Source organism: Pleurodeles waltl, chromosome 1_1 (genome assembly GCF_031143425.1).
Source record: "Pleurodeles waltl isolate 20211129_DDA chromosome 1_1, aPleWal1.hap1.20221129, whole genome shotgun sequence".
NCBI lineage: Eukaryota > Metazoa > Chordata > Amphibia > Caudata > Salamandridae > Pleurodeles > Pleurodeles waltl.
In genome coordinates this window covers 935685288-935829466 of record NC_090436.1, presented here as the reverse complement: position 1 = coordinate 935829466, position 144179 = coordinate 935685288, and the positions used below count along the sequence as shown (strand labels likewise).

The window sequence follows — 144179 nt, the reverse complement described above, 5'->3', positions numbered from 1 at the left end:
CCTAGAAAGTGCAAAGATTTGAAATTGAACAAAGTTTCTGTGTTAACGATGGGGTTAGACTTGTGGTCAGGATTGTGATTGTGATAGGGATGAGGTCTGTGCTGTCTGTTTGTTCCGTGCAAGCCACTCATCTGAATTCCAGGCCTTCTGGTGGGGTGATGACAATTTCCCAATCCTGTTGAGGACTAACGTGACTGCGATGAAGAGTACATTGCCCTCTCGCAAGTCCTCAAGGGGAAGGGGGTCTTGGGAAGAGAAAAAGAGAAAATACCTGCTTCTTGGACTGCAGAAATGGACTGCTGGACCCTGCACTGCATATCGTGTTGGGTGTCAGGACTTCTGATTTCTCAAAATACTGGGTTCTTGGTTTTTAGGATTCTGGCTGCAACAGAATCACTTCATTAATACATTGAACTCGCGTAAACTATTGCAAACTTATACATTGGCAGTTATTGTTGACACATTGTGCATACGTTTCCATAGGGCTGAGCAAGTTTTTTACCCTTTTTACAATACTTTCAGAGTCTTTAAAGCAATGTCCAAACTCAAAAACAAAGTAAAGGGCTTCCTTGCGTTCCGGCGTAATCTCTTGTCAAGAATAGTTTTGATAAACGTGCTCTATTTCCAATGTCCTAATTCTCAAGAGAGCACGTGTTCCAGGAAATACATCTTTCATTAATGTCTGCTAAGCAGTATCTTGGATTCACACCTGAACAATAAATCACGCGTAGTTCTTATTGTTATAAATTATTTAAAAGACAGAGCTCTGTTTTGTTTCATTTAAGCGATTAATCTTTTTGAGAAGAGCCCAATCTGTTGTTTTTTTACCTTTCTTATTTTCTGTCTTTTACATTAAATACTTGATCATCAGCAGAAGATATAAGAGGAGAGTTGGGACTCTGCAGCAAGCAGACAGGAGGGCAAGGATCACCCGAATTCGACTAGAGGCTGTCGGGAGGACGAGAAATACTGGAACTGGTCTGGAGGCAGACTGGAGAACAAGGAACTTGACTTACACTGGAACTAGACTGGAGGCAGGCTGGAGAACAAGGAACTTGACATGCACTGGAACTAGACTGGAGGCAGGCTCAAGAACAAGGAACTTGACTTACACTTGAACTCGACTCAAGGCAGGCTCAAGGACAAGGAGCTTGACTTGACTGGAAACCGGTGATCAGAGCAATAAGTACGAAGCCAAGCAAGGCCTCAGACTCACAAGCATCCTTAAATAATCAAATGTGCACATGTTCCTTTTGCCAGTTGATTGCTTGTTAAGGAAATAAGCAAGTATCCTCCCGATTATCGTACATATTCAATACAGATCACATTGCGAAGAGCACATATTTTGGCAGTTACAGTTGCAGCAGGTAGATTGCTTGTTAAGGAAATAAGCAATTATCCTCCTGATTGTGGCTCATGTTCAGTACAGATCTCATTGTGAAGAGCACATGTTTTGCCAGTTAGTTGGCACAAGTTTAGCAGGTGGGATACAGTGTGCATAATCAACAAGCATTAGTTATAATAAATGAGACACCTAACAAGTATTGGTTATTGCAAACTTGATATTCAGGAATGTAATGAATATACCCAAATAATTCTCAATGTTGCTAGCAAAAGCATCTTACTGTAATTGAGCTCTTGGATGTGCTAGTGCACCTACAACACTAGTGCATGGTGTACTGCAGAACCTCCACTAATGAGTGTTAGCTGGAAGTGTGTTCTGTGGTTCGATGGTGTGTGGTAGTTAGTGGAATGTGTATTATGTTGAGGTCTGTGTTATGCAAATGCTGGAAGTACCTGGGTTGGCTACATCTAACTGTGGTCATGGGGATTGACAGTATGTGGTGCTGGGTGAGACACATAATTATACATAGAGCTTTAGGTTCTATGCTATTTATTTATTTTCCTTTCCATTTGTATTTATCCATATTTTTTTTTTTTTCTCATTTCATGTATAGTTATCCATATTTATTTTGCGCTTAGTTTTGAAAATAAAGCTGCAATTGGTATAGTTCCAATCAACAAATGTTTACTCATGTCTTAATGGCCAATGATTTTTAGCCATTGACAGTACAATACACTCCTCTGAAATCATTTGCATTGTAGAACCGCTTAAACAGCTTTACTGCTACAGCTATTTAAGCTTCATTAGGAAATCTTTTTTCTATTTTTTAACTCCTCTGTCTGTCTGCACAGCTATTGACCTAGCACAGATGATTGACAGTAAAAGCAGAAAACTGGGAGCCCTTATTAAAATCTTTCCTTGTAGGATCCATTGGAACAGGTTCTGGCCTGGGCAATGCCCTTGTCTTTGTCCACCCTTAACAGGCTCAAACAGGCAATACCGCATCTGACCTTGGCTGGAGACAGCCGGCCAATGAGACGCCCTAAAGAGTTAATTGAAATAGGGAGAAGGCGGGAAGTGGTGTAATTTCACATGAAGATGGATGGGAAATGCAGTGATCTCACCCCCTGTGGAGGTGGATGATGGCACTGAAAAAGAACAAAGGGGGTGGGGAGACAGCGAGTTTTCAAGCTTGACTCCAGATTTCATTTTTATTTTAAGATTTTATACATTGTTTATGCTTGGCTGAGACTATATACAAGACTTCTATTGCACCTTGTATATTTAAGTGGATTTTTTTTCTTTAAAAGCTTTTCAAAATGTGCCAATAACTGATCAGTCACCTCAGATATGTAAATGAAGACAACTGATATGCAATGTTTTTTTCATGCTCCTTTTTCAACATTCTGCAAGTGTTAAGATTTCTAAATGCCCCTTATGTTTATGAAATCTTTTTGATTTATTATTAAAGTTGACAAACCATGTCAATCAATGAGAGAGCCTCTTCAAAAGCAGCTTAATGAAAGCAGTACCAATGGTAGTTAGCCACCTGTTATTTAAGTTATTAAGTTCATTGATGGGGATGAATTTTGAACTGTTCTTTTTGATGCCGCCAGTAACCCCATTTCTAACCAAGTGGAGTAGAATTTAAGCACTAACGTAGGTTCTTTTTGTGTAAACTGACCTTTTTCAGTTTGACGTTCACAACACTCAACAATTCACACTGCGTCCATACTGAGGGCCTTTGCGATGCTTTGTTTTAATTAAACAGTCAGAGGCCTTTTGTCTGCCCCAGTTTTAAATCAGCACCTACATGCTGGCTCACGCAGTGTGCCAGCCTGACACTAGTGAGAGGCATACACCACTGCAAACACAAAGCACATGAAAGGTTAGACTTTTTAGTAAGTCTGAGAAAATGTATATATGTGTTATTTTATGTACGACAGCCCCATTTGTAAGGCAGTGGAGCTATGTACAGTGTTAAGTGCAAAAGCATTTGAACTTGTGATAATAATAGCACCAATTAGCTACCACTTCTTATATTGGGGTAACTAGGTTGCATGTGACCATTCAGAAATAGCGTCCTCTCCCACTTCACTTCCGTTACTATGGCCCTCAAATGCACCACCTTCCAATGGACAATGTTGTACCTGTGGTATTTTAATTACCTAAATGCTTTGTGGTGAAATACACAATGTGCATGAAGCAGGTGTGGATCAAAACGTTGAACAGTCAAAGCACAGAGGGGTATACTGTGCTTTGGTTATCGATGGTTGCTACCAGGGACATGCTATTCCTCAAAACAATATAGTTTTTGATGTAAAGTGTTCCCACAGTTAAATATGGTTACCACGATTGGGAAGAGCATTAGGAATGTAAAGTCCATGGTTAGGTCACTTGCTTTTGATCCTTAGGATTTTTTGGAAAAAACCTTTGGTAAAATTATAGTCCCAAGGCCTATGCTGGCCTCCACATCTGAGGAGAGAGAGAGAGAGAGTGCCTGACATTAGAGATTGTGTTGTAGCCAAATGGTTATGCTTTTGAACTTTTGTAAAAAGTTCAATCACAAGTACTGTGTAATGGCACTTCCCTCAAGCCTGAGACTGCTTTTCCAACCCCTTAGCTGCCTGTTTCAAGAAGGAACTTAGGGCCTGATTATGAGTTTGGCGGTGGGGATTACTCTGTCCCACATGTGACAGATATCCTGCCCACCGTATTACGAGTTCCATTATATCCTATGGAACTCATAATACAGCGGGTGGGATATCTGTCACATTTGGGACGGAGTAATCCCCTCCGTCAAAGTTGTAATCAGGCCCCTAATATTTCAAAGTCAGCACATTAATCCAGGTAGTGATTGCTCTCAAAATAGAATGCCAGCAGTCAGAAATCTATCAGGTGTACCCACAACAGTGTAAATCCTGACTGTCAGACCTGGCCATAGAAGCTCCTTTTCTTAATTATTGCTGTCTGTCAGTTGTGTGATGAGATGAGGGCTACCTTACTTCTCTTTGCTCTGGATCTTCGCAATTGCTGATGTCCCAGTGGGCTAGGACTATTTATGAATTAGGCAAAACCTTTCAGGATTTGATGGTATGAAGCCCAACAGGGTATAGTATGTTTTTTCTCTGGACAGTTCGTGGGCATAGAGTGTGGATTTCAGATATTTGGAGAGCATAGTAGAAGCAATAGAAGGTGTTAGCATATTTTCAAGAACAGGGGTCTGCAAACTGGGGGGCGCTCCCAGCCTCCCCCGGGGGCCTCAAGTAATCTAGGGGGAGTGAGGGGGGCATCAGGCCCTGGCCTAAAGAAGCATTATGCATAACAGTAATTTGTTTTAAACAACAACAATATTGCATTTTTAAAAAGGTAACATAACGTAACTGCATGTTTAAATATGTCCAGACATGTTGAAACTTTGCCAACTTAATAGTATAATTGTGAAATATTCTGAGGGGAGGCACAGTTTCTTTTCCACTGGGGTGGGTGGGGGGTGTGGTGAGGCATTAAAAAGTTTGTAGACCATTGATCTAGGAGCTGATCTGTTTTTTAAGGCAGATGTACATACCACCGAATAAACAAGGAAACGGGATTACTGATTCTGAGCTCCTTTTTTGAGGAACCCTTCCTGACCAGTCAATAGGCACTGTTTGTTTTCACTAAATTAATTGAAGGATCGAAAACAATTACCCTATTTACCACTCATTGACATACTTATTTCAGAAAACTAAATGTTCACCTCTTTGACCCCATGCTAACCGAAATCTGTTGGCTTGCATTTTAATGCATGTTGTGTTAGAGAAGCTAAGCATTCTCTGAGAATTCACATGCAGCATTATGTAAAAACATAAGTATGAATGAATTCTAGGGCGCTAGGAAAAGTCATTACTCCTTTAGTACCGCTACATACATAAAGAAATCCATTCCATTGTTCCAAAACACCTTAATTTGCATTTCTTATTTCTTCTATATTTTCTCCTCTTTTTAGTTGTCCCTGGATAAATCACAGCAGATATATCATAATACCCAATTATGATTTCTTTTCTTTCACTTCTGACAGGACAAATCAGGTCTGGGGTCCCCCTGAGCAGCCTAGGTGCTTTGTTAGTGTAAATTGTACTTCTGAGAAATAGGTCAAGGTTATTAACAAATGAGCTTGTCCATGCAGTTATGCTGGACTGTATTGGTGGGATTTCCTGCAAATTTCCCAGTGCCCCAGAAGTTTCCACTTGAGTCTCCTGGGAGAGTGGAGTTACCATGAATGAACTGAGGTGTTGCTTATCTTGCGTTCAACGCCAGCCCCCTTCATGACACTTACCTCCCCCCCCACCCACACACACACACACACACACACACACACCACTCAGTTTGTTTACTGGTGCTTCAAAGCTTACTCACTACATTTTGCACTGGATGATTTTGAATAAAATAGTACCTTCGGTGATTGTCTAATCCACTTTGCTGCTGTATGGGAGCTGGTCCAATGGGAGCCGTACACATGCGGTTCTAATGAAGGTTACTTGAATTTGAGTTTTGTTGTAAAATTCACCGACTTGACTGTATGGCGACTATTCAAAGCTATATAACCTGAATTAATATGCTCTTTTGTCCCACTATCGCCTTGTTATTAGTGACTCCTTAAATTGGCAGACCCACTTTGTTAAAATGCCTCTGGTATTTAAGTAGAGCTTCAATACTCATGCACCCCAGCCCCTGCAGACTTACCCTCTTTGTTAAACGGTTCATTGAAAGGGACAGAGGCTTTTGCTCCAAGGCCATTCCCACCGTTGCTGGGGTGCGAATACCCTCATGATAGTTCTCTGCTACCTTGCATTCCTTTCATTCATTTTGCATTACTGTCTTGTGGAGGAATTGCAGAAGGCTGCACCAATATCTTCTGGAGGGCTTAGACCATGTGATTGAGCAGCCTTTCTGAACTTATTAAAGAACTGTAGTTATGAAGCACCTTTGGTTGTACCCACTTTCCCAGAGCCCTGGACTCAGGGTGTTTTGGTGTTCAGGAGTACAACTGTGAAGGTACAAGGATATAAGAAAATGAACTTGAGGTTCATGCTCATCTTCTCAAAGGCTTCAGCTCCTGTGACTGCTTGGGGCAACAATATATTGCTGGTAGATCAAATAAACTGCACAGCTGGAAGTAAAAGATGCTAGTTAGTCTATGTTCCTTGATTATGAAGATAACCTGGTAGTTCTTTTAAATTAAATTTTCTCCATTACTTTTGCAGATTAGTGCATCTTTGAACTAGGCTGCCAGAAGGAGGTAAATGAGTATCTGAACTTTTAGCTGGTAAAAGATGGAGTTAAAATAAGAGGTATATTGTTATAACTACCTGTGATATTTATGTTCCCCCATGTGTGGTGATTGCCTTACCCAACTCCCACAAATAATTACTTTACCTTTGAGAGCTACTCCACTTCACCATTCTAAAAGACGCAAGTCAACATTATGAACTTGTGCTTATTTAACAAATAGCAGTTACACTTTCTATGAAATTATTAACAAAAGGCTGTCTAAAGCACCCGGTAAAACTGCAAGAATAACAGGGTGATGTGCCTCTAGTGGCTAAGACCAATTAGGCAGCAAATGTATTGCTTACTTTAACTGACTGCTCGTCTGAGCGAAGTTTAGTATCAAACATTGGCCGCATATTTAAGAAAGTTGTTGCCCCCCCCCCCCATGCCACCATGTGAGGTGCACCATGGCAGTAGCTAGGAGACTAGCATCTGAATTTTTTATGCTAGTCCGGCGCTTTGCAGGATTAACGTCAAATTCTGATGCTAATCCTGCAAAGCACCCAGAGGCCCATTGTAAGCAATGGAAGACTACTTTTAATACCTGCTCTGAGCAGGTGTTAAAAGTGCCAAAAAAATAGTGCAAGGAAATCTCTTAGCTTTTCTTGCACCATTTTTTTTAACCCCCCCCTCCCAAACGGGGAACGCCCCCTTTGCATACATTATGCCTGGTCAGTTATAATGTAGCGCAAAGGGTTACAAAGTGGCACAATGCATGCATTGTGCCACTTTGTAAACATGGTATGGTGTTTTTGGCCTTCTAACCCCACTTTAGCGTAAAAATAATTGCGCTAATGTGGCGTTGGAATGGCGCTAGGGGCTGGTAAATATGCCCCCTTGTGTCATAAAACTGCTTCCTTTTAGACCCTCACATTCAAGCACTGTCACACCATCCAGAATATTTTAAAAAATCGATAGAGCCAGACCCTCAAAACAGTTAACTAGTCTTAGTAACGTTTCAATCTCGCATATTTTCTTTTACTTAAAACAGCTTTGTGTGCTAATGAGCAATCTACAGTTTCTCTTTTAAAATGACCTGAAATCATGCAGAGATTCAGGCATCACAGGTAGGACTATAACTGTATGCACATGAGTTCAGTATTTTGATTGCTGCTCTATATTGGAATCTCTAAAAGACCGCCATCCCCGCCAGCTTCAAACTCAGCATAATGACGTATTTGAATTAAAGCAGAGAGGACCTGACCACAACATGGAATGTGCACTCCCCGGCTGGCGACTGTTTGTGAATGCTAACTCCTGATACCAGAGGTATAAGCATCCATTGCAAAGAAGCATTTTGTGTGACGGGCTGGTAGTGATGAAGCAGAAAATGAAGGTTTTGATTTATTAACGCATAAACGTAGTGCTGACATAATCATGTGTGACATTAACCGAATTAATGAAGATTGTACGGGGACAAAATGTGCCCTCAGAGTAGTTTGCCATCATTTATACGCGTGCTTTATATAACGTGGTGTATTAGAATTGCACTAATCCGACATAATCATAAACCTGTGCTACAATTTGCTTATCTGAAATGTTTTAGCTTAGCATTACTTTAGCGGAGGCTTTGGCCTAGTCGCCTGGTCTCACGGTTTAAATATTTGTATTTTTCCACTGTGCTATTAAACGTGTATTTCTGCTTGAAGCTGTACTTTTCCACAGAGACTGTTCACATGCTTATCTTAAAGTTAGTGCCAGCATGGCATATTTTCTCTTTAATTCAAGGTCGACTTGCAGGTGCGGACAATGGAGGCTCTGAGAGTAAGCTAATCGAGAGACAATGTTGCAACTTGCGTACCCATCTCCAAGGATAATGTATGCTTAAGTAAAAGCTTGAGAACTGTCGTTTTTGATTGGTCAATTTGAAGCTAACCTATGAATCCTCCAATGGAGACCCTACTGGACTTGAACTGTTGTCTATAAAACCCAGGTGCACGAGAGGAAAGCTCTCTCTATCTTCGGACATCCCGCCATTTTGACTTCGTAGCTACTATGACCCATTTTGCTGCGACGCCATTTTGAGAGACTTTGATGCTTTCTCTAATCGAGAGAAAGAGACCTTAATGATTCTTGCCCTAGAGACTTTAACTTTGATTTGCCCCTTTGCATGAAGTAGTAATCTTATCTTGCCGCCGTGAGGCAATTGCCCCGTTCACCTTTGCCCCTTTTGTCCCGGCCCTATGCTGATCGAGAAACGGTACCTGTGAGACGAAGACTTCATTGATTGCTGATTGGAATTGGTAATTATGAAAGGAAATTGTAAAATTGCATTGTGTTCCTTTTAGGTAACCAACTGCTGATTTTGATAAAGACCCTAGCTAGGAGTTTTCTAAATTGATGTTGCTAAATTGTTTTTGCATGAAGTCCCACATGCTGATGCTAATTTGAGGTTAGACGAGGATTCCATATGTCGCACGATGCAATTTGAGATCTTGTTATGCTGACTAAATGTACGCAATTAGCCCATTGCAGATTATTGTATTAGTGCTTTGCATTGCCACTATCGAATGCCTTGTGATTCAAATGCTACATAGATTACACTTGTTCCGACGATATGGACAGCTATTAATGTTCATTTATGTTTATCATTTGGTGTTGAGACACATCTACATCGTGCTAGCTTTGTTAATATAGGGAAATAAACTCACTAACTTTGCAATAAACTGGTGTGGTTATTCCTGGCTGAAAGGTCAGGGTTCGCCGAAATGTATTCTGGATTAATTGTTAAGTGTTATGTTGTTCAAGGTGTTGCTTATGTTCGTTATTGATTATCGATTAGATGAGGCTGTTCGATTAATAGTACAGAGAGTTCCCACTAAGTCAAAAGATTCATCGACCTAAAGAGCGTCTAAACGTAGGTAAATTTGTTACCACGTTCCGCTCTATCAGTAGATGGTAGCAGAGGACGGTTACGTCTTTTGGGACCCTGTACCATTAGAGTACATGGTGTTGGATTAACGGTTACGCATTTGAGGCCTCATTCGAAAGGTTGAATTAGATTTTCTTGGATGAAAATAATTGACAAGATGATGATGGGCTAGGTCCACCGCGACTTTCCCGGGATCTCGGAGCTTGCGAATGGAGAGAACGGAGATGTGGAATCAGCGTTGGCGGTACTAGTGATGGTATGAGTGAAGTTAGGGTTTTGCGCTTGCACAGCTTATTGCCGCAGAGTGTGTGAAAAGGTTGTGAGGATTTTTCTTTAAGGATAGCGGAGGCGCGACTCCGGGTGTAGAAGTAGAGAAGTCGTCGAACTTCATGGAGATAGCGGAGGTGCGGCTCCGAGTACGAGAGTAGGGAAGTCGTCGAACTTCATGTGCGTCTGGCGCTTTGTGCATAAAAAGGTCCACGTGGTTGTTGTTGTTGAGACGGGCCCTGCGAGGTCAAGAGACTCCGGAGTATGTTGATCCATGTTGTGGTCTGGGCGGTTTAGTAGGTTGATCGGGCGTGGTCAACGAGTGGGTACGTGTGTTAGGGAGTGATAGAAACTTCGACTTCGGGCTTTGACAAGATTCTAAGTGCACTAGAACAGATCATTGACAAGTTGAGAGTAGGTCTGCGGGTCAGATTTGCTTGCGAATGCGGGGACTGAGAAAGACCGAATAGCGCCCGAGGCTGGTGAAAGAGATCGAATAGTGGCCGAGGTTAGTGAAAAGTCCCTAAGGTCCTGAAGCGATTATGTTACCCTTCCTGTAGTAAACCGACAGATCTGTTTTTGCATGTATCGCGAGCTACCAAAAAAACTAAAAGTTGTTACGGGAGGAACTGAGTGAAGGAGGACTAGCCGCGAGGCTTTGTCAGCCGCAGTGTGTGTGAGTGTGACGTCACTAGGAGCCGCGCTGGGATAGGTTGGTGGGTGAGACGGGTCGCGCACGGATTGGACGCAGTCCGTGGCACTCGATTGGAAGGGGAAAGGCAGGTGAAGAGTATTCCGGGAATTAAAGTCACCTATTGATTACGAATTTTGTGGAATAAAAGTGACCTATTGATTATAAACTTTGTGAATTAAAAGACGAGAAAATGAAATTCCTTAAACCATTCAGGAGCGCGATGAAGGGAGAGTCTTACATCAAAGCGAGCGTAGGGGAGGAGACGCCGCCTGAGGGCACACCAGCTTACATTGTAATGGAGGAAAAAGGGGTAGCTCCGTGTCTTTGGCTAAAGCAATGGCACAAGTGGACAGAGAAACATGGGAGCGTAGCATTCCCGATACATGGGACATTCAATATAAGGGTCCTAGAGAATTTGAGATTCACGATGTATGACATGAAGGTACCTCCAAGGCCAGCACAGTTTGAGGCTCTAGCAATATGGGAACTCATGGCTAGACAGCAACAGAAGAACAAGTTTGAAACAAGGATGAGGAAGGTAGAAAAGACACTAGCGGATGCTAGGTGGGATAATGCGCAGAAGGTGTGGAGGTCAGATGTATTGCAGGGAATAAAATTGTTCCCCGCAATTACTAAAGATGAAGAGGAGACAGGTAAGAAAGCTACCTGTAAGACAGACAGGAAATGTTCCAAGGATAGAGAGAACGAGGAAAAGTTGAGAAGAGAAGAGGAGTTAGAGGATGAGGAGTTGATAATGCAATTGCTGAACGACCGTCCACCACCTTATGCAGAGAATGGACAAGGTCCAAGTACCAGTTCTGCCCCTCCGGCATCGGTACAGAACAGTGAAACGCAGAGTCCAGGAGCACCATCGGGATCTAAGGATCCGAGTTTACTGCTCACCCCACAGATACCGCAGGTTAGGAGAATGTATCCAGATGTGCCCGTGTTGAAACCAGCAGAACATTATCAGCCGCAGATGCCAGGGTACTACAGCAGTGATAATAGTGGAGGAATGATTCTAGATCCAACCGTAAGGGGCGTACAGAATGGTTACAACCCAACAATGGCACAAGCTGAATCAACTCAGTTTATGATGCCTCAAAAGCAGATGCAGGGAGGAAACGCTCATGCTCAAATGACGAGGAGTCAGATGGGCATGCCGGCAATGATGACCCATAATATGGGGATGAACATGCCTCAGAATATGGGAAATGGACAGAATCCAGATGCAATATCACTGCCCATTACTGTAGGTCCAGTGGTACCTTTGTATAGTCAGCCTAACTTAGGTATGAGCAGTCAGGGACAAATGCTGCAGAATGGGACAGAAAGAAGGTGCATAGAAAACACTCCAGGGATAACCCCGATAGTGGCTCAGCCAACTGGGTCTGGGTCCTTGATGGAGTTTAGTCCCGTATGCGCTCAATCAACACTGGTGAGGTCGAGCCCCCCACTGGTAATACCATTAACATCGAACACTGAAAAGTTGCCGCAACCATCGATGGCAGTCGATGTGAATGCTACACTGATGGGGGTAAATGCGCAACAGCTGACACAGTGGTTCAACAGTCTAAATTCCACACAAAGTTCAGACAGTGGGAAAGGAGACGATTACTTGAGCAGGATGAGGCTGAACATGGAAGCACAAGAATTGGTGGAAGGGAATATGGGTGTGAACAGGTTAGAATCCTACACGGAAGAGGAGTTGAGGTATCTCTGTCCAAAGATCACGAAAGAGGTAAACAAGGTACATAAAGGTTTGCAGGAAGTAGCAGACAGGAACGGGATTGACATAGGCAAGACGAAACACTTGAGCAGGAGCTATAGGTTGGATTTTGGGACCACAGATTTTGAACACATGAGATCAGCAGGCATGAAGGCACACCTTAGAGAATTGTTGCAGAGTGCCCAAGTGTGGAGGTGCTTAGACAAGTGGGAAAGCAGATGGGTAAAGAGGAAGGATAAGAGGAGGGACAGTGCCACAGAGCACAATGAGAAAGGACCGCAGAGTAGTGATACAGTAACTATGTTACCAATGAGGGAGACAGCAGGGGGAAAATTAGTACATGTACCATGGCACAGGAGTGATATTCAGTCTTTTACGAATGATTTTCCCAAACTGAGGGAGAAGCCGATCGAATGGTATCAACAGACTGATAGGTTTGTGAAGCTTGCCAAATGTCTCTGGGAAGACCTGAACACTCTATTCGAGATTGTGGTTCCGGCAGATTTGTGGGAGGATTGCAAAAGAGCTGTAGGTTGGCCGACAAGTGAACCAGAGAGAGACAGAGAGACGGGCGCACCATCACCTATGGTGATGTGTCTGTACTATAAGGTGATTGAGCATTTGAAGACGAAGGTTGCCGCGAAAAATGTGGATTGGCAGAAAATTGATCGAACTGCCCAAGAGGCTAAAGAATCGATTCATAGTTACTATGAGAGGTTGTTGAAGGCGTTCAAGAATTACAGTGGCACGGAAGCAATCGAGGCGAAGGATATGCTTCATTTTGTGTTCAGATTTGTGGAAGGGCTGAGACCAGAGATAAGTCAGATGATAAAATCGCATTTGATCTGCTGGCAGTCGAAACCGATTGATGAAGTCTTGACTTATGCAAAATACTGTAGCGACGAAATTGAGGTGAAACAGAAAAAGCTGAAAGAGAAGGTGATGAAGATGCAGCTTAAGGCGGCTCAGACAGGCTTGCAAGGGTTGCCAGGGATGCAAGGGTTCCAACAGCAGGTACCGCAACAGCAGCCGCAGTTGCAGGGAAACATGGTGTTTCAGCAACAGCAGCCGCAGTTGCAAGGAAACATGGCGTTTCAGCCACAGGGCAGAGGCAGAGGTAGAGGAGGTTTTGTGAATAATGGTCCGGATTTGAACACTGTTGTGACGGGTGTGCAGGCAATGAAGGTGATGCCGTGTCATGCGTGCGGAAACGTAGGTCATTGGAAACGCGAGTGCCCGATGGTGGTGCAGGAAGGCGCAGGTGCAGGTGTAGGTGTTGGTCAGCAAAATAATGATGTCAATGCATTTCAGAGAATGAGAGGACCGAAAATGAGAGGTCTAAACCCAAATTTTCAGACCATAAACCAATTGCAGGGATTACAACCTATGCAGCCGCAGCAGATGCAGATGCCCCGTGTGCAGATGACGCAAATGCAGCCGATGCAACAGCAGTTACCTATGGTACCTAATCAGCAAATGCAAATACCTTTGGCACCAATGAGTCAGCAGCAAATGATGGTTCCTCCACAGGTAACGGGTCAGGTAATGAGCACAAACGGCACAGTACAACAGTTCCCATTACACAGTGAGAGTGGAATAAACAATGTATGGGAGAGTGAAAGCTCAGAAGAGGAAGGAGATTGTGTGCTTGCGGCATCTCTAGAAGTTGATCAAAGGGGTCCGTACGTAGAAGGAAGAGTAATGGGTCATCGCGTCTCATTCCTGGTTGACACGGGAGCCACACGTTCAACTGTTAAGAGCAGCGAGGTACCAAATTTGCCACTCTCAGGGAGGACAGTTCAAGTGGTGGGAGTAGCAAACAGGCATCTGACGAACCCAATAACAGATCCGATACCAGTCAACATTGGTAACTATCAAGGGGTACATCAATTTGTGGTGTGTGACTCAAGCCCGATAGCACTGTTAGGAAGAGACCTATTGTGTAAATTGGGTTGCTCGATCATGTGTTCAAACGAAGGAATAACAATAGAGACGAGCAATGATGGGGAAGACGAGGACAGTGTAGAGGGGGAGGAGATAGAAACAGTTGACGAAGAGTATCCTCTGATTTGTCTTTTACCAATGATAACTGAAGAAGATATCCCAGCAGAATTACGGGAAACAGTCGGAAAGGAAGTGTGGGACATGACAGGGAAAGAGGTGGGATTGATGAAAGGAGTAGAACCAGTAAAAGTGATGGTAAAGCCCAATGCGATCTTTCCCCAGACCCCACAATACCACATGCCACAAGATACCCTCATGAAAGTTGCCCAACTTATTGACGAATTCGTGAAGCAGGGCGTACTGAAAGAAGTATTAAGCAGCCCATGTAATTCACCGATAATGGGACTAATGAAGCCAAGTGGGAAAGTCCGACTTGTACAGGATTTGAGAAAAATAAATGACATCATAATCAAGTGCTGCCCTGTCGTACCGAATCCGGCTGTGATAATGTTTCAGATCCCTTGCGAAGCTGAGTGGTTCTCAGTCATCGATTTGTCACAAGCATTCTTTTCTGTGCCTCTTCATGAGGACAGCCAATTCCTCTTTTGTTTCAAATTCCTAGACAGAGTATACAGTTGGTGTCGAATTCCTCAAGGGTTCTCTGAGTCACCGTCGATATTCAATCAGGTTCTAAAGAAAGACTTGGAAGAGTTAGAGTTGCCATTCGAGTCAACCTTAGTACAGTACATTGACGACTTACTGGTTGCATCAAAGACAGAAAGTGGCTGCACAGCCGATACCATTGCTCTGTTGAACCATTTGGGAGGGAATGGACACAAGGTATCTCCTTCCAAACTGCAGTTCTGTCAGAAGAAAGTGAAATACTTGGGTCACCAGATAGAGAAAGGGTCACGGAAAATAATGAAGGAAAGAATTACCAGTGTACTTCAAATGAGTCCACCAAAGACAAGGAAGGAGGTGAGGAAGTTTTTGGGAATGGCGGGATACTGTCGCCAGTGGATTCCCAACTTCTCGTCTCTAGCAAAGCCTCTACTGAAATTGACCCAGAAGGATGCCTTGGATCAGATCGAACTGAAAGGGGATGAGATGGATGCTTTTGTTGAATTAAAGGAGTGCATGTGCAGGGCTCCAGCTTTAGGTATGCCTGATTACACGAAGCCTTTCACATTGTTTTGCCATGAACGTGATGCATGCTCTTTGTCTGTCTTGACCCAAGCCCATGGTGGCGTAAACAGACCAGTAGCGTATTTTTCAGCTACTCTGGATCCGGTTGCAGCAGCACTCCCAGGGTGTTTGCGCGCCGTAGCAGCAGTTGGTATCAGCCTCACTCAGAGTGAAGGAATAGTGATGGGACACCCAGTAACAGTCATGGTCCCTCACTCAGTTGAGATACTTTTGACCCGCTCCCGAACGCAGCACATGACTGGAGCAAGACTCACAAGGTATGAAACGACTATTCTGGGCTCACCGAATGTGCAGCTGAAAAGGTGCACTACGTTGAATCCAGCTACCTTGCTTCCTGGAGAACATGCTGAAATTGAGAACGCTGAAGACGTCGAGCATGACTGCCTTCAGGTGACTGAATTTTGCACAAAACCCCGACCGGATATCAAGGATACAAAACTTGATGAAAATGACCAAATTCTTTTTGTTGATGGTTCATGTCTAAGAGATGGGGTGGGAATTTTGAAAGCAGGATATGCTGTATGTACTGTGACAGGGGTCTTGGAAGCGGGATGGCTCCAAGGAGTCTATTCTGCACAAGTAGCAGAACTTGTAGCCCTTACTAGAGCATGTCAATTGTCTGCATTGATGAAAGTCACCATTTACACTGATAGCCAATACGGGTTTGGGATTGTGCATGACTTTGGACAACTGTGGTCACAGAGAGGTTTCCTGACTTCTTCAGGATCCCCAGTGAAAAATGGGGAGAGAATAAGGGAGTTGTTACATGCCATTCAAATGCCAGCCGAAGTTGCAGTGGTAAAGTGTAGTGCTCATACGAAAGGACAAGACTATGTTTCTCTGGGAAATGCATATGCGGATCAAGTCGCAAGATTTTGTGCCTTGAATTGTATATTACTCAGAGATGAATGGAATTCGATAAGTGAACCAGAACTCGAACCAGCTGAAGCATTTGCCTTGAAGGTCGTAGATACAATAGATGAACTAAAGGCATTACAGAATAATGTCAGGGAGGATGAAAGAGATTCCTGGATTAAATCACAATGAATAAAAAGACCAGATGAGTTATGGGTTTCAAATGAGGGAAAATTTGTTTTGCCAAATAGTCTCTTATCACAGCTTGCGCGGTTCTATCATGGGCAAGCTCACCTAGGGAGAGATGCCATGATACGATTGTTCAAAACTGATTGGTTTAACCCCAGATTTCGTCAAGCTGCAGAAGCGGTTTGCCATCGATGTGTCACTTGCCAGCAGATGAACCCAGGAAAGGGAACAGTTGTGAGCGCGAGCCACATTGGCAGGGCCAGTGGACCTTTTAGTCGTATGCAGATGGACTTCATTGAGATGCCTGTGCATGGAGGTTTAAGATATGTGTTGGTGATTGTGTGCATTTTTAGTCATTGGATTGAGGCATACCCCACACGTAGAAATGACAGTCTTACAGTTGCCAAGCTATTATTGAGGGAGTTAATACCACGTTTCGGATTCCCGATCTCTTTAGAATCAGATAGGGGAAGTCACTTCAATAACGAGGTGATGAAGTTACTTTGCGAAGCACTGAACATTGAGCAAAAGCTGCACTGTAGCTATCGCCCTGAAGCATCAGGACTGGTGGAGCAGATGAATGGTACGCTGAAGTCGAGAATGGCAAAAATATGTGCATCAACAAATTTGAAGTGGCCTGACGCATTGCCCTTAGTGCTAATGTCAATGAGAAACACTCCGGATAGAAAAACTGGATTGTCTCCGCACGAAATTCTCATGGGCAGGGCTATGAGACTTCCTGCAGTTCCCGCAAACATGCTTTTGAATATTACAGATGATATGGTGTTAGACTACTGCAAAGGTCTGGCTGACATGGTTCGCTCTTTCTCTCACCAGGTGGAAGCGACCACCTTGCCACCGATCCAAGGTCCAGGACACGCACTGAAAGCAGGTGACTGGGTCGTGATAAAGAAGCACGTGAGGAAGTCGTGTCTGGAACCCCGTTGGAAAGGCCCTTTCCAAGTGATCCTGACGACAACTACCGCTGTGAAGTGTGCGGGGGTTCCCAACTGGATTCACGCCAGTCATACAAAGAAGGTGTTGTGTCCCACAGATGAGGAAGTTGAAGCGCTGAAATTACCAGTGCCTGATAAAACAGTGACGAGTGTTGAGACAGAACAAAAGCGAACTGAAAGCGAACAAGCAACAGCAGGAGAAAAGGAGATATTATTGGAGAACGAAGAGTCCGACTCACTTGGGGAAGACCAAGGAGAAAGTTCAGACAGCGACGACGAAGCTGCAGGTGACAAAGAACCTGAGGCAGCTGAGGGTAGCAAAAAGCCTGAAGCAGCTGAAGGTGACAAGGAACCTGAAGCAGCTGAAAGTGATACAGAGCCTGAAGAAAGTAACGGTGACGAAGGGCTCGAAGAGAGTGAGAAGGCAGGAGAGCCTGAGCAGAAGGGGGCTTTCCCAGAAACAGACGATACAGAAAAAGAAAAGGAAAACGTGACTGATTCCCCTGAAGGTGGGAACCAAGAAGAACAGAACGAAAGAGCTCAAACCTCTACAGAAAGGATCGCAGGTCCATCAAACGGACACGGTGCAAAAAGAAGACTAAGTATCTCACCGATAAAAGAAAAGGGTAAAGAAGGTTTGAACGAAGGAGGAAGGCCGAAAGTGAAAGAGAAAAGAAAGGAAGTGACTGTCGTGGAACAATCGTCAAGTGAAGAAAAGGACTTGGCGAAGGAGGAGAGTGCCAGCGAAGCAGAATCAAAGAGAGAAGCAAAATTGAAAAGGAAAAGGATACCAAACAAGAGGTATTCCGGTCCTGAATGGGCATATGCGGTAAATGATGATTGGACTGATGAGTTTGTATCTCTAAGCATCGAGAACGAAGAAGAAGAAGAGATACCAATAGAAAAGAAAAGTTTCATAGACTCTGTTGATTGAAACGGTAGTAAACGGTATTGCTTGCTGCAATATAACGTGAGACGAACAACCAGCTGAGACATTGCTAAACAGAATTGAGACAAATGCTGCTAACCGATAAGTGACTGGCCTTTTGAAGAAGACGGTGTGAACATTGTGCTCGTTCAGCTTTGTAACTAAATTGCTAAGTAGTTTCATTTATAAGTGCTTCTAGCTCTCTGATTCTATACAGATCATGCCTGGGTACGCTATGCAAAACAATAGAAAGAAATATTGTAAATACGTGTGTATAGGCTTGGTACTAACATGTGTAATAATAATAATGGCAATTGTGTTTGGAATGCATGGAAAGGGTGAGAATGAGACTATTGCTGCTTCTACTATTGTTCCTGTTACTGTCACTGAACTAACACCATTGAAAAGACTAGCAATGGATGAGAGGCTCTTGCATGATAAGAAAAAGCTTTCGTATAACGTTTTCTATCGCTTACTAACAGAGTATGTTGAGACTATGGATGCGAAAGATTGTTATGTGTGTACCCAGATACCGACATCAGTAAAGGAAGGGGTGACTTATCACCACATGCCTCTTACATATGGGATTACATGTAGTATAGTAATGTCTAGGTTTTATGGTCAATCTAATATACAGTATTTTTTCTCAAATTATGATGTTACCTTTGCTTATGTTCCCATAATAGCGCAGCTAAGCGAGACTGCAAAATATTGGGATTACAAAATTATGAGGGATTTTTTCGAGCCAATGCAACCTTTTGAAACGGCTCATGCTCATAGGGAGAACCTTACTTGCTCCGTCTCTGCGGTAGAAATAAGCTTTTTAGATCGCACAGATGATAGAAGGGCTCAAATGAAAGCGAAATTAGAAAAGGAGCTATACAAGAGGACTTCAGTAGATAATTATGATTTTGCTGCTATAAAGACACAAGGGAAAATTGCTTTAGATGCTTGGCATGTAGGGAAGTTTTGTATATATCGAGGTGAATCTTACTATGACAATATTTTTGTAGGAGCGAGTGAATGCAAACATACGTTTATCTTTAAGGCCAAATGGACATTCATGATGGACGGACTTGACCCTGTCATTCCAGGGGTGTATTACATTTGTGGGCATAATGCCTATTATCGTCTTCCAAAGGGATGGTGGGGAAGATGTTATTTGGGTATAGTGTTTCCAAAGGTTTATCAGCTGGATGACATATCAATGATTGAAAAGACACCTGGATCCCATCGTATCCAGAAAAGAGAGACCGCAGCTGCTGTGGTAGGTGATATATTTGGAGCCATGATTCCTTCATTCGGAGTTGTGCTGAATTCCATCAAAATAAGAAAGTTGTCTACTATAGTGGATAACATGCTGATAAAGTTTTCAGGTGCTATAATCCTGATGGATGCTGAACTTGCAGCGGAAAGAGCTATGACTCTTCAAAATAGGCTTGCTTTAGACATTCTTTTAGCAAAGGATGGAGGCGTTTGCAAAATGATTGGTGCACGTCACTGCTGCACCTATATACCTGATAATAGTGTGAAGATTAAAACTATGCTTGCTAATCTAACAAAAGAAAGTGCAGATTTGAAAGAACTGAAAGAACCAGGAGTGTGGGAAAAGGTTGGAAAGGGACTTGCTTCAGTGGGACATTGGATTGGGGGAATTTGGAATGGAATATTATTGAAAATAATAGAAGGAATATTAATAGTAATAATTTGTGTATTTGGAATTTGGGGAATAAAAAGGGGAATAATAATGATTATGGAGAGAATTAAAAGAAGAAAGGAGGAGAAAATAATGAAAAGAATGGCAGAAGAATACAAAGCGCAAACTAGGGGAACTAAAAGGAAAAGGGAGCTGACAGAATTTTAATGGGATAAAATTTGTGGGCTAAATTTGTGTGATGACAAGTAGTCATCAGAGGAGGGATTGATGAAGCAGAAAATGAAGGTTTTGATTTATTAACGCATAAACGTAGTGCTGACATAATCATGTGTGACATTAACCGAATTAATGAAGATTGTACGGGGACAAAATGTGCCCTCAGAGTAGTTTGCCATCATTTATACGCGTGCTTTATATAACGTGGTGTATTAGAATTGCACTAATCCGACATAATCATAAACATGTGCTACAATTTGCTTATTTGAAATGTTTTAGCTTAGCATTACTTTAGCGGAGGCTTTGGCTTAGTCGCCTGGTCTCACGGTTTAAATATTTGTATTTTTCCACTGTGCTATTAAACGTGTATTTCTGCTTGAAGCTGTACTTTTCCACAGAGACTGTTCACATGCTTATCTTAAAGTTAGTGCCAGCATGGCATATTTTCTCTTTAATTCAAGGTCGACTTGCAGGTGCGGACAATGGAGGCTCTGAGAGTAAGCTAATCGAGAGACAATGTTGCAACTTGCGTACCCATCTCCAAGGATAATGTATGCTTAAGTAAAAGCTTGAGAACTGTCGTTTTTGATTGGTCAATTTGAAGCTAACCTATGAATCCTCCAATGGAGACCCTACTGGACTTGAACTGTTGTCTATAAAACCCAGGTGCACGAGAGGAAAGCTCTCTCTATCTTCGGACATCCCGCCATTTTGACTTCGTAACTACTATGACCCATTTTGCTGCGACGCCATTTTGAGAGACTTTGATGCTTTCTCTAATCGAGAGAAAGAGACCTTAATGATTCTTGCCCTAGAGACTTTAACTTTGATTTGCCCCTTTGCATGAAGTAGTAATCTTATCTTGCCGCCGTGAGGCAATTGCCCCGTTCACCTTTGCCCCTTTTGTCCCGGCCCTATGCTGATCGAGAAACGGTACCTGTGAGACGAAGACTTCATTGATTGCTGATTGGAATTGGTAATTATGAAAGGAAATTGTAAAATTGCATTGTGTTCCTTTTAGGTAACCAACTGCTGATTTTGATAAAGACCCTAGCTAGGAGTTTTCTAAATTGATGTTGCTAAATTGTTTTTGCATGAAGTCCCACATGCTGATGCTAATTTGAGGTTAGACGAGGATTCCATATGTCGCACGATGCAATTTGAGATCTTGTTATGCTGACTAAATGTACGCAATTAGCCCATTGCAGATTATTGTATTAGTGCTTTGCATTGCCACTATCGAATGCCTTGTGATTCAAATGCTACATAGATTACACTTGTTCCGACGATATGGACAGCTATTAATGTTCATTTATGTTTATCATTTGGTGTTGAGACACATCTACATCGTGCTAGCTTTGTTAATATAGGGAAATAAACTCACTAACTTTGCAATAAACTGGTGTGGTTATTCCTGGCTGAAAGGTCAGGGTTCGCCGAAATGTATTCTGGATTAATTGTTAAGTGTTATGTTGTTCAAGGTGTTGCTTATGTTCGTTATTGATTATCGATTAGATGAGGCTGTTCGATTAATAGTACAGAGAGTTCCCACTAAGTCAAAAGATTCATCGACCTAAAGAGCGTCTAAACGTAGGTAAATTTGTTACCACGTTCCGCTCTATCAGTAGCGTCTCCAGGACTGGTGCCTCAGATGTTCTGTTTTATTACAGATGGGGCAAGGCACATCAATGTCCACATCCACACCTATTATTTAGAATGGCTGTGGAAAGTCAGAAGAATGTTTTCCCAGAACTTCCGTTTAGCTCTGAATCATATAATTTATCAACCCTTAGCCTCCAGTACATATTGAGCTCTGTGCCCCCAAGAGAAGGCTAAATATCGAGTACTATACCAAGGCCTCAGATAATGGAGCCTACAGGGATTTCAACTCTCGCCTATTTATTGCACCAATGAAATGAGCCTTTGCTACAACAGTGTGCACCCATCCACTAAACCTTTCTAATCTTGAGTGGAGGATGACTGCCTTTGGGTTAATCTTTGCACATAATCCACCAGCCTCAACCCCAAAGATGACACCGAGGAAGGCAGTCTCCTCCCAACACTGCAGGTTTAGCAGGAGCAGAATAGAGGACCAAATCGTTGGTGAGTGTCATATCTGTTAGGAGCCTACAGACTAGTTTACCGGATATCTGCTTAGACCACTGGAGCACCTTATGGCTGCCCTTTCTAAATGCATGGTGGTGGTCCAGGAACTCAAGTTGAGAGAAAGATTTGTTTGTAATAGCAAACTAGTTTATATTTTTAGAAAAGCAGGACAGGGTTATTCAGGAACGTATATTTCAAGAACGGTTCCTGACTATAGATACCCACTGTCCAGTATTTCCAGGGTTAGTGGAAAGTCAAACTAGTGGATGACTTACTGCAGGCATTCTTGCCATTACATGCAGGGAAAACGCATGAACTGAGTTTGCAGGCAACAATAGCAAATAGGCAGCTTGGCTACTAGCACCATAGGCAGAGACAGATAGCCATTGAGTACTACAATTAATACTGTTGGCATTACAAACACAGCATACAATACATTGCTGTCTGCTCAAAGCCCACCATGGCACATGCACCACTGTACAGCATCAGTCTAGAGATTTGCAGCAATACAAGAACAAGTGTTGAGCTCTGCTTAGGAACAATTCACTGACTCGAGAACAGTAGTTTTAGTGTTTAAACAGCAAGCCGACAGAAAGGAGAATCATCTAGTGCTGAAGTAAGTTTGAAGCAATGCATTGTGTTAATATCAGCTATTGGTGTGTACTGGAAACAAGTTCCATTTCATCATTTTCACTTGCTATGCTGCTGTAGACAGAGACCAGCAGTATGCACGTCCATATTGGTTCTGACCTTATAGCAGCAATTCATTGTGAACTGCCAGGCCACGTTACCTCCATATCAAAATACAGCCAACCCCAAGCTAGTTTTCGATTACTTAGGGTCCTTGTGTACCATGACACACACAGCACTTTGAGAAATTTTACTTTTAGCTAATGAGGAAACAAAAATTTGAACTTCTTAGGTTACTATCCTAAAATATTTTGACAAACCTAAGGCAATAAGACTTTTGGTTTACTTGGTTGAAATGCACCACTGCTATTAGATCTGACACACTTTGTTCTTTGACACAAATCACCCTTTAGGTGTGGAGACTAGAAATAGTAACTAAAAGCTCCACACCTCACCTACAAAAAAATCTACATTTCTACCATGTGTCAGTGCTGTCTGAATGCCCTCCCAATAGCACTCTCTACAAGCCTGTTAGTCTCTGGGAACTAGTCAAGAAGCAGCACAGCATGTTAGCTAATTGTCCCTCAAAAGCCTCTCCATCATTTCACATAGCAATTGAACTCTGTTGTCTGAAATGGGTTCAAGGCCCCCTGTGAATGTAAAGCCAAGACATAAAAAATAAATGGCAGCAGCTGTAGTAGCTGAGCTCACAATCAATCAATCAATCACAATATTTGTAAAGCGCACTACATACCCGTTAGGGTTTCAAGGCGCTGAGGGTGGGGTGGGGGGGGTGCTGCTGCTGGTCGAAGAGCCAGGTCTTAAGAAGTCTCCTGAAGGCGTGTAGGTCCTGGGTCTGTCGCAGGTAGGTAGGGAGGGTGTTCCAGGTCTCGGCGGCGAGGAATGAGAAGGATCTGCCACCGGCGGTCTTACGCTGGATGCGGGGAATGCTGGCGAGGTTGGCGGAGCGGAGTTGGCGGGTGGGAGTGTAGAAGTTGAGTCTGTTGTTCAGGTAGGCTGGACTGGCGTTGTGGAGTGCCTTGTGAGCGTGGGTGAGGAGCTTGAAGGTGATCCTCTTGTTCACAGGGAGCCAGTGGAGGTCTCTTAGGTGATGGGAGATGTGGCAGCGGCGGGGTACGTTGAGGACCAGTCGAGCAGAGGCGTTTTGGATGCGTTGGAGGCGTTGTATGTTTTTTGCTGAGATGCCTGTGTAGAGTGCGTTGCCGTAGTCTAGCCTGCTGCTGACGAGGGCCTGGGTAACCGTTCTTCTTGTTTCTTCTTCTTCTTCTTCTTGTTTCTGTCGGGATCTGCTCACGAACAAATAGTAGACCCAGTTTGAATGGTAGTCTACAAGCAGGCCTGTAGTCAGGAATTTTTGGTTCAGGAGGCAATACCCTAGTAATGACGGCATGAAGAGAAGGTTCATTAGACCACAGGACACAGAGGTTGTTGTATTGCTTTAAAAAGTTTGAAAACATTAATTATTTGTTTTATGATTATACTTTACACTTCCCTGAGGATTATTTGGTGAAAATGTGTAGCAAATGTAAAGCCTGTTAAGTAAAAAAAAAAATAGATAATTTACAGTTAGGAAAGGGTGGATGGGTTATCTATGGAGTGTTTGGGAAAATCAATATGAATAGTGCACATTTAGCAAGAAGGTCAGTAACGCTGGTGAAAAACAATAGTTTTGTCTAAGGCTGTGACAAATGTTGTGTCGCAAGGCATATTGGATAAGTTACATTAGCCAACACTGTAAAGAATGTAAACACTTATATGAGATTTGGGGATACTTAAATGGTCACTGTCAAAAACCTTTCAGAGGGCCTCGGTGCACACAAGGGTTACCGGGTCCAACTATGCAGTTTGAGGTCTTTCACTAATGATGTCCCTGGGTCTGGCATACTATGGATCCTGAGCAAGTGGAAAAGTACCCCCTCTGCACTTTACTCTCAGTGGTAGTGGTGGACGAGCAGTCAAAGGCTCCCTAAGGGGGGAAGTGGGAAGTGGGAAGTGGGGAGGGGAAAGTTTGAACACAACTCAGAGCACACAGTACTATCAATAAATCAATGTCCAGTCAAATACTTATTTTTATACTAAAAAGATCTATTTTAAGGTCGGAGTTCTGGTGTTCTGTTGGCAATTCCCTCTCTCACCCGCTCGTCATACTATGGTAGCGGTTATTCTCAATTCACTGGCAGCCCGCTACAGGGAATTCTTACTAGTGGGCCTTAACTGAAGAGTCCATTCCAACGCATAGAAAAGTAGGCAAAAGTGTATTGGCATTACAGGGTCCTAAGCAGTGAGTCCCCGGGACCTTATAAGTCTGTAACCAGTCTTACCTACTCCAGCTGCAAAGAATCTTGCAGTGACTCAGTGTGTGCCCCAAACTCAGGCCAACTGGCGGGGGTCTCGGTGATACAGGGAAGCACTCACCATGTCCTTCTCAATTCACCAGGCAACTTTGGCTCAATCGCTGAGGCTCTTTGGTGTCCCACGGGTCACGCTATTCACAGTTCTCCGGCAAAGGCTCGATCCTCAGCAACTTATCGGCAGCCCCTCCTGACATATGGGGTTGCCACTAAGCTCCACACAGTACCTGCAGTTATTATCTGGCAATCCCTCTCTCGGTGGCCCCCCTGGGCATATGGGATTGCCGCTAAGCTCCACACAGCTCTGCACAGCGTTGGCTGTTACTACCCTGCAATACATTTCACAGAAGCCCCTCCTGGCATACTACTGTACAGCTACTGCTGCCGCACAGGCTTCACTTACCCCTCATAGCACTCCTCTCACAGCTATCTTCACTGCGGCGCTCTCCTGGTATATAGGGGTCGCTGACTGGAATCTGCACATGGACAACGACCGAATCAGTGCAGCTGCTGTCTCCTCACACTGGAATTCCACTCAGTTTGGCTCCCAACTGGACCTCACTCCCTCCAACACTCCTCTTGCTCACAGGCACACTGGTCTTGTCGAGCACACAGGCACTGGTGCTCTGGAGCAGCTGGTCTTGGTTTCCATGGGTGAAATCCCCATGCCCAGTAGGGAGACTAGCAGGTCTTGGCCCAAGTCCAGGTCACAGGCAGACATCTTGCAGAGCTTCCCCTCCTCACACAGTCTCTCTGGCTCCTTGGTAGATGAAAGATTTTGGGGGGGCTCAACCTCCCCTTCTTATAGTCCATTTTCAGACACCAAATGTGATTTAGCGTCTGAGTCTTTGAAGTTTTATGTTGGGATTCGGCTTCTTTTGAAGGGCACACATCTCTTCTTCCCTTTCCTCTTGAAAGGCCGCCTGTCCCAGCAAGAGAGACTCCAGAGCTGACTGTGCTTGTGTTCTGCTTTCGGGAGGGCCTAACAGTTCGGGCTGTACTGTTACCACTGAAACAGACTCAAGACAGATTTGTATTTGTATTTAATACACAATACTTTTGATGATGATTGCTACACTAGAAACAGTGCTATGTCTGTAACCAGAAAATTTGACAAAACGTTTAAAAAAGAAAAAAAGTCTTATTTGCATATGGCTGAGTCCAAACTGAGATGGCATGGTGTGCAAAATGACAATGGACTGGGATGCAGCTTGAGTAGTTCAAGTATTCCTTCAGTCACTTGTATATATCAGTACAGAATCAAACTGGATAGCACATTAGATTTGAAAAACTGCCCAATTAAATACATATTAATTTGTACAAAAACTAAAAATTACAGGAAGTGTCCACATATGGAGGAAAAACCTTTATTTGAAGATGAATCATTTCTTGATTAAGGAAATCATTACTTCAAAACATTGAAAATACAGCAGTATATTTTGAATTCGGTTAACGTCATGTATTCTTCAAAATAAGGAGCAATTAATAATATTTCTGAAATGGAAATTTCTGATGGACTCACCACATATCTAAGGCTAAGTCTTATGCACACTGGAAACACAGCATTATGTTTTACTGTTCTGTTTTGAGCAATGTGTTCAATTTCAAGAAGTGTAGATGTTTTTTACGTAGATATCAAGGTAGATCCCAAGACACTGTCCACTAGTTGCAGATTGTACCTGTAATAGCAAAAACTCAGTTTTGCCTCATTTACACAATAATCGAAATAACTTCCACAGCTGCTGTGATCACTTAATTATGCAGTGTTAATGCATGTATTCTTAACACGAGAAAAACTCATAACAAGTTTAAAAATCAGAGGCAACCTACAAGAAAGAAAAACTATGACTTTAATGTTTGTAAAAAAAAGAAAAATGCCATTTTACATAGCAAGTAAGATAATTTATGAAAGTATTATTAGTAATTCTATCAAGCAGTTTCCCTCCTAGGATGATTTCTTCAAGTCAGCTAGTAATTGTTCAAAATCGAGCTCTTATTTTATTTCTTTTTAAGATTAAAAAAAAAACCTCAATTGCTCTTTCTTCCATGAGCCTTGCATAATCTAAATGGAAAGCATATCTGCGTAAGGCACACATGTGAGTGTTGCAGAAACTCTTGATTTATCATCATAGTTGGGGTTCGAGATTTACCATTGCTAGGGATATCAACGTCACTGCTTTGCCACTGTCCATATTTTTTTTCTTGAAGGTGTTTAGCTGGTTTTAGAAGAGACAGTAACATTTGTACAAATAAAGTGGAAAAAAAAAATGAATGTTCCTCCTGAACTATTTTAGGAGACCTCCTGCCTGAGTTGTAACAGCTGACTGAAAATTGGCAGATTTTCTGCTGATGGCTCAGCAAGTTTATCTTTGCTGCTGAGAACAACATTAGTGGATCTCAAATGGCCTGTCCATCCATGTCCTAGCAGACAATTAAGTTTGAACCCTTCATAAACGGCTGCCACAATGCCCTTACTAATACAATGATCAAGTGTATAGTCTACATGAAGAATTTTTTTATGCAGGTTTTGTTGTAAAAGTGCCTGGACCACCTTAATGGCCATGGATGACCGATATACCATTGCAACACTGACTAACAAGGTTTTGGGCATCCAAACCAACAACAGTGAGCTGTTCTATAATAATATCGGTAATGAATGAATGAATCAGCATTTTTTCAAGTGCAACTGAAAAAAAATGTTCTTTTGCTTTTCCTTTTTATCAATGGAAAGCGTCTAAATGCCAACTGGATCACAAGTTTTATCACATTTTAGAATAAATCCAGGACAGCAATTTAGGTGACAACGTTGCAAATTACTAAGGATGCCATAATGGATATGATTTAATTCTGTATATCAGGTGAATATATTTTACATTGGGGCAGATACTAGAAGCTATTGAATTCAATGTGGTCTATTAGAAGGGTCTACTGAAATACGTTCAGGGTCAAACCTGCATTTTTCTTGCCTTAAGCTTCATTTGTTCCTTTTAGACCAAGCTAGATTACTGTCACACATTGTATGACATCAACAATGAATTTGGGATAACTGTTTTTCTTCAGTTGTTTGGTATATAACTAGTCTGTGATACCCAGTTTTTTTTTAACTCTTAACTTCTCACTCTTTCCATGATCTCATTGTAAATTATTTTTGCTTTGAAAATGTTTATCAAGGTCATGACCACTTCCAAGTGCAGTTTTTGAATTTCAAGATTCTGGTTGCGTGAAAGTTAAATCAGTGTAATTTTCTTTGGGAAATGTATAAGAAAATGCAGCATTTCCTGAAACATAATATTCAAGTTAATCATTTCTTTTGCACCACTTATCTGAAAGGTTTTAAAAGCAAAATGTTAAATTGGACTACAGACTATTAGGAAGCGTCCCAAATGAGATAACATGAAATATAAATTCATCACTTATTTTGTTTGTTCAGCTGCACCCATAGTTTCAAGATTTATTATTGTCCAACTGCCAGTGGATCTGTGCCAATAGCTCTAGGACACAGAAAAGTGTTATGTTTATCAAAATACTATATTCACTTTCTTTGCTATCCACGTTTCCTTACATCTCCTTGGCAGCAGGTCTCGTGTAGCCCAATCTCAGTAACAGTAGTTATACATATAGTTATACACCCTACATCTTTGAAGTTGGATGTTCTTTTCTCTGAATATAAAGGCGGAGCAGTGATAAATACACAACAAAATTTGTCTTTTGCATTAATCATTGCCTGTCTGCAAGTTAAATACACTACCTTGTTAGACCACATCTCACTGCAGGCTACTGCTTGTGCTATGCAGTCCCCTTATAATTCCACAAATAGCTATTTTACAGGTATTGAAGCAGCCCTAAATAAATTCCATCATATCAGATTTAAATGGTTTCACATAGGAATTCAACACATTTGTCACTCTTTACTCAAACAAATTCTTAGAGTAGTTCAAAGGCAGCATCAAGCTGACTTAGTGAACCCACTTCAACTATGAGCCAAACCTTAAGAGCATCAAGAATGCCTCAATTATTTACCAGTTGACTTTGCCTAGTTTAATTACATTACGTGAGGTTATACGCTGACTTCCAAATTCAAACATGCCAATAAAAGTCCCTCCCAAAGTCCTGTTTTTAGTTGACTCAACCCCCATCATTGCAAGATGGCATGGTTTCTACAGGATGGGTGAAAGGGATGTATAATTATTCTAGACAAAAGCAACACTCTGAGTAAAGCAATTAATGGTATATAATTGAGGCATCACCTCCTCTTGATTGTTTTTGTTATGATTAATTAGACTACAAGACCTAGCCAGCAATATGCAGACCAGGTCAGTGGAAATTCACTGGTGTAAAGAGAAACTTATTTATTAATAACTGTCTCCCTTCATAGATGAGAACCCTGAAACTAAGACAAGAAAGACCATGTCCCCCTGATTGTTAGTTTGCTGTGTTGTCTGTCCTGACCACCACCGTCTCATTCTGAAAAGATGAGAAATGGAAGTGAAAGCCACCCAGATAGTCTCTAACTTTCTCTAATTGGATGACCTGGCCAGATGTCTCAGTAATAAGCGACCTCCAACCTGTTGTGCTGGCATCCTCACAACTACTGGCCAACAGAACACTTGAAGATGTTCAGTGTTAGCATCCACCATGCTAGCTCCTATTTGATTGTGCAGTATGTTGGAATTGTTAGCAATAGATCCTGGCATATGAAAAAAACAATAACTCAGGATGTGCCTTACTAACTGGTTCAAATTAAATCTTACTCAGAGGACTGACGAAATGATTGCTGCAAAGTCCCCGTGGACTTGAAGCTAGGATGCCTGTGTCTGCTTGTCATCTGCCATGGGAACTGTTAAATGGGTATTGATCCTCTCTATTCTCTTTTCCTGGGGCATTACTAGCCCCTGGTCTGTCCTGAATCTGGCACCTGTGAAATAATTCATCCTGATTTCTGAAACTTTGCTAGAAATCCTTGTTCTTTTATGGTTGTGAGAACTGTTACTGTACATTCCTTGGTCGTCTGCCACAAAGGAGATGGTACTGCACAGTCGTCTAGAGAGTAGAATTTAAATTTCCTGTTGATGCAGGGTAGCCGTCAAGAGTTCTAGTATCCTTGTGAAGATGTGTGGCAAAGACTCCAGGCAAAAGGAAAGAACCCTGAAATGAAAAGTAAGAGAAGCCACAGCAAATCTTAGATATTTTTGATGTACTGTTTAAGGATTTGGGTATATTATACGGTATGGCTGTGCGGCCTTACTGTGGAATGCTCGCAAAAAAGGTCTTAGGTCCAGTCAGCCTCATTAGAACAACCTTGAGCTCAACACTGGGCAACAATGGCTTTGAGCCACAAGGCTTGAAGAAAGAAGCTAATGTAAAACATTTAACAATACCAAACAATGAAATAAGAAAGCCACACAAAAGCATTGGCAACCGTAAAGTTTGCACTACCGGTCTCTGTGTACAGCAGACAGTCGTATCCTTTGGTGGAAGCTGGTGTCCCTCTTGGACAACCAATCTGGACTTGGATGACACTCCTGAGTCTGGCTGACTCTGGTGCAACATTTGGCCAGGGTTGATTAATCTCTCAGGGCACCCAGGGGCAGTCAGTGGGGATTCTTTTGAAGTGACTATTGACTTGCAGGTTTGGGCTACTCTAGCTCTCTTACCCTTGGAGCTGGTTCCAGAGGGTCAGCCAGTTGACCCCTGGAGTCGCTTCTTTGGTCTTTGGTTGGGACACAACTTTTTCTCAAGCCAGTAACTACAGGCACGATCCTCTTTGCTAACTGAAGGTACAGTCCAGCAATCGGTACCAGCCACTGTGCAGGAAGAAAATGAAAATAGTGTGTCTACCCATTGAATGAAAGAAACACAAATTTGTTGTCTTGATAAGTTTTTCTTCCATTTATCCTTGGAGATCATATATTTGTATTGTATGCTTTGCATCATATAGTTTTTCAGGAAAGTCCCATTCCATTATATAGTTTCACCAACAGCCGACACGTGTTTCGCCCACTGCATGACTGCATTCCCCAGGGCTTTTTCAAGGCTGAAAGGTTGAAGAGAACGTAAAATTTAGTTTTTAACAATCAAACAGATGTGTCCACCCCCTTACATGAAGAGTTGTCAATTGAAACTGTTATATCCTTACTGCAAAGCATAAGGTTGTGCAAAGTCCACCACCATAGATAAAGGGAGTGCTGTTTATTCTGCCTACATGCATGTCTCTAGATGTGTTTGCAGGGGAAAAAATGTTTTTTTATAAGAATTAGAAAAGTAAGTATCTTCATACAGTCACCCAAAGTGGTTTCAGTGATTAGAGAGTAAGAATTTATTCAATCTAAAGCCCTTTCTTTTATGTCACTGATATGCAATTTTATTATTATCAAACTGTTAGTCTGTGTTGAGATGATATCACCACGACAAAGAAAAAACTAAATGAAAAGCACTAGTGTTAAGTACAATATATGGTGTCGCAAATAAGAATACATGCAATATGGTGCTTACTATGTATTTACGCAATGTCTTCTGTGGGCCCCAGAGAAGTATCCTGTGCCTAGGAAGGGTGTGTATGGCCAACAGCCTTTGTTACCTCATGAGATACTGGTTAAATCCTGCAATGACTTGTACATTACGAAGCAAGTAACAAAAATATTCTCGAATTTCTGTCAAAGTTCTCTGCCTGGAAAAACAATTTAATTTTTCTTACAATATTTAAGCATGTTGAGGTACAATACATTACGTGTTGCACAGTTGTTGATAGTTAGACATTTACCAAACCCTGCATTTATTTGTGGGCAACTAATTTTAAGAAGAATTAATTTCACTACTCCTTTAATTTAGTTAATTTGTTGTTTTACATATGGGTAAAAGAAAGGCTGTGAAGCTTTTGGTTGGGAAAAAGACCAAAAGCTGGAATTTCTTCAGGCCAGATGTAGTTGTCCCAGCCCAAAGTTCCTCAGCACTAAACGATATTTATACTTTGATTGAGGAAGTTGAATCATTATTGGGGAGGGATACATCCGAGACCTCAGCCTCAAGGAAAATGCAATGGTAAGATAGCTGCTTTGTTTAACTCCACATCAAAAGGCTTTGTGGGATGCACTTCAGGTGAAACCTCACACAAAAAGTGTGGTGGGGGAAGTCTTAATCATGCTTTGGCTCATGGTCCTTTACCTCCACTGGCGCTTGTAGTCACTGTGTCTGATAGATTTGTGGCCCTTGCAGACATTACAGAGGATGGTGCCCTAGATGAGGCATCAAAGTGGGGATATCCGGGAGGTGCTTCTTGTATAAGTACTTGCGGGGGGTTGTGAGCATAGTAGAATTACTTTGCAGAGATTAAAAGCCTTCAGGATGAGGTTAGTGGTTTAAAGGCTCAAGTAGTAGATCTAACAAGTGAATTAGGGAAATTGAAGTCACATAAGGGTCTTTCAAGGAGCAATGCGCCTTGCTCTATTCAAAACCACACGTACACAACACTTATTGACAAGCGTAATAAATAAAAAAATGTGCAAGCAAAAGAGGCTCAGAGTTTAGGGTAACGTTAAAAGAACCAACTATATCCAAACACTAATATGCATACTTCTCAGATGGTTAACTCTAGACCCCAAGGAGCTACTGACGTTATGCACATGAGGGTCAGGAAGGAGTTTAAATCTTTGGTGCCTGATGCATCTATATGTGCATGCACCTTACGGGCAATCAAAATTCAAGCTAATGGATGCCATGACCCCGTAATAGCATTACATTGAGCTCAGAGTTAAACATATGTCATTGGTTGAGGGCTTAGTGAGCATAGGTCTGGGCTCATGTATCCAGTATATTTGTATTTGCATTTATAAAGCTTGTTAACCCCAGAGGTATCAAAGTGCTAAACCAGGTATGACAGAAGAAAGGCAACAGCAGAAAGGTGCAACCATGTTTTTACCAGCTGTCGAAAAAGAATTTCAGAGTCCGTTCCTCTGAGCACATCAGGCAACTTATTCCATAGCCTTGGCTGCAGCTACTGTGAAGGATGTTTTCCCCCACCATCTCATTTTTGGAAACCTGGGTGCAATGACCTTCTTCTGGCCAGCAGATCTCAACTACCTGCTGGGGATGTACCAGGCAAAAGTGAACCTAAGGTAGTTTGGGCCTAGCTGATGAAGGGACTTGAACATCAAGCATAAGGCCTTAAAGCTTACATGCTTTCTCACAGGGAGCCAGTGAAGGGGACCTCCCTCAATGAGTTGCTCAATGAGTTGCTTTTAGGTAGTCCCAGGATTGATCGTGCCACTGCATTTTGGGTAACTTGAAGTTTTTTGAGGGAGTGCTACATTACATTTAAACAAAGGACGTTGCAGCAGTACAGGTGAGAAGTGATTAATGCCAGGACCACTGGCACCCTCAGCTCCATCAGTGTAAACAGGAAGATCTTTCTCAGCATCTTGATCATCCAGAAACAAGAGCTCACAGTTTTTTTTACCTGGCGCTCAAAGGGCAGAGTATCATCGAAGACAGAACCCAGATTCCTTGCGGCCTTCAATGGGACTGGCAGTGGTCCACAGGACTCTGGCCACCAACAGTTATTCCACATAGAATTGTTGGCACCGAAAATCACGATTTCCATTTTTTCTCCATTCATTTTTAGTCACTTTTGCTTCAGCAAGATGAAAAAGTCAGCAAGTTCTTGAATTAGGTGTTTCTCTAGTATTTTACCTGGAGCTGGCAACAGCGAAATAGGCCTGAGATTTTTCAAATCATTCACCTCTCCTTTGGGCTTTTTCTTAAAAGATATAAGTAAATGGCTGCCTTCTAACACTGAGGGTATACACCAGAAGTAAGCACATAAGAATAGACTTTCTCCAGTGCCCCTGCAATGACACAAGGGGCTAACTGCAGCACACTTAGCGGACATGGGTCTTCTGGTGACGCCAAAGTAATTTACATTAGCAGGGATATAATCCTATCCTGGGTAAGGGGAGAGAAACTGGCCTCTGTTGGACTGCTCATCCAAGCTCTCACCCACTTGCTGGGTGGTTTGTCGATCTTTAACTTCAGGGAAATCGAAAAATATATTTAAAATCCTATCCCTGAAGTACTTAACCACCTTGTCACGGAATTCCTGAGTTCTCCAACGCTTTTTGCATTGGGAGGATTCCAAGGTGCTTTAATGTATTGAATAATTCTCTTGGAATGTTGATTGCAGATCTGATTTTCTGAGAGAAGAAAACAGACTTGGCCTTATTGATGGCTTTTTTTAAATATAAACTAGTTAATTCTTTGTGTTTATTTTTGTTATCTAGATTAGACTTCATTTCCCTTCTCCATTCTTGTCTTCAGCACTGTTTTTGTAACTTTTCATATCCTCAGAAAACCACTGGGCTGAACCTTTCCTACCACCTCCTTTCTTCTATTGAATCAGGGCTAACTCACCTATCGCAGAGTAGACCCACTTATTGAAATTTACTGCAAGAGAGCTGCGACTATGCATCTTTCTTTTGAGTTATATCCGAATATTTTCACTAACTCACTTCCTGAGATACTGTTCCACTTCCTGACCCCCGATGACAGTCCTGAGTAGACACTCTTACAGTATCTCTAGATATGCAGAACTTAATTGTATAGTGATCTGACCAACTAAGAGGGATGCATCCCTCCACTCTTAGGGCATCACAGTTCATAAGAATTCCATCCAGGGTGTGTCAAGCTAGATGTGTAGCCGTATTCACCCTTTGCAACAACTCTAAAATTGTTCATAGGATCTAAGAAGACTTTCAAGTCTTTGTCACTCTGCACTTCGAGGTGCAGGTTAAAAAAAACAAAAAACAGGTGAAGTTACTGCAGACAATGAATGGGTCTTTTATCTGGTTCCAGCTGCTCAAGAACTGAGCTTTTGAATCTGAGGGTGATATACAAAAAAATCCAGACATTTTCTGAATGCTCTTCTTATAAACTCTTAAAAATCCCACCTCGCAGCCTTCCATGGCTGGGGAGCCTCTAGCTTCGAGTACAGTTCAGCTCTTCTCTAAATATAATGGTGAGACCCCCTACCCTACAATCTACCCTGTCAACCATAGTAATAGCATACCCCAGGTGGGCAGCCATCACCAGGTCTGGACCTGAATCTTCTCTCACCCATGTTTCTGTAATAAAGAGATAATCTAGCTTTTGGAACCAATTAAATCATTGATCTGCAAGCTATGCTTAGTCATTGAACATGCATTAAGCAGAGAGCATTTGAGTATGTTTCTCAGAACATTCCTCCAACTTGTCTACTTTGTTTAATTACAGTACTAGGCTCCTGACACGGTTCCTTACTACTGTTTTTCCATTTACAGACGAAACAACAGTCTATCTAGTAACATGAGTTCCATCCTCTCACTGTCCTCCCTATTAAATTTTGGGCGCAGCTTGAGAAGCATCTGCCTAGAATACTGTATGCATGCCTTACCTGAAGCCAATTGAGCAGCATCCCTGGTGTTGTCCTGGCGCAGTAGGCGCAGACGGGCCTGCCTTAGGCATGCCAGCTGTACACCAGCGACACGCCTGCTGTGCACCTGCATGCTATATCAGTCTGCCCGAGGTCATGTGACCTCAACAGCTAGAGTACTGTCTAGCAGTGCCCAGTAGCGCGTCCAAAATGGCCACCACTAATAGAAACTAGGCTGTTATAGGCCCTATTCCAGCATTTTAGGCCAAGACCCCCACTATCCAATTAATAAGAAATAACACCCCTACAAATAAAAACATAAAAGCACAACTAATGGCAGTTAAAACAAAAACAATATCAGACTGGGTTGCACATTCAACCTGCCGGGTCGGCGTCTGCGCTTTATCAGTCTGCCTGAGGTCATGTGACCTCAAAAATTGGAACGCTGACTAGCAGTGCGCTGTGGCACATCCAAAATAGTCGCCACTGACAAACTGGGCTCGTGCAGGCTCTATTCCAAAAATCTTAGGCTAAGACCCCCACCATTCAATCAAAGAAGAAATAACACAGCTCCCACAAATCAAAACATAAAAGCGCAATTAATGGCAGTTAAAAAGAAAGCACCAGACTGGGTTGCACATTCCCCTTACGATAGCCCTCCATATTGCCATGAACAGGCCACTTTTATTCCTCCCTACACCCCAAGTGAGATCGTTTTGGAGGCCTCTTTAATCGATTGACTCTCCAGTCCCCAAACATCATGCTAGGGGGGATTCTGGGATACTTCTTAGCAATCCAGGCATGGGAGACTGTGAACTGGGCGTACCCTCAACCATTCCCAAGGGAAGAGAGAGGAGGTGGGAGTGGGCATGTGTGGAAAAGCGTTTGACTGTTATTCCGACTCTTGAAGTAGATAACTCTAAATGTATCAAGCTATTAATCTAGAATATTGTATGCCTAAAAAACAAACTGGGTGACCCGGATTTAAGTAAGTTTATAGACCAGTTTGATGTGTGTCTATTTCAGGAGACATTGTGTGTGGAACCAGTCTTTAGGGCTGGTTATTTGAGTTTTAGTAATCTGGCCCAACACAATGGTATTGTCCCCCCCCATGTGGGGGACTACTAATATGGGTCTCGTTCTCAATAAATGTAGATATAAGCCCAACTGAGGTTGGTTCCACCGATATCCAAGGCATATGTGTAACTAGGAAGGAGGGGCGCTCCCTCTAAATATACAATATATTTAATAGAGGAGTTAAAGGGGCCGGAGAATCGCCAACATTGAAGATCTTTGCTGCACACAGGGGAAACCATTGATCCTATTACCCCTTAATTGTTGTGGGGACCTAAACATTACTTTTGAGGCCTTGATCACCCGGGTTGATGACGTAGGCAAAGACAAGGAGTGGGGAATCCCATCTCTGGATATATCTCCTATTAGGAGAAGCACAGAAGTAGCATACCAGATGTCGCTTACATTAACTCATGGCCTGTAGGCCTGTAATTGCCACTCCAAATAAGATCTTCAAGCACATCATACATACGACAGACTGGAACATACCAGTAGGATAGATTACATTCTTATATCTCTGCCTCTGTGGAGATCAGTGGTTGTTATGAAGATTATCCTAATGAAAGATAGTGACCACATCCCCCATCCATTGTACAATGGCCAACACTATGCTACATCACACGCTTACTCCCCTTTCTCTTAAGTCATCAGCCCGCTAAAAACAGACACGCCATGAAATTACCCCAAATTATTGCTCAGCAGAAATACTAGATAGTATAAATGAGGCCCTTCTGTCTGCCTTGGAGGATATAGATAAACTGTCTGTCAAGAATAAGGCTCTGCGCAGTCCAGGTCCCGCCCGAAATTCCGCTGCGCGTATTTGCGGCACTTCATGCGCACCACTTGTCCTCCCTTCCTGGCCATCAGCATCGCCTGCCCTGTGGTAAAGCTCATGTAGCTGCAGGGTCAGGACATTGGTGGACAAGATGCACTTATCAGTGCTCTTCTATGAAGGGACTACAATTCCCTGGTTTTTAGAGGCAGCGGCCATTTGGGGTGGGGCAGGCCTATAACGCCCAGCCACACCCAAGCACATTGCTCACTATTTTGAAGACTTTGATGCAGTCAGACCTCGTGGGGGTTCTTCTGAAGAAGAGCAGATTTCCTGCATGGCAGATTGACAGCAAGTCGGAGTATCCTTGTTTCCATGGTGAATTCAGATACAAGTAGGTCGTACTCGTAGCGGTAAGGTCTTGTCAAAGCCCAGCTCACCTGAGTCCTTGTTCAGTTCTGATGGAGGTTGAAGACAATCCGACCCCACCCTGAAACTGCTTGTTCCAGCACACTAGTTTTTAAAACAGTGCACTAAGAACAGAAGCTCAAGGGAAGGGGGGAAGTGGATAAAATAAAATAAAGAGACAACACCGTTCTTGCGTTTCCACTGTTGAAGTGCTGCACAAATCTGCGGCCCTCTCTGACTTTTGTAGAAACTGGTGCCTAATGAACCATAAACAAAGAACAGATAAGTACAACCTATTCCAACTGGTTCCTGACTATCCCTTTATTTATTAGAAATTTTCTTCTAAAAGTACCTCTTGGATCCTGGTCTCTAGTTTCCAGGTCTGGAATGTGTTAATGCTCTGGGATGTGCTTTCTATTACTCTAAAGCTTCTAAAACATTAAACAAATACTGTTATCAGAATTACCAATATCAAACATTCATCTTAATATAACTAAAGCCTAAATTCCCAATAGCAGACTCACTTTTCCCATATTTCCAGAATCTTTTATAAAACAAATACTGTACTTTTACGTCAAAATACAGCATGTAATTTGTGCAAGTCCTTGATTTACTGTTTGCCTTGCTGTTAATGGTTTCCACGGTTCGATTCTTAAAAGTTCCATAAAAAAAAAAATGTTTGCTTCACAAAGTTCCGCAAAGTATTCTTGTAACAAAGAGTTTGAATCACAATGTTCGTGGAAGGTATCTTGTTTCAAATTGTCTATACACGAATCCAGAAATTGTTGTCAAAGTTCTTTCAGGTAATAAAAGTTTTGCACTTACTTGTTGCTGGCAAGAGATACTGATCAGTCTAACCTTGTCTTCTTTCTCTTTTGCAGGTTGCTTGTAGGAGAGAGACTAAGGCAAGGAGGAACCGGAAACCGGAAGAAGGAAGAGCCAGCAGCTGCGCCCATTGAAGCCAATGAAAGTCTGTAGAGAGCAGGAGTGCCGACGCCGAGGGATCTGTCCTCCGGTAAGCGGGAGGTAGACGAGCACAAGCACTGGGTGAGGCTCGGGGGCTGCCTTTTATAGACAGGGCTAGGTGTGGTCCTCACATGCTGCACATGTTCTTGAAAGGTGTGCAGAGCTGGGTGTGGTTTGAAGAGCTGGGTGTGGTCCTCACATGCTGCACATGTTCTTGAAAGGTGTGCAGAGTTTCAGTTATTATGCAAATGAGTTAAATTAACATATGGCCTAGAGAGGAGTGTTTTAAAGAAGCCTTGGTAAAAGCAAGGCCCAATGTGTAAACAAAACAGCACATTAAACAACATACACAGAAGCCTGGGGGGGGGAAGGTGAGATAACAAGAAAGGCTTTCAATAGTAAGTTTAAAAGGGAGCTATTACAGAACCCACTAGTGCAGTGAGAGGGGACATGCTCTTTGCTGTGCACAAACCCTAACAGGTCTTGATGAGCCCAATCTTGAAGGAAGTTGTTACTTCCAAAAGTACAGCGCCCCTTAGCACAACGAGCAAAGCGTTTCCAGTTCTAAGAGTAAAGGGGCCTCGGCGCGACTATCAAAGTGTTTCGGATCACAGGAGTAAAGCGCCCCTTAGCACAATGAGTAAAGCGCTTCAGGCCACATGTGTAAAGCGCCCTTGGCACGGCAATCAAAGCGTTTCAGTTCACATGAGTAAAGCCCCCTTGGCACGACAATCAAAGCGTTTCAGGCCACATGAGCAAAGCGGTCTTGGCACGAAGATCAAAACGCTTTAGTCCACATGAGTAAAAGCGCCCCTTAGCACAACGAGCAAAGCGCTTCAAGGCACAAGAGTAAAGTGCCTTTGGTACGACAATCAAAGCGTTTCAGGCTACATGAGTAAAGCGATCTGGGCACAAGTATCAAAACGCTTCAGGCCACATGAGTAAAGCACCCCCCGGCATAACGAGCGTAGCGCTTCATAAAAAGCAAGTAAAAGTGCTTTCTTGCATAATGAACAAAGCGCTTCATGTATGAAAGCGCTTCATGAACAACAAACAAGGCTCTTATGCCCAATGAACAAAAACGCTTTAAGTTCAATAAGTAAACTTTCAGGCCTAGGTAGTAAATGTGAAAACGTTTTCAGAGATAAGCAAATTATAGTTTCATTGTTTTTTTGGAAGCATAATATGTAAGATACATATTCAAGTCTTTGAGAATTTCTAGGCTGAGATCAAACGTTTATCTTATGAATGCATAATTGTTACATGATTAATCTTTAGAGTATGACCATAGTCCAAAGCTCTTGCCATCTCTAGGTTTAGGGGTTGCAGTTTGTTCTTGTTCCATGATTCAAAGATGGGGCTTCGCCCAATTCACAAAGGGTCTCAATCTGATATCACGGAGGCGCCTTTATTCAAGAGTCTATTGGTGAGTTATACTGTTATGAATAAATGTATGCATATTTGTTCTAACCGTTTCTTTTCAGATCTCTCTCCCTGCAGTTCCCTACCCTAATTCCCCCTCCCCGCCTGGCTTCATAATAACTCTGTGCTATAATAGCCTTCTGAGTTGGTGATGCCGGGAGGTGGGCCTTTTGTTCAGCAGCGTGCAGATCCCGAGAAAAAGGGCACTGTGACACTTTCTAACCGTACAACAGGAAACCAGGATACCCTTTGTATTCATAAGGACTTGTAATCCTTTATCCGTGACCACTTTCAGAATGTACTTAGGAAAGTTATCCCTAATTGTATTTCTAGCGACTCCTGGTACGGTAAGGACTGTAGAGAAACAAACTGGGATTTATTGGCAGCATTAAGAAGGGGATTGTGAACTGATCAAGGCTAGCCGGAAAAGGTACAAAGAAGTATAGCAGAAGGCCCAGAGGCAATGGGATTCCCTCATTTGGGATCTTATCATGGACACAGCTAAGTCCAAGGACTCCAGGTCATTTTGGAAATTAGAGGCCAATGGCAGGAGACCACAGCAAACCTTCATGGCTAATCACATTCAGCCCCAGATATGTTTGGAACACTTTACAGCACTTAATGACACAGCAGGGAATGTGATGGGCAGCTCTCCAGATGTACCAAACCCAAGAAAGCCTGTCTTCGAACCAGTGCTTAATTTAAAGCTTGAGGTAACTATGAGTACAATCAGGAGGAATTCCTGTGGGACCTCTTCATTACACACAATGACAAATCGGCAATATGCTTGAACAAACCTACCTAAGCAATTCTAGGGGGCACAGAGATACCACACTCCTGGAAGGATGTAGAAATAGTACCCATTCACAAGAAGTGCCCAAAGGATATACTTCTAAATTATAGGCCAATTAGCCTGATAGACACCTAATTTAAAGTATTTGCAAGCCAGATCCTTTCCTGTCTTGAAGCCTAGATCGAGGACACAGGTGCTCAAACTGACTTCATGGCAGATTTCAGGAAGGAGGAAAGCACCACAGACCAGGTCCTTAGAGTTATGTGTACATATTGGAAAACTGTGGTCATCCAGAAGGGACATTTGTGTGTTATTTTTGTGGACCTAAAAATGGTCTTTGACTTGGTCCCTGAGATAGGCAGTGGAAAACGTTAAGGGATAGTGGGAACCCTCAATCCACTTCTTGACATTCTCATGTGCCTGCATTCAGAAACGTTTGTGCAGGCACGATGGGGGCAGCAAGGAGAGCTTACAAATAACATCTGTAGGAAAGTCCTTTTTTTTTGCCTGATCACCCCCACTCTTTCTGGATAGGTACTGGTGGTTACTGATTCTTGGCTGTGCCCTGGGTACTGCTTACCAGTCCCAGGGCCTGTGCTCTGTGTAAAATGGATATGCAAATTAGGCTAATTATAATTGGCTAAGTTAACCTACCTATAAGTCCCTAGTATATGGTAGGGCATGTAGGTTTAGGGACCACAGCATAGGTGGTGCACACCTAGGTGCATTGCTGAGGTGCCCAGTGTCATTTTAAAAGCAAGCCTGCCTTGCTGGCTGCTTTTAAATTAAAGTTATATGCAAATTCGACTTTGGAATTAAAGGTACTTCCAAAGTCTTAAACTACCTTATTTTTAAATATAAGTCACCCCTAAGGTGTGCCCTATGTGCCCCTAGGACTGGGTGCCATGTAACTATAAGCAGGGACTTTATAAACATAGATTTATAAGCCCTGGTGAGGTAAAAACAGCCAAATTCGTTTTTCCCTCATTGAAGTAAATGGCCTTCATAGGCTAGAATGGGCAGACTTTATTTTAAATTTTAAAGTCTCCTTAAATGTTACATACCAAGAATTTGGTATCAAATTGATTGTTGTAATAAATCTCACAACTTCCAGTTGTTGGATTTAATATAACTTGTCCAGGTAAAAAGTTTAGACTTTACCTAAAAAGTTGCCAATTTCAGCTCTGCATTGTTTTTGCTGCTGTGCTCTGATTGGCCAGCCTGCAGCAGCTTCTGCCAGGCTACTTTAATGAGGTGTGAAGTGACCTGGCTTCACACAAAGGAATGTGCTTGGGGGAGAGAATCTCCCCTCAGCAGATGGTGAGGCAGGAAGGGGGAGGGCTGCCAAACTGGTCTTCAAAGGCAGAGAAGGACATCTGGAGCACCCAGCAACACCCCCACATCCTGCAACCCCAGACAGCTAGGTGCCCCCTTGATTAGATTAGGAGAGGGCAGGAGAGGGGTGTGTTTATGATTTTTAGCCACACCAGTGGGTGGGCTCAGCCAGATCTCTCCTCCCAAAATCAGATTCATCCATTTTGGATTTTTAGAGACTGTTGCCTTCTGGGATGGATTTTTGCCACACTTCCCAGGAAGTGGTCATCACAGGGGGACGACCCTGTCCCTGATTGGAGAACCAGGGCCCCCCTCCTTTTCACCCAGGAGCAAGGATAAAACTGGCAGACCTGCACCCACGCCTCAGATCCCCTCCAGAATTCAACAAGAAAGGAACTAAAGAAGAAGAAGGACTGCCCTGCTGGACCCCTGGCCTGCACCTGGACCCTGCACTCAGAAGGACTGCACCAGCTGCACACTTGGGCTTCACCACAAGAAGGACTTTGCCTGGCTTCAACTGGTTCAAGGAGGGACTCCCTGTTTGCTACAGGTGAAAAATTGCTAAACCAGAGTCCCCTGCACCAACTCCTGAAGAAAGCGACCAGCTGACCACTGTCCAGTGGCCAAAAAGGAGTTTGCGCCAGGTGCATTCTGGGAGTTGAAGTCCGCACCCCCCAAGGACCATCACAGAACTTCTGGACCCTTGGGGTGAGCTGTGGACCCCAAAAGAACCTTAAAAGAACATCTGGGTGAAGCCCCAGAAGTTTGGAAAAGATTTGAGAATTTTTGGAAAAAAGCTCCAGAGAGGGACCGACCCGACGCGGAAATTCTAGCCGGCTTGCCTCAACCGCGACCCGGCCTGACTTCGTGGTTCGTCCCGGTAAAGAAAAACATCAAAAAAAGAGACTAAGTCCGAAGGTAAAAAGTTGACCGGGACCTCCCAGCCATCGTATCCGAGAAGGGCTCCACGGACGTCGGATCAAGATCCAGGTTTACCCCGGTCGAAGGATTTTCATCTCGAAAAAACGACTAAGTCTGAAGGTAAAAATCACCACTGAGGAAACCGACTTCGCGTATCCGGACAAGGGCTCCAGGAGGTCGGATTCAACTGGCAGGTTCGTCCCGGGGAAGAAAAACATCAAAAAAGAGACTAAGTCAGAAGGTAACTTTTTAACCGAGGCCTCCCGCGACTTGTAGCCGAGCAGGGCTCCATCGCGGTCGGCCTGAAAGTTTGACTTTGACCCGGTCCTGGTGCAACCAGATGACCCGATTGGCGCTTTTTGTTTCTAAGCGCTAGAAAATAATAATACTTTAAAAATTCATATCTCCGGTTCCCCTGAACCGATTTTAATCGTTTTTGTGTCATTTTAAAGATAAAAATATAAACTATGTTTATAAATTGGTTTTGGATTTTTAAACTGTTTCCTGTGTTTTATTTAATTACTGTTTTGTGATATTTGAATGCTTTACACTTTGTCTCCTAAATTAAGCCTTGACGCTCGTTGCCAAGCTACCAAGGGTTGAGCTGGGATTAATTTACTGAGACCTAACTGTACCTAGGTGGAGGTTAGTGGCTTGTTGCTAGGTGTAGGTACCTACCTGCCCTACCATCAACCCATTTTCCAACAACATCAAAGTTAGGTGTGGGGTACGACAGGAGTGTGTGCTGGCACCAACCCTTTTTGCATTATACTTGAACAAAATGCTGTGGCTGCTATGGGGCAGGGCAGGAGTGATGCACCTGCACTAGCGGTTGTAAAATACCGATCTTGCTATTTGGGGATGATACCTTGTTGGTATCTAGGACACCCCTGGGCATTCAGGCACTGATGAACCGGTTTGTAGGCTTTTGTAGGGATACAGGCTTAGTAGTCAACCTGAGCAAAACCACATTTCGGGTGATTAATCCCCACAGATCGTTTGGAGGGCAGATCACTTTGGAAGGTGCTAGCTTGGAAAGGGTGTCTGAATTTGATTACTTGGGCATTAGGCTCGTCTCCTACCTGCCCTGGCTTCCACACGTTAGGAAGAATGCTTTCAATTTGACCCAGTATGCATCAGGGGTGTCAAGATTATTCAACTCTTCTAAAACTAGACCAGTCACAACAAACTCAAAATCTACCACACAAAAGCAGTAGGGAGCGCCTTATATGGGGCAGAACTATGGGGGACATTTGAGACTTATTGGCATCAGGTGAAAATAACTTTTTGAGATTGCTTTTTAGCCTCCCAATGAGCACCCCCATTTTTCGATTGTTGTGGGACACTGGGGTAAAATCTATCACTAGCACGGCTAGAGTTGGACCAATGCCCTATTGGCTTAGATTGAGGTTATTTCCAGCCTTGGATAGTTACTATCAAGTCTTTAGGGAGATTGTGGTCCTGGATAAGGGCGTTAGAATTAAGTGGCTCTCCTTCGTTAGGCTAATGCTATCCTGGCTAGGCCTAGAAGATGTTTGGGAGTTGGAGGCCAACAGGGCTCAGCTTCCAAAGGCTCAGCTGAAAGAACAGTATTGGACCAACTTATGGGGCGAAGAGGTTAGCGATAGGAGCCCTGGTCGCCTGCTCACCATACAGTTGACTTTATGGATATTCAATTGAACTGTAGGTTTAAAGCATTTCTGGACCTCATCTCTCTACTGATAGCTAGAAAAATGTACCTATTACTATAAATTAAAAATAACAAACTACAGCAAAAAAAATATTATAAAATAGTCAGCCGCTGCAAATGCAATTCCTCATGCCACAAGCTGCCACCATCATAATACCATCAGCAAACAAGATGATTACCAAGTCAAATAAATTCAAATCACACAAACTTAATCAAAGAGTGTTGGAGGCTGGCCTGGCTTATGGGTACCTTGTGGTACTTACACCTTGTACCAGGTCCAGTTATCCCTTATTAGTAGATTAGTAGTGTTCTAGCAGCTTAGGCTGATAGAGGTAGCTATAGCAGAGCAGCTTAGGCTGAGCTAGGAGACATGCAAATCTCTTACTATACCACTTATATCATATAGCACTATACCACAAGAAACACAATACTCAGAGTTACTAAAAATAAAGGTACTTTATTTTAGTGACAATGTGCCAAAATTATCTCAGAGGATATACTCCCTTAGGAGGTAAGTAAAATACAGAAAATATACACACAAACCAAAATCAAGTAAGTAAACAGTTAGAAAAGTAGTGCAAACACTGTAGAACTCAATAGAATGCAATAGGAGACAATAGGCCTAGGGGCAACACAAACCATATACTCCGAAAGTGGAATGCGAACCACAAATGGACCCACGGCCAAGTGTAGTGTGTAGAGGGTCACTGGGAGTGTAAGAAAACACTAAGGGTGTCCAAAATACCCCACCCCAAGACCCTGAAAAGTAGGAGTAAAGTTACCCTACTACCCCAGAAAGACAGTAAAGTCGAGATAGGGGATTCTGCAAGGACAACAACTGACTGCAAAGCACTGAAGGTGGATTCCTGGACCTGAGGACCTGCAAAGGAAGGGGACCAAGTCTAAGAGTCACGCAAGTGTCCAGGGGGGGCAGGAGCCCACTAAACCCCAGATGAAGGTGCAAAAGGGCTACCTCTGGGTGGAAGAAGCTGAAGATTCTGCAACAGCGGAAGGTGCCAGGAACTTCTCCTTTGGTAAAAAGATGTTCCATGATTTGCTGGAGGATGCAGAGTTGTTTCCACGCAGAAAGACTGCAAACAAGCCTTGCTAGCTGCAAGAGTCGCGGTTAAAGATAATGGGTACTGCCCGGGCCCAGGAAGGACCAGGAGGTCATCCTTTGGAGGAGGAGACAGAGGGGGTGCTCAGCAACAGAGAGAGCCCACGCAGAAGCAGGCAGCACCCACAGAAGCACTTGAACAGGCATTCAAAAAATCTGAACATGGCAGTCGTCTCAACACAACAAAAAAGGGTCCGACGAAGTCGGTGGTCAACTCAGCGAGTTGAGCAATGCAGGACGGAGTGCTGGGGAACTGGGCTGTGCTGTGCACAAAGGAATTCTTGCAAAAGTGCACAGAAGCCCTAGCAGCTGCAGATCACGCAGTACACAGGATTGATGTCTGGCGTGGGGAGGTAAGGACTTATCTCCACCTAATTTGGACAGAAGGACCACCGGACTGTCGGGTCACTTGGATCCAGCTTCTGTGTTCCAGGGACCACGCTCGTCAAGATGAGAGGGGACCTAGAGGACCTGTGATGCAGAAGTTTGGTGCCTGCGTTAGCAAGGGGAAGATTCCGTCGACCCACAGGAGATTTCTTTTTGGCTTCAAGTGCAGTGTGAAGGCAGACAGCCCTCAGAACATGCACAACCAGGAAACAGTCGAGAAAGCTGGCAGGATTAGGCGCTACAATGTTGCTGGTAGTCATCTTGCTACTTTGTTGCGGTTTTGCAGGCGTCCTGGAGCAGTCAGCAGTCGATCCTTGGCAGAAGTTGAAGAGTGAGATGCAGAGGAACTCTGGTGAGCTCTTGCATTCGTTATCTCAAGAGGAACCCACAGGAGAGACCCGAAATAGCCCTCAAAGGAGGATTGGCTACCTAACCAGGTAAGAGCCTATCAGGAGGGGTCTCTGACATCACCTACTGGCACTGGCCACTCAGAGGTCTCCATTGTGCCCTCACACCTCTGCATTTGAGATGGCAGAGGTTTGGGACACACTGGAGGAGCTCTGGGCACCACCCCTGGGTTGGTGATGGACCGGTGTAGACTGGCTTATGCAAGGAGGGCACCATCTGTGCCCTTCAAAGCATTTCCAGAGGCTGGGGGAGGCTACTCCTCCCCAGCCCTTAACACCTATTTCCAAAGTGACAGTGTGTAACACCCTCTCTTAGAGGAAATCCTTTGTTCTGCCTTCCTGGGACTAGGCTGCCCAGACCCCGCGAGGGCAGAAACCTGTCTGACGGTTGGCAGCAGCAGTAGCTGCAGAAAAAACCCCGGAGAGCTAGTTTGGCAGTACCTGGGGTCCATGCTGGAGCCAATCAATACAAAAAAGTATGGGGTTCACCAATGATATGGAGCTAAAACCACGGGAGATTATCCACGGGCTCCTAGACCTCGCTGGGTATCAAAACGTGGAGTGGTGATGAGTGAGGGGAGGGGGTATTTCCTTTATGGACTAGGTGGTCTCACACTCTATATAGTGTCATGCTTCATCATTTGACCATCTAGCCCCACCCAGGTAGGACAGTGCCACCTGGGCGGACTCAACCTCACCGTTAAAGGAACGGGAGGGAGTGCGTAAATATATTTTATCTGGAGTTAGTGGGAGCCAGCTAAGGGAAGATATAAAAACACCAAGGCAGTCACCAGTGTGTAATCTACACTTTTAATAGTGGTGTCTGCTGGTGTATTAAAAACAAGGATGGGACACCTCGGTGAGAGTAAGGACTCACTGGGTCGCCTATCTAAAAATTGGCCGACATGTTTCTGCCCTCTACTATGAGCCAAGGAAGGTCTGGGGGCATTCTTCAGGGCCTAGCATCCCTAAACATCATGCAATGTGCAGGTAGACAGACCACCCTCAATAAGAGGGTGGGAAGGACTTTTTAACAATTGAAGGGGCCTACCTGTGGCAAGGAAATACCTTGCGGTGGCCTGGAGGAATAAAAACGTGGATAACGTTATGTGAACATCAACAGCACAACACAGCAAAACACACAATGAGGAATGCCACAGCAAGCCATAGTCATGCAATAAATGCGGTGAAACATATATCTACTGATAAAATAATACATTAGCCCAACATCTAAGGCTACTGGCCTCAGATTCCAGGAGGGGGAGTGTCCCCTTATAGTCACAATCTGGGGGGAAGAGGAAAGTAAAGACATAGGCAGGGATGATAGTTACTATCAGAAAACAGAATCTTAGTCCCTGGGAAATCCCCATGGACAGAGATTACTACTGTAAGAAAATGCCAAGGGGGTAAAAGTTGGTATCCACATAGCTAATGAGGAACTGTAGAAAGGGTCATTCTCAACCAGAGAACGAAAAATCTCAAAATTCTAAACCTGGGGTCAGGGCATGGTGCCTGACGTAAGTTACACTAAAATGAAAGTACTGCAGTAAGGCGTAAAAGATTAAACCAAGTTGCAGGAAAGTACAAAAATGCAGGAAAGTACAAGAAATGCACACACTACTAGTAGCAACACACACTCTGTTTCAGCCAACCAAAAATCTTATCTGTGGCGTGGCAGGAGATCAAGCTCAAGATCACATAAACGAGTGAAGAATAGCCGGAGAGTAGGCTACTACGTCAAAGGAGGCGCTCGCTGTGCGCCTAGCCCAACCCTCGCTGGACGGCTTAAGGTATGAGGTACAGTGTGGGGGTGGTGTGTGTATATATATAGTGAATGTAGAGGAGCTGATCAAACTCCCCTGCGCGTCCTGTGCCGGGCCGGCTGCAGCCGGTTATTCAAAACCGGCAGATAGGGCGCGTGCAAGGGTGACGCGGCTGCGCGCAAAGGATGCTGGGAATTGGAGTTCCCAGTGTCCAATATGGCTGGCGCGAGCGACGCGGCGCCTATTGGGCGCTGAGGAGGCTGGGGAACGTAGTCCCCAGTCTCGAAAAATGGCCTCATGACGCGGATCACGTCAAGAAAAGACGTGGGAGATGAATGCTATAGCCACGGCGGAGGGGGGAAGAGAAAAAGGGGGGGGGGGGAAGGGGGAAGGAAAAAGGAAGGGGGGGGAGGAAAAGAAGGGGAACGGGATTGGCACAAGGGAAAATATAAATGAAAATATAAAATAAGAAAAGATGCAAAAAGACACATAAACATAAAAATATAAATAGAACGATGATAAAAAGATGAACATAAAAATAAAAAATAGATAGAAGAGAACGAGGAAATGAAAAGAAGAAGGAAAGAGACAACATGAAGGAAACAGAGGGGAGAAAGAGGAAAGTAGAAGAGGGGTTTAATGGTGGAGGGGGTTGAAAGAGGGGAAGGGAAAGGAAAGGGGCAGGGAGGAAAAAAAGGAGAGGAAACGAGTGGGGGGAGTTGGGGGGGATTGGGGTTATGTTGGCCCGGGGAAAGGGGAAAGGGGAAAGGAAAAGGCGGAAAAAAGGGAGGGGAGAGAGAAGGGAAAAAAGGGGGGAGGAGAGGAAGGGGGAACCTCAGAGAAGTGCGGAGTTGCAGCCGATATTTAGACAAGGGAAAGAGCTACTAAGCCTGCGACTGGCTGGAGCTGACTTTGTAAATGCTAGTAAGAGTAGTAAGGGTATGGTCATTTATTGAGTGAGGACCAAGGTATGTAGTCATTCAAACCGCTGGTGTCTGTGTAGTCTCCAGACCCAGCGTTGTTCGTAATAGAGTAACCTCTGTGGCATATTCTTGGTTGTAGGTGGCAGCTGTTCTAACACAGTCAATCTTATGTTGTCTGGGGAATGTTTTTTTGCAACATAGTGGGTTGTCAGTTTTGTGGTGTCCCGTTTACACCTTATATTGCTCCTGTGTTCACAAATGCGGATGCTGACCTTTCTTGTTGTCATCCCGATATACTTGAGCTCACAAGGGCACTTAATCATGTAGATTACATTTTTGCTGTTGCAGTTTGTGAGTGCCTTGAGTATCCACTGTGTCTTTAGACCGAGTTCTACAGTGGTGCATTTCTGTGTGAATTTACGCACACTGCAGTTACCACATGAGTGGTGGCCGGCTGGTGGAGGTAGGTGCCAGAGGGTCAGTTATTTGGTAGGGAGTTTATTGGTGGGTCTGGTGTGAACTACCATATCACGTATGTTGGTGGCTCTTTTGAAAGCGTGTAGTGGTTGTTGGAGAGGGAGACCGCCTGATGTCAAAATCTCCCAATCTTCTCTAATGATATTCTGGATCTTATTAGATAGTGGATTGAAAGTAGTTACACACACTATCTGTTTCGACATAGGTTTGCTTATCCGGGGTTGTAATAGCTGGTCTCTGCTGTTATTTGTGCTCTTTTATAAGCTCTCCTGACAAGGTATGCGGGATACTCTCTTTCTTGTAGTTTCGTGGACAAATTACTAGCGTGTTTATTGTAGCCCGAGATATTTGAGCAGTTACATTGTAGACGTAGAAACTGCCCCACGGGTAGATTCTCCCTCAGAGATCTTGGGTGATAGCTCTTAAATTGTAGTAAATTGTTCCGGTCTGTAGATTTGTGGTAGACCTCAGTTACCAGTGAACCATTGCTTTCACGGATTAGGAGATCCAAAAACGGAAGTTGGTCATTGCCTATGGTCATAGTAAATTTCAGAAATGGGTTTGCCGTGTTGAGCCAGGCTACAAATGTGTGCGCTTCTTCTCTAGACCCTGCCCAGATGAGCAGAATATCATCAATGTACCGTTTCCATAGTTTAACCTGCTCCAGGTAGGGATTTTCTTCATGGAGTACCTCGGATTGGATTGTGTCAGAAATGCTGCTTCATGTCTGGTCAACCAGTCATTATCGATTCCTCTATTAACTAAAAGGAAATTTCTTCCTGGATGTCTGGGGTAGGATCTCGAGATAAACGTTTGTAATGATGTGCATTGCCTAATAGGCGCTGGCACTCGTCTTTGTACATTGTCACTGGTAGAATTACCGTTGCCCCACCTTTGTCGGCTGGTTTTATGATAATGGAGGGGTCTGAAGTTAGACGTTTTAATGCTGTCAGTTCGTCTAAACTCATGTTGTGAAAGGTGTCATTCACAGATCCTACGAGCCCGTTGATTTTATGGGACACTGATTTCTCGAAGGCTAATACTTTGGGAGGCATTCGTCCAGTTGTTGGACAAAAGGTGGATTTAGGATGCAGGCCGGTGTTGCGGTCTGGTTCAACAAAATCTCTTTCAAGAAAGAAAAGTTTGAGGCGGATTTTGCAGAATAATTCAGCAATTTCCATTCTGGCCTTGAAGAGGTCTATTTTGGGGGTATGGACAAAGTTGAAGCCTTTGTTTAGTGCCTTAGACTCAAGAAAGTCAATAGTTCTATTGCTTAAATTCACAATATTGTCCCTCCCATTAGTTATCTCAGAGTTTGCTATGTTTTGCTTGTTCCCGGGGTGCTCTCTCGTTGAGACTCGGGTGGTTTGTCTCTTGGTTTCCAATGTACCCCTTTCCTTTTCCCCTTTTCCCCTTTCCCCTCCCTTGGCCTCTGTCTAAAAAAGGGGGAGTCTGATCAGGGAAAGACCATTGTCCTGAGTTTTGAAAAATAGGAGGGGGGTTGAAAGTTAGTAGGGGGTCCATACTGAGCTGGCCAGCCCCATTGTTGGTTCATGGGAGGCGGGTATGGGGGCATCATAGGTGGGTAATTCCATCTCCCCAGTATTGGCTGCGGCGCTGTCGTGTCTGAACTGACGCGTCACTGTCAGTGACAACGTTGGGGCACCTTGTCTAGTGCCAGGGTGCCCTCACACTTAGTAACTGCACCTAACCTTCACCAAGTGAGGGTTAGACATATAGGTGACTTATAAGTTACTTAAGTGCAGTGTAAAATGGCTGTGAAATAACGTGGACGTTATTTCACTCAGTCTGCAGCGGTAGACCTGTGTAAGAATTGTCTGAGCTCCCTATGCGTGGCAAAAGAAATGCTGCAGCCCATAAGGATCTCCTGGAACCCCAATACCCTGGGTACCTAGGTACCATATACTAGGGAATTATAAGGGTGTTCCAGTGTGCCAATTAGAATTGGTCAAAATGGTCACTAGCCTGCAGTGACAATTTTAAAAGCAGAGAGATCATAAACACTGAGATTCTGGTTAGCAGAGTCTCAGTGATACAGATAGGCACCACACAGGGAACACATAGGCCACAAACTATGAGCACTGGGGTCCTGGCTAGCAGGATCAAAGTGGCGAAGGCAAAAACAAACTGACACACAAGTAAAAATTGGGGTAACATGCCAGGCAAGATGGTACTTTCCTACAAAGAGGATAAATGTTCACAACTCTCAAAAAAACACAGAAGGGGATAGCATCAGTAAATTGTGTCCAATTCCTCGAAGGTACTAGGCATACCAAAGTAAACCGGCCATATGTCTTATTGCACAATACAGTAATGGTCACCAACACATATAAAAAATTCTAAAACACTGTGTACTACCTACCAGCAATCCAACCATAAAGGAGGACATTAAATCCTTCTTACAACTCCGCTTCAAAAGACCACACATTATGAGTGAAAAACTATGCCCATCCTTCTACCAAGCGATAAAAGACAAAGGAAGTTTCTTGAGCGAACCAAAAGGCATTTTACACATGCAAGAACTGCTCTATTTGCAAACTAGGAATAACGAAAACCTAGAAACTCACAATAAATGGTTTTCAACACAGAATGAAGGATTTCAACAACTGTGATGTAAGAGGCTGGCCTGGTTTGTAGTGAATAACAAAGGTACTTACACCTTATACCAGGTCCAGTTATCCTTTATTAGTGAAATGTAGTCAGTGTCTAAAAGCCAGGCTGTATAGGGGTATCTGTAGCTGAGCAGCCAAGCCTGAAATAGGAGACATGCAAAGCTCCTGCAATACCACTGTAGTCACAACGTACTCCCACACATGAAAGAAAATACTCAGTGTTACTAAAAATATAGGTACTTTATTTTGGGGACAGAAATGCAAAAAATACCTTAGAGACTATACTCCCATAAGAGGTAAGTAGTATGCACAGTATATACACTAGAATCCAAAAAACAAGTAAGTAAACAGTTACAAAAGATTGCAAATAGTGAAGAACCCCAATAGATTGCAATGGGCTTAGGGGTAATACAAACCATATTCTAAAATAGTGGAATGAGAAAGTCGGTTTCCCTCCTAGGCAAGTGTAGTGTGTAGAGGGGTCCTGGTAGTGCAAGAAAACACCAAAGGTAAATAATAGCTCCCACCCCAGAGCCCAGGGAAACAGGAGTAAATCACAGCAAGTTTCCTGAAAAAACACAAGAAGTAGTGATGGAAGATTATGCAAGAACCAGAATAGACTGCAAGACACCACTGGTGGATTCCTGGACCTGAAGACCTGTGGAAGAAGAGGACGAAGTCCAAGAAGCACTAAAGAGTCCAGGGCGAACAGGAGCCCCTGCTAACCCGGATGAAGGTCCAAAAGAAGAACCACTGGTGAGAATACAAAGTCAGATATGCACCCAAGAAGACAGATACAGATTCCTGGTTTGGTGCAGAATATGTCCCACGCTGGATTGATGATTGCAGTCTGGTTTGCGTTGCTGGATTCTGCCAACAAGCCTTGGCACACGCAAAGCTTGCGGTTAGCGGAAAATGGTGCTGCACGGTACCAGGATGGATCTGGTGGCCTCTACCCAGGAGGGGGAGACAGATGGGGGCTCTCAGCAACTCGGAGAGCCCTCAGAAGCCCAGGCAGCATGCACAGGAGTCCCACAGCACAGGGACAAAGAAGGTGCAAATGTCCAGTGCACATGTAAAATGGTGTCCCCGCACTCATGGAGTTTTGGAAAATGGTCCTGAATGACCTGGGGGCACCTCTGCTAGTGCAGGGGTGCCCTTACACTCAGGTACTTTGCACCCAACCTTCAGGGTTGGAAGGCCTGACATATAGGTGACTTACAAGTGACCTGGTGCAGTGAAAATAGCTGTGAAATGGTGCATGCACCACTTCACACAGGCTGCAGTGGTAGTCCTGTGAAAGCCTTTGCTTGGGCTCCCTATGGGTGGCAAAAGTAATGCTGCAGCCCTTAGGGATCCCCTGGAGCCCCAATGCCCTGGGTACCTAGGTACCATATACCAGGGACTTATAATGTCAATTTGGGATGAAATACTGAGTTACAAGTATGTAGTAACAAATTTGGGAACAGAGAGAGCATAAGCACTGGGATCCTGATTAGCAGGACTCCAGTTACACAGTCAAGCATACTGACAAAACAGTGAAATATACTGACAAGTAGGCCACTAACAATATGCACTGGGTCCTGGCTAGCAAGATCCCAGTGACACAGTCAAACACAATGACAAACAGGCCAAAAATTGGGGTAACCATGCTAGAAAGAGGCTACTTTCTCAGATGTGATCTACAATATAACCTGCCCATGGAATAAAAACTACATTGGCAGTACGATCAGACCTCTAAAACAGAGGATACAAGAACACTACTGCAATATACCCAAGACAGACCAGAAACTAACTGTAGTGGAACACTGTGACAAGCAACACCCACATCAACGAACATTTACCTTCTGTGGATTAGAGAAACTAAAACAACATCCCTGTTGGGGACAACCTGTAATTGAAAATGAAATTAAGGAAGTGTGAAAGTGCACTGATCATCAGATATGACAAGGTGAACCAGGGACTGAACAAGGATGCAAAACTACATAACTAACTTATAAAGAATGAAAATAGCCCTGCAGGTAAACTGAAAAGTTTTATTGTTGTTTCCTGCTGTATAATTAAATAAAGATGCAAATAATTTTTAGGATGTCGAGCCTGGTAATTGTCCCATTCATCCACAGGTAAACAAAAATCAGCCATCGCTAGAGAGCATCATCCAGGGTCTGTGGCTTTTGTCTGCACCAAGAGTCCTTAAGGTCACCTCATCTTGTACTGAGCTTCATGCCTTATTTATGTGGGAAACAGGTATAGGCAAAGAAAGTAAATAAGCAGGATAGGTAATGATTGTACGAAACCAATGCTGTGTCAGTGTTTTACATAATGATAAAAACAAATGGTATTAAGTTACTGACAGTGCACCTATGTCAGTATGCACATTGTCCTAAAAACATTTCAATGCTAAACAGTTCAGAATTGTATTGCATTTGGAATCTTGTTTATCAATCAGTGTTCAACCAAAAACTGTGTATGTTTTCACAGTGAACAAAGGTTTTGGGATCACATGCTTGCGTCACTCCTGACTAGTGAAATGATAAAACTACATGACTTACTCTACTCTAAAATAAAATGTATCAAGGTTCCTTAAAAGAGAAAGACAAAGTAACCCTCAATGCCAAACTCAGGAACACTAAATCGTAAATAGTAAGCCCAGCATGTTTGTTGTTATGCTGTTGTGCCATAAAAAAAATAATAGTTGGAATTATCACTTCAAGAAGAATCACCCCATTTGTATGCCTTAAAAGTGGGTTAATTTCTTCTGAATGTTAATTGGAAGTTGGATCTGGTGTCAGATATCAAGTTGGTGTTTTGGTGTCAGAGGTCACTATGTCAGACATATCAAGGTGTCAATTACGTGCGGGTGTAGACACATGCGTTTGTTCACATCAATGTGTGGTGAATCTGAATCTAATGCTAGTATTTTGGAAGTCAAATTCAGGTGTGATATACTCTTGAGAATGAAGAATGATCAGTGGGTCTGAAGTGCATTTGTGAAGCTCCTAAGAATTTCATTTCAGATCTCCAAACAGTTAATTCACAACAACAAAAATATGCTAAAGTTGGCGCAAGATGTCATACCAAGTAGCAAATTCATGTTGTTATATACATGATTATTCATTCATTCATTGTTAGCTTTATTTCGGTAAAACACAAATACCATAAAAGCACATCACAAAAATCACAATTTTACAAAAATAAGCTGTGGATAAAAGTCCTTGAATGTAAAACATTTTCCCTTTAAGATCATGCCATATAAAAACGTGATAGAAAAAAATGTTAAATTTTCCATAATAAATATCGTAACACAAATATATTCCTAGTTAAAAACGACAGATAGGATAAAATGAAAGTACAAAGCATTCCCATTATGGACTTCTATTAATGGGATGACTTTAACATTTTTGTTCTAACACACCAAATTTAATCTAAGTAGCTTGCTAAGGCAAATGCCACCATGCCCTCGGTATTAGACCTAAAAATTCAAAGGGCAGTAAAATTATTCTGGAAGCCCATGATTCTACAAAGAGGTACAATCCATTTGATTAGTTGTTTATCATAAGCAGGACAATGGAATAGTACGTGTGCACTACATTCAGGAAGGCAGCAGCCCATCGGACAAAGATTGGCATAAGGATCATCTTTAGCCCAAGTACAGGTGAAAGAACGTAGCGGTAGCGAGCCTAGCCTGAATCTGATGTAAAGGGCGCGGGCTCGAGGGAATGTAATCCGATCCATATATGATTCAAACTCGTAGTGACATTTGACTGATGTAAACTTATCTGTCAAACTACGTAGAGGGACCTCTGCTAGATTTCCCACTTTTAGCCACCGCCAGTATACATCCTTTACAACATGTGCCGCATTTTTGGGTAAATCATTAGGGACCATCCAGAAATGGGCCAACCCCAGTTTAGTCAGACTAGCCCTAACATACTTGCACCAAGGGATTTTTTCTGTGTAGTTTCCACTAATCAGAGCTTTCAGCCATGGCCTATACGGGCTAAGTGTATCCAAGGACCATATTCTGATCCAGTATAATATTGGTTTCAGCGTTGCTATAGGTGCAATAGAGTCTAGTTTCACGTCCATGCGGACAGGCAACGTAGGGGAACTAGTGGGTATTCTGAGAATAGACTTTATAAAAGAGTTTTCAGCACTCTCCAAATCCTTTAGGTTACCATGTCCCCATAGCTCCGCTCCATAAAGAACATTCCCTCCTGCTTGTAGCTTGTATATTTCCATTGCTGGAGTGATTGCAAACATAGGGGACATGTTTGCAAATCTCAGTACACCACCCCAGGTTCTGTTTCAGTGACATATGTGCCCTTGCTATCTGAGCCTGCCATCTATACATATCCTCCAGTCTAACCCCCAAATACACAAATTCAGCAACTCTCTCCAGCTCTACCCCTTCCGTAAAGATGCTCTTTCTTACTTTGTGTTTGTTATCACCAAAGATCATATACTTTGTTTTCATAGAATTAACTTCAAGACCGTGGTCTTTACAGAAGGACGTGAATTTTTGGAGTAAGTTTGCTAAACCGGAAGCAGTTTGGGAATACAATAATGTATCATCCGCAAAGAGCAGGCATGGTGTCTTCACCCCCCCCCCCCTAGTTTGGGGGCATCGTTATCACAAGCAAATAGATAAGGAATACAAGCATTTATAAATATTAAGAAGAGGGTTGGGGCCAAAACACACCCTTGTCTCACTCCCCTTTTGATTGAGATCACTCTTGTTACTTCCCCATTTACATGATTATGTTTTGGTATGAGCTGCCCAATCTATAGTCAATAAAAACATGGTATTATGGGCCACTCAGCAGAGAAGAACGTAACCATCTATTTTGGTGATATTGGTGTACTATGCTAAGAGGTAATTGTGGACTACAAACATTCAGGACAAATGGTCAATTTTACTGACACATTTGAGAAGGTCTCACAATATTACATATTATGTAAATAAACTGCTAACACAAAAACAATTCAAAATAGGTTTATGTTCATTGGTGTGTGTACAATGCATAACAATATTGATCAAATATTCATAAGGAAGTGGGTGTATTTAAAGGTGAAAAACTAGACCATTTGAACTCTAAGCAATATTTGACTGTTAATATAAGGGACATGAGTTACAGGATTCTGAACCTCTAACAGGAATGTTAGTTTCGGCAACAGCATTTTATGGCTTAGCATGGATCAACAGGCAGTAGTACTGTCTGATTTAGTGATTGAGTTTAAAAACATACTTCTTATCGGAACTGGAAGACCCCTGAAATTCTGTTTTCTCAAGGGGAAAGTAAATAGAAATCTGTACATCATTGTTTCATATTAACCTGGGTCTGAAATTCCACTCTAACAAATTCCACATCTCACTTATTTTGTGTATCTGTGCATGTTAAATTCAGTTGTTGCATTGCTGCCTAGCAAGGAATATATAAATAACAGTAGTATTTTTTGTTTTTTTACTTTTGGGACCATCAAACGCCAACTTTGAAAAAACATTTCTTTGCCTTTTAGTTAGTGTCTGCCACAGCTTGCACAGTACAAGCAATAACACTGTATTAATTGAAAAGGTATTGGAGTTTGAGATGACTGGCAAGGTTTAGCGCATCAGCTGCTTTGCTGAGATGCTGAAGGGTGATCATTTCACTAATGTAGCATGGTTCTAGCACCAATAAGCTCTCGGAAAAATCAAACCATTTTTTCACATAAGGGGTGTCCCAAAATTTGATTGAGCTTAATTCAGACTCATGGGAAGTGAGAATTCTGTAGCAGCAAGCAACAAAACAGGGATTCCCCCCTCTCCTTTATATTTGCAATGTTTTGAGGATCATGGAACATCATGGGTGCTCATTTCATCCTTCTCAAGCTGCGGTAGAGTTGGTGTTTAAAAAGTGTTAAAATGTTGTGGACAAAGTAATGACAGACTTTGCCTTGAGACATGGTGGCCTCCCCACATCGAAGTCCTAGGAATCCCATACCGCGTTGGGTGTTTTTTCTTGAACAAGAGTAGGGGGCAGGATTTTAGTGCTGCCCAGCACTGCAACAATCACTGCATGGCTGGGAATACGATGGGCCACTGTTAGGTATAACAAATGTCTACTAACAAAATACTTCTTTTACTCTGCTGTTTGCCTAGCTGAAGAAGTGATATGGTTGTATACTTTCATGTAAATGATTCTTCATTCTTAGGAAGGCAATGTAGTGGATCATTTAGTAGTTATGTGGAGGGTGGGCTGGGCAGTTTAAAGGAAGAATGTCTTCATTTGTTTCTTTCAAAAATTGAAATACTGAATGATGTTGCCATAGCTCAGTTGTGTTGTCTCCACACTATGCAGCTACAAGCTTCAGTTTTAATCCATGTTCAGTTCATTTGGTTGGAATCTGCTGTGTGACTGCAGTAGCATTCTCAGCTGCACCGCCATAGAAATAAACATACCAGAACTGAATTGAATGAATCACACTAGAAGTGAAATCAAAGTGCATTGTCAAAAGTGGGTATAGTTGAAGGTTTCCTTTGTTTGATTAATCGCAGCAAACTGAGAAATATACATGTTCTAAATCTTCAAATGTTTGCTGCAAGGATAGAGCTGCAAGCACAATTTGTGTGGTACTGGATAGCTTTGTGTGGTCACAGGGTGCCTTCATTGCAGATAAATGATTTGGGACAGCTTGGATCCTGAGAGCAGTAGGAGATGTGATGCTTGACAATATGGTACACTTGCAACAACTCGGCAGCTGTGAACTAATACAAAAAAGAAATACACAGTTATAAGCAGCACACACAGAGATCTCCAGTGGTGAAGAATAACTAACATTAAGGGTCTTATAGCTGCAATTTCAAATTAGATTAAAGTGTCTGCTGCCAAACGAAAACCAATTAGAATGTGCTCAGATTTCTAATCCACCCATGTACATGCTTCTTGTAACCAAACTGTTCATAAGACATCATTCTATGACAATACACTTAGCTAAAAAAGAAATTGTCAAAGCTCAGAAATGTAACACTTTTTCCACTTGAAACACAGCATGCACAGGACAAGCTTGCCTGAAAATTCATTATTAATCCAAGCTATGCTCATAGCGACACAAAAAAGTTCCTAATACCAGTACCAAGTAAAATCAATGAGATAGAGGTGTGATATTCACACAACCTATGGTTATTAAAAAGTGATGAGCGAGTTTCTACCAAAATCCCCACAGCAACAGAGATGGAGTGCACTTGCGCTTTATCAAATTCTGGAATAATATAATGAGAATAAATAGGTATAATTTCTCCAATATTTTGATCTGTCACTCTCCCCATGCCTTTGTTGCAGTTAGCATTTTGGTGTTTCACTGGGTCATCACAACACTTACCATACAAGAAGAAGCCAAATGAAAGACCCTTTTTATAAACATTTTTTTCACATACCATTCCCTTTATCTTGATTAAACTTAGCATTAGTATTACTGCTAACATTGCTAAACAGCATAATGTTGCAAAATGGTTTTGCATAATGTAGAAAACAGCGTTATTTTAAATCATTTTTATTTTAATTAATTTTAAAAGGTCCTTGAGTATAACTGTTATCAACAATAGTTCTATCAAGCTGAATATGCTATGATTTAAGAAATATGAAAAACTATTTAGATTTTAGAAGCTTTAAGAAACCCAGACTAGCTGTTACATTGGAGAGCCCTGCTGCAGTATCTGCATAAAATAACCCTTTGAAAGCCTCTCTCCCTTCCCCCACATTCCTTTTTGGATGCTCTCCTCCCCATTCTCCCATCTGCCCCCCCCCCCCACTACCACCCAAACATACTTCATGTGATTAATCATGATGAGTAGGCCTATTGTGGGTGGTGAGAGAAGAAAAACAAACTCTGGCTGACACCTAATAAACACAACTGGTGTGTTACCATGATGGTCAACAGGTAACCAGCAACAGTCACTTACCCTTTAAATTTTTGAGGATAGCAGAGCCGATGAATAGTGGGCAGGGGCAGGTTGGTCACATCTCAAACAGGGTAATCGGGCTGAGTGCCTGGGGCAGGAGGTGCAGGTTGCCCAGTCAGTCCAGTTATCATGGTACTCTGGTTCAGGGGCAGGCAGGCAGCTTATTCTCACAGCAGTGGGCACCACAGCTGTGGATCGATGAAAAACCCACTAAAGTGCACTGCAAACTCGGTCCAGGATTTGAATGAAGACCTAAGGCATGATTATTATGATGTAAAGCTACCCAAGGCCCAAGCAAAGGGTCAATCACAAGAGTCATTGCGAGGTGATAAGCACTAGAACTGGCCAGTGAGGTACAAGTCAATGCTAGGTCAGTTAACATAATGTGGCCATAACAAATGGCGGCCATTGGAGGATGAAAGCAGACTCGTTATTGGCTGTCAGCCACCATCTTTACAGTTACAGACAAATGCTGTCTGTGACAGGGTTAATTATGTATAATGGACTTTTACATGAAATTATAAACTGTATGTGTTAATTATGGACAGGTGGTCACTGACTAGGATATCAGTGAGTGGGTGTTACAGTGCCATGGCCCCACAAAATATGTCTGATAAGTTCACAAGCCAGTAGTTTGAGGCTGCCAAACTGTTGCATATGTTAGTACACCAGCTGTTACCTAGGTATGTTATTTAAAGCTATGATGTATGTCCTAACTTTGTACAACCATCTGTGTTCTTTTTTCAGAAGCGGTTTATGAATATCATTGTGACCTATTCTGGTCTGTCACTGTCCCTAATGTCATTTTCATTGTCTTTTTTTAAGAAAGTAGCAAATGTCAGGGGTGTGAAAGTTTTGTGACACCGGATGTTGCTTCTGTGTTCCCCAATGTGAATTTTGACCTTTCTGGTCGTCATTCTTGTGTTTTGCAGGCCACGTGGGCAAATATTCAAATAGAGATGGCACTTTTTCTGAGTTACAATTTACTTTTTTGCTTTCAGAGTTTCCATAGGTACCTCAAGCCTAAATCAGTCTTTTTGGTTACCATTGTAAGTGGCCAGATACTACATCTGCAGCAAGTAGTGGCCCACCACCAGAGTTAGGCTCCACATTGTCTGTTGTGCTTTGTTTCTCTGTTTTGTAATTGGTTCGGTGTAAACTAACATATCTCACATTTTCCCCAAATTTGAATAGAAATATATTTTTTGTAATTGTGTCTAAACTGTGTTGTGAATACCCCAATATTTGTTGACTATTTCTTAACTTTGTTGGATAGTGCTTAATATGTAGTTACACAGCTGAGCCTGTTATTAAGTGGTCTTGTTGGTTTCCAGGAGGGCACAGCGTTACTGCTGCATGATGGCTTCATAGCCCTGTTGATGATTCTGGTTACGTATTTTCTTGACAAATTTTCCGCTTGGTAATTGTTTCAGGTTAATTCTATGCAATTCTGCCAGTAGTCAAACAGCCATGTTTGAATGTAATTTCAAGATCCAGGAAAAAATAACTGTTGTCTACTCAATGTGTGTGTGAATCGGAGATAAGGGTCCTCTGTTTTGAACAAGTCTATAAATTTGAATAATTCCTCTTTGTCTGTTCAAATGATACCTTCCATACAGTGACGCCATTGACTTATGTTGTCTCTGTAAGGGTTGTTGTTTGTATATATTGTTACTAATTCAAAGGTGAAAAAAGAGGAAATTCAGGCTTGAGGCAAATATAATCCCTATTGTGTCTGGTGGTAAATGGTTCACTCGAACTTAAAGTAATTTTCTTTCTGTGGCAGTGCAGCAAATTCCAGAACAAAGAGTGTGTCTACATACAGACTCAGGAGCATCTATTTTTCAGGATCAAATGTTAAGTCATTCAAGCAACTGAGCATATTGTTTGTGTCCCTGAGATAAGAAGGCACAGTAGAAACAATGAGTCCTAAAAAGAAGTCACAAGAAAGGAAAGGAGTTGCAAGTCTAACCATATTCTGGAGATTATAGGACTTCCCGGGTGTGGATGTTATGGTTTGTGTGCCTTGGTTAGAGTATAAAACTACAGCATTTTGAGGACTGGTGGCTACAAGTAATTCAGAGTTATGCTTAATTATCAATCCCTAACCTTTCATAGCCAAACCTTTGAGACATGTTAATTCAGCAGTGAGATCATAGCCTTTGTAAACCAGAATGTCTGTTATTAATATACAGCACCAGGAACTCTGAAATAATTGACTAAGTAAAGTTCGTAGAAACCCCTTCTTTCTTTGGTGGACATATTATGAACCATTTTTATTTTATAAGTATGTTTATTGAAATTTTAATATATAACTTTGGTTTCATGGAAATGGACATATTCACACATTCATACATATCAAACAAGCACCGAATTATTACCACATCACCTTAAAACTCAGTTCTGCATTTGTCTATTACTCAGTGGAATTTATGACTGTTACCCATTCTTGGGGAATGGCATCCCTTCTCCCACTTCTATGTTATGCGATCCAGGGGCCCCATATCTTATAGAATTTTAGGGGATAGCCACGGGCATTATAGGTGACTTGTTCTGCCATCATGTATGCATCTATCTCCTTCAAGTCCTGCAGAGAGGGTATTCTCTGGATTCTCCAAAAATTGGCTATGTCCATTTTGGCAACTACAAGCCCCAGGTTGCCCAATAAGCCTGTTTCAGGGCACATCCACGTTGGTAGGGATTCCCAAGAGTACATCATTGAGGCCTGTTGGTTTGTCCTTTTCCAATATCTTAGTTAATTCCCCAATAATGGTGGCCCAATAAAGTTGAATGTGGATACAGTCCATAACATATGAATGAACGTGCCTCTTTCGGTCCCACATCGAAGGCATTCTGGGGAAGGTGCATGACCAGACCTAAAAAGGCAGTCCCTATCATTTTATACTCTATGAAAAGTTTTAAATTGTATAAATCTTAGCCTGAATTTAATCACGACTTCCCTAGGGTGCATCAATGCCGCCTTTCGATCAGTATTGTCCATTTCCCCTATATCTTCCACCCATTGTGCTCTCAATTTCACAAGTGTGTCTTGCCTATTATTGTTGACTGTTTTGTAGGACCATGACACCGCTTTTTCTTCTGTTTCCCCAATGAGTAATTTTCCTTCCAAGGGTGCATATCCAGGTAAATTTTCTGTGACTGTCCTGTTTCTGCCATGTATGTTTCAGCTGGAGGTATTTGTAATGTTGTGTGTTTGCAAGTTGATATTCTTTCTGCATGGACTCAAAAGGGGGAAGAGTCCCATTATCAATAAGATTCCCTACATTGAAGACACCTAGGATGTCCCAGTTTGTGAAGCCCTTTAATTTCCCAATTTCTTTCAATTGCGTAACCTTCCCATTCCATTTCATCCACCTCGTCGCCTCTTTTCAGGCGTCTACTTTCCTTTGAATCACCGGTAGCAGTTTGCCCTCACTTCCCCCTCTGTATATATGGTGCATAAAAGAGTGGGTTTAAAATTGTGTCCTTTCCAAAGATTATGTTGGATGGTTCCCTGGTATATATGCCCATTCGTTTATCACCATTAAATGTGGTGCCCAGTAGTAGGCCCTTATGTCTGAGAGGGAGATGCCACCATTATATTGGTTGCGCTGTAGAGTGTTTAGCACTACCCTCCGGTGCCCCCGTTCCATAATAGGTCTTTTATTTCCCCATAAATCTTGGTAAATATATCATCCAGTATTTTATGGTAGCTGCTCTGCAGCACAAATAGGGGTTTGGGAAGCGTAACCATCTTACACAAGGCTGCCCTTCCTAGTAGTGTAAGGGGTAGTGCTTTCCATCACTCTGCCTCTTTATGGAACTCCTGCACCACTTGCTTGATATTGTATGTGATAGTGTTCCAGGCATTCTTCTCAGTTTGTGGAGATATATATGCCTAGGTATCAGAATCCCTCATTTTCCACTCTCAGGTGTCCCGGGAGTGCCTCACTGGTGGCCTCTCCATTTAAAATATATAGACTGGATTTGTACCAGTTGATAGAGTAGCCTGCATGTTCACCATATCTTTGACAGGTCTGGAATATCACTGGGAGAACAGACATTGGACGTGTGATGTACATAAGTATGTCATCTGCATTTAGTGATATTCTCTTGTCATCTGTCTTTTTCCCTCCCTCTGAAGCCAGATACGTCCACATGCAATCTAATTATGCCGGCTAGGGGCTGTAGTATCAGGGCAAACAGCAGAGGAAGGAGCGGGTTATGAAACATTCTTATGCATGCCTGTCCTCCAAGGTCTGGACTTCTTGTCAAATTTAACTTTTAGTGGTGGTTGAAAATTGGATTTCCTACGCCTGTGTTAGTTGTATCAGGAGAGTAAACAGTAATTTTAGGAAAACATTGATTTGAATTTCATGAAAAACTCTGCTACCTAATAGTTCAAATGGTTCGGATTTTGGAGTTGATATAAAATGTAGTTCCTTGCTTAAGACCTCTAGGTGGGCCTCACTGACTGGGATGTCAGTGAGGTTCACCACTAAGTTAATGATTTGCTTGTGCTCTTCAGCACAAGTTACAGGGGTTCTTAATCAGGGACTAATTTACAATGAAATCACATTCTACTTTGGAGAAGCATTAGGCATTAGAAGGAGACTCCTCACCCGCAGTTGTTTGTGGCATGCTTCATCATAGGTGCCTCCTTTCAATCATGTAGGTAAATACCTCCCCAAACTGGCTCACCCACAATTGGAGAGCTATTATAAAGATATTGTCTTCTGGATAAGTACAGTGATATCCAGTTTTCCTGAAATGACTATGCGTTTACCCTAAGGATATCTCCATTTATTGAAAACAGTACTGAAGAACATGTTGATGAACTCAGTGGTCCATATATTCAATCAGTTATCTTATTTGCTTACATATTTCAGGATACTCTAGTCAGCCCTGTTGAGTTTCTAGTTTTCTACAGGGCCTATAAACTCCATGTCTATTGCTTTTAACTCTAGAAGTCACGCACCTAAAAGCAGAGGCGCAAGACACTGAGACCTAATTGTTGTTTCAAAACCTGCAAAGTAGATTCCAAATAACAATTTCATTACATTATTATTTGTCCTTGTAACCTTGTTGCACATCAATATGTGATCACTGCAAAGTAGCACACCCATACTTGTAGGTTCCCAAATCATATTACTTGCATAGTGTATAAACAGGTTGTATATGCATGTTTGCACACACGTGTGTATGTGAACATATATGTATAGCAGTAGAGTTTCTCCATGTGCCTTATGACCTGTCACACTAAGCAGGCTTTTTTCCCTATAAAATCAGCATAGTTACTGAGCATTTTCGCTTAGTCAAACTCTTGCGAAAAAAATACAACTGCAGTAAATAATGATGCAGTTCGGATATATACATTTTCTCAAATTGATAGTATGTCACAAAGATCCCTATTCAGTTGGTTAACTTACACATGAGACAAACACGAAATGTGTCAATTATAATTTCAAAACAAGCATTCTTCTCTATTTCCGTTTAATGTATTTATATACCAATAGGTAGCCATACTTAACATTAAGGGGGTCATTACAACCCTGGCGGTCAAAGACAGCCAGGGCTGTTTTGATGGAAGCACGCCAACATGCTGGCGGTGCTTCCCATGGCAATACGACTGCGGCGGAAGCGCCGCGGTCGCACCGCCGGGGCCGGCGGTTTTCCACCACAATGGCCCCGGCGGTTTTAATCCGCCAAGGCAGCGCTGCTTGCAGCACTGTCCAGGGGATTACGAGTCCCCCCTACCGCCAGCCTTTTCCTGGCGGTTCAAGCTGGCAGTACGGGGAGTCATGGGGCCCCTGGGGGCCCCTGCACTGCTCATGCCACTGGCATGGGCAGTGCAGGTGCCCCCTGACAGGGCCCCGTGCAGCTTTTCACTGTCTGCCATGCAGACAGTGAAAAGCGCGTCGGGTGCCACTGCACCCGTCGCACAGCCGCAACACCGCCGGCTCCATTTGGAGCCGGCTCCTGTGTTGCGCCCGAGATCCCCGCAGGGCCGGCGGGAATCTCCAAATGGCCGCGGCGGGAGTGCGGCTGCATTGGCGGCCGCCCGGCGGTCCGATCTTGCCGGGCGGCTCCAGCCACCCGCCAAGCTCGTAATGAGGGCCTAAGTGTCTGTTTAGGCCAATCCTGCAGACATATCATTGGTGCTTTTACCCATGGGCTGTACAGTATCATGCATAGATGAGCCTGCTACCCCATTTACGTTTACTCTTTGGCACCCAGCGCGGACTGTATCCCCTACTACAGTATGAGAGGGAAAATCCCAAATAAGGATGTCTCATCCCCCCTCCACTTACTTTGTCAATGGTACAGAGCCTCTCCCTTTTACTTATTGTTCTCTGTCGCGCTTGACAAACTTGCCCTCAGTGAGCTTTCTATTTGACAGGATCCCTGCTCAGAAGTACTCCCAGGTCAAAGCTTGTGATGTAATGCATACACATAAGTGCCTGTAGTGAATCCTAGAAGAGTCTTGCCAGTTTCATGTTTTTCTTGCACCTTACTGTGCTTCTGTGCTCAGATCATTAATAGCGATGTTTATCATTCTTGGTGTCATGCCCCTGTAGCATAAGTTGCGCAGACAAGAAAAGCTGTATATCAAGTTCTGTGAGTTGCAAGTAGTGTGATTTCAGAACCCAGGGGGTTCTAGAGTCCTAGATCTAATTCCTTTGTTTTTATTTTTAAATAACATATATTGTAGTCCCCAAAGGATAGTGTCCACAGGTTGGTAAAAGGCTCTTTAATGACCTAATACTTGTGTCAGCACTCATTGCTTTCTTTCTTGGTTTGGTATGGACAATTATTTCTTTTATGGATATCTCTCTTTTAGATGCAACATTAATTAATTGTACTTAAGGTTGGTTATGTTTAGAAAATCTTCTCTAATGTTATTTGAATATTTTTATTGTTTAAAGTGTTGAAATGAACACTACTTGCTATAGAAATCCATCTATCCTGCTCCTTTTTTAGGGGCGAGCGCAAATCGCTCCGTCCCCTGCAGTAATCTCTCTTTGCGCTTCTAACCACACCCATGCCACGTCGGTCACTTTCATTGGTTCCTGGGCTTGCCTTTTGAAATCCGCTTGCTTTCATTCGTGAAAGGCATGCATACGCCATGCCTTTTCCAGTGTTTAGCCGACCTACACAGCACCGGTAAACTACTGAAAACATACAAGGCTCCATGTTTTCAGCATGGTTTCCGGACTACTTTATCCTTTTATTTTCCATGCAGCCCTGGGGTTTACATAGTGCGATCGCGCTCTGTTTTTCCGTTTTCAATTTCAGCGTGATCGCACTGCATTTTACATAGTGCGATTGCACTTCGTTTGTTCTTTTAATTTGTGTGGCAAGAAACGTCCGGTTAGGAGTTTACAGTGCTATTAGCTCTAACTCGAGCAAATGCGAGACCCATTGCATTGCAAATGCTTGTCTTACTTGTCTTTAAGTTCCCACAGGAGATATGTTAGGCTTGCTTCCTTGCATGTGTAATGTATTTTGTAGAGTACTCCCTCTGGTGTACTCTTATTGATAGGTTCTCAGTATGTTTCTTGAAATCGCTTCTCTGTGTGCAATTTCTTCGCAATCTAAAAAACTGAACAAAAGGCAGATTCTCACTAAGGTACCTTGTAAGAAAACTGTTGAACTGCAGTCAATTGTTGCATTTAGTAGGCTTTGAGCCAACTTTGCCTTTATAGTTATCATAAGCCTTGATCTTAAGGTCGAGGAAAGACATTTCCTCTCCTTGATGTCATGGTACATTTCAGAAACTAATTGATGTTATTGAGCCAACCAACTGATGTTACTGAGCCATCTACTGAATTCAGTTCATTGTCTTTCATTTCCTTTCCGTACTATAAACACATCTATGTACCATTTCCAAAACTGTATGTTTTCAATATGTGGATTAGTGTTACTCTTTATATACCTTAAGTTAAAATCAGGTACATGGTGGCGGGGTATAATTGGTGCAAATGTGCTGCTCATGGATGTGCTGTGGTTTTGGCAAGAACTCCTCATTTTGGAAATGATAGAGAGTTAGCACCATGTGTTTTCAGTTCAGAAAAAAAATATTTTGGTGTGATGTACTCCCATTCTGCTTCCCTGAGGAGAGATTCAAGTGCCTTAAGTGACTCATTTGGGGGATGATGGTGTACAATACTTCTACATCCATGGTCACCAGTATCACTGTTCTCGAGCCAAAGCTGATAACTTCCAAAAGATTTAGATGTCCTTTATGTCCCATAGGTAGGTTTGCATAATTATGACTAGTGGTTGCAGAAATAAATCAGACAATGTTGATAAAAGTTCCAGCCAATTCTGGAGACGATTGGTCTGCAGGGTTGTGGATTCTTGACTTATGCACTTTCTGTAAAATGAATCAATTTGGGATGCGTGGATGTTTTTTACATAGAAATTCAGATTCTTGTTTCCTTACCCATTCATGCCCCTTTGCTACTCCTACAGTGTAGGTTATGGGCTCAACTATATCTTTGGTTTGGTCCCTCTGTAGGCTCTTGTAATTCCTCAGTTCATTAAGAAGTCTCAGGTATTCACCCCTTTATATTTCCTTTGGCATTATTACCATGGATCCTCGTTTATCTACTGGTTTTGTAATTACTGTTTTTCAAACAATTAGCTAATCGAAGGTTCCAGTTCTTTCATGCTCAGTGTGTGATAGAAACTAGTGTTGTTTTCTTTTAGTTAATCAACATCCTTGATCATGGCGTGTTCAAAGGCTAGCCCTTCTGGCAGCATAGGTGTAGAGAGCGGCTAAACCAGTTGCTTTTTTTCCCTCTCTCATAAGCCAGTGTTCTGTGGTGGACTGTCCCCAATATTTACTTTGTAGGTAAACAATGTTTTCAGATGTATCTTTTGGAAAAGGTCAGCCAATTCTTTCGATAGTCAGAGTACATCTGGTTTGACGATTGGGACAAATCCCAGAGCCTTATTTAGTACTGCTATTTGTTTGACGGGCGGTTACGTTTAAATTGCTGAGACTGATAACTAGGCTCACAACTTTCATTTGCTTGGTTGTTGTTGGAACTCTTGTCCATTGCTTGGGTGAGTTAGTCCCATTTTATCCATTGGTCCTTCTTTCCTCTCCCTAAAAAAAGAACTTGTGTTTAGATACCAGCAGTAGTTGGGGGGAGGAGGGTAGCATTTATCCATATATTGGATTGGAATATTTATTGTGTCAGAATACCTTGTGATAATCTGCAGACCTCTTCCCCAGCCTCCTCTTTTACTCGGTCTGTGTCTTTCACCCTTACTCCTTTCCGAGTCAGAGTAGGAGCTGTTTCTTGAGTACTTATCTCGTGGCCTGGGGCGTAGGTTAGTCAGTAAGATTCTGAGGGGTGGGAAGTAAATGTCAAATTTGCAAACTAACAAAGCAGTGACTGTAGTGTGGAGGAGTGAGATGACCAATGTTCAGGATGGGCTGTTTCCACGAGGTACAAGGTCATTACTGGTTTGTATTAAATGGACCTATGTTTAGAGTGGGACAGTAGGTAAACACAGTAGGCTAGAATGATACCCTGAGCGATTGCACCTGGATTGTTTGTTTTGAAGCATCCATCCAATCACCTTTTGGTGATGGTCCGATGGTCAGAAACAAATGTTTTAAACTGTATGAGAAAGGCACAAGACAGGTATTTGGTGGAACATGAATTTTCAATATGTTTAAGAAACAAAGGAAGTGCTTCACACAAAATGAAGGCACATGATCCACAAAACCTCTAAATGAAAGTGCTAGCTTAAGTCTCCACTTCCAGGAAAACAAACCTGTTTAATATTTTCAAGAATTCAGTGAGGATCCTCATGAGCTTTAGATTAGGAAAATGACTTGATACAGCTATTAATGATCAAAGACATTAGTGCATGTGATCCTGATCCATAGACTGTGGCATTCAATTTCTAAATGTAATACTTCACACGCAGTTACTTCAAACAGGCCCAAGCAGCAACACTTTGCAGACTGCCATAAAAAGAAAAGCCTTGTGTGATAACTTTTTGCTTGACAGTGGTATGCCTGGAAACCTGAGACTGCACAGTTCTTCCAGCCTACAAATGCCAATGTATGTGATTTCCAAAATGCAGTACATTTGCATCCATTCAAGGATTGCTACTATGCATGCAGATTTTCTGTATTATTGGTAAACCAATCACTCTATATGCAGTTACATTTCTGCTCCAAACAATGAACACATTTAAAATGTAGTCAAATGAGAATGACGAGAACTACCATCACAGACATAGCAGCCCCAACTCAGGGCTCCAAGGCCCAATTACTGAGCCAATAATGCATTTGGGGGTGCCACACCCCAAATACCCCAAAGAAGCTACAAACCTGCCCATTACCTGGGCCTGGTAATTCTTCTTAGGAGCTCATGACTATGGTCATGTATAACACAACGATGTGAAGTCCCTTCCTGGGATCACTTATTTTAAATTTATTTTCACTGCATGCACTCACCTTCGTCTGTGCTATGAGAAGCCTTAATGCTACAGATGTCCGATTTGGTACATGTAGGCAATGCTCCATGATTCCAATCCTCCCTTTGTACACATTTTATAAAGTGACTAATGACCCCTTGTTCCGAGCTCAAGTTGCAAATAGAGGTTGGCATGCCGGCAAGTTGATAGGGTGATCTGAGGCAGACCCAAACCGAGGGTATGGCTTGGCTCTAAGAATCCATGCACAAACCAGGTCATAAAACATTTTGCATTTATTGTATTGTGCATCAAACATAGTGTGAAGATAAATACAGTCTCCTCAAAATTCAAGAAATGTATTTGTTTAACACTTAGAAGCATTTCACCTTAATACATCAGATTATATCACTGCATAGACATACATTTATCAAGTGATAGTTTTTAAATATGAATTTAGAAACATAAATGGTTAACCCCCAGTTATCATGTCATTAGTGAACTAACAGACAAGTCTGTACTTAAATAAACCTTAAATGTGACCTTGATTCTTGTTATTGATGAAGCAACATCCTAAACTCAAGTATTTAAACTTGTGTTCATATGTGATGATAATGAAAAAGGAGATTTTGTCAAAAACAACCTTTCCTAGGATCACAGTTTGGACAATCAGGGAAGCTGCTATTGATTACAAGGTATCTGGTTTCACAGTTTGAAATTTAGCCACCAGATGTATATCTCTCTCTGTCTTTCCTGTTTTACATCAAAGGTCATAGTTTTGTCTTTTACTCTTGGCCCAAGAGAGAAACCAACAAAGACATAGTAGACCCGACTCAGGGCCTTCAGACCCAACTATCAAGCCAATAATCTAGTTATTTGTGAATTGTCACCCCAACCCTAAGCTACACCTGCCATTGTCAAGCTGTCAGCTCTTTGTGGTTTTTGCTGATAATCTTTTTTATAATATGTGAAAGTTGCCTGTAGTGAAAATTGTTTTTGGTCTTTTTAGAACGCTGTAATTTTCGACTGAGTCAGAATCTTTAAATTCTTTAATAGTTTTGTTTGTTCCATAAAGTGTTTTTTTTTTTTTTTTAAAGCCATATGGAAAATCTGAGTTTTTAGTAACGACTCATTCGTGTTGCTCTCAGGAAGGAATCTGAGAGACTTTTGGCTGTCTTGATAATTGAGATCAACCAATTCTGGGTACATTTCCAGGCCACTAGTGACCAGACTTTGTAATTCAGGATCTTCTAAAAAAATCTGTGGCTCATTTGTTACTACCAGGCCTTTGGGTGCTGTGTTCACTTGTAGGTATTCACTCAATATTGCTCTACGAAGAATGTGTCTGCTAATTATTCTCTCACTCTCCAATCTAGTGTTTGTATATGTTTGCTTGTGCTTGCCCGTTGTTCTTTGCAGAAGCTGCAAGTTACCATTGGGGTGTGGTTTACTGGTACTTTTGGGGTCTAGTGTTTTTTTGCCTCTCCCCTTCCACAACCTCTGCAAAATAGATGATCTGCCACCAAGTTATGGCATTTGTAGTCGATAATTTATGTGCTTGTGGTAGTGAGAGTTGTGGAGGAACCTGTGGTCTGAAACAGCCTGCAGTGTTCAATGAATTACTGCTTCAGCCATGTGAGCTGAAGGCCCAGTTGCTTGGAGTCTGTCTTATTCTTGGGACCGTTATTGGGTATTCTGTACCCTACCCTATAATTCATGCACAGGAGAAACTTGCATATATGTTGATATCCTTTTGTAATTTTAAACCTTTTAGATTCGGTCGAATTCCTTAGAATAGAAGCCTAAACCTTAGGGTTTGAAGTGGGTTCTCTGACCAAAATAGTTTCAGAAATGCGCTTTGCTGTATTAATAATTATTATTAATCAGTCCTTCTGCATGTCCACATTCTGTATGATCATTCTTTTCTAAACACAATTTTGTCCAGAAAAATCTGGATTTCATTCATGACCATGACGTCCATAGGAGCAGCCTCAGCACTGAGATTCAGTCATGATAGCTCTGTGTAGTGCAGTCTTAATTTGATTGTGTTTCCCATGGGACAACAATTCCCAATTATCATGAGTCAATGATTGTAATATGTTCATATTTCCAAGTTGGCGGGGGAGGTGCTGTCGGTGTAGATGTGACCAAGACATCATCATATCATATTAGCCAAATTTTGTCTGGATTGATTTGGTAGCCTCAATACAAAACAGTGTAGGTAAATAAAAATTATGAATTTGGAATATACCGAATCCCACACAATTGTTTTGTGTCCTTAATTTAACTTGCCTACACTTTGCGGTCACCTAGATTTATTGTAGAGCTTGCTTCATAAGAACCAAACTCAAACACCTGGCCTGCAGTGCATGAATCATTAAAAAAAGTCCTTACATTTTCTTCTAGTAATGGCCTCCCAAAATGGACACCGGTACTACAGACACATTGGGTTTGACATTTATGATTTGCTATTTTAGAGTTTGACATGGAGGGCTGCTTTGGCGTTCTCTTCCATGGAGCCCTGAAACATATTAGTGTATGGTATCCCGTAAACCCTAATCAGTTCACATGAGCAGCACACGTGATCCTACTGCATGGGTTTGCTTTGAAAATGCGTGCATTGTATTTGGTTGAGCAGTGATTGAGAAAGGGGATTTTGTGATCATCACAATTATGATCTGTGTAGGTTTTATCTTGGATAAACCTGCAAGCTGACCCAAATGCTCTCTGTTGATGTCTGAAGCATTCTCATTGGAGAATGAGGGGAACAATTAACATCCCCTCAACTATATGCACTATTGTTTTAAATAGCCTGCAAAATCTCATACAAGTGCTTCCACAGTGGCATCCACATAGCAAGAATTAAACATGTTGGAAGGATGATGAGCAGACCACATGGTGAAGCGTGCCGATTCAATGGGTTGGGGCTTTCGTCCTGATAATTATAATATTCACAAGAGGCAGTTTACACTAATCAGTAACCAGCATCCCCTCGACTTGGCCTGCCTCGTTATAGCTAACATAATGTCCAGCTCTGGTGAGTGGGGCTCTTAAAAATTTAGTGAATATATGAGCAAATAAAGTATATGCAAGCCTGCATGCTGTTAATTTGTCTTAGTTTCATGTTGTATTAATATATACACAAATGGATAGTGAAAGTTATCTTTCAAGGTATTCTTCATTTGAATTAGTCACATTATATGGTTTGCGATGTGTTGTTAAGCAAATGTCAGCATATCTCCTTTTCATAGAAAATTTTCATTTGCTCTTTATGTGCATATCTCCTTTCTTTGATTTATTTGCACATACAAAGGCATATTGCATTTCCTGTGCTATCTGTACCATTGTGCTTGGAGGCTCACCTTGTATTCCCTTGAAAATGAGTTGCCAGCAAAATTAGAACTATTGGCTGCTGACTAAAGCAATGTTTTGCCCAAAAATCAGCATTTGTCTCCATCCATGACTCGCTCCTTCTCTGACTGAATTAGCCTTTTGCTTATTATTTTTGATAAGCCACGTGCTGGCTGTTTGCCTTTGAGAAGCCATTATAAGTAGCTGTTGCTGTTCCTTTGAATAGGTTTATGTCCTGATGACAACAGTAAACTACTATTGATTTTATATTCTCAAATTTAGATCTAGTTACTAACACATTCATTGCTATTTTTTATATTTGTAAGAATTGTTCATGAACCATCACTTTCTTTCTGAAACTTGCCTGACTAGAGAAGTTAGTTGAAGAGTGCCTATTAAGAGTTAATTCATGCAACATGTATCAACATGCAATTCTGCACTCTAGTACTTGTATTGTAAAATGGAAGCACTACTTCAGATCCTGACTGCTCTGATATGATTTTAATTATTCTTAGCAGCCATCCTTTGAGGGAGAGGAGAGCTACATTGCCTCAATTTATGCTGATTCTAAGCTTTGCGGGGGTGGCAAGCGTTTTCTCTCCAATATTCATCAGCAGAAACATATGGTTGAGTGTTGTATTTGACCTACAGAAAAACACACTATGTAATTTTAGCAATTACAAATACTGTGTTCTTCTTGTAGGTTTTAATGTATTTATTTGTTGTTTTACATCAGTGAGAACAAGGTCTGCAGCGTTCCAATGCACATAACATCAGATTTAAAAGCTTACCTCCAAATTCATGCAATGTTTCAAACTAATGTTTTCCATCATTGCAACTGCTCAATAGTTTATTTAATGTATGAGATTAAGAATAATCAGAAGAAAACATTAGGGCACATTTTGAAGTTCAGTTAAAACATGCAAGTGGTGGTTTTATGAAAAGCATAAACTGTAACTTATCAGTACTAAGCATTACCATCCTGAATGCATACTTAAGAAATTCCAATATGGTGCTGTTATTGATGCTTGAGGCATGTGCGATGGTTCAGGTATTTCTGTGAAATGTTTCTCCATGGTGCACTAAAAAAATTGTTGAAGAGTTGACTGGTCTGATACAGAGGGGAAATGAGTTCCTTAATTTCATACCATGCCTGGGAACACTTGTGAAATGTAAGACATTGTTTGGTCTGCAGGTGGTGGATCCCTTTGATTCTATCAATGCAAAAGCCCCTAGTTGTGGTCCACTTACGAATATTGTGAAGGGAGCACACTTGTTTTACTCTTCAAATGTTTTCTCATTGTGCAAGCTCAGAGGTCAGTTATCTTTGAACAATACTTTCTGTATGGTTTTCACTACTAGATGCAATCTGTCACAGCCATGACACTTTACCCAAATTTGGCTTTAAGTGTTCGATTTTGCCTGACATGAAGTTATGTACACTTTTGCATTGGCCATTTCTCTTGAAAACATCAAGATGTTGTATTCTTTATATAGGCATATGTTAAACATTAGGTTTCCTCAATGCCACCAGTCTCATTTTTTTTAATGAAACAGTCTACTGTTACTTGTGCATCTACATTGCTATTTTTCTTGCTCAAGCCTGTCCTATACTTCATAAAGCAATACTGGGCACCCATGCTGTAAAATGTTTGCACACAAACCTTTCTTTAGAGACTTCTAGGAGTTCAATTGTGTTTTGCCAACATGGTCAGAAACAAATGTTTTAAACTGTATGAGAAAGGCACAAGACAGGTATTTGGTGGAACATGAATTTTCAATATGTTTAAGAAACAAAGGAAGTGCTTCACACAAAATGAAGGCACATGATCCACAAAACCTCTAAATGAAAGTGCTAGCTTAAGTCTCCACTTCCAGGAAAACAAACCTATTTCATATTTTCAAGAATTCAGTGAGGATCCTCATGAGCTTTAGATTAGGAAAATGACTTGATACAGCTATAAATGATCAAAGACATTAGTGCATGTGATCCTGATCCATAGACTGTGGCATTCAATTTCTAAATGTAATACTTCACACGCAGTTACTTCAAACAGGCCCAAGCAGCAACACTTTGCAGACTGCCATAAAAAGAAAAGCCTTGTGTGATAACTGCCAGGTATGAAAACTTTAAACATAATTAATGCCTTTAATTGCACACTGATTATTGAGCTTACTTGCCGCACCCATTTTTAAAGTTGCAATAGTGTTGCTATCCTTGAGTTCTATGCCGTTACTAATGAAAGGGTTCGGAGTGCTCACCTTTATGGATTTACAAAATATATTTTAGTAGAATGTGCACCCACAAATGCCCTACTGTATGCAGAGTGGCAATCCTTCTATATTAAGATGCACTTTTTTGAATAGTTGTTTAATGGCAAATGGGGAATAAAGAGTATGATTTAGAGTTGGGTGGTAATGAAATTCCCCTGATCCATGAAGTGAACTCCATGTCTGGAGGAGTATTCCAATTCTGGAGAAAATTGTACCAGTGAATCTTTTTCCAGAAGTAGCATTTTCATCCCAAACGGAGCCATTTTCTATTACCACTCACCTCTAACCAAGGCCCAAAGATTTTAGAAATAAAAAGAAAATACAACAGTTTCAAACCATGAGAAAGATGTTGTGATTAAAACAGAATTCTTTCATTCGGTCCCTGGCAGCACTTAGGGGAAATGGGGAAAAACCTTTGCTACATGTGGCTCTTAGTCGGCTAAAAGGAGTTTGCTTTAGAGAATAGACAAGATGAGAGGCGTTTACTTTCTTGTTACTGTGTTGCTGCACAAACTGTTGATCAGAAACCAGGAAGGTGGCAGCCAAATTGAGGCAGGAGAGCAATGAGTACACAGTAACCTATCCTTCCACAACAGAAACTGGAACCAGACAAGTATGAGAAAGACGTGGCCATGTTTGGGAGCTCAGGCAACCTCTTCCACTATAACTTAATTGTGAGAAAACAGGGCTGATTGCAGAGGCCCCATAACTTTTTGCCCCCATTTTCCACTTTTTGCTGGTGTTTTCCTGACTTTAAAGGTGCCCTGGGTACTGCTAACCAGTCCCAGGGCCTGTGCTCTGTGTAAAATGGATATGCAAATTAGGCTAATTATAATTGGCTAAGTTAACCTACCTATAAGTCCCTAGTATATGGTAGGGCATGTAGGTTTAGGGACCACAGCATAGGGTGCCATGTAACTATAAGCAGGGACTTTATAAAAATAGATTTATAAGCCCTGGTGAGGTAAAAACAGCTAAATTCGTTTTTCCCTCATTGAAGTAAATGGCCTTCATAGGCTAGAAAGGGCAGACTTTATTTTAAATTTTAAAGTCTCCTTAAATGTTACATACCAAGAATTTGGTATCAAATTGATTGTTGTAATAAATCCCACAACTTCCAGTTGTTGGATTTAATATAACTTGTCCAGGTAAAAAGTTTAGACTTTACCTAAAAAGTTGCCAATTTCAGCTTTGCATTGTTTTTGCTGCTGTGCTCTGATTGGCCAGCCTGCAGCAGCTTCTGCCAGGCTGCCTTGATGAGGTGTGAAGTGGCCAGGCTTCACACAAAGGAATGTGCTTGGGGGATAGAATCTCCCCTCAGCAGATGGTGAGGCAGGAAGGGGAGGGCTGCCAAACTGGTCTTCAAAGGCAGAGAAGGACATTTGCAGCACCCAGCAACACCCCCACATCCTGCAACCCCAGACACTTAGGTGCCCCCTTGATTAGATTAGGAGAGGGGTGTGTTTATGATTTTTAGCCACACCAGTGGGTGGGCTCAGCCAGATGTAACCTCCAAAAATCAGATTCATCCATGTTGGATTTTTAGAGACTGTTGCCTTCTGGGATGGATTTTTGCCATACTTCCCAGGAAGTGGTCATCACAGGGGGACGACCCTGTCCCTGATTGGAGAACCAGGGCCCCCCTGCTTTTCACCCAGGAGCAAGGATAAAACTGGCAGACCTGCACCCACGCCTCAGATCCCCTCCAGAATTCAACAAGAAAGGAACTAAAGAAGAAGAAGGACTGCCCTGCTGGACCCCTGGCCTGCACCTGGAACCTGCACTCAGAAGGACTGCACCACCTGCACACTTGGGCTTCACCACAAGAAGGACTTTGCCTGGCTTCAACTGGTTCAAGGAGGGACTCCCTGTTTGCTACAGGTGAAAAATTGCTAACCAGAGTCCCCTGCACCAACTCCTGAAGAAAGCAACCAGCTGACCACTGTCCAGTGGCCAAAAAGGAGTTTGCGCCAGGTGCATTCTGGGAGTTGAAGTCCGCACCCCCCAAGGACCATCACAGAACTTCTGGACCCTTGGGGTGAGCTGTGGACCCCAAAAGAACCTTAAAAGAACATCTGGGTGAAGCCCCAGAAGTTTGGAAAAGATTTGAGAATTTTGGGAAAAAAGCTCCAGAGAGGGACCGACCCGCCGCGGAAATTCTAGCCGGCTTGCCTCAACCGCGACCCGGCCTGACTTCGTGGTTCGTCCCGGTAAAGAAAAACATCCAAAAAAGAGACTAAGTCCGAACGTAAAAAGTTGACCGGGACCTCCCAGCCATCGTATCCGAGAAGGGCTCCATGGACGTCGGATCAAGATCCAGGTTTACCCCGGTCAAAGGATTTTCATCTCGAAAAAACGACTAAGTCCGAAGGTAAAAATCTCCACCGAGGAAACCCACATCGCGTATCCGGACAAGGGCTCCAGGAGGTCGGATTCAACTGGCAGGTTTGTCCCGGTGAAGAAAAACGTCAAAATAAAGACTAAGTCAGAAGATAACTTTTTAACCGAGGCCTCCCGCGACCTGTAGCTGAGCAGGGCTCCATCGCGGTCAGCCTGAAAGTTTGACTTTGCCCCGGTCGAGGTGCAACCAGATGACCCGATTGGCGCTTTTTGTTTCTAAGCGCTAGAAAAGTAATAATTATTTAAAAATTCATATCTCCGGTTCCCCTGAACCGATTTTAATCGTTTTTGTGTCATTTTAAAGATAAAAATATAAACTATTTTTATAAATTGGTTTTGGATTTTTAAACTGTTTCCTGTGTTTTATTTAATTACTGTTTTGTGATATTTGAATGCTTTACACTTTGTCTCCTAAGTTAAGCCTTGACGCTCGTTGCCAAGCTACCAAGGGTTGAGCTGGGATTAATTTACTGAGACCTAACTGTACCTATGTGGAGGTTAGTGGCTTGTTGCTAAGTGTAGGTACCTACCTGCCCTACCAATAACCCATTTTCCAACATTAATTGTAGCAGTTCTTTCAGCATGCCTGCCTAAGCCTTGACAACCATACAGACGGGGATGCAATCAGTTGAAGGAGAGAAAACTAATCTTCCAGTGTGTGTACTACAGCTCCTGCAGTCTGTAGGAGGCTGGCCTGGCTTGTAGTGGGTACCAGAGGTACTTACACCTTGTGCCAGGTCCAGTTATCCCTTATTAGTGTAGAATAGGTGTTTCTAGCAGCTTAGGCTGAACTAGGAGACATGTAAAGCTCCTACTATACCACTGGTGTCACATGCACAATATCATAAGAAAACACAATACACAGTTACTAAAAATAAAGGCACTTTATTTTTATGACAATATGCCAAAAGTATCTTAGTGAGTACCCTCAGTATGAGGATAAGTTATATACACAAGATATATGTACACAATACCAAAAATATGCAGTATTAGCAAAAGGAAGTAATGCAAGCAATGTAAAGTTACAGTAGATTGCAATAGGAGCACATAGGGGAAACACAAACCATATACTCCAAAAGTGGAATGCGAACCACGAATGGACCCCAAACCTATGTGAGCTTGTAGAGGGTCGCTGGGACTGTAAGAAAACAGTGAGGGTTAGAAAAATAGCCCACCCCAAGACCCTGAAAGGTAGGTGTAAAGTGCACCTACTGCCCCCAGAGAGCACAGAAGTCGCAATAGGGGGATTCTGCAGGAAGAACAAACACCAGCAATGCAACAACAGTGGATTTCCGGACCTGAGTACCTGTAAGACAAGGGGACCAAGTCCAATAGTCGCGACAGTGTCGAGAGTGGACAGGAGCCCAGGAAATGCCAGCTGAGGGTGCAAGGAAGCTGCCATCGGATGGAAGAAGCTTGGAGTTCTGCAAGAAAGAAGAGAGCTAGGGACTTCTCCTTTGGAAGACGGATGTCCCACGTCGCGATGAAGCTTGCAGAGGTGTTCCCACGCAGAAAGACCGCAAACAAGCCTTGCTAGCTGCAAGGGTCGCGGTAGAGGTTTTTGGGTGCTGCTGTGGCCCAGGAGGGACCAGGATGTCGCCATTTGGAGGAGGAGACAGAAGCAGGCAGCACCCTCAGAAGTACCTGAACAGGCACTTGGAAGGAAAGTGAACCGGAGTCCACCCGAAGCCACAAAAGGGAGTCCCACAACGCCGGAGGACAACTCAGAAGGTTGTGACCTGCAGGAAGGAGTGCCGGGGACCCAGGCTTGGCTGTGCACGAAGGAAATCCTGGAAGAGTGCACAGGAGCTGGAGCTGGAGCAGCTGCAAATCACGCGGTACCCAGCAATGCAGTCTAGCGTGGGGAGGCAAGGACTTACCTCCACCAAACTTGGACTGAAGAGTCACTGGACTGTGGGAGTAACTTGGACAGAGTTGCTGAGTTCCAGGGACCACGCTCGTCGGGCTGAGAGGGGACACAGAGGACCAGTGATGCAGTCTTTTGGTGCCTGCGATTGCGGGGGAAGATTCCGTCGACCCACAGGAGATTTCTTCAGAGCTCCTGGTGCAGGGAGGAGGCAGGCTACCCCCAGAGCATGCACCACCTGGAAACAGTCGAGAAAGCTGGCAGGATGAGGCGATACAAGGTTGCTAGTAGTCATCTGGCTACTTTGTTTTGGTTTTGAAGGCGTCCTGAGCAGTCAGCGGTAGATCCTTTGGTAGAAGGTGAAGAGGGAGATGAAGAGGAACTCTGGTGAGCTCTTGCATTCGTTATCTAAAGAATTCCCCAAAGCAGAGACCTTAAATAGCCAAAAAAGAAGGTTTGGCTACCTAGGAAGGAGGATTGGCTACCAAGAGAGGTACAAGCCTATCAGAAGGAGCCTTTGACGTACCTGCTGGCACTGGCCACTCAGAGCAGTCCAATGTGCCACAAACACCTTTGTTTCCAAGATGGCAGAGGTCTGGGACACACTGGAGGAGCTCTGGGCACCTCCCCTGGGAGGTGCAGGTCAGTGGAGTGGTCACTCCCCTTTCCTTTGTCCAGTTTCGCGCCAGAGCAGGGCTGGGGGATCCCTAAACCGGTGTAGACTGGCTTATGCAGAGATGGGCACCATCTGTGCCCATCAAAGCATTTCCAGAGGCTGGGGTAGGCTACTCCTCCCCATCCCTGACACCTATTTCCAAAGGGAGAGGGTGTTACACCCTCTCTCAGAGGAAATCCTTTGTTCTGCCTTCCTGGGCCAGGGCTTCCTGGACCCCAGGAGGGCAGAAACCTGTCTGAGGGGTTGGCAGCAGCAGCTGCAGTGGAGACCCCAGAAAGGCAGTTTGGCAGTACCCGGGTACTATGCTAGAGACCCGGGGGGGATCATGGAATTGTCCCCCCAATGCCAGAATGGCCTTGGGGGGGACAATTCCATGATCTTAGACATGTTACATGGCCATGTTCGGAGTTACCATTGTGACGCTGTACATAGGTAGTGACCTATGTACAGTGCACGCGTGTAATGGTGTCCCCGCACTCACAAAGTCCAGGGAATTTGCCCTGAACGATGTGGGGGCACCTTGGCTAGTGCCAGGGTGCCCACACACTAAGGAACTTTGCACCCAACCTTCACCAGGTGAAGGTTAGACATATAGGTGACTTATAAGTTACTTATGTGCAGTGGTAAATGGCTGTGAAATAACGTGGACGTTATTTCACGCAGGCTGCACTGGCAGGCCTGTGTATTAATTGTCAGAGCTCCCTATGGGTGTCAAAAGAAATGCTGCAGCCCATAGGGATCTCCTGGAACCCCAAATACCCTGGGTACCTCTGTACCATATGCTAGGGAATTAATTGGGTGTACCAGTATGCCAATGTGAATTTGTAAATTTAGTCACTAGCCTGTTAGTGACAAATTTGCAAAGCAGAGAGAGCATAACCACTGAGGTTCTGGTTAGCAGAGCCTCAGTGAGACAGTTAGGCATCACACAGGGAACACATACAGGGCACATACTTATGAGCACTGGGGCCCTGCCTGGCAGGGTCCCAGTGACACATAGACTAAAAAAACATATATACAGTGAAATATGGGGGTAACATGCCAGGCAAGATGGTACTTTCCTTTCCTTTCCTGTTGTGGAGAACGGTGCTTGATAAAGACTTTGTGTGAGGGTGGCAGGAGCAAACTACTGTTTTGTTTGAGTTCTAGACAGCTTGCTTCCACTTGAATAAAGGTTTTATTTAACATTATGTTGTGTTGCAGGGGCTCACGCCTAGACAACGATTCTAAGAAGGATCATTCTGTTCAGCTTATTGAGCTGTGGATCATTCTGTTGACAACTACCCAATAAGCATAAAGCTCATTTTTATATGAGTGATCTAATAGAATATTAGAGGGTTTAGCAAAAGGCTTTGGCAAAGTTGAACACATGCACATCAGTGACTGTTCACTTTTTGGGTTCTTGTGGGATGGTGGCCTATCGATAAACAGTACAATTCCAGAGGAGGTTTTGAGAAGCTATCTTTATATAGTATGTGTTTTTGAATGCAGGATAAGGCTCTCAAGTCAATTTTTTTCACTCCTGGTATGAATAGAACTGTTGTGTTTTTTTCTGGAATAACTTGCTTCCCCCCCTTGTCTTACCAGGTGCAGTTCCAGATAGGAGGAGCATACAAAAAAACCTTTAGTAAGTAAATGGGAAAAAGAAAAAAAACATTTCTCCCCCCCCTCATCCTCTCTTGAGGTCTCTTTATTATGTGTTCTCTCATTATTTGTCCTAAGTAATTACTCAATTTTAACACCATAGCCAGCAAAAGAAGAAAAGGGAAAAACACTCAAAAACCAACTCTTAATTGTTTACTGAATCATGCTTTTTTCCTTAACTAAGTCTCTGCAACAGCTAGCATTGCTTTTTATGTCTTCGTGTCATTATAGAAAGTGGGAGCAGCTTAGATGAGATGCCTCAGTCTCTCTCAATGACCCCTCAACCTCTGTGGAAGCCTTACTATTCTCTCTCTTCTGACTCCTGGCCTGTGTCCAGTTCCTTAATCAACCACCTGAGATAACTGTACCCCTGTAGGGATGTTGTGGGAAATTCCATCATCTGCTCTCTTGGTCTGGACTAGGTTATTCTGCAGTCGGGACCTCCCAGGCTTCAAGGGCCCATCTCCCTCTTCAAGCCTGGGGTTTCTGGAATTACTTCATACCTGTCCCTCAAAGTTTCCTCGTACCTTCCCTGTTGCTGGGCTGCACCCCAGTCTCCTGCCTGTTGCAGGATAACTCCAGAGTTTCCCTTTACTTGTGTCACATTTGTATTCCGCCTTCTTCCCAATTCTCACCTCTTCCGGTTTTAAAGTCAGGAAGGGAAAAAATGGGAGCCTTTCTTCACTGTTTGACCATATTTTCTTTTTATTTTGCTGTCACTTGTTTTAGCTCTTTAGTGTCTTTCTTCTTTGGCAGATGGAGTGTCTCGAAGGATCCATGTGAGCGGATTATCAGGTAAGTGGTGTCCTGTGACAGTGAACTAAATTAGCAAAGAAACAGCTCTGCACGCACAGTGATAGTCCACTGGCTGCTATGTTGATTTTGTGCCTCTGCCCATGGATGATTTATCACACCTTACATAGCCACACAAAGATTGGATCGGTAAGAACCCACCCGGCTTGGATGGGACCCAGAAACACCCTCTTTGACCATCTCTGAGACTCTTTTTGGGGTGTGCAATCAATGGCCTGCATTTTCTGCTTGGTGTCCCGCTCTAGAAACATCCTAAAGTAGAAAATGGTGAATGGGGCAATACCCATAATCAGAAAGTAGCATTCACATTCTGTCACAAAAGGTTGTAGGCTCTGAGAAGGGAAGCCAATACTGTTTAGAGAGGCCTTTTCAGGAAGTGTTCAGGCAAGTCAGTGAACACTGCAGACAGAATGCCCGGGGCCTAATTTTCTTTTGAATTAATTTATTTTTTAAATAGTAGATAGCTATGCAAACGTTGTAACAAAACATTGTGAATTGTGAGCTGTGATGCTGAGCTACTTCACACAAATCTAGACTGATGTCTAGACAGACATGACCTCTGCTGCACTGCAGTGTTGGTAGCGGAGATCCTGACTATTATATAAGCAGGCAAAGATCTTTCATCCAAGGTTGAATGTTGTCTGTCTCCTTTATGCATGGGTCCCTGGAGGATAGGGTTCCTTTCTCCAGCATACACTTGGTGCAGTTGCACTATGTAAACAGTGCAGGGATGCCCCCATACTAATCCTTTTTTTGTCCTGTTAACTGACAACATGTATTCCTGATTTGTGGCTTTTTGTCTTGCTTCCATATTTTTAGAAGGATAACTCTCTGGCCCTTGTTGCTTGCATTTGTTTGCACTCCTGCTCAAAATTGCAATTACTATTGGCTTAAATTAATTTGGAATGGATTTTTTTTTTCTTTTTTGAATTATGATTTTAATTTTGTTTTTTCACGGTTTTCATGTCATATGTTCCTCTAGTTTAATTTGTTAGATTGTGGTGTTTCTTATGCACAAATACTACATATTTTTGGACATATTTGTATTGTTATAACTGAACTGATTTTTTTCATTTCTTTCTTTGGCATTCATTTTGAGTAGAGATTTTTGTTGTTTTTAAAAGTAGTTTATCATGTATTTTCAGTGCTGGATTTTCTTGCTTTTTTGCAATACTTTTATTAATGAGTCAAGCTTCTTATTGGGACACTTTTCATTCCTTTAGTTTTGAGTAGAAATTTCGTAAGATTTGTAGGTTGCAGTTTATTGCAAACAAAGTCAATGGTTCATATTTCTGAAATGAACAATTATTTCCAATGGATATTTTTCACTTTAAAACTGATATTTACTCTTACTTTTTCATTTGAGATAAAGTTTTCACTTGATTATATTTTGATCACATTTGATAACTGGTTTTAAAAATAAATGTTTTCTGAGTTAAGAGATTACAGATTTTTATGTTGTGATTAATTTTAGTATGTTTTGTTTTCAATCAATTTTTCATTGAATATGTGACTGAAATTCACTCTTGTCATGTTATTGAGCTTCCATCCATTTTTAGGGGATCACGGAAAACAATGAATACCATTGCAGACATTTTCAGGGACAATTCACCACACCCTTGCAGAGGAGCATCCAAAATACCTGTGTTCCACCCCGAAAAAAGGAATTTAAACTTACCCAGGGCACCCAAGCCTCTGAAGCAGAAACGAGGAAGATTCAGGTAATCTGTGAAGGCCTTGAGGAATCCCATTCCCTTTAGCCCACCACAGCATGTTAGGTAGGACTGCACACCAATGTGAAGCATTCTAATAGTAAAGTTGTGCTCTGCGTACAATGTTACTTTTGACTATGAGCTAAAGCACAGTCTAAATTTGTTTGCAGTACTGAAAAGCGCATTAAACTTTGCCCTCAGGTCCCTTCTTTAATGCAAATATGTCACTGTTGCACCCTTAAAGCACTATGTATAATACAGACACTGCTTCTGCAGAGTAATAAATTAGGGACGGAGAAACGGTGTTCTACTCGGGTACGTAGTTTTCTTAGAAGCATGCCTAAACTTGCAAAACTTCATATCCATGTGATGCAAGGCGTATATATGCCAAATGCCACTATGCACTGCAGCGCTTCTATATGTTTAAAGGGAAAGCAATCACCCTTTTCTGCTAAATTGCCACACTTAACCGGATAGTGCTGTTTTTAAATTATACTGGTTTTGCGGACGCGTTTTCACTTATATAAAACTTAACATAATTTATCTGTATAATAATATGTCATGAGGCCTCAACTAAATGTTGCATTTAAACAAGCCTTTGCACGTTGAGCTTTCAGAGAGGTGTGTATTTAGCTTAACTTGCTGACAAATGCATTTTTCTTTTCCTGTGGTCTTGCTTTGCTCTGACTTGTGTCATGGCCACAGATGCCAACGTTTATGATGCAGGTGCGTTTTAAACAACAGGATGAATAGAAGATGTTATGCTTCAGCTTTCTCATTCATTCATTTAAGTTACATAGGAAAATAATAATATATTGAAATAATAGTCTAATCTTTATGAAATATTTTTATTGTCAAATAAAGCATTAAAGAAGGGGAATGATTGCACTGAGTAATATTGTATTTGCCTTGCTTTTGTCTATTAGAAAGAAGCACTGGGAAAATGAGCTGAATTGGTAGATGTTACAAATTGTAGTTAGTTGCATCTTATGTTTACGATGTTCTTTAAGTTTGCTATATTGATGGAAGCTGTCTTGTTCCCATGAAGACATTACCCCTCAGATTGGACCACTGAAATTATCACTGCAAGTCACCACTAATTGTTGCATTTTACTCTTTTTATTGTATTGTCAATATTATACATATTATACATATCTAGTACTTCAAAGTATTGCCAGTGATTAAATCCATAGCCAGTAACAGAGCATCCCACAGTATGAGCAATACTGTTGTGTGGGCCTCTCAAACAATTGTTAGTACATTGTGTAACACCAAAAGCTATGTATCATTCAAATTCAATCTCTAAAATTTCCCTAGCCATTGTGTATTAAAGAACTACCCCAGCCCGTGCTCAGCTCTTTACAAGGTCCATGTTTCAAAAGATATCCAGCAGTTCAAGCCAACCACAATTGTTCACCCCGCAGCTATTCTCATCTCCCATTTAGCAATATCCCTGCTACCAAGCATTTCATCATTACCCTACCATGACTTGGGTGTGCAACATCTGAATAGGTTATTCGTCTGTGTCACTCGTTCCAGTGGTGGGGACAGTGGTTCCATCATCAAGTTAAGTCATGTACCATGAATCCCATGCCAAAAGATCATCTACCAACCTATTGTCTCGCCTCACCTTTTACATGTGCGCCTCCTCAGCCCCAGCCTACTCTGTAAAGTCCCTCAGCCGTCTGAGGAGGTGTTGGGCTCAGCCATCTGGTGGTTGTACAAAGTTTGGAAAGGGTCAGCCCAAAGATTGCGAATTTCCTAGTGAGCTTTTTTTTCTTAACAGGCACCAACCCCAGCAAGCATTGTTTCAAGTCTCTATGTATCACCCACCCTTTACCTTTACACAGGTGCCCCAGGACTTCCTCACAGTGATGTATAATCTGTGGACAACACCATGTAATATGAATGAAGCCTACTGGTGTGTGCCTGCATCGTACACACCTTGGACTCCAAGATGGGTATATTGTGCATAGAGACTTGGGTAAAAGGTATGTGATATGTACAACAGTGAATTGAGTGAGTTTAAACCATGCTTTGGCAAATACCTCTCACCCCTCTTTGTACCCTAGTCCATTCTTCATTCGTCATTGGGTGCTCACTGATATGCTGCCATGTTCCCTCAATCGTAAGTGGGGTGGGTTGAGGTCTGTGCGCCCGCAGGATGCGGTACAAATGAATCACAAATCTCCTTCCACCCACCAGCATTAACAGTGCAACTAGCATCTGTGTGGGCTGAGGGTCATCTAAGAATCCTTGTCATATTTCCCTTTCCAGGGCCGCCAGCCTGGCATACTGGAGAAATTGATCCCTCCCCAAACTGAATGTCTCTATTGCGTTCTGCAGCTTGACAAAACTGCCTGGCAGATATAGGTAATTTTCAGGAGGCACATCCCTTCTTCTGCTGTCAAGTTATGAACGATTTGCACCTCCAACTCTGGTGCGTAGGGCACCCTGCTGAGTGTGTAATCTGTGTAAACCTGTGCTCCCATCCTAGATTAAACCAGAGAGGAAGCTATTCCACCTTGAAAGTCCTTTGACCCAGCTACATTCTGGCTCTCTTTGCTGGTGCCTCTTAGATTTATTCTAGGGGGACATTTTTTTTTCTCAACTTGAATTGATGCTCTTTTGAGACTCTACTGAGTTTCTTGAAACTCTTTATGGCAATTTCTTGAATTGATCTCTATATATGTTACAGACTAGGCTTTCACCTCTCACACTTAGAATTCTTCATGGGTTCTGATGAGACTTAAGTCAAATTACTTACCTTAAAATAGGGCTAAATTGTATGAAACACGTTTAATGCTTTGTTCTATGTTGTATTGGTATTGTAAATTTCATGATCTGCCAATAAAGAAACAAACTACTAAAACAGACTAAAATAAAACTTCAAAACTCACTCAATCTCATTATTGACGCCTATAAATTAAATGAGGTTTCTAGTGTTGGATTATTAGGGTATGGTATTTATCTTTTTTACCATTTCTATCTGTATTTATCCACATTTATATTTTGTTCCTTTTATCTGTATTTATCCACATTTATTTTTGTCGGAGGCAAAAAAAGATGCCACATCAAGTATTTTTACAATTTGTTTGAATAGTCAAGTCACACTTCCACCTGTTATAGGTGTAGATATATTTGTATATACGCTAAATTAAGTAAACACAACACATTCATCTGAAAACTTTGCCAATCTATTACAAGCATGTGCATTCCAAGAGACTTATAGGACACTCGGGCTCTTTCAGGTTTATTAATTAAATGAAGACTACTGAAAAGCTGTTTAATATTTGCTGATGATACTGGAATGCCCAGGAGATTCAAAGAAAGGTTACACATTGTTGGCAATTCTTGCTTTTGGACTGATATCTTTTTGTGGAATATTGCATTAAATATTTGTTGAATTCTTTAACAACATTCATTATGTCATCAGGAGCTCCAAACAACATAATACATCTTTGTAATTGTTAACAACCTGGTTATACTGAACTGTCTTGAGTGAATCCAGGATAGAGACACATTCCTAAAAAGAGGTGTAATTAATTTGTCTTGCTATGTTCCTAGCTAGAACAGCATACCACTTGCTTTTTAGTGTTTATTTAAAAGTAATAATCTCTTTCATAAGGGAACTTGCTTTCTTGTGGTAACATTTGCAATAAAGCGGTGATAGTTGGGTTTTGTGTACAGTCTTGCTCCAATGCCAAAGCCATGTCAACATCTATAACTGTATATATTTGGTGAACAAGTTTCTTCTGACTCCTTCTTCTGAATGTTGATGATACCAGTGAGGGTTTAACAATGAAATGCAACTTCAACTTGAAAGACTGGTTCTTCACACTACTGAGGCCAAATAGTTTTCCTAGGTGATCTATTTTGGATCCAGTGTTTTTTCATTATTTACAAAAGCAATGAAGTAGTGCCATATTTCCAAAAGTCTTACTGCTCCCTCACACCAGCTGAAGCATTGGATCACATTAGCTGGCTTTGATATTTAATTCTCCGGTCTAATGTTACTTGAGAATAAATGTGTTTCATCCATACCTAAATAGGGCTCCAGATTTTATTACAAAATCATACATGTCCCGATTCTCAGACTAAGACAGAGCACAGGAAACCGCAGCATGGATAAGATGACATGTTTTTTTTACATGAATGAAATGAACACTCTGAGCAGCGTGCAAATCATTTACTGCCTTTGTTATGTAGGATTCAGAATCAGAACTTATAGCAACAAGGTCATGCCATGATTTACCCAATCTCTGAAGCATATTGTTTGCAATTAAGGCAATTTTAGCAGAATTACACTCACCAGATGCAGTGATGTCAGCTAAGGCTGAGCAGCAACCTTTTTCTTCATCCTCAGTGTAATAGGTGACCAATGTTTCAATGGCTGAGTCACCATGCACCTCTGTGGTTTCGTCAGTTGTTAAAGAGATAGGAATATTTACCATAGCTTGACTTATGTTTCCAAGCTGTGCTTCTAATACTTGGGGAACATATTTCTCGTATAATTGACTGGATTTGAACATTAACGCCCAACTGTTTAAAAAATAAACCACAACATAGCCGGAGCTTTGTAATAGAAGACTACTTCACACAGTGGTGGCATTGATACTTTGGACGGATCAGAAGAAAGACGGGCAGACTGACCAGGCAGTGGGTTTTTCCCCGAGAGGCTGGAAGGGTGGGTGGGGCTCTTGCAGGAGTTTTTTAAAAGCACTGCAGAGTGGCTTTTACATCCAATAATTTTCAGGCAACAATAAAACTGCCAAGATAACTCTGATGATTAATGTAGCTCCTGGAAGTAGATTGGAGTTTTGTCTAGTGGCAATTTTGACTCATCTAACATAGGGAGCGTAGAAGGTTGATATGCCTGCTGCAAAGAATGTGTACCATGCAGATCACAGAACAGTATTTTATGTGCAATGCTCAGCGGGATACTGCTATTGATACAGATCCTTTTCTTACTGTACAGTTAATAAATTACAATCCTAAACATAATCAAGTACGGTGAGCTCTGAACTGCCATAAAAAAGCTGCATGCAAACCTCATGGTACAGGTTAGAAAGATAGGTTTATCCCCAGTCGTTGATTATCCTAATTTTGCTACAAAGGGTTTGTTTGGGTAGAAATATTTTTTATTAGTAAAGTCAACCCTAACCACTGTCTTGTGCTCTGAATCCTGAGTTTGTTTCCCAGACCAAGCACTTCTACAAATGCCTGCCAGTATAGATGACTTGTGAATCCTGCTGCTACACCCTTAGTCTTACATAATATTTCTATACAGGTATTTACACATGTTTGATTCAGTGTCTGTGTGTGTGCGTGTGTGTGTGTGTGAGATGTGAAGTGCTCCAACAGCCTACGCCAGTAAGAGGCGCTATAAAACAAATAAAATACATGCCAGGGGCTATGGAGAGATTTTAAAGACTGTATGCACTCAAAAAGTTACCAAACAAAATTGAAACCACTGGAAAACGGAAAGTTCTATTTCAAACAAAAAGGGTGCATTTGCTGCATAGACATCCGGGGCACGTTAAGTAGGTAACTCAGGCAAGCACGTTCTAGGAGGGTGTGATGAGGGATGTAGCCTTTCTTTTGGGAATGTACTTGATATATTTGTCAACACGCACTGCGTTACAAAATCTATCCTTCAAGAGGAAGCACTACGTTATTGAGGAAGATCCGAAGTGGAATGAAGGTCGCATGAAAGCAAATGGGAATTTACTTTTACAAAAGCAACTGCAAAAAAAGGAAAGAGACTGCGATGCACACATCCTGCAGAGAGGGCTAATTGCACTGAAGCAGTTTCTGCCAGTGCTAACGCACATATTAACTCCTCTCGCTCAGCTATCACTGCTTTAAAAATCCAGAACTCGCGCCTTTTGCAGCATCCCCACCTGCAGATGTGCAATACGAGCAGCTTGTCTTACACACACTGTGCACAAGTACACCGTGGTAGTTTAAAGGTCACACAATGCTGCAGTATTTAATATAGAGGGATTTATTGACAACCAGATTGATGTGATCCTTCCCCTCACCAGCCGCAGAATAACTGACCAGGAAAGAACTGATAGAGCGTTCCAGCCTAATAATTTACCTATAGTTGGAAGCTCTTGGGTCGATGAATCTTTTGACCAAGTGGGACTCTCTTTACCCGGGAGTAATCAATCAAAATCAACAATCAATAATCAATAACGAACATAAGCAATGCCCTGATCAACATAACACTTCACAATTAATCCAGAATACATTTCGGCGAAACCATGACCTTTCGGTCATGAATAACCACACCAGTTTTATGCAAAGTTAATGAATTTATTTCCCTATATTAACAAAGCTAGCACAATGTAGATGTGTCTCAACACCAAATGATATATGTAAATGAACATTAATAGCTGTCCATATCGGCGGAAAAGATGCAATCTATGCAGCATTTGAATAACAATGCCTTCTATAATGGCAACGCAAACCACTAAAACTACAATCTGTAATGGGCTAATTGCATACATTTAGTCAGCATAACAAGGTCTCAAATTGCATCGTGCATCAAATGAATCCTCATCTAACCTCGAATTAGCATCGGCATGTGGGACTTCATGCAAAAACAATTTAGCAACATCAATTTGAAAAACTCCTAACTAAGGCGCTTATCCAAAATCAGCAGTTGGTTACCTAAAAAGAAAACACAATGCAATTGTACAATTTTCCTTTCATATTTACCAAATTCAATCAGCATTCAAGGAAGTCTTCGTCTCACAGGTACCGGTTTCGATCAGCATGGGTCGGGGGCAAAGGGGCAGGGTGGACGGGGGCAATTGCCTCACGGCGGCAAGGTAAAAGGACAACTATTACTTCATGCAAAGGGACGTATCAAAGTTAAAGTCTCTAGGGCGAGAATTACTTAGTCTCTTTCTCTCGATTAGAGAAAGCATCAAAGTCTCTCAAAATGGCGTCGAACATCAATTGGCATCGTAGAAAATAGGCAATAATGTCCGATGGGTAATGTCCGTTTTCTTCCTTGTACACCTGGTTTAAATAGACAACAGTTCAAATCCAGTAGGGTCTTCCATTGGAGGGTTCATAGGTTGACTTCAAATTATCCAATCAAAAACAACAGTTCTCAAGCTTTTACTTAAGCATACATTATCCTTGGAGTCGGGAACGTAAGTTGCAACATATTTTACCAATTAACTCACTTTCAGAGCGTCCATTGTCTGCACCTGCAGATTGACCTTGGAGTGAAGAAAAAGATGCCAGGCTGGCACGAAACCTTAAGATAAGCATGTGAACGATCTCACTGGAAAAGTACAGCTTCAAGCAAGAATACACGTTTACTAGCACATTGGAAAAATACGGGCATCTAAACCGTGAGACAAAGCAGCTAGGCCAAAGCCTCCACTAAAGTTATGCTAAGCTAAAACATTTCTAACAAGCAAATCATGGCACACGTTTACGATTATGTCAAGCTAGTACAATTCTAATACATCACGTTATATGAAGCACGCTTATAAATGTTGGCAAACTACTCTGAGGGCACATTTGTCCCCGTACAATCTTATTTAGTTCGGTTAAAGTCACACTTGATTATTGCTACACTACGTTTATGCGCTAATAAATGCAAAACCTTCATTTCAGCTTCATCAATCCCTCCTCTGATGACTACTTGTCATCACACAAACTAATCCCACAAATTTTATTCCATTAAAATTCTGTCAGTTCCCTCTGCCTTTTAGTTCCCCTTGTTCTTGCTTTGTATTCTTCTGCCATTCTTTTCATCATTTTCTCTTCCTTCCTTCTTTTAATTCTTTCCATTATCATTATTATTCCCCTTTTTATTCCCCAAATTCCGAATATGCAAATTAGAACTATTAGAATTCCCTGTATTATTTTTGGCAAAATTCCATTCCAAATTCCACCAAGCCAACTTCCCACTGACGCAATAGCCTTTCCAACCTTCTCCCACACTCCTGGTTCTTTCAGTTCCTTCAAATCTGCACTCTCCTTTGTTAGATTAGCAAGCATTGTTTTAATTTTCACACTATTGTCTGGAATATACGTGCAACAGTGTCGTGCACCAAGCATTTTGCTAACGCCGCCATCCTTTGCTAAAAGAATGTCTAGGGCAAGCCTGTTTTGAAGAGTCATAGCTCTTTCCGCTGCAAGTTCAACATCCATCAGGATTATAGCACCTGAAAACTTTGTCAACATGTTATCCACTATAGTAGACAACTTTCTTATTTTGATGGAATTCAACACAACTCCCAATGAAGGACTCATGGCTCCAAATATATCTCCTACCACAGCAGCTGCGGTCTCTCTTTTCTGGATACGATGGGATCCAGATGTCTTTGGAATCATCGATAGGTCATCCAGCTGATAAACCTTTGGGAACACTATACCCAAATAACATCTCCCCCACCATCCCTTTGGAAGACGATAATAGGCATTATGCCCACAAATGTAATATACACCTGGTATGACAGGGTCAAGTCCGTTCAGCATGAATGTCCATTTGGCCTTAAAGATAAACGTATGTTTACACTCACTCGCACCTACAAAAATGTTAACATAATAAGATTCACCTCGATATATACAAAATTTCCCTACATGCCAAGCATCTAAAGCTATTTTCCCTTGTGTTCTTATTGCGGCAAAAGCATAATTATCTACTGAAGTCCTCTTATGCAGCTCCTTTTCTAATTTCGCATTCATGTGTGCCCTTCTATCATCTGTGCGATCTAAAAAGCTTATTTCTACTGCAGAGAGGGAGCAGGTAAGATTTTCCCTATGAGCATGAGCCGTTTCAAAAGGTTGCATTGGCTCGAAAAATTCTCTCATTATTTTAGCATCCCAATCTTTAGCAATCTGGCTTAGCTGCGTGATTATAGGAACATATGCAAAGGTAACATCATAATTTGAGTAAAAATACTGTATGTTGGTTTGACCATAAAATCTAGAAGTTACTATACTACATGTAATCCCATATGTAAGAGGCATGTGATGATATGTCACCCCTTCCGTTACCGATGTCGGTATCTGTGTACACACATAACAATCTTTCGCATCCATAGTCTCAACATATTCTGTTAGCAAGCGATAGAAAACATTATATGAAAGCTCCTTCTTATCATGCAAGTGTCTCATCTAATTCTAGTCTTTTCAGTGCGGTTAGTTCAGTGACAGTAACAGGAGCAAAAGTAGAAGCATCAATTTTCTCATTCTCACCCTTACCATGCATTCGAAGCACTATTGCCATTATTATTAGTACACATGCAATTACCAAGCCTATACACGCATATTTACAATATTTAATTCTACTGTTTTGTGTCATGATCTGTATAGAATCAGAGAGCTAGAAGCACCTGTAAAAGAAACGATTTAGCAATTCAGTTACAAAGCAGAACGAGCGCAATGTTCACACAGTTTTCTTCAGGAGCCAAGTCACTTATCGGTTAGCAGCATTTGTCTCAATTCAGCAATAACTCAGTCTCAATTCGGCAATAACTCAGTATTTTTTTTTTTTTCTCTCAAAGTTCAATAACTCACTCTCTCTCTCTCTTTTTTTTTTTTTTTTTTTTTCAGTTTGCACGTTGTCTCAAATCGTGTTTAAGAGTCAATCAGGTTTTTAAAAGTCTTATCAGGTTAGCAAATGTCTCATCCGGTTTAGCAATGTCTCAGCTGGTTGTATCACGTTAGATTATAGCAAGCAATGTCATTTACCAGCTTTTCAATCAACAGTGTCCATAAAACTTTTCTTTTCTATGGGTATCTCTTCTTCTTCGTTCTCGAGGCTAAGAGATACAAATTCGTCAGTCCAATCGTCATGGACTACATATGCCCATTCTGGACCGGAATATCTCCTGTTTGGTATCCTTTTCCTTTTCAATTTTGCATCTCTCTTTGACTCTGCCTCACTGGTACTTTCCTCTTTGGCCAAGTCTTTTCCTTCACTTGATGTTGGTGTCACGACAGACACTTCCTTTCTCTTCTCTTTCACTCTTGGCCCTTCACTGTCGTTCAACTTTTCTCTAGTTCTTACTTTTACTGGTGATATACTTGGTCTTTTCTTTGCGCTGTGTCCACTTGAGGGGCCTGCGATCTCTTCTGGAGAAGTTTGAACAGTTTCGTTCTGTTCTGCCTTGTCCCCTCCTTCTGGGGAGTCAATCAGGTTTTGCTTTTCTTTTTCTGTACCGTCTGCTTCTGGGAAAGCCCTCCTCTGATCAGGCTCTCCTGCTTCTTCACTTCTTTCGAGCCCTTTGTCACCGTGACTTTCTTCAGGCTCTGTGTCACTTTCAGCTGCTTCAGGCTCTTTGTCACCTTCAGCCTCTTCAGGCTCTTTGTTACCTTCAGCTGCTTCCGGCTCTTTGTCGCCCTCAGCTGCTTCGTCGCTGTCTGAGGTTTCTCCTTGGTCTTCCCCAAGTGAGTCGGTTTCTTCGTCTTCAGAGAATATTTCTCTCTCCTCTATTTCTGCCTGTTCGCTTCTAGTTCTGTTTTGCTCTGTCTCAGCGCTCGGCACTTTGTTATCAGGAACTGGCAGTTTCAGCGCTTCAACTTCCTCATCGGTGGGACACAACACTTTCTTTGTGTGACTGGCGTGGATCCAGTTGGGAACTCCCGCACACTTCACAGCGGTAGTGGTTGTCAGGATCACTTGGAAAGGGCCTTTCCAACGGGGTTCCAGACACGACTTCCTCACGTGCTTCTTTACCACGACCCAGTCACCTGCTTTCAGTGTGTGTCCTGGACCTTGGATCGGTGGCAAGGTGGTTGCTTCCACCTGGTGAGAGAAAGAGCGAACCACGTCAGCCAGGCCTTTGCAGTAGTCTAACACCATATCATCTGTAATATTCAAAAGCGCGTTTGCGGGAACTGCAGGAAGTCTCATGGCCCTGCCCATGAGAATTTCGTGCGGGGACAGTCCAGTCTTTCTGTCAGGGGTGTTTCTCATTGACATTAACACCAAGGGCAATGCGTCAGGCCATTTCAAATTTGTCGATGCGCATATTTTCGCCATTCTTGATTTCAGTGTACCATTCATTTGCTCCACCAGTCCTGATGCTTCAGGGCGATAGCTACAATGCAGTTTTTGCTCAATGTTCAGCGCTTCGCAAAGTAACTTTATCACCTCGTTATTGAAGTGACTTCCCCTATCTGATTCTAAAGAGATCGGGAATCCGAAACGTGGTATCAACTCCCTCAACAATAGTTTTGCAACTGTAAGGCTGTCATTTCTACGTGTGGGGTATGCTTCAATCCAGTGACTAAAAATGCACACAATCACCAACACATACTTCAGACCTCCATGCACAGGCATCTCAATAAAGTCCATCTGCATCCTGCTGAACGGGCCACTGGCCCTGCCAATGTGGCTCGCGTTCACAACTGTTCCCTTTCCTGGGTTCATCTGCTGACAAATGACACAACGATGGCAAACTGCTTCTGCAGCTTGACGAAATCTGGGGTTAAACCAATCCGTTTTGAACAATCTTATCATGGCATCTCTCCCTAGGTGAGCCTGCCCATGATAGAACCGCGCTAGCTGCGATAAGAGACAATTTGGTAAAACAAATTTTCCCTCATTTGAAACCCATATCTCATCTGGTCTCTTTGTACATTGTGATTTAATCCAAGAAGCCTTTTCATCCTCCCTGACGCTATTCTGTAATGCTTTTAGTTCATCCATTGTATCCACGACTTTCAAGGCAAATGCTTCAGCTGGTTCAAGCTCTGGCTCATTTATCGAATTCCATTCATCCCTGAGCAATATACAGTTCAAGGCACAAAATCTTGCGACTTGATCCGCATACGCATTTCCCAAGGAAACATAGTCCTGTCCTTTTGTATGAGCACTACACTTTACCACTGCAATTTCGGCTGGCATTTGAATGGCGTGTAACAATTCCCTTATTCTCTCCCCGTTTTTCACTGGCGACCCTGAAGATGTCAGGAAACCTCTCTGTGACCATAGTTGCCCAAAGTCGTGCACAATTCCAAACCCGTACTGACTATCAGTGTAAATGGTAACCTTCATCAATGCAGACAGTTGACATGCTCTTGTAAGGGCTACAAGTTCTGCTACTTGTGCGGAATATACCCCTTGGAGCCAGGACGCTTCCAGGACACCTGTTACAGTACATACAGCATATCCTTCTTTCAATATTCCCAATGCATCTCTTAAACATGACCCATCAACAAAAACAATTTGGTCATTTTCATCAAGCTTAGTATCCTTGATGTCAGGTCGGGGTTTTGTGCAAAATTCAGTCACCTGAAGGCAGTCATGCTCGACGTCTTCAGCGTTCTCAATTTCAGCATTTTCTCCGGGAAGCAAGGTTGCTGGATTCAACGTAGTGCACCTTTTCAGCTGCACATTCAGTGAGCCCAGAATTATTGTTTCATACCTTGTGAGTCTTGCTCCAGTCATGTGTTGTGTTCGGGAGCGGGTCAAAAGTATCTCAACTGAGTGAGGGACCATGACTGTTAATGGATGTCCCATCACTATTCCTTCACTCTGAGTGAGGCTGATACCAACTGCTGCTACGGCGCGCAAACACCCAGGCAGTGCTGCTGCGACCGGATCCAAAGTAGCTGAAAAATACGCTACTGGTCTGTTTATGCCGCCATGGGCTTGGGTCAAGACAGACAGAGAACATGCATCACGTTCATGACAAAACAATGTGAAAGGCTTTGTGTAATCAGGCATACCTAAAGCTGGAGCCCTGCACATGCATTCTTTCAATTCAATAAAAGCATCCATCTCATCTCCTTTCAGCTCAATTTCATCCAATGCATCCTTCTGGGTCAGTTTCAGTAAAGGCTTGGCTAGAGTTGAGAAGTTGGGAATCCACTGGCGACAGTAGCTCACCATCCCCAAAAACTTCCTCACCTCCCTCCTTGTCTTTGGTGGACTCATTTGAAGTACACTTGTTATTCTTTCCTTCATTATTCTCCGTGACCCTTTCTCTATTTGGTGACCCAAATATTTCACTTTCTTCTGACAGAACTGCAACTTTGAAGGAGACACCTTGTGTCCATTCCTTCCCAAGTGGTTCAGTAGGGCAATAGTATCGGCTGTGCAGCCACTTTCTGTCTTAGCTGCAATCAGTAAGTCATCAATGTACTGTACTAGGACTGACTCGAATGGCAATTCTAACGCTTCCAAGTCTTTCTTTAGAATCTGATTGAAAATTGACGGTGACTCAGAAAACCCTTGAGCAATTCGACACCAACTGTAAACTCTGTCTAAGAATTTGAAACAAAAGAGAAATTGGCTGTCCTCATGAAGAGGCACTGAAAAGAATGCTTGTGACAAGTCGATCACTGAGAACCATTCGGCATCGCAAGGGACTTGAAACATTATCACAGCTGGATTTGGTACTACCGGGCAGCATTTGACTATGATGTCATTTATTTTCCTCAAGTCCTGCACTATTCGGACCTTTCCACTTGGCTTTATTAGTCCCATGATTGGTGAATTACATGGACTGCTCAACACTTCTTTCAGTACTCCCTGTTTTACGAACTCGTCAATTAGTTGGGCGACTTTCATGAGGGTGTCTTGTGCCATGTGGTATTGTGGGGTCTGGGGAAAGGTTACATTGGGTTTTACGGTCACTTTCACTGGTTCCACTCCTTTCACCAATCCCACCTCCTTTCCTGTCATATCCCACACTTCCTTTCCGACTGTTTCCCGTAATTCAGCTGGAATATCCTCTTCAGTTATCATCGGAAGAAGGTTAATCAGAGGATATTTTTCATCGACAACTTCCATCTCGTCCCCTTCTACACTGTCCTCTTCTTCCCCATCACTGCTCGTCTGAATTCTTATTCCATCGTACAAACACATAATCGAACATCCCAATTTGCACAATAGGTCTCTCCCTAACAGTGCTATCGGGCTTGAGTCGCATACCACAAAATTATGTAACCCTTGGTAGTTACCAATGCTGATTGGTACTGGATCTGTGATTGGGTTCGTCAGGTACCTGTTTGCTACTCCCACCACTTGAACTGTTCTCCCTGAGAGGGGCAAATTTGGTACTTCAATGCTCCTAACAGTTGAACGTGTGGCTCCTGTGTCAACCAAGAATGAAACCCGATGACACATAACTTTTCCTTCCACATATGGACCCTTTTGATCAACTTCCAAGGATGCTGCAAGCACACAATTTCCCTCCTCATCTGAACTTTGACTCTCCCATACATTGTTTATTCCATTCTCACTGTGTAATGGGAACTGTTGTACTGTGCCGTTTGTACTCATCACCTGACCCGAGACCTGTGGAGGAACCATCACCTGCTGCTGATTCATTGGTGCCAAGGGTATTTGCATTTGCTGATTAGGTACCATGGGTAACTGCTGTTGCATTGGCTGCATTTGCGTCATCTGCTTACGAGGCATCTGCATCTGCTGCGGCTGCATGGGCTGTAATCCCTGCAACTGATTTATGGTCTGAAAATTTGGGTTTGGACCTCTCATTTTCGGTCCCCTCATTGTCTGGAATGCATTGACATCATTGTTTTGCTGACCAACACCTGCACCTGCACCTTCCTGCACCATCATTGGGCACTCGCGTTTCCAATGTCCGACTATTCCGCACGCGTGACACGGCATCACCCTTTTCATTGCCTGCATACCATTCGAAGTCACAACAGTATTCAAATCCGGACCATTATTCACAAAACCTCCTCTGCCCCTGCCTCTTGCCTGTGGCTGGAACACCATATTTCCCTGCAGCTGCGGCTGCGGCTGCGGTACCTGCTGTTGGAACCCTTGCAACCCTTGCAAACCTGTCTGAGCTGCTTTAAGCTGCATCATCATCACCTTCTCTTTCAACCTTTTCTGTTTCACTTCAATTTCGTCGCTACAGTATTTCGCATAAGTCAACACTTCATCAATAGGTTTCGACTGCCAACAAATCAAATGCGTCTTTATCATCTGACTTATCTCTGGTCTCAGCCCTTCCACAAACCTAAACACAAAATAAAGCATGTCCTTCGCCTCTATTGTTTCCGTGCCACTGTAGTTCTTGAACGCCTTCAACAACCTCTCATAGTAACCATGAATCGACTCTTTAGCCTCTTGGGCAGTTCGATCAATCTTCTGCCAATCCACATTTTTCGCGGCAACCTTCGTCTTCAAATGCTCAATCACCTTATAGTACAAGCTCATCACCATAGGTGATGGTGCACCCGTATCCCTGTCTCTCTCTGGTTCACTTGTCGGCCAACCTACAGCCCTTTTGCATTCCTCCCACAAATCTGCCGGAGCCACAATCTCAAAGAGGGTGTTCAGGTCTTCCCAAAGACATTTTGCAAGCTTCACAAACCTATCAGTCTGTTGGTACCATTCAATCGGTTTCTCTCTCAGTTTGGGAAAGTCATCCGTAAAAGACTGAATGTCGCTTCTGTGCCACGGTACATGTATTAATTTTCCCCCTGCTGTCTCCCTCATTGGTAACATGGTTACTGCATCACTACTCTGTGGTCTTTTCTCCTTGTGCTCTGGGACACTGTCTTTCTTCTTTTCCTTTTTCATCGCCCACCTGCTTTCCCATTTGTCTAAGCACCTCCACACTTGTGCACTCTGCAGCAATTCTCTAAGGTGCGTCTTCATGCCTGCTGACCTTATGTGTTCAAAGTCTGTGGTCCCAAAATCCAGTCAATAGCTCCTGCTCAAGTGTTTTGTCTTGTCTATCTCAACCCCGTTTTTGTCAGCTATTTCTTGCAACCTTTTATGTACCTTGTTCACTTCTCTCGTAATCCGGGGACATAGATACCTCAGCTCTTCTTCCGAGTAGGACTCTAGCCTATTCACACCCATAGTCCCTTCCACCAACTCTTCTGCTTCCATGCTCAACCTTACCCTATTCAGGTAGTCTTCTCCCTTCCCACTTGTTGAGCTTTGTGTGGAATTCAGACTGTTGAACCACTGTGTTAGCTGTTGCGCGTTCAACCCCATCAGTGTAGCATTCACATCGACTGCCATTGATGGTTGCGGCAACTTTTCAGTGCTTGATGATAGCGGTATTATCAGTGGGGGACTCGACCTCACCACTGTTGACTGAGCACATATGGGACTAAACTCCATCAGGGACCCAGATCCATTTGGCTGAGCCGCTATCGGAGTTATCCCTGGAGTGTTTTCTATGCACCTCCTTTCCGTCCCGTTCTGCACCATTAGTCCCTGACCGCTCATACCTGAGTTAGGCTGACTGTACAAAGGTACCGGAGGACCTACAGTAATGGGTAGGGATATCGCATCTGGGTTCTGTCCATTCCCCATGTTCTGAGACATGTTCATTCCCACACTATGGGTCATCATTGCCGGCATGCCCGTCTGACTCCCCGTCATCTGAGCATGTGCTGTTCCCCCCTGCATCTGCTTTTGAGGCATCAAAAACTGGGTTGATTCAGCTTGTGCCAATGTTGGGTTGTGACCATTCTGTACTCCCATTACGGTTGGATCTAAAATCATTCCCGTACTGGTGTCACTGCTGTAGTACCTTGGGACCTGCGGCTGATAGTTTTCTGCTGGTTTCAACATAGGCACATCTGGGTATATTCTCCTAACCTGTGGTATCTGCGGGGTGAACAGTAAACTCGGGTCCTTATATCCCGATGACGTTTCTGAATCTGGAGTTTCATTACTCTGTACCGGTGCCGGAGGGGCAGAACTGGTACTTGGACCTTGTCCACTCTCTGCATAAGGCGGTGGACGGTCGTTCAGCAATTGCATGATGAACTCCTCATCGTCTGATTCATCTTCTCTATCTTTGGAACACCTCCCGTTTGTCTTACAGGTAGCTTTCTTGCCTGTCGCCTCTTCTTCCTTAGCAATTGCTGGAAACAATTTTATCCCCTGCAGTACATCTGACCTCCACACCTTCTGTGCATTATCCCACCTAGCGTCCGCTAGTGTCTTTTCTACCTTTCTCATCCTGGTCTCGAACTTCTTTTGCTGTTGCTGTCTAGCCATTAGTTCCCAAATTGCTAGAGCCTCAAACTGTGCTGGCCTTGGAGGTACCTTCATGTCGTACATCGCAAATCTCAAATTCTCTAGAATCCTTATATTGAATGTCCCATGGATCGGGAACGCTACGCTCCCATGTTTCTCTGTCAGCTTGTGCCATTGCTTTAGCCAAAGACACGGAGCTACCCCCTTTTCCTCCATTACAATGTAAGCTGGTGTACCTTCGGGTGGAGTCTCCTCTCCTACGCTCGCTTTAATGTAAGACTCCCCCTTCATCGCACTCTTTAATGCTTTAAAAAATTTCATTTTCTCGTCTTTTATTTCACAAAGTTTGTAATCAATAGGTGACTTTAATTCCCGGAATACTCTTCGCTTGCCTTTCCCCTTCCAATCGAGCCCCACGGACTGCGTCCAATCCGTGCGCGACCCTTCTCTGCAACCAACCTATCACAGCGCGGCTCCTAGTGACGTCACACTCACACACACTGCGGCTGACAAAGCCTCGCGGCTTGTCCTCCTTCACTCAGCTCCTCTCGTAACAACTTCTAGCATGTATCGCGAGCAACCAAAAATATAAAACAGATCTGTCGGTTTACTACAGGAAGGGTAACACAATCGCTTCAGGACCTTAGGGATTTTTCACTAGCCTCGGCAGTTATTCCATCTTTCTCGGTCCCCACTTTCGCAAGCAAATCTGACCCGCAGATTCTGCTCTCAACTTGTCAGTGATCTATTCTAGTGCACTTAGAATTTGTCAAAGCCCGAAGTCGAAGTTTTCTTTCACTCCCTTAACACACGTACCGACTCGTTGACCACGCCCGATCAACCTATTAAACCGACCAGACCACAACATAAACAAGTGTCTCATACACTTTTCAACATACTCCGGAGTCTCTTGACCTCGCAGGGCCCGTCTCAACAACAACAACCACGTGGACCTTTTTCTGCACTAAGCGCCACACGCACATGAAGTTCGACGACTTCCCTACTCTCACACTCGGAGTCGCACCTCCGCTATTCTCTAAAATCCTCACAACCTTTTCACACAATCTGCGGCAATAAGCTGTGCAAGCGCAAAACCCTAACTTCACTCATACCGTCACTAGTACCACCAACGCCGATTCCACACCTCCCTTCTCTCCATTCGCAAGCTCCGAGATCCCGGGAAAGTCGCGGGGGACTTAGCCCATCATCATTCTCTCAATCTGTTTTACCCAAGAAAAATCTAATTCAACTTCTCGAGTGGGTCTCAAAGGGCGTAACCGTTAGTTCAACACCATCTACCTCTCGATTTTGGGTCCCAAAAGGACGGAACCGTCCTCTGCTACCATCTACTGATAGAGCGTTCCAGCCTAATAATTTACCTATAGTTGGAAGCTCTTGGTTCGATGAATCTTTTGACCAAGTGGGACTCTCTTTACCCGGGAGTAATCAATCAAAATCAACAATCAATAATCAATAACGAACATAAGCAATGCCCTGATCAACATAACACTTCACAATTAATCCAGAATACATTTCGGCGAAACCATGACCTTTCGGTCATGAATAACCACACCAGTTTTATGCAAAGTTAATGAATTTATTTCCCTATATTAACAAAGCTAGCACAATGTAGATGTGTCTCAACACCAAATGATATATGTAAATGAACATTAATAGCTGTCCATATCGGCGGAAAAGATGCAATCTATGCAGCATTTGAATAACAATGCCTTCTATGATGGTAACGCAAACCACTAAAACTACAATCTGTAATGGGCTAATTGCATACATTTAGTCAGCATAACAAGGTCTCAAATTGCATTGTGCATCAAATGAATCCTCATCTAACCTCGAATTAGCATCGGCATGTGGGACTTCATGCAAAAACAATTTAGCAACATCAATTTGAAAAACTCCTAACTAAGGCGCTTATCCAAAATCAGCAGTTGGTTACCTAAAAAGAAAACACAATGCAATTGTACAATTTTCCTTTCATATTTACCAAATTCAATCAGCATTCAAGGAAGTCTTCGTCTCACAGGTACCGGTTTCGATCAGCATGGGTCGGGGGCAAAGGGGCAGGGTGGACGGGGGCAATTGCCTCACGGCGGCAAGGTAAAAGGACAACTATTACTTCATGCAAAGGGACGTATCAAAGTTAAAGTCTCTAGGGCGAGAATTACTTAAAGTCTCTTTCTCTCGATTAGAGAAAGCATCAAAGTCTCTCAAAATGGCGTCGAACATCAATTGGCATCGTAGAAAATAGGCAATAATGTCCGATGGGTAATGTCCGTTTTCTTCCTTGTACACCTGGTTTAAATAGACAACAGTTCAAATCCAGTAGGGTCTTCCATTGGAGGGTTCATAGGTTGACTTCAAATTATCCAATCAAAAACAACAGTTCTCAAGCTTTTACTTAAGCATACATTATCCTTGGAGTCGGGAACGTAAGTTGCAACATATTTTACCAATTAACTCACTTTCAGAGCGTCCATTGTCTGCACCTGCAGATTGACCTTGGAGTGAAGAAAAAGATGCCAGGCTGGCACGAAACCTTAAGATAAGCATGTGAACGATCTCACTGGAAAAGTACAGCTTCAAGCAAGAATACACGTTTACTAGCACATTGGAAAAATACGGGCATCTAAACCGTGAGACAAGGCAGCTAGGCCAAAGCCTCCACTAAAGTTATGCTAAGCTAAAACATTTCTAACAAGCAAATCATGGCACACGTTTACGATTATGTCAAGCTAGTACAATTCTAATACATCACGTTATATGAAGCACGCTTATAAATGTTGGCAAACTACTCTGAGGGCACATTTGTCCCCGTACAATCTTATTTAGTTCGATTAATGTCACACTTGATTATTGCTAAACTACGTTTATGCGCTAATAAATGCAAAACCTTCATTTCAGCTTCATCAGAACCACCTTTGCATAGAGTTCTATAGAATACACAATAGAAACATTCTATGAATTAAAGATGCACACCATAACATGAAGGTATTACCATAAAGGTACGATAAGTGAAAACTTATACAACTGAATATAACCTACATCCGCCCTCCTACCCCCTTGGGATGGCATTGTTTTGAGGTGTTGCCTTGAGAAGGGCCTGGCCAGTAACGTACAGCTGACTGCTGTAACTTTGGAAAAAACACACATGTGGAATCAGGCGACAGGGAGGCACCTTTCCTCAATGAGGGTGGGCAGATGGTAGTTGGAGTACAGGTAAAAAGGGGTGAGCCCCACAAAATAAACGGAAGAACGTATGAGGGCCAGGCTGGAGAAGAAGTGACAGGCTCAAGCTGCGACTAATGGCTCCAACCACTATCGGCTGCAAGGAACTAATGGACAATCAGCAGGGTTATGGGGGCAGTTAGAGGTCAGTGCAAGAGCCTCCTAGAAAGGATTTTCCCCATATCCAAGGATTTATGGCTCTGCAGATGTTGCATATTACTGTGGGCAAATCAGGGGTGTGGTTAGGCAACCCTGGGCTGGTGCTGAGCTGTGACGCACAATTTACCAGTATTTTCCCGTTTCTAATTTATAAATGCAGACAAAGGAAAAATATTTCAGCACTATAGTTTTAGGAAAAATAGTTTTATGTCTGTATTTTATATGTATAAATCAGTTTAATTGGAAAACCAGGAGCCTTATAGATTGTTGATGTGCAGAAGCTCTTTATTTATCCATACTTACCCCCAAGACATCACCTCTTGGGCCCAGTGGGGTGCTCTAATTTTATTTCCCCTGTTGAGATTGAGTATTAATGATTGAAGGTCCCAATAGGCCCCTTGCAGTTTCCGATGAAAAACGGTTCCCTCTGCGACCAGTGTGTGCAAAGAATCAACCAGAAACCTCCCTTCTTTCAAATATTGTTAAATAAGAAATGAACCTGTGCTGCTGCGTTTTGGGATGAATAGTGTTTTTGATATCTAGTTACACAGGAGGAAATGTTAAGTGAATATTATTTTATACCTGAGATTTCGCCAAGAACCAAAGTTAATGAACATATTTGTCATATTACTGCTGAGCCTTAGTAAAATATCTAGTGGTTAATGAATGCATCTTTACCGATTCTTAATACTTTCACTTATTCTGTATCTTATTCCGTGTAAAGTCTGAATTCAGGAGAATTCAAAAATACCATGTAGGCCACTCTTGGCAGGCGTTACGCAAGCTAAATCCATATGCAACATACATCCTGTTACATGTCTAGGGTCTCATATGTTCATACAGACTACCAATTCTCTACTATAGGGTTGCAGCACAAATACAAATTACCTACATGTATATTTTCAAAGTGTTTCTCACTCTTCCAGAGCTAAGGCTAATTTTCTGACCCGCTCCTCACTTGTGTTAAGATAATGTAACATGGGGGATAGGGGTCTCACCTATAAGTGAGGGAGCTCTTATGATGTAGCAGTTGAGATCGGTGAATCGGGGTCTAGTAAAAAAAGGGAGGTACAGCAACATCTCAGGACCTCTGTAGTCTGTAGAATAGGTTTTTTCTAATCACCTGCCCATTTTCTTCCCTTGACCACCTCTCTTTGAAGCTCTGTGGACCCCAAAAGTGTTAATCAGTCAATCTCATTGGTATCTGTCCGGAGATTATGCAGCTGATTTTGAGACTATGCTTTCAAACACTTGGGAGCATGCAGACCCCAAGGAAGTGGAGTTGAGTCAGTAAAATGTATAAAAGGAGTCCTTCTCAGGACAGAGCAAAGACACATGCTGATATATATTCCTGTCCGCTACCATGCCAGATTCTTCTGTTTTATAGGAAATCGGACAGCTGCCAACCAAGATTTTCAATTTTTTTTCCTAAAATTGCTGAGAGCAGGCCAGTCCTGAATACTAGTTAAGAATGTATCTTGATAATGTATTTCCTGCATTTTACTTCCCAACACAACCTTGGAAGGTGCATGGATGAGCCACTTTTGCAAGTAAGTCTTTGTCCTGCATATGATAGAGTGCAACGAATGGGGCTAGAACACATATGCAAACTTTGGGAGCAAATTTCAAGGAGGACTACAAGACGAAAATGTTGGTCCTGAGATTCATACATAGGATTGGGAATGTGATGGCTTGTGTCAATATAGTCTGGGTTGTTATGTAATTCTGGAAGCCAACAGCAGGGTGACACACTGCAAATCCTTCCGATCTAAATTTTTTGATTTTTTCCAGGTCAATCTCTGTTGTAAACGGAAACCCAGAAAATAACACAGTATATCCTTCTACCCTGTTCCTCTTTTCTTGACAGCCATATTCTGCTTTTCTCCAGCAAGTTGCGGGTTCTATCTCACATTGACAGCCTTTATTCAAAGGTCTGCGGACCTGCCGATCCCTCTATCATGAACAAAAGAGGTGACCATTATGGAGTATCTAAACTGATTGATATCTAAGACTCACTAATTAAAGGTCAACCCTTGCTCTTCATTCAGAAACATGCACAAGACTGACAACTATTTGAAACGCCTCCTTAAAGGCCTTAAAAAGTGTTGTACAATGATACCATAAATGATATGTACAATAAATGCTGTGTAATATAGGATGTATATGCTTTATATCTGTGGCAGATATATTTCATTGCGTGTTTCCTCTGGTCAAATCAAACTTTTTTTTGTTGGACCCTTCAGTGCAACATCTTTAGTGGGCATGGAGGATATACCAGTTGGACTGAATACAAGACAAAACATGTGTTCAAATCTCATGAGCTTCCTGTCAATGTCAAGATGGTATACACAAAGTTGGACATGGAGATTTTGTCTACATCATTTTCCATCAGCTGCAGGAACTGTCATAAACCTGTTTCTTCAGTGATGTGTTTTATGGTGCTCCGGATTAAGAAAATCCATATTTTCCCTTTGTCTAGCAAAGATCACTTGTAATAAGTATTTACAGGTATCTTTGCAAAACGTCTGTTTCAGAGTTTCATCTTATCCTCATTTACACTGCATACTCATTTTTTTTGTTTTCTCTGGGGACAGCTCATGATGATTAAGCACAGACAGTGTCTGGAATAGCTCCACCATGCAACCACTGCACACCTTAACTTTGTGCTTTATACTGTTAGGAATTTCCTATTTCTTTCTTCTGTCACTAGAAAAAACACAGACTTGAAGCAAATGTGCAGTTGGCCTCTTGTTCTTATTTGACTAAATGGTAGCATTGCACCATCATTCTGCAGAATCCTGCACCTATATAGGGGAGATAAACTACCTTTCCTCACTTACCTAGGCAAACCTTGCACCAGGAGGCATTTTTATTTTTATCAAAACTTGACACAGGCATGGTGTCACCTTCAAGAGTGCAGATTTATTACTAAATAGTAATCTTCATTTTTGTGGGTTAAGTTAGTTTTGTTGCCTACGTGTGCTAATTTATTTTGCCTTGTTCTGGGATCTGTGGCATTCAGAAGTTGCACCACATGCATGCTTTCATTCTTTTTGTTTGCCCTTTCTTCATAAAATAGACAAAATAGTGTTCTTTTCATGATACTGTTTATTTGCGCTGTAACAATGTGCTTTAGCGGAAACTTGCCTGATTGATAAGTAATTCCTAGTTGAACTCTGGTCATGCATTTTCAAAATGGTTATTGTTCAGTACTGAAATTTCATGCCCTCTTTTATGTAGGTGAAAAGTGCTGATAGACTATTAATTTTGGAGGGGTGGCCAGAATGAGGCTGTTTTATGTACTATAATTTCTACAATGTTGATTGGTTGCTGTCCGTGTACTTTTATTAGTGCAGCCCATAGTACCACCTCACATTATGTGGACAAAATGATTCCCTACTCCTGTGAAACTGTAAAATGTGCTGTTTTTGAGACATTTCCTTGCTCTCATCAGAGACAGTGTTTATGTCGGTCCTCCTATTCACTTTATACTTGGCCTTTTCCTATCAAGCATGTCCTTATGACAGACTCTTGGTCTCTAGCCTTGGAATATTCTGTTAGTCTAGGATATTGAAGCAGAGGCTGACTACAAAACATACTAAGATGTGGGAGAGGTGGGCAGATTACACAGGCATCACGTTACACTCATGCCCGGCATCGCCCTGGACAACGTCTATACAACACTAGGTGCATCAGTAGTTGTACAATGTTTTCATGCTTTCTTGTTGTTTCTCTCCATGTAATGTGCACTAGATAATGTGAGGAGCTGGGCCCCTCCAGAAGTGATCTCAATGTTTATTGCCTTCTTTTGCTTCAAGATAACAAGAGTGTGTGTACTTTCCCAAAACCCAAAAAAAAGTGTTTAAAAAAAATCTAGGATATTTATACCGACTTGAAATGACCAACCATTCCTTTCTGTAATGATACATAAACTTTTTAAGTAAACACCTTCTTGTTTTGTACTTTGAATCTTGTCCTGTGTGGATTTTCTTTTATTTGCCTAGGCTACTGTGCTTTTGGACTCAAACGGCCCTGCTCCATCTGCCCTTTTTATTCGTAGAAAGTGTTGACACAACCTTCAACAGAAAGTATCGCCACACCTTCTTTTCCCATGTTATCGACTTTGACTCAACCAGATGCTCTGTGGACAGTCACAAACTCAAAAGAACCTGTGTAGTCCAGCATTCCACCATTCCTGCAATAATGTATGTAGCATTCAATGGTTTGCTTTGGTAAATATTTTCTGCACACCAAACGATTCCACATTCAACATCAATTCCACATGTCCACCAAAAGGACATCAAGATGGTGAAAATAAGACCTATGCCAGGCAGAGTTCTTCCAATGAACAGTCTGTTAATCTCTGTAAAAGGGTTGAATCTAGGTGAATTCTGGGAATGTATATGCCTTTTATATCACGGATATCAGTGAAGCTCGGCTGCAATTTCTGCAAAAAGCAACAAGTTCCCATCCTTGGAAGACCTGTTATGATGAGATGGGACATTGAGGTAATGTTGAATGTGCGCCATGAATTAAACTCTTGTAGTTTTGGGGATTTTAGATGTCTAAATGAAATATGACCCAGTAGTCTGTATTCTAAAACTGGCAAAGAAGCCATTTTCTATCTCACAGACTAAGAGGGGTATATTCTACATGCAAGAAGTCACATACAAAATGTGTCTGATCTGTCAAATGAGTCAACTACGTTCAAACCTCTCACACAGCAATTCTTGTTAGATTGGCCTATTTTTTAAAACTGCCTGGTTTGAACATGTGCTCTAAAACAGTTGCCACCTGCATATCTAACACACAAACGGAAAGTGCGTAATAGTTTCCACCACATAATGCAACATTGCAAAACTTTAAACCTTTATTGAACACTACCTAAAAGTGTACAATATGTATAGATTCTTATTGAAAACACTTTTGAATTACATTACATTGAATAAACAAAATCAAAGAATATCATATCACGCATGGTGAACTTTATGCTTTTATGAACTACAGGCTGCTTAGGCATACTGTTTCACAGTGACCAAGTTGCATCTTGAGACACTAAAGGCCATATTTATACTTTTTGACGCAAAACTGCGCTAATGCAGTTTTGCGTCAAAAAAATTAGCGCCGGCTAACGCCATTCTGAAGCGCCATGCGGGCGCCGTATTTAATCAATGACGTTAGCCGGCGTAAGCCGCCGGCGCTGCCTGGTGTGCGTGGAAAAAAACGACGTACACCTGGCAGCGCCGGCGTAGGGGGATATGGGTCTTGGGCGTCAAAAAATGGGGCAAGTCAGGTTGAGGCAAATATTTCGCCTCAACCCGATTTGTGCCATTTATTTCGACTCCCAACCCCCATAGAAATGACTCCTGTCTTAGCAAAGACAGGAGTCATGCCCCCTTGCCCAATGGCCATGCCCAGGGGACTTATGTCCCCTGGGCATGGTCATTGGGCATAGTGGCATGTAGGGGGGCACAAATCAGGCCCCCCTATGCCACAAAAAAAAAAAAAAAAAAAAAACACTTACCTGAACTTACCTTAATGTCCCTGGGATGGGTCCCTCCAGCCTTGGGTGTCCTCCTGGGGTGGGCAAGGGTGACAGGGGGTGTCCCTATGGTCATGGGAGGGCACCTCTGGGCTCCTTCAGAGCCCACAGGTCCCTTAACGCCTGCCTTTTGCAGGTGCTAAAAAACGGCGCAAAAGCGGCCGTACGTCATTTTTTGGGACCCGCCCACTCCCGGGCGTGAATTTTGCCCGGGAGTATAAATACGACGCACATGCCTCGGAGTCAATTTTTTAGACGTGAAAGCCTACCTTGCATCTCATTAACGCAAAGTAGGTGTCCACGCTAAAAAATGACGCAAACTCCATGGACTTTGGCGCTAGACGCGTCTAACGCCAAAGTATAAATATGGAGTTAGTTTTGCGTCAGAATTGCGTAAAAAAAAACGACGCAATTCCAGCGCAAACGGAGTATAAATATGCCCCTAAGCACTTTTCTATAATAGTCAATTCACTTTGTGATGTATTGACTTTAGACCTTTCCTTATTGGAAGATTTATTTTGACATCTGTGGTACACTGCTCTAAAAGCAATTTAGGTAGTGTTTGTGTAATATAAAACAAATCCTAAAAGGAAAATAAATTGTCTTAATGGAATATGATACGTAGTGTGTGTTGTACGAGAAATATTTACTTTAAATGATAAGCCATCATCATCTTCTTGTATTCAGTACATGTCTCTAATGTTTTTTCCCTTGCTGCTTTACACCTTGATTAGCTATGTGTAGCTACAAATACTTGAATAAACTGATTCCCTACTGAAAATAAAGTGTGATTCTTCACTTAAGGGGTAGTTATAATGCTTCCCCTAAAAAGTGGAATAGGTCTGCGTTGATTTTTTTTTTTTTTTTCCTCAAAGATTATTTTCAAAGACTAACAGCTGCAGAGAAGTGTGGTTGTTTCCTTAATGGACACTGGTCTAGTTCTGTATAAATGGATCGTAAACCCAGAGAACATCCAAGGCCTCGGAAGTCTCCACTGAATACCTGTGAAATTAAAGGTGGGATTCAAGTTGGTACACTTGCTTACCTTGACAATAAAACTGCAAAACCTGTTCTCAAGCTCTGGAATGTGAATGGGCACCATGCAGGAGTTTGAACCTTTCCAATATGCTGCTTAATCTTAATTATGTACTTTATCACCTTTTCTTGACCAAAGTGAAGACTGCCTGGATTTTTAGACAGATGATTAGGAAGCATCTTTTCACAATGGCCATCTCCGCACTATATCCCATTACTTTGCAGAGAGGCCTTATTCGAAGTTACAAAGTTGATAGAGTAGTAGTTGTTGCTCCATGTTTAACAACATTACACAACAGATAGCAGCAGAGAGCACAACATTTAAACTGATTCATGGCCTCTTTCTGTCTGTGCATAGAACAGTCTTGAGGGGGTGAAAGGGTGTGCTTATTCAGAAATTTTAAGGCATTCCAGACACCTAGTAGACATCACCATACATAGGGGAAAATATACATAACCCCTACTCGTGTTCTGTTATTAATACATCCTTAAAGGCATTCAAATAAAAATTAAAATACGTGTGTTCACTTGCACATTTCACTCCTGTCTAGGTGCTATTATCAAGACAGTGCTTTATATTTAAGCATCTTCTGACCTCTCCTTCAATAAATCTGTGCTTTATCTTCAATTAAATACATTGATCTATGAATCACCTGAAAGGAATGCATTTAGCTCTCTTTATAGGTAGGATAGCTGCATCCAAAATATTTTGTACCATCTAATGTGCTGCATATCAGAAGCAGTGACACTCATGATTAGACCAGTTGTTAACTAATGGCATAAGATGTCCATGCTAAAGCTATATTAGAACTAGGGTCTTAATAAATACAGTACACGTAATATGCCCTAGAAAATACCTTCTAATTCTGTAACTTTTAAAAAAAATCTGAAAGCACAGTGAAAGAGCCTGTAAATGAAAATAACGTATTTTCATGAAACTGCTTAATCTCTGAATATGGAATTAAGGCTTTTCAGGTTAAACTTTCCATAAATCTCCAAACTAAAAGCTAACCTCATATTTTAATTTAAGTATATAATTACTGTATTTGCATTCAATATACTCAGCTCTATGAGCATGTTATTTTTGTCAGAGTAAGCATTCACTGTTTCCATGTTTGGCAGTCTGTTTAATACAACAATAAACTACCATTTGGATAACTTCTCTCATAAGTATTAAAGTGTTGGTAAGTTGATCTATAAGATGTTGCTTTGTGGGGGTGGGTGAAGAATAAGCCATATCAATCTGACAATACTCTTATTCACCTAAATCAGTATTATAAGGCTGGGTTCACTAGGGACTTGGCCCAGTGCTGACTGGTGCAACAAATTAGTAACCCTCTCAGCATAATAATGATTAACTTGCTTCAGTATCCTGTTTTTTTTAAACTTTGTTTATGAACTTCTGTATCATGTTTTTTACTTTCTTTCTGAATGTTACATAAATATCATAACCTTTTTAGTCTTTGCACAGAAAAATGGTCACTGGGTTTATTATACTTGTAAATAAACTATAAATGATTAGTATGTGTTTTTTGATGTAATTAACTTTTGTGAATAACACTACTTTTACTCATGTGAAATCAATAATATCTAATGACACATTTTTACCTTCTTTACCCATAGGTAGCACCAAAGAAATGCATAGCCATTTTTTAGGAAACCTAACAATTAAGCAAAAGCACAATGTATAAAAATCATGGAACAGATCACATACATTGATTTGTCTCCTGTATTTGATTTTACTGGTGGTGAATTACATAGTGTAGGAGGCTGGACTGGCTTGTAGTGGGTACCAAGGGGTACTTACACTTTGCACCAGGCCCAGGTATCCCTTATTAGTGTAGAGGGGTGCCTAGCAGCTTAGGCTGATACAAAAGGTAGCTTAGCAGAGCAGCTTAGGCTGAACTAGGAGACGAGTGAAGCTCCTACAGTACCACTAGTGTCATATGCACAATATCATAAGAAAACACAATACACAGATATACTAAAAATAAAGGTACTTTATTTTTATGACAATATGCCAAAAGTGTCTCAGTGAGTACCCTCAGTATGAGGATAGCAAATATACACAAGATATATGTACACAATACCAAAAATATGCAGTAAGAGCAATAGAAAGCAATGCAAGCAATGTACAGTCACAATAGATTGCAATGAGAGCACATAGGTATAGGGGCAACACAAACTATATACTCCAAAAGTGGAATGCGAATCACGAATGGACCCCAAACCTATGTGACCTTGTAGAGGGTCGCTGGGACTGTAAGAAAACAGTGAGGGTTCGAAAAATAGCCTACCCCAAGACCCTGAAAAGTGGGTGCAAAGTGCACCTAAGTTCCCCTAAGAGCACAGAAGTCGTGATAGGGGAATTCTGCAAGGAAGACCAACACCAGCAATGCAACAACGATGGATTTCCTGACGAGAGTACCTGTGGAACAAGGGGACCAAGTCAAAGAGTCACGATCAAGTCGGGAGTGGGCAGATGCCCAGGAAATGCCAGCTGTGGGTGCAAAGAAGCTGCCACCGGATGGTAGAAGCTGTGGATTCTGCAAGAACCAAGAGGGCTAGAAACTTCCCCTTTGGAGGATGGATGTCCCACGTTGTGAAGAAGCTTGCATAGGTGTTTCCGTGCAGAAAGACTGCAAACAAGCCTTGCTAGCTGAAAGGGTCGCGGTTAGGGTTTTTGGATGCTGCTGTGGCCCAGGAGGGACCAGGATGTCACCAATTGCGTGAGGAGACAGAGGGGGCGTCCAGCAAGACAAAGAGCCCACTCAGAAGCAGGCAGCACCCGCAGAAGTGCCAGAACAGGCACTACGAAGTGGAGTGAACCGGAGCTCACCCGAAGTCACAAAGGAAGGTCCCACGATGCCGGAGGACAACTCAGGAGGTCGTGCACTGCAGGTTAGAGTGTCGGGGACCCAGGCTTGGCTGTGCACAAAGGAAATCCTGGAAGAGTGCACAGGAGCCGGAGCAGCTGCAAATCACATGGCACCCAGCAATGCAGTCTAGCGTGGGGAGGCAAGGACTTACCTCCACCAAACTTGGACTGAAGTCTCACTGGACTGTGTTAGTCACTTGGACAGAGTTGCTGAGTTCAAGGGACCTCGCTCGTCGTGCTGAGAGGAGACCCAGAGGACCGGTGATGCAGTTCTTTGGTGCCTGCGGTTGCAGGGGGAAGATTCCGTCGACCCACGGGAGATTTCTTCAGAGCTTCTAGTGCAGAGAGGAGGCAGACTACCCCCACAGCATGCACCACCAGGAAAACAGTCGAGAAGGCGGCAGGATCAGCGTTACAAGGTCGCAGTAGTCATCTTTGCTACTTTGTTGCAGTTTTGCAGGCTTCCAGCGCGGTCAGCAGTCGATTCCTTGGCAGAAGGTGGAGAGAGATGCAGAGGAACTCTGATGAGCTCTTGCATTCGTTATCTAAAGAATTCCCCAAAGCAGAGACCCTAAATAGCCAGAAAAGGAGGTTTGGCTACTTAGGAGAGAGGATAGGCTAGCAACACCTGGAGGAGCCTATCAGAAGGAGTCTCTGACGTTACCTGCTGGCCCTGGCCACTCAGAGCAGTCCAGTGTGCCAGCAGCACCTCTGTTTCCAAGATGGCAGAGGTCTGGAGCCCACTGGAGGAGCTCTGGGCACATCCCAGGGGAGGTGCAGGTCAGGGGAGTGGTCACTCTCCTTTCCTTTGTCCAGTTTCGCGCCAGAGCAGGGCTGGGGGATCCCTGAACCGGTGTAGACTGGCTTATGCAGAGATGGACACCATCTGTGCCCATCGAAGCATTTCCAGAGGCTGGGGGAGGCTACTCCTGCCCAGCCCTGACACTTTTTCCAAAGGGAGAGGGTGTAACACCCTCTCTCTGAGGAAGTCCTTTGTTCTGCCTTCCTGGGCCAAGCCTGGCTGGACCCCAGGAGGGCAGAAACCTGTCTGAGGGGTTGGCAGCAGCAGCAGCTGCAGTGAAACCCCGGGAAAGGTAGTTTGGCAGTACCCGGGTCTGAGCTAGAGACTCGGGGGATCATGGAATTGTCTCCCCAATGCCAGAATGGCATTGGGGTGACAATTCCATGATCTTAGAAATGTTACATGGCCATGTTTGGAGTTACCATTGTGACGCTATACATATGTCGTCACATATGTATAGTGCACGCATGTAATGGTGTCCCCGCACTCACAAAGTCCGGGGAATTTGCCCTGAACAATGTGGGGGCACCTTGGCTAGTGCCAGGGTGCCCACACACTAAGTAACTTAGCAGCCAACCTTTACCAGGTAAAGGTTAGACATATAGGTGACTTATAAGTTACTTAAGTGCAGTGGTAAATGGCTGTGAAATAACGTGTGCGTTATTTCACTCAGGCTGCACTGGCAGGCCTGTGTAAGAATTGTCAGATCTCCCTATGGGTGGCAATAGAAATGCTGCAGACCATAGGGATCTCCTGGAACCCCAATACCCTGGGTACCTCAGTACCATATACTAGGGAATTATAAGGGTGTTCCAGTATGCCAATGTAAATTGGTGAAATTAGTCACTAGCCTGTTAGTGACAATTTGGAAAGAAATGAGAGAGCATAACCACTGAGGTTCTGGATAGCAGAGCCTCAGTGAGATAGTCATAACACAGGTAACACATACAGGGCACACTTATGAGCACTGGGGCCCTGGCTGGCAGGGTCCCAGTGACACATACAACTAAAACAACATATATACAGTGAAATATGGGGGTAACATGCCAGGCAAGATGGTACTTTCCTACACAACCCCCCCCCCCCCCCAACGAAGGACAATAAGACTAGCCATGACCTGATGAGTCTTCATTGTCTAAGTGGAAATATCTGGAGAGTCCATCTGCATTGGAGTGGGTACTCCCAGGTCTATGTTCCACTGTATAGTCCATCCCCTGTAGAGATATGGACCACCTCAACAATTTAGGGTTTTCACCTTTCATTTGTTTTAGCCAAAGTAGAGGTTTGTGGTCTGTCTGAACAATGAAGTGAGTGCCAAACAGGTATGGCTTCAACGTCTTCAGTGCCCAGACCACAGCAAAGGCCTCCCTCTCTATGGCAGACCAATGCTTTTCTCTAGGGGTCAACCTCCTGCTGATAAAAGCAACAGGTTGATCCTGGCCCTCAGAATTAAGTTGTGATAAGACTGCCCCTACCCCTAATTCAGATGCATCAGTTTGGACAATGAATTTTTTGGAGTAACAGGGGCTTTTCAGGACAGGTGCAGAGCACATGGCCTGCTTCAGCTCCTCAAAAGCTTTCTGACAGCTAGCTGTCCACAATACCTTTTTAGGCATTTTCTTAGATGTGAGGTCATTAAGAGGGGCTGCAATGGAACCATAGTTCTTTATGAACCTCCTGTAATACCCAGTGAGGCCTAAAAAGGCTCTCACCTGGGTCTGAGTTGTAGGGGGAACCCAATCTATAATAGTTTGGATTTTCCCCTGAAGTGGTGCAATCTGTTCTCCACCTACCAGGTGTCCCAGATAAACCACTTTGCCCTGCCCTATCTGGCACTTTGAAGCCTTGATAGTGAGGCCTGCCTTTTGCAGGGCCTCCAAAACGTTCCACAGGTGGACCAGGTGATCATCCCAGGTGGAGCTAAAGACAGCTATATCATCTAGATATGCTGCACTAAAAGCCTCCAGACCTTGCAGGACTGTATTCACCAACCTCTGAAAAGTGGCAGGTGCATTTTTCAACCCAAAAGGCATTACTGTGAATTGGTAGTGCCCTCCAATGGTTGAAAATGCAGTTTTTGCTTTTGCATCCTCTGATAACTTGATCTGCCAATACCCTGCAGTCAAATCAAAGGTGCTTAGACACTTGGCAGATGCCAGTGTATCTATTAGCTCATCTGCCCTGGGTATAGGGTGAGCATCAGTTTTAGTTACCTGGTTGAGACCTCTGTAGTCAACACAAAATCTAATTTCCTTCTTTCCATCTTTGGAATGAGGTTTTGGTACAAGTACCACAGGAGAGGCCCATGGACTTTTAGAGTGCTCAACCACTCCCAGTTCAAGCATTTTCTGAACCTCTTGTTTTATGCAGTCCCTGACTTGGTCAGGCTGCCTATAGATCCTACTTTTGACAGGCAAGCTGTCTCCGGTATCTATAGTGTGCTCACACCAAGAAGTGGTGCCTGGCACAGCAGAAAAGAGTTCAGAAAACTGACCCAGGAGATTTATGCAGTGGTCTTTCTACTCAGCAGTAAGACAATCTGCCAAAACTACACCTTCCACTAGAGCATCTTGTTCTGTGGAAGAGAAGAGATCAGGGAGAGGGTAACTCTCTTCTTCCTGTCCTTCATCTGTTGCCATGAGCAGGGTGAGATCAGCCCTGTCATAGTAGGGTTTCAGGCGATTGACATGGAGCACCCTAAGGGGACTCCTGGCAGTGCCTAAGTCAACTAAGTAGGTGATTTCACCCTTTTTCTCAACAATAATGTGGGGACCACTCCATTTGTCTTGGAGTGCTCTTGGGGCCACAGGCTCCAAGACCCCCACTTTCTGCTCTGGTTGGTACTGAATCAGAACAGCCTTCTGGTCATGCCATTGCTTTTGGAGCTCTTGGCTGGCCTGAAGGTTTTTACTGGCCTTTTTCATGTACTCAGCCATCCTAGATCTTAGGCCAAGTACATAGTCCACTATGTCTTGCTTAGGAGCTTTTAAAGGTTGTTCCCAACCCTCCTTTACAAGTGTTAGAGGACCTCTCACAGGGTGTCCAAATAGGAGTTCAAAGGGGCTGAAGCCCACTCCTTTTTGGGGTACCTCCGTGTAAGCAAAAAGGAGGCAAGGTAACAGGACATCCCATCTCCTGCGGAGTTTTTCAGGGAGTCCCATTATCATTCCTTTGAGAGTTTTATTAAACCTCTCAACCAGTCCATTTGTTTGTGGATGATAGGGTGTGGTGAACTTGTATGTCACACCACATTCCTTCCACATGGCCTTTAAGTAAGCAGACATGAAATTGCTTCCCCTGTCTGATACCACCTCTTTTGGGAAGCCCACCCTGGAAAAGATTCCTAGGAGGGCCTTTGCCACTGCAGGAGCTGTAGTGGTCCTTAGAGGAATAGCTTCAGGATATCTGGTGGCATGGTCCACTACCACCAGAATAAACCTATTGCCTGAAGCAGTAGGAGTGTCAGGGGGGCCAACTATGTCAACCCCTACCCTTTCAAAGGGAACCCCAACCACAGGCAGTGGAATAAGGGGTGCCTTTGGAGTGCCACCTGTTTTGCCACTGGCTTGACAGGTTTCACAGGACTTACAAAATTCCTTTGTGTCCTCTGACATTCTAGGCCAATGAACCAAGGGGACAAGCCTGTCCCAAGTTTTCATTTGCCCCAAATGTCCAGCTAAGGGAATGTCGTGGGCTAGAGTTAGGAGGAACCCTCTGTATTGCTGAGGAATCACCAATCTCCTGGCAGCTCCATGTTTTGGATCCCTTGCTTCAGTATACAAGAGGTTGTCCTCCCAGTAAACTCTGTGAGAGTCACTGACATCCCCATTTGCTTGTTTGACAGCTTGCTGTCTTAGACCCTCTAGTGTGGGACAGGTATGCTGTGCCACACTCAGCTCCTCCCTGGCAGGCCCCCCTTCACCCAAAAGCTCAGCAGTGTCTGCTTCCAGCTCCTCTGGTGTAGGTTCTGCACAGGGTGGACATTCTTCTTCCTCAGAAGTTGAATCCACTGTAGAGGGAGGGATAGTAGGTAGTGTTTTACCTTCATTAACCCTAGCTTTAGGGAGCACTTTGTCCATTCTTCCAGGATCCAAGTCACCCTGTCCTTTTTGCTTTTTGGCCTGAGCCTAGTTAAAGCAAAAATATGCCCTGGAATGCCCAGCATTGCTGCATGAGCCTCCAACTCCACTTCTGCCCAAGCTGATGTCTCTAAATCGTTCCCTAGTAGACAGTCTACAGGTAAATCTGAGGCAACCACAACTTTCTTTGGACCAGTAACCCCCCCCCCCCCCCCCCAGTTGAGATTCACAACAGCCATGGGGTGGCTAAGAGTGTTGTTATGAGCATCAGTCACTTGGTACTGGTGACCAAGTAGGTGTTGTTCAGGGTGGACCAGTTTCTCTATTACCATGGTAACAGTGGCACCTGTGTCCCTGTAGGCCTGAACCTCAACACCATTTATTAGGGGTAGTTGCTTGTACTTATCCATGTTAAGGGGACAAGCAACCAAGGTGGCCAAATCAATGGCACCTTCAGAGACTAACACAGCCTCTGTGCTCTCCCTAACAAGACCAACCCCAACTAAATTACTAAAAGTGAGCCCAGCTACTCCCTTGGATTGGCTATTAGTAGGTTTGCTCCCACCACCACTGCTATTACTAGGGGCACTAGGTGTAGCAGCAGGGGTTGTAGTGGTAGGAGGCTTGGTGCTTTTTTTTGGACAACTGGGATCTGTTGTCCAATGGCCTTTTATTTTACATAAATAGCACCATGGTTTCTTTTCTGTGTTTTGATTTGAAGAGGATTTGGGCGGCCCACCACCCCCACCAGAGTGTTTTTGTGGGCCTGATGAAGACTCATTTTTAGATTTGTCCCCACCCTTGTCAGAAGACTTACCATCCTTCTTCTTGCCATCCTTGTCACCCCCTGTATGAACTTTTCTGTTCACCCTTGTTCTGACCCATTTGTCTGCCTTCTTTCCCAATTCTTGGGGAGAGGTCAGATCAGAGTCTACCAGGTACTGGTGTAACAAATCAGACACACAATTATTAAGAATATGCTCTCTCAGGATTCAGTTATACAGGCTTTCATAGTCAGAAACTTTACTGCCATGTAACCACCCCTCCAAGGCCTTCACTGAATGGTCAACAAAGTCTACCCAGTCTTGTGAAGACTCATTTTTGGTTTCTCTGAACTTGATCCTGTACTGTTCAGTGGTTAAGCCATAACCATCTAGGAGTGCATTCTTAAGAACTGTAAAATTATTGGCATCACTTTCTTTAACAGTAAGGAGCCTATCCCTACCCTTTCCACTGAAAGATAGCCATAGGATAGCAGCCCACTGCCTTTGAGGGACCTCCTGTACAACACAGGCCCTCTCAAGTGCACCAAACCACTTGTTAATGTCATCCCCCTCCTTGTAAGGGGGAACTATCTTGTGCAGATTCCTAGAATCATGCTCTTTTACAGGATGACTATTTGGAATACTGCTGCTGCCACCATGGGGTCCAAACCCCAACCTCTGTCTTTCTTTTTCCAAGTCAAATGCTTCCCTGTCTAGATCCAGCTGTTGCTTTTTAAGCTTCAGCCTGGACTCTTCCACTCTCAATCTATTGAGTTCCCTTTCTAACATTCTGTCTTCAGGGAGGGTGGGTTGGGCATGCTTTGACACAGAAGAATGGTGTGAATGGACAGAGGGAGACCTGTCCCTAACAGATGGCACTCTAACATTCTGGCCTACAGAAGTAACACTCCTACTGTGATGGGAACTCACATAAGTACCAGCCATGCTAGGCGGCTTGCTAGGGGGCAGGCTGGGAAGATTCCTTTCTAACTCTTTTACTAGGGGTGCCCCAGAATCAGAGTGTGAACCATCAGCTAATTTCTCTACAGATGTGCCAACTAAGGTCTTATCCTGTTCAATGAGCATATTAACTAACAGTTCTCTTGAGGGATTCTTCCCTACCCCTAAACCTCTTTCAATGCAGAGACTCCTTGCTCCTTTCCAGCTAAGGTGATCAGTTGCAAGTTTAGTTAGATCAACAGTTTGACCTGTACCAGACATTATAGAAAAGGTTTAAGGGACAGAAAAAGAAAGAACGTTTTCAGAACTTTTTAAGGGACAGAAAAAAAACTTTTTAACTTTTTAAAGAACTTTTTGAAAGTTTAGAGGTACTTTTCAGCACTTAGCAAAAGGAGTAAGAGAAGAAAAGCAAAACTTTTTGGTTAGGTGTACATACACTGAACTTGTTTTGTATATTTTTCTCTTATGAAAAGTACAATATGACAAAGTGGTAAGTAGTTGCAAGTACTTATCCCACCGCTGCACAACCAATGCAGGAGGATGGACTCGCTTGTAGTGGGTACCTAGGGGTACTTACACTTTGCACCAGGCCCAGGTATCCCTTATTAGTGTAGAGGGGTGTCTAGCAGCTTAGGCTGATAGAAAAGGTAGCTTAGCAGAGCAGCTTAGGCTAAACTAGGAGACGAGTGAAGCTCCTACAGTACCACTAGTGTCATATGCACAATATCATAAGAAAACACAATACACAGATATACTAAAAATAGAGGTACTTTATTTTTATGACAATATGCCAAAAGTATCTCAGTGAGTACCCTCAGTATGAGGATAGCAAATATACACAAGATATATGTACACAATACCAAAAATATGCAGTAATAGCAATAGAAAGCAATGCAAGCAATGTACAGTCACAATAGATTGCAATGAGAGCACATAGGTATAGGGGCAACACAAACCATATACTCCAAAAGTGGAATGCGAATCACGAATGGACCCCAAACCTATGTGACCTTGTAGAGGGTCGCTGGGACTGTAAGAAAACAGTGAGGGTTAGAAAAATAGCCCACCCCAAGACTCTGAAAAGTGGGTGCAAAGTGCACCTAAGTTCCCCAAAGAGCACAGAAGTCGTGATAGGGGAATTCTGCAAGGAAGACCAACACCAGCAATGCAACAACGATGGATTTCCTGACGAGAGTACCTGTGGAACAAGGGGACCAAGTCCAAGAGTCACGATCAAGTCGGGAGTGGGCAGATGCCCAGGAAATGCCAGCTGTGGGTGCAAAGAAGCTGCCACCGGATGGTAGAAGCTGTGGATTCTGCAAGAACGAAGAGGGCTAGAAACTTCCCCTTTGGAGGATGGATGTCCCACGTCGTGAAGAAGCTTGCATAGGTGTTTCTATGGAGAAAGACCGCAAACAAGCCTTGCTAGCTGCAAGGGTTGCGGTTAGGGTTTTTGGACGCTGCTGTGGCCCAGGAGGGACCAGGATGTCGCCAATTGCGTGAGGAGACAGAGGGGGCGTCCAGCAAGACAAAGAGCCCACTCAGAAGCAGGCAGCACCCGCAGAAGTGCCAGAACAGGCACTACGAAGTGGAGTGAACTGGAGCTCACCCGAAGTCACAAAGGAAGGTCCCACGACGCCGGAGGACAACTCAGGAGGTCGTGCACTGCAGGTTAGAGTGTCGGGGACCCAGGCTTGGCTGTGCACAAAGGAAATCCTGGAAGAGTGCGCCGGAGCAGCTGCAAATCATGTGGTACCCAGCAATGCAGTCTAGAGTGGGGAGGCAAGGACTTACCTCCACCAAACTTGGACTGAAGAGTCACTGGACTGTGGGAGTCACTTGGACAGAGTTGCTGAGTTCAAGGGACCTCGCTCGTCGTGCTGAGAGGAGACCCAGAGGACCAGTGATGCAGTTCTTTGGTGCCTGCGGTTGCAGGGGGAAGATTCCGTCGACCCACGGAAGATTTCTTCGGAGCTTCTAGTGCAGAGAGGAGGCAGACTACCCCCACAGCATGCACCACCAGGAAAACAGTCGAGAAGGCGGCAGGATCAGCGTTACAAGGTCGCAGTAGTCGTCTTTGCTACTTTGTTGCAGTTTTGCAGGCTTCCAACGCGGTCAGCAGTCGATTCCTTGGCAGAAGGTGAAGAGAGAGATGCAGAGGAACTCTGATGAGCTCTTGCATTCGTTATCTAAAGAATTCCCCAAAGCAGAGACCCTAAATAGCCAGAAAAGGAGGTTTGGCTACTTAGGAGAGAGGATAGGCTAGCAACACCTGGAGGAGCCTATCAGAAGCAGTCTCTGACGTTACCTGCTGGCCCTGGCCACTCAGAGCAGTCCAGTGTGCCAGCAGCACCTCTGTTTCCAAGATGGCAGAGGTCTGGAGCACACTGGAGGAGCTCTGGGCACCTCCCAGGGGAGGTGCAGATCAGAGGAGTGGTCACTCCCCTTTCCTTTGTCCAGTTTTGCGCCAGAGCAGGGCTGGGGGATCCCTGAACCAGTGTAGACTGGCTTATGCAGAGATGGGCACCATCTGTGCCCATCAAAGCATTTCCAGAGGCTGGGGGAGGCTACTTCTCCCCAGCCCTGACACTTTTTCCAAAGGGAGAGGGTGTAACACCCTCTCTCTGAGGAAGTCCTTTGTTCTGCCTTCCTGGGCCAAGCCTGGCTGGACCCCAGGAGGGCAGAAACCTGTCTGAGGGGTTGGCAGCAGCTGCAGTGAAACCCAGGGAAAGGTAGTTTGGCAGTACCCGGGTCTGAGCTAGAGACTCGGGGGATCATGGAATTGTCTCCCCAATGCCAGAATGGCATTGGGGTGACAATTCCATGATCTTCGAACATGGCCATGTAACATGTCTGAGTTACCATTGTGACGCTATACATATGTCGTGACATATGTATAGTGCACGCGTGTAATGGTGTCCCCGCACTCACAAAGTCCGGGGAATTTGCCCTGAACAATGTGGGGGCACCTTGGCTAGTGCCAGGGTGCCCACACACTAAGTAACTTAGCAGCCAACCTTTACCAGGTAAAGGTTAGACATATAGGTGACTTATAAGTTACTTAAGTGCAGTGGTAAATGGCTGTGAAATAACGTGTGTGTTATTTCACTCAGGCTGCACTGGCAGGCCTGTGTAAGAATTGTCAGATCTCCCTATGGGTGGCAATAGAAATGCTGCAGCCCATAGGGATCTCCTGGAACCCCAATACCCTGGGTACCTCAGTACCATATACTAGGGAATTATAAGGGTGTTCCAGTATGCCAATGCAAATTGGTGAAATTAGTCACTAGCCTGTTAGTGACAATTTGGAAAGAAATGAGAGAGCATAACCACTGAGGTTCTGGATTGCAGAGCCTCAGTGAGATAGTTAGTCGTAACACATACAGGGCACACTTATGAGCACTGGGGCCCTGGCTGGCAGGGTCCCAGTGACACATACAACTAAAACAACATATATACAGTGAAATATGGGGGTAACATGCCAGGCAAGATGGTACTTTCCTACACATAGTGCTTGATGTTTGCACTCAATTGCACCAAATTGTGTGTTATTCATTGTATCCAGAACTTTTTCATCTAATAAAGTTTTGCACTAGTTTAAATGACAAACTGCACAATATTTAGTCCAGGTCTACAGTTAGAACAGCAAATAATAAAAAAGCATGCATTCTGAACAGGTAAACTGTATTATTTCTCCAATTCTCAAATGGTGCAAGGCAATCACCTGCCCTTTAAAGAAACAACTAAGACGTACCTCACCTATCTCACAATAAATACCACCTTATAACACACAGTAAGGATACTACCAAGTTAATTGCATTTTTTATTTTTTTAGCCTTTCCACCTGAAGTGCTTTATATTAATACCTACATACATTCAGAATAAATTCCTTGATCACATCAAAATGGTTTGTACTGTAGATTCTGAATGGTGTGTAATACCAGAACCAAGCATAACTTATTATATAAATTAACTACATCACATATTTTAGAACATATGATAGCCCATATGCATGTGAGGAGTAAGCGTAAGCAGTGGGCAAACACAGTTACTGTTCCTGCTGTCACTATTGACCACATGACAGGTTCCCTCCAAAAGTTGGGTTCAGCCTAGATGGAGATAATAGCTACTCCATGAATCGACACAGCGACGAAGCATGAGGGTCCAAAAACCAAAAAGAATAGTTTTTTTCCTGACTTTTCACAGTTGGAAGTAATAGTACTTTATCGCTAGATACAGACCTCCCCATTTTTTTGGTGTCCCTTATGTCTTTCAGGAGGTTGTGTAGCAGTGCCTTCCACATTGTCAGGCTTGCAGCACGACGGTCCTCCACTACAGTATTGTCCCTTCTGTCAAGGGGTGACTGTCTTCTGCTGAATAAAGAAATCACCTTTGTCCTTGTCAAATTTATCTTTAGCCTCTTTTGAGTTATGTCATGCTGGGTGGCTAAGCTTGAGCAAAATGTAATGTTAAATGCTCCTCTTGCCTCCAGGATTGCAGTAAAAGACCTCAAGACGTCCTTGTGTCTGTCATAAAGGTGGATGGTCCCCAGAGCCTCAGCAGCCCTCATTCATCCATGCTTTGCTTTTCCAGAACTCCTGGGCTCATTCTCCAGCCACACTGGAAGTGCTGCATGGTGCTGCACCACCCCTGGTGCCAGTAGTCTCACTGGCCACACAGTTAGGACAACAGGCTGCCTTGTCTGCGCTCTGGTAAATGACTTCAGCCTTTGGCTAAAGGCCTCTGGTAATAGGAATGTAACTCTGCAGCTACTCTCACATCTACATCCACTATACAGAGTGCTATCTTGATTTTATTATTGACTTCCTTTTGTATAGTGATTCACTCTGCATTTCTAAGCACAGTGACTAAGAGGGGCTGCAACCCAATTAAGTTAAACACTGCTTTATGGTGAAAAGCTTATGCTGCCTTACCATTCAGTAGCTTAAATAATTCTATGATTATGTATGACGGTGATCTTGATATTTTCTTGTGCTTCCCATGACATGAAATAAAGTTTGAAATGCTCATCAAGGGAAAAGTGAAATTTTTGTATCATGTAATCTTGATTCCCGACAGGTAAAAAGAACCAAAATACCCAAAAGATTTTTACAGTACACCACTGCTAGAAGTATTGCCTGTGTGTGCATCGGCATGGAAGAACTGAAAAATAACCAGATGAGCACTTTCAAGTGAGGGCTTTCCTTTAGTACTATTGATTATATTCTGGTGGACATTAGGCTATGGTCAAGTTCACTGGACATGGAAATTTTACCTCGCTTGTTTAGCGATTATAATCCTCTGTGCCTTGTACTGACCAACCATGCATTTTTAAGAGTCCAGCACACAACGATCACTAATGTCCCACTCCCTTACCTGAACCATAGACGTTCTCAGGTCTTTTGGCCAAAGGTTGAATCCAATCCGTACTTGATTGGGGAAATATATTCATCATTTTTAAAACTCTTCGTAGATTATGAGGAACAAGAAGCCTCTGATATTCCCATTATGGCTATCCACATTAAATTGGTGGATTCCCTACAGGGTATCTTCTATAGGGAAATCCCTTCCAAACCGAGACCTGCTGATACCCCTCGTAGGGATTGGTATAATCAGGATTGTGTGCGAGCAAGATCTAATTTAAACGAGGCTGTAAAAAACTCTACCCAAGTGGCTATTAAAGAGGCCCGACGTAGGTATGCTAATGCCCTGAAACAAGCAAAAAAAGACTGGGATAATGAGATATGGCAGAAGCTGCTTGCAGCAGTCAAATACAAAGATGATAGTTCCTTTTGGCGGCTGTTGACCTCTAGTTCGAAAAGGGGCAATGATGACATTGGTATGTACATACAGCCAGAAAGATGGGTGTCCTAGTTTTCTGGAATTTATGCTCTGCCTGCACCCCAAGCTCCGGAGGATCCTGGATATGATGAGTGTTGGGCTGTTAACATGACTTCAACTGAGAGCATTGTTTTTACCTTAGCCGAAACAACAGCTGCAATCAATTCTTTGAGGCCAGCCAAAGCCCCTGGTCCAGATAAGATCCCAGGGGACCTGTTTAAATCAGAACCAAAGATATGGGCATGGTACATCAATTTATTGTCTAATGCCATAGCAGCTGGTAGCCCTATTCCAGATTCTTGGCGTGGCGCAGAAATAATACCGATTTATAAAAAGGGTGATGTAGGTTCACCTGTAAACTATCGACCAATCAGCCTTATTGATATCCTTCAGAAGATGTTTGCTAAGCAAGTCTTAGATAGGCTTACCGATTGGATCTAAGACAACCAAATTTTATCCCCCTTACAGGCCGGTTTTCGGCCTAAAACTAATACCATGGACCAAGTCTTCAGACTGTCATTACTATTTTGGAAGTATGTTACCCTATCCAAGCAAAAACTTTATGTTGCCTTTGTAGATCTGAGATCTGCATTCGATCTTGTCCCAAGAGAGAAACTATGGGGAGTATTAAACAAAATCGGTATCCCAGGAAACTTAGTGCATTTAATTCAAAGATTACATGAAAAAACATTTGCACAAGTCAGATGGGGTAATCAGGGGGAACTCACCGACAAAATAGATATTAGGAGAGGAGTGCGCCAGGGCTGTGTTCTTGCCCCAACGCTATTTACATTGTTTATCAATGAGGTGGTGCAAGTCGTTACCAACTGCCAAAATGATGATCCATCCTTGAATAACCACAAAATTCCAATTTTGCTATTTGCTGATGATTCCCTCCTGATCTCCAGAACTCCTATGGGTCTCCAGGTACTTGTGGATAAGTTTAGTTCGTTTTGTGGTGACTATGGACTTGAACTCAACCATAGCAAAACTAAACTTATGACCCTGGGCTGTGGCCCCACTAAGAGATACTCAATTTTCTATAATGGAACCCCCCTAGGTATGGTAAGCTCCATAGATTATTTGGGGGTGAGAATTAGCAACAACCTGCATTGGGGGCCCCAAATCAATAAAAGCTTAGCTCTTCTGGCACAGAGATCTGGGGCCATTTTACGCTTTCACAAGTCTATCTCTGAGAGAGTGATTACTCCAACTATTAAAATTTACCGAGCAAAGGCACAGAGCGCTGCGGTCTATGGGGCAGAAATTTGGGGGTCCTCGAACACCGGCAAGCTTGCAGTGGGGGAAAACAACTTTGTAAGGTCAACCTTGGCCTGTCCTCGCAGTACCCCACTGCTGCCAGTGTTCTGGGACCTTGGCCTTCCACGCATCTCAGATGTAATTGCCCTACGACCATTGCTTTTCTGGGTCCGTGTATGGACCACCCCTGAGCTATCCACATACAAGGAGTCTATTCAAGACATTCTAGATAGACCAAATGTACTTACCATTTCCTGGTTTAACCACATCTCAAAATGGTTTCATAGATTGGGTCTTAGTGAGTTTTGGAGTCATCCAGAAAGTATAAGGAAGGATCAGAAGAATCATCTGAAAACTGTTTACTGGATACATGTCAGGGAAAACTACCTGCTGTGCTCAACACACGGTAGATTGACGTCACAATTCTTTGATTTTAAATGGTATCCATATCTGGAACCATTTATGGATACAATTCTTGATCCATTAAGTAAGAGTCTATATATTCAGTTCAGATATGGTTGTCTGCCTCTTAAATCCTATGGCAGTACGCGGAGTGCGACCCCAAGTCCTGATACTTGTCCGAGTTGTAATCAAATTTCAGAATCTATTGTACATTTTATGTTTATATGCCCTGCTTATTTGATTGCGCGACGGAAGTGGTTACGACCTGTGTGCAGTAATATGGGGGTAAGACATTGTATTGTTGCCTTAAGGATCATGATGAGGGAAACTTCTCTCCCTCTATCTTGTGCGGTTAGCAAGTATATTGTAGCTGCTTGGCATATACGTACTAAATTTCTGGGGAAATAATGATGATGAGGACCAAATGTTTTTAAAATAAAAAAATAAAAAATAAAAAGTGTTTTAGTTGCTAAATTTTAACTACACACCTAGACTGAAATAAAACCCCATGTTTATTTTAAATGTTAGGTATTAGGGGGTTAGGTGCTTTTTCTAAGGAAAATAATTTTATGTGTTTTAAGGCTGAAATATATGTTTTTATCTTATTCTTATCCTTTTTAACTTAATTTCTATTTCCTTTTTCATTCAATTGTTGGTTGTTTTGCTTTTATGGTTGAAAGTAACCGAATAAAGCTATGTGTTGATGATGAACCAGATGAGCTTTTATGGTGCTTGGCTTGCTTTTTTTTAATCTCGTGAGGTGACACATTTTAGTAACAAACGCTATAAATGTAACCTTAGAATTCTGTGCTGAAACGTTATGAAAAATGGTCAAAAGAAACATTTGTTCTGGCACATGTGCAAAGTTCATCTACCAAGTAGCATATATGGCTAGAGAATGTGTAGTATGTAAAATAGTTTGCACAGGACTAAATGTATGGGCTTTGAATTTGAGGGTCACATGAAGCTAGGAATCAAAGTGATCCCAGCTCAGTGCTGGATTAGGCCCTTTAGAGGCCCAACGCTAATAAAAGATTTTGTTGCGTGTATATATATGTGTGTGTGTGTGTAGGAAGTTGGCTCTGTATATACTATTTCAAAGTAAGAAATAGTGTGCACAGAGTCCAAAGGTTCCCCTTAGAGGTAAGATAGTGGCAAAATTAGATAATTCTAATGCTCTATTTTGTGGTATAGTGTGGTCGAACAGTAGGTTTATCAGAGGGTAGTGTTGAGCATTTGTTGTACACACACAGGCAATAAATGAGGAACACACACTCAGACTAACACCAGGCCAATAGGTTTTTATATAGAAAAATATATTTTCTTAATTTATTTTTAGAACCACAAGTTCAAGATTTGAAGTAAATACATAAAATGCAAGGTACTCCACACAGGTAAGTTAGGAACTTTGAATTAGAGCAATAATATATGCTGTTTTTGTTAACATGGCAATAAGCTATTTTAAAAGTGGACACTGCAAAAATCAACAGTTCCTGGGGGAGGTAAGTATTGGTTAAGTTGTGAGATAAAGAAGACACTTACAAGTCTCAGTTCCTGGGCATAGGCAGCCCACCATTGGGGGTTAAAGGCAACCCCAAAGTTACCACACCAGCAGCTCAGGGCCGGTCAGGTGCAGAGGTCAAACAGGTGCCCAAAACGCATAGGCACCAATGGAGAACAAGGGTGCTCCGGTTCCAGTCTGCAAGCTGGTAAGTACCCGCGTCCTGGGGGGCAGACCAGGGGGCTTTTGTAGAGCACTGGGGGGACACAAGTAGGCAGACAAAACACAACCTCAGCGGCACAGGGGCAGCCGGGTGCAGTGTGCAAAGCAGGCATCGGGTTATGAATAGGTTTCAATGGAGGGACCCGGGGGTCACTCTAGTGGTGCAGGCAGGCACAGGGGGGGCTTCTCGGGCCAGCCACCACCTGGGCTAGGCAGGGGGGTCGCCTGGGGGTCACTCCTGCACTGAGGTTCGGTTCCTTCAGGCCCTGGGGGCTGCGGGTGCAGTGCTTGGTCCAGGCGTCTGGTCCTTGTAACAGGCAGTCGTGGTCAGGGGGAGCCTCTGAATTCTCTCTGCAGGTGTCGCTGTGAGGGTCCAGGGGGGTCGTCTCGGGCTACTCAAGGGGTCGCAGTCACCGGGGAGTTTTCCCTGTGGTGTTGGTTCACTGGATCTCGAGCCGGGGGTGTCTGGTGCAGAGTGTGAAGTCTCACGCTTCTGGCGGGAAGAGTGAGGTCTTTATAATTGAAGAAAAGTTGCAAGTTTGTTGCAGATTGTTGAGCAGAGCCACTGCTCATGGGAGTTTCTTTGTTCTGGTGGTCAGGGCAGTCCTCTGAGGCTTCAGAGGTCGCTGGTCCCTGGTCCCTGTTGGATGCGTCGCTGGTTGCAGGTTTTCGACTCAGGAGACGGGCCGGTAGGGCTGGGGCCAAAGCAGTTGACATCTTCTGTCGTCTCTGCAGGCTTGTAGGTCAGAAGTCCTTCTTCTTTAGTTCAGGTTGCAGGAATCTGATTTCCTGGGTTCTTGGATGCCCCTAAATACTAAATTTAGGGGTGTGGTTAGGTCTGGGAGGGCAGTAGTCAATGGCTATTATCCTGGAGGGTAGCTACACCCTCTTTGTGCCTCCTCCCTGAGAGGAGGGGGGGTACATCCTTAATCCTATTGGGGGAATCCTCCAAAAGTAAGATGGAGGATTTCTAAAAGCAGGGGTCACCTCAGCTCAGGGCACCTTAGGGGCTGTCCTGACTGGTGGGTGACTCCTCCTTGTTTTCCTAATTATCTTCTTCAGCCTTGCTGCCAAAAGTGGGGGCAGTGGCCGGAGGGGCAGGCATCTCCACTAGCTGGGATGCCCTGGGGTGCTCTAACAAAGGGGATGAGCCTTTGAGCCTCACCGCCAGGTGTGACAGTTCCTGCAGGGGGAGGTGTGAAGCACCTCCACCCAGTGCAGGCTTTGTTCCTGGCCACAGAGTGACAAAGGCACTCTACCCATGTGGTCAGTTACTCATCTGGTTGTGGCAGGCTGGCAGAAACTGGTCAGCCCCACACTAGAAGTCGGATTGGTTTTCAGGGGGTATCTCTAAGATGCCCTTTGGGTGCATGTTAGATTAAATTTCACATTGGCATCAGTGTGCATTTATTGTGCTGAGAAGTTTGGTACTAAACTTCCCAGATTTCAGTGTAGCCATTATGGAGCTGTGGAGTTCGTGTTTGACAAACTCCCAGACCATATACTCTTATGGCTACCCTGCACTTACAATGTCTAAGGTTTTGCTTAGACACTGTAGGGGCATAGTGCTCATGCACATATGCCCTCACCTATGGTATAGTGCACCCTGCCTTAGGGCTGTAAGGCCTGCTAGAGGGGTGACTTACCTATGCCACAGGCAGTGTGAGGTTGGCATGGCACTCTGAGGGGAGTACCATGTTGACTTAGTCTTTTTCTCCCCACCATCACACACAAGCTGTGAGGCAGTGTGCATGTGCTGAGTGAAGGGGTCCCAAAGGTGGCATAAGACATGCTGCAGCCCTTAGAGACCCTCCCTGGCATCAGGGCCCTTGGTACCAGTTACAAGGGACTTATCTGAGTGCCAGGGCTGTGCCAATTGTGGAAGCAAAGGTACAGTTTAGGGAAAGAACACTGGTGCCGGGACCTGGTTAGTAGGGTCCCAGCACACTTTCAATCAAAACTTGGCACCAGTAAAGGCAAAACGTCAGGGGGTAACCATGCCAAGGAAGCATTTCTTCTTCTTTAATACTTTATTCGGTACTGTGAGAAAACAGGGCTGATTGCAGAGGCCCCATAACTTTTTGCCCCCATTTTCCTCTTTTTGCTGGTGTTTTCCTGACTTTGATGGTGCCCTGGGTACTGCTAACCAGTCCCAGGGCCTGTGCTCTGTGTAAAATGGATATGCTAATTAGGCTAATTATAATTGGCTAAGTTAACCTACCTATAAGTCCCTAATATATGGTAGGGCATGTAGGTTTAGGGACCACAGCATAGGTGGTGCACACCTAGGTGCACTGCTGAGGTGCCCAGTGTCATTTTAAAAGCAAGCCTGCCTTGCTGGCTGCTTTTAAATTAAAGTTATATGCAAAATCGACTTTGGAATTAAAGGTACTTCCAAAGTCTTAAACTACCTTATTTTTACATATAAGTCACCCCTAAGGTGTGCCCTATGTGCCCCTAGGGCTGGGTGCCATGTAACTATAAGCAGGGACTTTATAAAAATAGATTTATAAGCCCTGGTGAGGTAAAAACAGCCAAATTCGTTTTTCCCTCATTGAAGTAAATGGCCTTCATAGGCTAGAATGGGCAGACTTTATTTTAAATTGTAAAGTCTCCTTAAATGTTACATACCAAGAATTTGGTATCAAATTAATTGTTGTAATAAATCCCACAACTTCCAGTTGTTGGATTTAATATAACTTGTTCAGGTAAAAAGTTTAGACTTTACCTAAAAAGTTGCCAATTTCAGCTCTGCATTGTTTTTGCTGCTGTGCTCTGATTGGCCAGCCTGCAGCAGCTTCTGCCAGGCTGCCTTGATGAGGTGTGAAGTGGCCAGGCTTCACACAAAGGAATGTGCTTGGGGTAGAGAATCTCCCCTCAGCAGATGGTGAGGCAGGAAGGGGGAGGGCTGCCAAACTGGTCTTCAAAGGCAGAGAAGGACATTTGCAGCACCCAGCAACACCCCCACATCCTGCAACCCCAGACAATTAGGTGCCCCCTTGATTAGATTAGGAGAGGGCAGGAGAGGGGTGTGTTTATGATTTTTAGCCACACCAGTGGGTGGGCTCAGCCAGATGTAACCTCCAAAAATCAGATTCATCCATGTTGGATTTTTAGAGACTGTTGCCTTCTGGGATGGATTTTTGCCACACTTCCCAGGAAGTGGTCATCACAGGGGGACGACCCTGTCCCTGATTGGAGAACCAGGGCCCCCCTGCTTTTCACCCAGGAGCAAGGATAAAACTGGCAGACCTGCACCCACGCCTCAGATCCCCTCCAGAATTCAACAAGAAAGGAACTAAAGAAGAAGAAGGACTGCCCTGCTGGACCCCTGGCCTGCACCTGGAACCTGCACTCAGAAGGACTGCACCAGCTGCACACTTGGGCTTCACCACAAGAAGGACTTTGCCTGGCTTCAACTGGTTCAAGGAGGGACTCCCTGTTTGCTACAGGTGAAAAATTGCTAACCAGAGTCGCCTGCACCAACTCCTGAAGAAAGCGACCAGCTGACCACTGTCCAGTGGCCAAAAAGGAGTTTGCGCCAGGTGCATTCTGGGAGTTGAAGTCCGCACCCCCCAAGGACCATAACAGAACTTCTGGACCCTTGGGGTGAGCTGTGGACCCCAAAAGAACCTTAAAAGAACATCTGGGTGAAGCCCCAGAAGTTTGGAAAAGATTTGAGAATTTTTGGAAAAAAGCTCCAGAGAGGGACCGACCCGCCGCGGAAATTCTAGCCGGCTTGCCTCAACCGCGACCCGGCCTGACTTCGTGGTTCGTCCCGGTAAAGAAAAACATCCAAAAAAGAGACTAAGTCCGAACGTAAAAAGTTGACCGGGACCTCCCAGCCATCGTATCCGAGAAGGGCTCCATGGACGTCGGATCAAGATCCAGGTTTACCCCGGTCGAAGGATTTTCATCTCGAAAAAACGACTAAGTCCGAAGGTAAAAGTCTCCACCGAGGAAACCCACATCGCGTATCCGGACAAGGGCTCCAGGAGGTCGGATTCAACTGGCAGGTTCGTCCCGGTGAAGAAAAACTTCAAAATAAAGACTAAGTCAGAAGGTAACTTTTTAACCGAGGCCTCCCGCGACCTGTAGCCGAGCAGGGCTCCATCGCGGTCGGCCTGAAAGTTTGACTTTGCCCCGGTCGAGGTGCAACCAGATGACCAGATTGGCGCTTTTTGTTTCTAAGCGCTAGAAAAGTAATAATTCTTTAAAAATTCATATCTCCGGTTCCCCTGAACAGATTTTAATCGTTTTTGTGTCATTTTAAAGATAAAAATATAAACTATTTTTATAAATTGGTTTTGGATTTTTAAACTGTTTCCTGTGTTTTATTTAATTACTGTTTTGTGATATTTGAATGCTTTACACTTTGTCTCCTAAGTTAAGCCTTGACGCTCGTTGCCAAGCTACCAAGGGTTGAGCTGGGATTAATTTACTGAGACCTAACTGTACCTATGTGGAGGTTAGTGGCGTGTTGCTAGGTGTAGGTACCTACCTGCCCTACCAATAACCCATTTTCCAACATAATTGGAAGCAGCGACAGGATCCTGTACTTGTGTTCAATATCACGTTACAGTTTTGAGTAAAACAAATTAAAAATCCTTTAAATTGTCCTAGTGCAAAAATTGTTTTTTTTTTATTTGGATTCATTTCAATTATTGAATTTTTGTAATTTTTCTAAATTCTTGTTTCCAATTTTTGCAAAAAGTTTTTGTTGACACAAAACTAGGGAACCATGGAGCTTGATCTGGCTAGCCTACCCACACTGACAGTAGTCCAGCTTAGGGGGTTGTGTATTGAAAGAGGGTTGCCTGCAACCACTGATCTCAGGAAGCAAATCCTGATCACATCCCTGACAGCATGGGCTGAGGCCCAAGAGGTAGAGTCAGAAGAAGCTCCAGAGGAGGGAGAAAGAAGGGAGGATGCAAGCTCCAACCACTCAGGGGAGGGAAGGCATCTGAGCCCAAGTGAGGATGAGGAAGAACGGTCCTCAGTAAACACAGTCACTAGGGGCAGATCCAAAGCTAGTGGTGGGAAGGGGGTCCTTTCAGGAGGAGAGAACCCATCCATCAGAGAAAGAGAGCTGGAGGCCCAGCTAGCATACATAGCTTTGGAAGCAGAGAAGCTGGCCCTAGAAAAGAAAAAGTGGGCATACAAAGAGAAAAGAGATGGAAGCAGCGATAAAGAAGCTGAGGTGTCCATGGGTGGGGGAGTTTGCCCCAGATTACCCAAGGGGGTAGTTCCTGCCTATGTAGAGGGGGATGACATAGATAAGTGGCTGGGGGCCTTTGAGAGGGCACTCCAAATGAGAAGGGTTAGGCCTCAATACTGGGGTTCCCTTTTGTGGGAGTTGGTCCCCAACTCAGGGAGGGATAGGCTTCTGACCTTAAGGGGGGAGGAGGCAGATTCATACCCTAGTATGAAGAGGTGCTTAGCCAAGAAGTTTGGTCTGACCCCAGAGCAATATAGAATGAAGTTCAGGGACACCCAGAAGGTCAGTACCCAGTCTTGGGTTGACTTTGTGGACATTTCACTAAAGGCACTAGAGGGCTGGATTATTGGTAACAAAGTAGATACTTATGAGGGGTTATACAATCTGATCATGAGAGAGCACATCTTGACCAATTGTATCCAAGAAAGGTTACACCAGCATCTAGTGGACTCTAAGCAGACCAACCCTAGAGAGCTAGGGGAGGCAGCTGATGAGTGGTTGAGAACCAGGGTGGTTGTCAAGTCCCAGGGGGGAGACTCCAAGAAGGGGGGGACAGGTCCCCAAAAACCTAAGGAGGGAGGTGGTAAGCCCACCACAGAGACTCCCTCTGTACCCCAGAACCCTAAGAAGGAGGAGAGTAAATCCCACTCCCACTCTGACAAGCAGAGACAGGGAGACCCCGGGTTAAAAAAGCTCTTGGACAGTAGGGCTTGCTTTGACTGTCAGCAGACAGGTCACTTCAGAGGAGATGCAGCCTGTCCAAAGAAGGTGGTTAGCACTGGGCTGTCCAGTGTAGCCATAGAGGAGGATTCCTCAGATGATGAAGTCCTCCTAGCATTGAGCTGGGAGACAGGACCAGATGGTAAGCTGGTGATCCCTGAGGGTGGGAGTAGGCACTTCCACCACATTCAAGTGAATGGGATCCCTACCACTGGCCTGAGAGACACCTGTGCCAGTCACACTATAGTGAGTGACCGGTTAGTGACCCCAGACATGTATGCACCAGGAAAGACAAAGAAAGTCAGGATAGCCACAGGGGAGGTCACCTCCAAACCTGTAGCCATAGTGCCCCTAGAGAGGGAGGGTATCCTTGACTGGATTAGGGTGGTAGTCAGTGCTGACCTTCCCCTAGATTGTATCCTGGGCAATGACCTCCCAGAGGTGAGTCTGGTCACAGATGGGGTGGTCGCCCAGGGCGCCCCCCCAACCCAAAGTCCTGGGGAGTCAGTCCCTACAGTTAGGAGACAGGGGTCCCCAAGAAAAGGAAAGAAGAAAAGGAAGGGTAGGCCACTCTTAAAGAGAGTTCCAGGGAGCCAAGGGCCTTCTGCCCCAGTAAGGGGGGAGCCCAGAGTTGGCATTGGTGAGGCCTCACCTGACCCCAAGGAAGTCCTGAGTAGTCAGGCAGCTGTCCAGATGCAAGGTGTTGCCCCTGCACTGACAGAAGGGAGAGTGGAAGGAGGGTGTCTGCCACAGGAGGTGGTAGCCCCCCACTCTAGACAGCAAGAGGGGTGCCAGGACCCCAAAGATGCCCCTAAAGCAGCTCAGCCACATGTCAGTGGAGAGCTTAGGGTGTGGTTCTGGGTACTGACAGCTGTCAGTAGCCTCTGCTGGGTGCTAGCCTTTCTGGCAGCAATGTACTTGGCCTGGGAGGCAGACCCCAGGGCCAATAGCAAATTAGGCCCCCTGACCCTATTGGTCATGGTGGGGTTGCTCAAGTGTTGGGTGACCTCTTTGGGTAAGCTAGGTGTTGCCCTAGCAAAGTTTGGAGTAAGGGAGGTGGGCACCTCACTACCCAAGTTGGCAGAGAGAAAGGAGGAAGACCCCCCTAGAGGAAAGTTTCAGTTTGAGTTGGGTCCTTTTACTGTTGGGATGGCTTCACTACCCATAGGGAGCGACCCTGACAGGAGGATATAAGGCAGAGTAGGCCCTGCAAAGGGACAGCCAGTTTTCTTCACTGTCTTCCTCGCCTAACAAGCCAGGAAGACTCTCCCAGGGTTGGGCTGAGTCTCCTGGGCGTGTGGGCTGGGGGGGGGTTGTGTGAGAAAACAGGGCTGATTGCAGAGGCCCCATAACTTTTTGCCCCCATTTTCCTCTTTTTGCTGGTGTTTTCCTGACTTTGATGGTGCCCTGGGTACTGCTAACCAGTCCCAGGGCCTGTGCTCTGTGTAAAATGGATATGCTAATTAGGCTAATTATAATTGGCTAAGTTAACCTACCTATAAGTCCCTAGTATATGGTAGGGCATGTAGGTTTAGGGACCACAGCATAGGTGGTGCACACCTAGGTGCACTGCTGAGGTGCCCAGTGTCATTTTAAAAGCAAGCCTGCCTTGCTGGCTGCTTTTAAATTAAAGTTATATGCAAATTCGACTTTGGAATTAAAGGTACTTCCAAAGTCTTAAACTACCTTATTTTTACATATAAGTCACCCCTAAGATGTGCCCTATGTGCCCCTAGGGCTGGGTGCCATGTAACTATAAGCAGGGACTTTATAAAAATAGATTTATAAGCCCTGGTGAGGTAAAAACAGCCAAATTCGTTTTTCCCTCATTGAAGTAAATGGCCTTCATAGGCTAGAATGGGCAGACTTTATTTTAAATTTTAAAGTCTCCTTAAATGTTACATACCAAGAATTTGGTATCAAATTAATTGTTGTAATAAATCCCACAACTTCCAGTTGTTGGATTTAATATAACTTGTTCAGGTAAAAAGTTTAGACTTTACCTAAAAAGTTGCCAATTTCAGCTCTGCATTGTTTTTGCTGCTGTGCTCTGATTGGCCAGCCTGCAGCAGCTTCTGCCAGGCTGCCTTGATGAGGTGTGAAGTGGCTAGGCTTCACACAAAGGAATGTGCTTGGGGGAGAGAATCTCCCCTCAGCAGATGGTGAGGCAGGAAGGGGGAGGGCTGCCAAACTGGTCTTCAAAGGCAGAGAAGGACATTTGCAGCACCCAGCAACACCCCCACATCCTGCAACCCCAGACAATTAGGTGCCCCCTTGATTAGATTAGGAGAGGGCAGGAGAGGGGTGTGTTTATGATTTTTAGCCACACCAGTGGGTGGGCTCAGCCAGATGTAACCTCCAAAAAATCAGATTCATCCATGTTGGAGTTTTAGAGACTGTTGCCTTCTGGGATGGATTTTTGCCACACTTCCCAGGAAGTGGTCATCACAGAGGGACGACCCTGTCCCTGATTGGAGAACCAGGGCCCCCCTGCTTTTCACCCAGGAGCAAGGATAAAACTGGCAGACCTGCACCCACGCCTCAGATCCCCTCCAGAATTCAACAAGAAAGGAACTAAAGAAGAAGAAGGACTGCCCTGCTGGACCCCTGGCCTGCACCTGGAACCTGCACTCAGAAGGACTGCACCAGCTGCACACTTGGGCTTCACCACAAGAAGGACTTTGCCTGGCTTCAACTGGTTCAAGGAGGGACTCCCTGTTTGCTACAGGTGAAAAATTGCTAACCAGAGTCCCCTGCACCAACTCCTGAAGAAAGCGACCAGCTGACCACTGTCCAGTGGCCAAAAAGGAGTTTGCGCCAGGTGCATTCTGGGAGTTGAAGTCCGCACCCCCCAAGGACCATCACAGAACTTCTGGACCCTTGGGGTGAGCTGTGGACCCCAAAAGAACCTTAAAAGAACATCTGGGTGAAGCCCCAGAAGTTTGGAAAAGATTTGAGAATTTTTGGAAAAAAGCTCCAGAGAGGGACCGACCCGCCGCGGAAATTCTAGCCGGCTTGCCTCAACCGCGACCCGGCCTGACTTCGTGGTTCGTCCCGGTAAAGAAAAACATCCAAAAAAGAGACTAAGTCCGAACGTAAAAAGTTGACCGGGACCTCCCAGCCATCGTATCCGAGAAGGGCTCCATGGACGTCGGATCAAGATCCAGGTTTACCCCGGTCGAAGGATTTTCATCTCGAAAAAACGACTAAGTCCGAAGGTAAAAGTCTCCACCGAGGAAACCCACATCGCGTATCCGGACAAGGGCTCCAGGAGGTCGGATTCAACTGGCAGGTTCGTCCCGGTGAAGAAAAACTTCAAAATAAAGACTAAGTCAGAAGGTAACTTTTTAACCGAGGCCTCCCGCGACCTGTAGCCGAGCAGGGCTCCATCGCGGTCGGCCTGAAAGTTTGACTTTGCCCCGGTCAAGGTGCAACCAGATGACCCGATTGGCGCTTTTTGTTTCTAAGCGCTAGAAAAGTAATAATTCTTTAAAAATTCATATCTCCGGTTCCCCTGAACCGATTTTAATAGTTTTTGTGTCATTTTAAAGATAAAAATATAAACTATTTTTATAAATTGGTTTTGGATTTTTAGACTGTTTCCTGTGTTTTATTTAATTACTGTTTTGTGATATTTGAATGCTTTACACTTTGTCTCCTAAGTTAAGCCTTGACGCTCGTTGCCAAGCTACCAAGGGTTGAGCTGGGATTAATTTACTGAGACCTAACTGTACCTATGTGGAGGTTAGTGGCGTGTTGCTAGGTGTAGGTACCTACCTGCCCTACCAATAACCCATTTTCCAACAGGTACAAATAGACCATAAAAGACATTTAATAAATACAGCCATACATACTTCAAAGCAAATAAAACATTATTAATACAAGTTCCGAATTCCAAAAGCAGCGTGTATATAATTTAACATAGCCTCTATTGTCTCTGCATCTCCCAACTTGTGCAAATATGAATAAGCGAGCTGGCTGGTTCTAATACTTTTAGCTAAAAGAACAGGACGTAAAAAACGTTTTCTTGGTATAATATAAAAATTATAAAAAAGTATAAAGTGCAATGTGCTTTGAGATGATTTTCCATCACAGCAACATAATGGAGGATTCTTAAACCATGGTCCACATGAAGGAAATGCTAGCAGGTAGTGCAAAGTATTCAAACGTAACCTGGTAAGTAAAAACTTTTGCCGCTCAGAACTAATAATAACCAAGTATAATATCGGTTGTAATTGCTGAGGCTGGGTCGTCTCCTGGATTCTCTCTGAACATAAATTTAACTTCGGGTCCTGTATTTGCTGCAATATATTTCCTTTACCCTTTTTATGTCCCGCTTTGTTATAAGATTCGGCTTAGAAAAGAACTCCCCTACTCCAAGGGAGAACAACAAAAAACGCACATATCTAAGCCAAGGTATATCCAATGATCTTGTTAACAACAGGCAGTCCTGTATCACCGTCCTACATAAATGGGCTTCCGGTTTTGCCCAGATTTTTAACCAGAGTAATACTGGTTGGAGCTTTATATAATCTGATATAGCCCTCAAGCCCACTTCATCATGACAGAACTTTACCGAAGTTGATTGCGGGACTGCTAATAACCTCCTTAAGAACTTATTTTCTACAACCTGGATACTTGATGAATCAGCATTACCCCAAACCCCTGCTCCAAATGGCGCGATAGAAAGACATTTGCTAGAAAATACAGTCATCATCTCTTTTATAGGTTTATGCCCCAATTTTTTTGAAAATCTAAAAACGGCACTATAGCTCTTTGAAATTGTGTTAGACGTACATTTACTAAAAACTTCCAATTAAAATCAACATCAATAGGGACCCCCAAATACGTAAAATGTGCAACCTTGGCTATTTCTTCCCCCTCCAGAATAATTTATTTCGTTTTTGCTAGCTTTGGCCCATTCTTCATCACAAATTACTTTGATCTATTAATTTTAAGACCAAGATTTCCCATAGAAGCATTAAAAGCATTCAGTAGAATTTGAAGACCATTTTCTGTCCTTGAGATGAGTACCGCATCATCCGCATAAAGCAATACTGGAGTTGTGGAATTATTGATGATTGGAAGATTCTTCCCCATCTCACTGAGAAATTTCTCTAGGCCATTTATATAAAGAAGAAAAAGAAAGGGGGCCAGCACACAGCCCTGCCTTACCCCTTTTAATGAAGAAAACTTCTCTGTTAATTCACCCTCCTGGGAGTAACGGACTCGTGCTGAGGTACATGCATGGAGTCTGCTGAGTAAGACAGTTATATCCTTGTCCACCCCCATTTTTGACATGACCATCCACATTTTCTCACGATTAACTGTGTCGATAGCACATGATAAATCCATAAATCCTAAATGCACACACCCTTTTTTGACTTTCGTATATTTCTGTACTATCAAGGTCAAATTGAGTGTTTGTTCAACTGTACCCAGCCCTGGTCGAAACCCAAATTGCACTTCTGAGAGGCAATTAGTCTCCATTGCCCAATTTTCCAGCTTATTTAGGATCACTCCGCCTAAAATCTTTACCGAGCTGTCCAAAAGAGAGATTGGTCGATAACATAAGGGGTCTGCGATGTCCCCCTTTTTACAAATCGGGACAATGATCGCCTCTCTCCAAGTATCTACTACTGGGCCTGTCATAGCAGATCTCAAGACATTAGTAAGCAATGGAGCCCAAAAATCTGGTAGCGCTTTATATAAATCGACTGGGATCCTGTCTGAGCCAGGAGCTTTCTCCGATGGACAATCTAAAATAGCCTGTTTTACATCAACTACATTTATAGTGTTACTAAAGGCCTCACTAATCAGAGCGTTATTTATAGCCATAGAGCGAGTCGTATCATCCTTCATGACATTATCCTCTATTGCAAAAGTTTTTGAAAAATAGTCCACCCAAGCTTGTGCTGGGATGACAGTGTCCGTGGCCATTTTGACCTTATCGTTCATCAGAAAATAATTAACTACTCGCCAAAAAGCAGCTGTATCTATATTTTTGCTTGCCTCTATCAGATCCTCCCAAGCAGAGTCACTTAGTTCAGCCTTTCTGCTTGCAAGTGCATCCTTATATCCCTTTCTTGCGATTTTGATAGCCTGTCGATCTTGAGGGAAAAAATGTATTGTTTTCTTTAAAGAAGAGGTGCATACATGATTGAACCATCGGGGGCCACTCTCTTTATCTATAGTAGGACGCTGGAGTTTTTCGTCCATATACTTTGTCAAAGAAGAAAAAGCATGAACTATTTCATGAGGGGGATTGTTTTCGCCCAGAGTTATCATGACGTCAGTCCACTTGTTCACAATTAAGTCTTTAAAAAGACTGGTACTATCTATTTTCCCCCATTTAATAGTCAGGTCTTTACGAGCTGAGAACTTCATATCTGGATATCGCTTCTCTTTTCTTGAGACGTTATTCAATCCCAAGCTTGTTTCTATGATTAACGGATTGTGATCGCTAACACAAGTTAGTATCACCCTGAATTTCCCAAAAAAGGGGATAAGCTCTTTAGAATAAATGATGAAATCTATTGTAGATTGGGTGTCACCTCTTATAAACGTCGGTACCCCCTCAACTAGTGGGGTAGGAAAGAGCAAAAAATTGGCTACTATCAAATGAGTTAAGGTGTTCCCATCGGGGGAATGTTTGAAATGTTTGAAATGTTGAATAGGACAATCATTTTCATCATAGAGCCCACA

At 43.2% G+C, this 144179-nt stretch overlaps 1 long non-coding RNA gene across 1 annotated transcript; it reads left to right on the top strand.

Annotated features, from left to right (window-relative positions):
* Window positions 1-38813: 38813 nt before the first annotated feature.
* Window positions 38814-85894, top strand: LOC138289162 (uncharacterized). The gene is made up of 4 exons (XR_011202547.1): window positions 38814-38947; window positions 83304-83343; window positions 84117-84155; window positions 85716-85894. It is a non-coding gene; the product is annotated as an uncharacterized lncRNA (long non-coding RNA).
* The last annotated feature ends 58285 nt before the right edge of the window (window positions 85895-144179 follow it).